The sequence below is a fragment of the Euleptes europaea genome, chromosome 2, assembly GCF_029931775.1.
Source record: "Euleptes europaea isolate rEulEur1 chromosome 2, rEulEur1.hap1, whole genome shotgun sequence".
Lineage (NCBI taxonomy): Eukaryota > Metazoa > Chordata > Lepidosauria > Squamata > Sphaerodactylidae > Euleptes > Euleptes europaea.
Window position 1 is genome coordinate 63,532,236 of NC_079313.1, and position 144,179 is coordinate 63,676,414.

At 42.7% G+C, this 144,179-nt stretch overlaps 3 protein-coding genes across 3 annotated transcripts; all 3 read right to left on the reverse strand.

The window, feature by feature from the left end:
- Window positions 1-2,217: 2,217 nt before the first annotated feature.
- On the reverse strand, window positions 2,218-11,404 carry LEPROT (leptin receptor overlapping transcript). Its single transcript, XM_056845187.1, has 4 exons — window positions 11,374-11,404; window positions 9,065-9,140; window positions 7,904-8,090; window positions 2,218-2,361 (listed from the first exon to the last, which is right to left on the reverse strand). The coding sequence occupies exons 1-4, from the start codon at window positions 11,387-11,389 to the stop codon at window positions 2,245-2,247; spliced, it is 396 nt and encodes a 131-aa protein (XP_056701165.1). The 5' UTR covers window positions 11,390-11,404; the 3' UTR covers window positions 2,218-2,244.
- Window positions 11,405-15,931: 4,527 nt separating this feature from the next.
- Window positions 15,932-63,001, reverse strand: DNAJC6 (DnaJ heat shock protein family (Hsp40) member C6). Its single transcript, XM_056845460.1, has 19 exons — window positions 62,752-63,001; window positions 50,268-50,418; window positions 48,434-48,483; window positions 48,157-48,305; window positions 45,098-45,220; window positions 43,347-43,480; window positions 41,651-41,845; window positions 38,883-39,000; window positions 37,807-37,886; window positions 36,116-36,309; window positions 35,919-36,002; window positions 34,954-35,400; window positions 32,652-32,804; window positions 30,823-30,894; window positions 29,971-30,105; window positions 19,626-19,892; window positions 18,275-18,420; window positions 17,018-17,194; window positions 15,932-16,284 (listed from the first exon to the last, which is right to left on the reverse strand). Exons 1-19 carry the CDS (start codon window positions 62,999-63,001, stop codon window positions 16,183-16,185), a joined length of 3,027 nt encoding a protein of 1,008 aa, XP_056701438.1. The 3' UTR covers window positions 15,932-16,182.
- Window positions 63,002-99,665: 36,664 nt separating this feature from the next.
- AK4 (adenylate kinase 4) lies at window positions 99,666-137,454 on the reverse strand. Its single transcript, XM_056845459.1, has 6 exons — window positions 137,427-137,454; window positions 136,504-136,658; window positions 113,507-113,626; window positions 107,130-107,302; window positions 104,001-104,119; window positions 99,666-99,903 (listed from the first exon to the last, which is right to left on the reverse strand). The coding sequence occupies exons 2-6, from the start codon at window positions 136,646-136,648 to the stop codon at window positions 99,789-99,791; spliced, it is 672 nt and encodes a 223-aa protein (XP_056701437.1). The 5' UTR covers window positions 136,649-136,658; window positions 137,427-137,454; the 3' UTR covers window positions 99,666-99,788.
- Window positions 137,455-144,179: the final 6,725 nt, after the last annotated feature.

Below are 144,179 nucleotides of genomic sequence, written 5' to 3' on the forward strand. Positions count from 1 at the left end.
TCAAAACTTCCTGGACATTTATTGTGACTGTATAGAATGTTTCTGTTCAAATAATAGCTATTTTGTTTACTGCAACATTTGGTATTTTCCATTTTTATCTTTCCTACCTCTCAGATGGCAAAAATTAAGATACATGTGCTAAAGTAGCATAGTAGTCTGCAGCTCTCTCAAGTATGTGTATATTAGCAACTTTGCTTGTAGAAAGCGAAGGCATATACTGTGTACATTCAATTTTTTACTTTAAAACAGGGGGGAAATACCTACTCCCCTCATAGCTTCAAAATGTCTGGAAGTTTTACAGCTCTAGACAGTATGATTTTTTTTAGAAGACTCTTGGCAAGATTACTGTCAGGCATCTTCTGCCACTCATTTTAACTTAATAGATACAGGAGTGGAAGTACAACTAATGCATTCTGGTGAGCAACACCTGGGGTCATGTACCCTTCCCCTCCCCACAACAGACACCCTGTGAGGTAGGTGGGGCTGAGAGAGCTCTAACAGAGCTGTAACTTGTCCAAGGTCACCCAGCTGGCTTTGAGTGTAGGAGTGGGGAAACAAATCCAGTTCATCAGATTAGCTTCCGCTGCTCATGTGGAGGAGTGGGGAATCAAACCCGGTTCTCCAGATCAGACTCCACCGCTCCAACCACTGCTCTTAACCACTACACCACACTGGCTCTCCTGCCCACTTGTGAAAATTTTAATATAGTACACATCCCTAAGGTACCTGTACCTATTCTGGCAAGGAGGCATACTTCTCAGAATATCCTAACACTAAATTATTTGCTTAAGCGAAGTGATATTGTTCATAAATCAGTAAGGTATGTACCTCTGTATAACTCTACAGGTTTACTGAATACCGTTTGCCCTTGTTCACCTAAACACTGTGCTTCACTGGAGCAGTCAGGCTGAAACAAAGTGGCTGCAATCATGAAGAGTATTCATTAATTAACTTTTTTTTTAAATGTCATTTATTTCCGAGAAGATGACTCTGAAACATGTCATGAGCACCACGTGCCCTCTGTATTGCAGAGAATTTGGTATGTGCAGAATCTCCTCTTGGGAATCTCTGCCTTCATTGTTTGAGGTTCATAACTGTAAAAATGGGCTGCAAAAGTATGCTTCAAAACATAAGCGTAATGCTTGGTGAACTTCAGAAAACAGAAGCAGACAAACAGGTGAGTGCTTCAGTTCTTTGTACAACTTGTTACCTTATCCTGAAATAAGTTATGCAGATTAGCATGTTTGCTTACTTTGCCTGATAACTCAAGTAGAAGAATTTGGATTTCTTAAAAACAGAGCATATAAATACTATATAGCAAAACCACCTCAGCTAGACAAGTTGGAAAGCAGTAGGATATTTAGAACAGGTGTTGTTGCTTGCTGTCAAATTGCTCTCAAATCGCAGCCAACATACAGCAACCCCATAGGAATTTCAAGGCAAGAGATGTTCAGAGGTGGTTTGCCATTGCCTGCCTCTGCCTAGCAAACACAGACTTCTCTCATCCAACTACTAACCAGGGTCGACCTTGCTTTGCTTCTGAGATTTGACGAGATCAGACTATCCTGGGCTATCCAGGTCAGGGCAGAACAACAATGCCAGTAAATTTATATATAGAATATGAACAAGTCCATAAATAAAGCTAAATTGTCAGATGCTTTGTGTTAAGGAAAAACTAGTAGCATAAAAATCAGCAATTTAATAACAGAATATACAATAATTTATAGTAAAACCACCTTAACCAGAGAACTTGGAAGGCAGCAATATGTTTAGAACAGTGCGAATACAATTTGTATATAGAATAATATTCAATGGACAATTCCATTGATAAAGCTAAATTGTCATATGTTGCTAAGTATTAAGGATAAAACTAGCAGCACAAAAAAAATCAGTAATTTAATAACGCAAAGCTGAAAAACTGGATACAATCTTTCACTTTGTACAGACGTCTCTTGGGGCACAATTTTAGACACTGTGATTTAAACTCCCATAAGCTTCCCTGCTCTGAGGGCATAATTTTAGGCACTGTGATTTAAAAACCCATAAGCTTCCCCTACGTTAGCCAATACTCACATATAAAAACTACCAAGACTGTAAGGCCAGGCATACACAGTCAGCATATGCACATATATACATAGTATACATACACACATTAGACCAATGTACTATAAGCTCTGTATCATATTAAAGCTCCATAAGTGGTGAGGATCTGTATAAGCATAAGCTCCTCGTTAAGAGTGCAAGCTACCATTGTTCCCAGCTGAAATCATCTCCTCTGCCAAACAGAAGGAAAAAGCCTAAAACGGTAAGAAAAATTACTGCATTTCCAGCTAGCACAAGGCCACAAGCTCCCCACGCGATCTGAAATACAAAAAAAAAATAATAATTATAAGAATTAATCTTTCATTCACTGGCAGGAAACGTTATTTTGACCATTAGAGAGGTACAATGAAATACAGCATCGTGATGCTAAAAGCAGTAATGATCAAACAGTGAATTTTGAGTACTAAGCAAACCAATTAGTTATCATTACAGAACCTTTGGTCTACTTCAAAAAATATTACAGATTTGCTAAAAGACACTGACATACAGAACAATGGAACAAGAAACCAATTAGGAAAAAGTTTATAAGATGTTGTGAGAATATTTTTCCAGCTCAAACATGAACAGCAGGAAAAAATCATAAAGCGTAATGTCAGTCATGATCTTCTCAAAATTATTACTATTATTTATTAAATGTATACCCCCTCCCCCCCCACAATAGCGGGTCTCAGGGTGGCTTACAGCATGAAATAAAACATCAATCCATCGACACATACAGAGCAATAATAAAGTAGAATCAGTAAATTACATTTTAAAAATCTAACCATGATGGCATCTAAGTATTGTCGAAGGCTTTCATGGTCAGAGTTCATTGGTTCTTGTGGGTTATCCGGGCTGTGTAACCGTGGTCTTGGTATTTTCTTTCCTGATGTTTCGCCAGCAGGGAGAGACACTGTCCTTCAGTGCTACTCCTCTGAAGATGCCTGCCACAGCTGCTGGCAAAACGTCAGGAAAGAAAATACCAAGACCACAGTTACACAGCCCGGATAACCCACAAGAACCAATGGCATCTAAGGTTACACAATTCCTGCCAATATTAAAACAATAATAAATTTAAGCACACTAAAATTAGGAGCGAAAAATCTAACATAAATAGCTTAATTGGTGGCTAGAGACAGAGATTGGTGCAGGGGGCTGGAGAGAGGAAGAAACGAGGGCATAAAAAGGGATATTCGTGTCCAGGCCAGCAGATGTAATCGTCACGGATGTACAACAATTACTATCCTCAACCATAAACCTGGTGGAACATCTCCATCTTGCAGGCCTTTTGTGATTGTGCAAGATCTTTCAGTGCCCAGATTTCCCTAGACAAAGAGTTCAATCAGGCAGGTGCCACAGCCAAGAAGGCTCTGGCCCTGGTTGAGGGCAGCCAGATAGACTCTGGGCCACGGATTACCAGTATCAATTGAAGAGCGCAACACTCTCTATTGGATATACCGGAGGAGGCGGTCCCATAAATATAAAGGTCCCAGGCTGTTTAGGGGTTTGAAGGTGAGTACCAACACTTTGAACCTAATCTGAAATTCAATCTGGAGCCAGGGCAGCTGCCAGAGCACTGTGTGGATATTGCTCTCCAATGGGTCCCTGTAAGGACCTGTGCAGCCGCATTCTGGACCAGCTGCAGTTTCCGGAGTAGTCTCAAGGATAGCCCTGCATAGAGTGAGTTACAGTAATCCAGCCTGGAGGTGACCATTGCATGGATCACAGTGGCTAGATCAGCATAGGACAGATAAGGCTTAAGTTACCAAGCATAGCGAAGATGGAAAAAAGCTGCTCTGGCAACGTTGGTGACCCGGGCCTCCATAAAGAGGAAGGCATCCAGAATCACTCCAAGGCTCTTGACAGAAAATGAAGGAACTAATTGGTCTGTCTGATCCAACCCATTCTGAGCCAACTACAGGACCTCCGTCTTAGATGGATTTAATTTCAGTCAGCTCTGCTTAAGCCATCCACCTAATCTCCCAAGCACTCAGCCAACTTATCTATGATTGTGTCTGGTCAGCTGTGCATCAACAGAAAAAGCTGGGTGTCATCAGCATACTGGTGACACCCCAGCCTGAAACTCCAGACTAACTGGGTGAGGGAACGCATATAAATGTTGAAGAGCATTGGAGAGAGGATCGACCATTGCAGAACTCTGCACACTGAAGGATAGCAGGCTGAGGTTCTCTCTCTGAGCATTACCCTCTGTCCCCAACCTTGGAGAAATGAGATCAGCCATTGTAAGGCTGTCCCACAAAGCCCAATGTCGGGGAGGTGGTGGGTCAAGAGATGGTGATTGACCATGTCAAATGCTGCTGAAAGATCAAGCAATAGTTGCAGCGCTGACCCACCTCGAGCCAGCTGTTGCTGGAGATCATCTGTGAGGGTGACCAGCACAGTCTCTGTCCCATGGCTGGGCCGGAAGCTGGACTAGAATGTATCTTCCAGGAATACCTGGAGCTGCTCAGCCACAGCTTTTTTAACTACCTTACCCAGGAATGGTAAATCAGGCAACAAAATTACAACGAAATAAAAGCTCTCAGCCTTCAGTAGGGATATGAAGACGAAAGAGACAGGAAAAAAGGCCAATTTTGGGGGGACATGAATGGAAAAGTCAGAAATTGGGGGGGAAGGGCTGGAATATATCTTCTGAAACTCCTATGAAATGTTTTCTTTTAGAACTAGATACTTTTAAAAGCACCGCTATAAAGTAACATTGCTAGACTCAATTCACATTGCAGTAAATCTGCAATAATTTATTACACGCCATCTTTTAAGTAATTTTAGATAGTTCTAATTAACCTGGGTTTAAATTGTTAATGTATTGTGGTATATTACCTCTTTGATTTTTTTAATGATTTATTTATATGGCTGTTAGCTGCCCTGAGCCTGACCTTCACTGGGGGAGGGCAGGAGAGAAATTGAATAAAAAATAAATAGTAAGAGTGAAAATGTGACAACACTAATGATGATTGCATTGTTAGTAACTAGCTGGATTACTAAGCAATTAATACTTTTAGAACCTGGCGCAAGAAAAGTTCACTCTGTGCTTCGTTCCCTTCCTTGAGTGCTCACCCTTTTCAGTCTCCTGAGCACCAACCTACCTGATCTTGCTTCCTGCATGTCCTCTCCTCAATTACCTGCCAGGTCCCTCCTCCCTTCCATACCTGTTCACTCTTTTCTTTTCCATTCTACCCACCCCCAGCTCTGCTCCCTCCTCACAGCTCTCATGCTGCCTCCTTCTCTCCTCATCCTTTCATCACTTTTGCTCCCCACCCCCAGACGTAGCTCCTTCTGCTTACACCATCTTCTCTTGGGTAATTTTGGGCCACCCAAAGATCTGTATTTTTCCTATGCATGTGCTGATGCTACCATTAAGGGTTTATTTTAGGGCCCCTAATGGGACCCAGGTTTGCAGAAACCTATACCTGAATTGGTCCCATTGTGTCGATTTTTTGAACCACCCAAGGTAACTATGACAATTCTAATTGTAACTTGAGTTATGCCAATACTTTCAAGAATATATTATTTACTGAAATCAAACACACACATACAAGTTTAAGTTAGCTAATTGTATCTTCAATTATGAAGATACTTGCCAGAAACAAGTCTCACTGAATTCCAAAAAGCTTACTTTCCGGTAAATGTGCACAGTATTGTAGCATTATCGTGACTAATTATGTACTATTGAATAGCTAAATGTTACTGTAAAGTTTAACTAAATATCCAAATGTTCCTACCTGTAATTATATTGGGTTCTCATGGTTCCACTGAGAAAACTTCCACTGGAGGAAGAGGAAGATTCCCTGTAGCTGAAGGGAACCCACTGGAACCCATTCCCAAATAAGGATATTTCCTGATCTTTTACTCTTAAAAATACCAGAGGGCTTTCTTTTTCTGCGTAACAATGTATTCATCATCATACAGTACCATAAAAGTTAGGTGTTGTACAATAATCTTATTAAAAATAGCAAATTGTCAAAAGGCTTATGATGTTACATCTTTTCTAAAAATCCAGGTAATAAAGTCTTTCTCATGTCTACTACAAGAATAGCAGTTTATACTTTTAACTCTTATTCCTACTCTACCAAACAGCAAGTACTACTTTAATATCCTCCCGGTACAGAAGGTCTGTGGCTTTCTCTCTAACGAGGATTATGTTTTAAATGTGGTCTACTCCCAAATAAGTACACAGGAATGCAATCTTGGCAACATTCAAACTATTTAAACAGTGGGACATTTCCAATTAAATATACAAAGGACCAGACTGCATAGCATTTATACTTTAAGTTCCATATACAAAGAAATAATTGTAGGTACTAAATTACTGACAATACATTTCATGTTTTTCAAGTAGTAGGCACTGCGTGTATTTCAAGTTTTCCCAAAACCGTCATTTCCCCTCTAAAACTAAGAAAATAGCTTTGAAAGTTTCCAGACGCATCTCTAACCTTCAGTGAGATAATTTTGGTTAGAAAAGTAAGGCATTAGAGCTCTCTCTAGTGGTATCTCTGCACTGATAATATAGTTTGTCCTCTACAAAGAGAAATGCATTTGGTTGAACAGACTAAGAAAAAAGTATAAAGCCCTACTACTGGAACAGATATTAATTAAGATCTTGGGAAAGAACATTTTGCAGACAAAAAAAGTTACATCTAACTTCACCAGCCCTACGGGGTGCTTGAAGTGGCTTATAATACTCAGAACAATAGTCAAAAGGAAATGTAGAAGAACTGGAAGAGGCGTGTCTCCATTTAGGAGTAGGAAAGATGTTTTGAGCATAGACAGCAATTAATCTGATGATTTTTCAGAGGATGTAGAAAGGAGGACAGCCACAATTTTGAGAAAGAAGAGTGCACCGGTACAGCTGTCTTTTGCTCAGGACTGGTACACTATCCCATCTTCAGTGGCTACAGGCAACCAGAATAGAGCCAAGAACATACCTTGCCAGGGCAATATTCTTTCTCAGCATTCAATTAATCCTGCCACCAGAAAAGCAAAGAGGGCAAACCCACCAATCCAGACACTGAAAAATCATTCAGAAGAGCTAATATTCTTCTCAAGCAAAGAAAAAAATGGAGTAATTAAGACTAATCAAAGTCCAGTACCTTGAGTTGCAACCTCAACCTAAAGTGGATTTAGAAAACAAATTAAACGATGGCATGAAGCCTTGCAATGTAAGTGCATGCAAGTTTAATTTTTAATCTGCTATTATAGTGTGTGTTTAATACTGGGATCTGTTCTGTTTTTTCTTAAACTGTTTCTGTTGTTCTTTTATATTGTAAACTACCTCATGAGTCACTAGCTGAGAGTTGTGATCTGTCAAAATCTTTTAGACACAGAGTTTCTGCATTAAGGCTAATGAATGTGTAAGCCTAATGAATGCTCCCCTGAGTTAAATTTAATTAGTATATCTAAAGGATCTGGATTATGGTTTACAAAAACTAAAAATGAATACATTCTGGCTTTTAAGAGGCATGACAACAGTTGTCCGGGAAAAAAGTTAAGATATAGGAATATGCAACAAGCAGTTCAACATATTATATTCCAGTCTTTCCTGTGTGCACAACACATCCCAAGTGTATACTGGAAGGAACTATTTCCTACACTACATGCATGATGATGAACTGTGATGAAATTGTATCACAGATTAGCAGGTACACAGCTACTTTTCACTAGCATGATACATATGTGTAAGTTAACCAGAAATCGTTAGACAAAACTCTTTTGCAAAGTAGTGGTATGCCATGCACCAGAAATGTCCATATTTCAAAGAGATTCACAAATCAACATTCAGCATCTTGCTTTAAGATCTTACCACAGCAACTCGTGCAAGGATGATAGGAAATCCAAAGGCAGAAACCACAATTCCAGTTGTGACAAAATGTGCCAGCTCGCTGCAAGCACTGCTTGCAGCATCTGTATCATCACTTATTCGCTTTGCAATGAGGTGAGGAATGGGGCATATGGCATAAAATATCAAAACAAATAAAGGCCAATATACACTGTGGAAAGACAAACACAAAGAATAAGAGAAAAAATAAGGAAGCTTAAAATAAACCTTATGTATAATTGTTCTTCCTCAGCAATCAGAATTAATTAAACCCTTACCCCCCACACACATAAATGGGGGCCACATGCTGTTGTAGAAAGCAAATAGGGCCATGTATTTCCAAGCCTTCTGGTCCTTCAAGATTCTATCCCTCCAGCCCAACTACATTTTCTGTTGCCTTTTCCCTCTTTGCTTTCTACATACTTGAAACTATTATCCTCCTGTCCACATAATTCCACTTTGAACTTCCTGTCCTTTTACCATCTTGTTTCCTTTGTACCCGACAAAACAGTTTCCAATCTCCCAACCTCTTTAACAAGGTTTTTTTCCAAAAGACTCTAGCTTCACTTTACAGCTCCTCCAAGGAAACATTTCCCCCCACATCCTACCCCTAATCACCAGCTGACTTTTCCCACTCATACCTATAAAGGTCATCAATTGTAGATGGTCAGTGGTTTCATTTTTAAAAATGCAATGTGTGTTCCTAAGCCAACTTTTTAGAGATTACATTTAAATAAACTCTGGTCAAGATTTAACATAAGGAGGTATCACCTGTTTTGTTTTTTTAAACAACACCAGAGTCCTTAATTAGGATCAGAGTTGCACCAGGTTGAAAGGTTTAAACCTTTTCTTCTCCCCTCCTCCCAAAACGTGAGGGTTTCCTAGCCTCTGTGGAGCTACTAGATGCCCTCCAGATAACATACTATACCTCCTGTGATAACTGATTGGTTAAAACCCATTCCTCCAAGTCTGAATTCTTTCATCTGTTCTGTGGCTGCTATTTACTTATCAAACCCCCCTCATAGGGACATAGACTCAGGGATATCCAAACATCACATCTAGCTTGACCCTGGCATTTTAGTGTTTAAAACTGGCAAACTAGATTAAAAAAGCAGTAACACGTATTCCACATTAACATATTCTTACCCATAATTTTCTAGGGCACACCCCAACATAAGAAATGTCAAGCCAATGACTCCAGTGAATGATAAGCCAACCAGGGCTGCAGAACCAAAAATAAAAGGTATTAAGTCAGACGTTTGTTCATAAGTTGAGTTTATTAAAGTCTAAACGACAACATTCTGTGCAATTTAAATTCACTAGTTATAAAATAACATGATCCAACATTTCAGTGGCTGCATGATGAGACTCCACATTTATAAGTGTTGTAGGAGGAGCACTTTCACGTGGTTTCAGCTATCATACTTTCTGCTTACAATATAAGCTCACACATGCTCATTTTCATTAATTTTAGTAGACACAATATTTTAACTAAGGTTAATGTTGCAATCTGCACATAAGTAGTAGGGAAACAAACTGTGTTAAAATCTACAATTTTATTAATATCTTCGGAATTCCAACTTTGATTAAAGGACCACCAACAAAAGTGCACTTGGGGATCACAGTGGCCCACAAAGAAGGCCAGGAGCTCCTGGATTTTAAGAGCTGTCTAGGAGATTTCAGGAAGTAGAGTCCCTGCCCCACCTCTCCCCACATAACATAGGGTTGCCAACTTTCAGGTGGCACCTGGAGATCTCTCACTACTACAATTGATTTCCAGACAATCAAGCTTGGAGAAAATTGCTTCTTTGACAGGTGGACTCTATGGCATTATTCCCCACAGGGGTCCCTCCCCAAACCCTCCCCAAAATCTCCAGGTATTTCCCAACCCAAAGCTGGCAACATTATGTATAACCAGCTGCACCTGAAGAATTTCCTATTCTGCTCTTTAATGATGTATTTAAAGATATATCCCCTCAATGGTCCCAGCCAGTCCAAAGGGTGGTCAACTACAGAAAATGTAACATAAAATAATACTTAAAGTAATTTGTACCCAAGAACAAAGGTCAGAAGCCATAAAATAAATGGAACACAAGTGAAACCAGACTCAGTTTCCTATAAAGGGGAGATAAGGCACACATGCAGACCAACAGAACAAGCCAATGCTATCAGGACACCAGGCAAATAGCTATGGCAGGACACCCAAAGACTGTCTGGGCACTTTCACACATGCCAAATAATGCACTTTCAATCCACTTTGCAGCTGGATTTTACTGTGTGAAATGGCAAAATCCACTTGCAAACGATTGTTAAAGTGGATTGAAAGTGAATTATTCAGCATGCGTGAAAGCACTCTCTGGCCATTTATGCATAGGAGGTTTTGCCTTAGGATTTGCTGCTCTCTAGATGCACACTTCCCCTCACCTGAATTCTCAAAACTAAGCACCACACAGAATTTTGAGAATTCGGAATGGAAAAATGTGCATCTAGAGAGTGGCAAGTCCAAGGCAAAACCTCCCAAGCATAAATGGCCTGTTTATTAAAATGTTGATACTCTGCCTTTCTTCTTGGCTCGAGCCGCCCCTATAGAGAAGGGCAGTTCTAGCAACCCCCACCCTTCACTTCAGAAGGAGGGGCAGAGGCACACATATAGGGCGACCTGTGCCCTGCGCTGAGGGGCAGGGTGCTTTTCACACGCCAAGGGGCTCTCGCCGAGGCTTCTCTTCCCGCATCCTTCAAACGAAGCATCCCCGCAAAAACTTAGCACGAGGCTGGCAGAGCTCAGAGCACCACCACTGCTAAACCGAAAGGTGTCCAGCGTGGAGTTTCGATGCCAAAGGCGTCGGGAAGTAGGGGAAGACCCATCTGTAGTGGGAGGGCCCAGGCGCCTGCGCGGGAGGAGGCCGACCCGGTCGTTCTGGAGCGACCTCCCCTCCGAAAGACCTGCCGAGCAGGCCCAGCCACGCAGGCTTGCTCGCCTCGCTCGCTTAGAAACAAGCCCCGCCGCGTAGGGGGAAACTTGAAAGGTCAAGGTGCCAGCACCGGGTCATTCCTCACCCACGGGGCGACGTCGCATCCCGACGTTTCCCAGGCAGACTTTTGTTTACAGGGTGATTCCCAGTGGGTCGTCGTGTTAGTCTGTCTGCAGTGGTAGAAGAAAAGGGCAAGAGTCCAGGAGCACCTGAAAGACTCACACAAATATTTTCTGGTAGGAGCTTTCGTGAGCCACACCAGAAAATATTTGTGTGAGTCTTTCAGGTGCTCCTGGACTCTTGCCCTTTTCTACTGTTTCCAGGGTGGTTTGCCAGGGCCTTCCCTGGTCGTCTTCCCTTGACCCCCCACCCCCACCCCGCAAGCTGGGAAACTTGCGTGCGAACAAAAGATGCCTCAAACGGCACGTCTGGCCCGGAGAAGGTTGCCATGGCGACCGCAGGGCATGGAAAAAGCGCGGGTACCTTTAACCCCTGCCATGTCGCAGTCCCTTCTGGGGGCTCTTTAGCGCGTCCTCGGATTCGGTCGCGGGCTGCTTCCGCCTTCCCGTCACGTGGTCTGTGCCGCGGCGCTTCCGGCCCTCCCGCCGCCAAATGCTGCTTCCGCGAGGGGGGGCGGCGGAGAGGAGGTGTTCAGAGGCCGTGCGGGTCGGGAGCGGCGGCGCTTGTAGGGATTTATTTCAGTTCGTGTGACTCGGAGCTCGTTTCCTCCGGTGCATAAATGCCGGGCTTCTGTGTGTGCGTTAAGCCGCTTCCTACTTATGCCCCGTGGGTCACTTGGGGGGTGATGTTCACGCAGCCCAAATGATGCACTTTCAGTCCACCTTAACGATCGTTTGCCAGTGGGTTTGGCCAGTCCACACAGTAAAATCCACCTTCAAAGTGCATTATTTGGGCTGTGTGAATAGCACCTTGTGCGTCATTCCACTCAGTGTGCCATCATTCCAGTTCCAGAGCATTGGTTATATTCCTAGGGCCAGAGTCCAGGAGCACCTTAAAGACTAACAAAAATATTTTCTCACAGTGGGTAGCCGTGTTAGTCTGCCTGCAGTAGTAGAAAAGGGCAAGAGTCCAGGATCACCTTAAAGACTAACACAGATATTTTCTGGTAGGGCATGAGCTTTTGTGAGCCACAGCTCACTTCTTCAGAATTATATTCCTAGGGACCGCCATTCCAATCCCAGAACGTTTATGGTATTTTCAGGGACCCTCATTCTGGGCCCTCAACACTTGACAGACACATGAATTAATGACCTCCAAATAGGGTTGCCAACCTCCAGGTACTAGCTGGAGATTGCCTGCTGTTGCAATGTATCTCCGACCAATAGAGATTAGTTCACCTGGAGAATTGCTTTGGCAATTGGACTCTATGGCATTGAAGCCCCGCCCCAAACCCTGCCCTCCTCAGGCTCTGCCCCAAGAACCTCCTGAAGAGGGACCTGGCAATTCTACCTCCAAAACGGTGGTAAACTGAGGGCCATGGCTTCCTTTATAGAGTCAATCCATCTCGTGTTGGCTCTTCCTCTTTTCCTGCTGTCTTCAACCTTTCCTAGTATTACATTATATTTATACCTAAAGTTTAATGCAAGGAAAGTGAGGAGTGGGCATGTATTACAGAGGAAACAATAGAAACAACCCCCTGCTCAATGCAGGATCAGCCTAAAGCATCCCTGACAAGTGTTCGTGCAACCGCTGCTTGAAGACTGCTAGTGAGGAGGAGCTCACCACTGCCCTAGGCAGCCAGTTTCACTGCTGAACTACTCTTACTGTAAAAAAAAATTTAAAATCCTAATATCCAGTCAGTACCTTTCCAACCATAATTTAAACCCATTATTGCGAGTTGTATCCTCTCCTGCCAACAGGAACAGCTCCCTGTCCTCCTCTAAGTGACAGCCCTTCAAATACTTAAAGAGAGTAATCATGTCCCCCCTCAACCTCCTCTTCTCCAGATGGAACATTTCCTAGTCCCTCAGCCTTTCCTCAAAGGGCTTGGTCTCCAGGCCCCTGATCATCCTTGTTGCTGTCCTTTGCACCTGCTCCATTCTGTCCACATCCTTTTTAAAGTGATATAAAAAGATTTAAATATTAAACTCTTCATATATGAAAGAACACATCACCTAGAGTGTGGGATAGGATTTTTCACAGAGTGACAGTGGGGTGGGTGCTGTGGGTCAGTGGTCAACAGAGTGGGCAAAAGTGGCCAGGAAACTCAGGCAGGGTGTGACACATAACAGGAACATGGAGGATAGGAGTAATGCAGACCTGGACACGGTGAAGTCCTAAGGAAGAAAAGGGAGGGGGAGATTTATACTTGTCAACAGAGCAGAATAAGGTGGCAGACACCAACGCCATGATTCTGGAAGGGAAGAAAACAGACAATGAGCAAGATGGAGCTGATTTGGGGATAATTACACAAATTCCAGAAATATTAATTAAAACATAAGGTATTTCATTCCACTCTGTTTGTGATTGAAGTTGTAGAGCTTTTTTTTTTAATCACAGGGACCGCCATTCCACTCGAGGGGTTGTCATTCCAGTCTTAGAACAGTTCTGCTGGACCCAGGGTCCGTCATTCTGCTTTGGGAGCCTTCAACAGAGATCAGTTCCCCTGGAGAAAATGGCTGCTTTGGCAATTGGACTCTATGGCATTGAAGTCCCTCCCCTCTCCAAACCCTGCCCTCCTCAAGCTGCACCCCCAAAATCTCCAGGTATTTCCCAACCTGGAGCTGGCAACCCTAGGCCTAAATTGGGGAAAAACAAACTAAAAAGAGTACATATAATCAAAAATATGCCGAAACAGGTTCAGCACAATCTGATTTTCACAGTTTAATATATTTGTTTAATAAGTAAGAACATAAGAACATAAGCACATCAGAAAGGCCCTGCTGGATCAGACCAAGACCCATCAAGTCCAGCAGTCTGTTCACACAGTGGCCAACCAGGTGCCTCTATGAAGCCACTAACAAAGGTGCATTCTTAAATACACTGTCATCTATCTATCTGTGGATCTGATTAGTAATTTCACTGTACCAAATAGTAATAATATGTTTGTTTCCTTGGTATTGCTTTACCTTTGTATAAAATACAAAAAAAAAAGACGGAACTATTTGAACTTTTTAATATGTACAAATATTTTAGACCAGTCACATTTCATTGAGAATACTGTATATTTACAAAAAAATTACAATAGGGTTTTTAGTTAAACAGGGAACCTGAACAATTGTCAAGCTCTGTAACTATCAGATATGACACCTCGCATCAGTTTGAGTTCTGTATTTTTGACATATAGCAGGTCTCAATATCATGCACCATAAAAACACTGCAGTCAGAGGAGGTGTTTAAGTTGGGTAAATCTTTATAATTTTTTTCACTGAACTAAATGAAGCTGAAATGATAAATTGTATTTTAATCAATATTTGAGTTATCCAGGGCTTTTCTTTTGAACAGTGATACAAAGTTAATGTCATTCTTGTAATTTCAAAAATGTATGCTACATGAATTAAATCCGTTTGTACACTCATAAGCATAGTTCACACAGTATCTACAGATGAGAATGCAACAGAGGAAAACAAGTCACAGGAACATGAGCCACATTCCAAAAATGTTTAATAAGACAAGCACATACTTGATCAAAACATTTCATAATATGTTAATAAATAACATCCAGTTTGTTATAGGTGTTTGAACATCTTAATGCCTTGTATATATAAAAAAGAAGACTTGGTGTTTGTTTCACATTGGCAGTAAATGACAATAAATAATGGATCAGTACAACAAAAAGATGGCATTTTATATAAAAATAAAGGTAGGCTGGTTTACACACTGTATCTGCAGAAAAGGGTGCCATGATAACGGGAAAAAAACAGAAACAGATTGTCCTTAAAACACCAGTTTGACTAAGATTTTCACATCTGCTAGGGATTTTCCCCCTTAATGCATGTGGAAGTTTTTCTGCCTATCTGCTATCTATCCAAAAAGCAGGTGCAGAGACCATATTTTCCCCCGTGACTTTTGCAGCTTACTGTGCAATAATGCCATGAAGAAATGGAGTGTATAATGAGGTCCAGGTTCTGATGGCATCCAGTGCCATAAGAATCTATAAACATCACAGTTCCTCATGGCTGTTGCTGCAAGGCAACAGTCCATCAACTGCCCTAATTGGGGGGGGGGGGGCAGCATAATATTTGACTACCCCATGCCTTGCAGAAACCAGATTTCATTCAGGAAATACCAGTGCATAAAACTGCTATAATAAGTTTTTCTGCAAAAGGAGAAACATTTCAAAGTCTTATGTAAAAACTAGTTTTGCAAGAAGATATAACAACTTTTTTGTTTTATCTTCACAGATACCACCATGTGCCTATATGAACATTATTGCTTACTGGGTATATAGAATTCACTGTTTGCTTGCTTCACATCGGGCAAAACTGCATGAGCAATGTGGTAAGGTGCCAAAAGAGCCTTAGAATACAAAGCTATATCACCATCAGCTCATAATCAAATACTCTCCAGAGCATTTGGGGATAGTTTATTGGATATGAGCAACACCACAATGAATAAAGAAAGAAGAACTTTAACGTCATTAGAGAATTCAAGGCTTTAACTTGATTTGGACATTACCTTCAACAGGCTTCTGCCTGTGCAGCAGAATTATTAAATCATTTAAAGACACTTCCCAAGATTTATGGTAATCTGTTTGTCTGAAACATGAAATACAGTACTATGCTTAAGGCAGCGAGTTGCCAGACATGTAATCAGTTGCCTAACCGTCAGATTCAAAAATATACTACAAGAAATTATTCAAATGCCAAATTAAGAATGACAGTGTAAAGCAAACTACGCTATGCATGTGAACGTTCTTAAGTTTTGAGAAAGTTTGTCGTGGATACAAATTTTCAAGTCTGAGCCACACCTGAGCCACACCCTTACAGATAAAGACTTCAGTTTCTTAACAGCAGGGGGAAATCAATTTCACCTTCCAGTTCAAAGATTAACAATCCCAGTTTTCTAGAGTGCATTCTTACCTACCCTGTTTAAACCTGAAGAACACTGCAAGGTTCCTAGAATTCCCCTCTTTGCATTTGTAACTCATGGCATATGTAAGGAGCACCGTCTATATTTTTTTTCCTCTTTTCATGATGATAGTTTTAGTATCAGGACTAGTTTCATTATTTCCAAATTTCCAGCCAGATAATCAGTTCAGCTGTGAAAATCTTGTGGCAAGAAACTATACGAGCACTAGCACAGATCTACAGCAATGTCTGAGGAAGTCTGCTAATACAAGGGCTTTTGGCCTTGGTTTTCAAATTCTGACCAGGCATCATTGAGCTCCATAAAAATCATCTTTGCATACTGTTCATATGGCTGCCCTGTAGCCTAGAAGGAAACAGAGTAAGAAGAGTAAGAAGACATCACAGACATATTAAAGGCTGTTCACATAAGCTGTTCAAGTTTGGATTTACTTGAACTTTTCTCACCCAGGAAAGAAGACTGCACAAAAGATTTGAGTCAGATTTGAGTTGCAAACTCAAAGTCACTGATCAATGAAAACCTTTTCTTACTTGCATCACTATGTGGACTAGTTAACAGTGTGGCAGAAACTAAGCTGCAGCCAACTTGTTGCAAATTTTCTTTACCTGGTGCTATATGGGGGATTTTTATTCATCAGAAACACAAGGCAATTACGGTAGCTATTCCTAAGTTTGTCATATGTACACATGATTTTTGTAGCACTTATCCTTTGGGGAAGGGCTAGACTTGTCCCTATGGTACAATGATGTAGGCTGTGGATATCCACAAGTACAGTGGTGTTCAACTCATGGTCAGGATCCTCAGATGGGTCACAGAGCCCCACTTGCTGGGGTTTTATTTTGTTGTTGTAAAATTGCATGGTTTTAATTGTGACTTGTAAGTTGTATTGGGCCACAAGGATATAAATAAATAATGCTATACTAATATTATCAACAAGGTACTGTGGCTCTTTATTAATACCATTTTAAAATAGTGAATAGTAAATAGTGAGGAGAAATTATATGGCTAGGCTTAGAAGTAATCTATGAACTAATATATTTGTTAATTACATTATTTATATGCAAATTTGGCTACTTGCTTTGTCAGGATGAACAACAAGCACTGCTTTCCGGTAGACCTTCTTCACTTGCTCTGGAGTCACAAGATCTGCCATGCCAATGGGTTTCCATTTCGTTTCTCCTTCCCATAGCACCGTGTGCATTGTGGACAACAAGGCTCTTATGTTTCTTTCCTTTCCTTCAATCCATTCAAGGATCTGTGTACACATATATAGTTCAGAACCTGACAATGGCTATATTAACTAGCAAATGCAAATGTTGGAAAGACTTACTGGACGCCTCTCGAGAACCTCTTCAAATATTAGAAAAAAGGAAGAACAAAGATAAACAACTATCTCCAAAAACAAATATATAACATTGCTTCTGGAAGCGGGATTCAACACAAAAGATAATGAAGTCACGGTATTCTATTAACATAAATAAAGATCCAGAAAAATGTGTGATAGAATAATGTAGCCTGTATGGTGTAGTGTTTTAGTGTATTAGTTACATGAACTCTTGTTTGTTTCCAGGCTCATATCAAGATGCTGGTTTTGACTTTTTAAAGTTCCAAATTATACAGGGGATTCCCCCTTTCTTGTTGCTTCATTCCCAAGTACCTGAAGGATTGGGTTGGGTCCAGATGAAATTTTCCATCAGCAGAATGTAATTCTCTTATCTCTCCCCTCCCAATGCAGCCCATTGATATCCATGAAATGCTGCTCCTGGAGGATATGGGACCTTGCGGAATGACATGAGAGGATATCTGCAGCTAGAAGGGGCAATTTATGAAAATTGCCCATTTAGTATGGATCCACCCTGGACTACTTCTCTCCCATATGAAATAGGTCAGGCCTTAAGGGCATCTGTAGGAGCTCTTCTGCAGGAAAAAGTCTTTCAGAATTTCAGCTGGTGGGAACTCATGGCAGGGCCTTCTTGACTGCTGTCCCTAAATTATGTAATTTCCTCCTCAAGAAGGGTGTGAATGTGCATTTCTCTGTAGACCGTCCAGAAACACATGGGAGATGTGGCTTTTCTGGAATACCATTGATATCATTCAAGTGTTAAATCCCAGAAGAAATGCAAAATTAGATTCTACTGTATTGTGATTGTGTTAAGTATGCTTTTTCATGGATTGCAGAGGCATGAGTTCACGTAAAACCCCCAAACACAGGGGCAAGATGAGGAGTTGATCTGACCCCTTCCCTATCCCATCGCCATAGTGTGAAATATTAAAAGTTATTTCCCAATCAAAAAATAGTCCTCAATAGTTGTTAGACAACAAAGACGCAGCTTACTTTTAACTTCTCAGGATCCATCTCCTTGGCCATTTCTTCCTTCCTCATTTCTGCTATTGTTCTAGGTCCCTTTTTGTCTTTGTGGGCATTAAAACCTTGACCAGATAATAGGTCCTCAAAGTCAGCAGTTCCTTTCGGCTTTGAGTCTTATAGAAAATAAAAGGGTTTAAGCAAATCATTTGGGAAGATATAAATGCCATATTATTCCAAATATACTGCTAGAATATTATTACATAATGCAAAGCATACAGCTACCTAAAGCTAATGTTTATCCCAAGGGACAGGCAACCCTTTTGGTCCAAATGCTGTAAAAATGCAACATCTGCCTGTGAAAATGTTGGTCAGGGAATGGTTGCACTCGACCTGATACACTGCAAATGTTGGACATGGATCTGTCCTTTTAGTATGAGAGTGAAAGATAAAGTAAGCCTGTTTTAGAAAGATATGTATGAAAATTAGTGTTTTTGCTTTCAATGCACACACTTAGGGATGTGATTACAGTGGAAGCAAAATATCAGCTGCATAAAGGCTGTTCCTAAAAGAAGCTTTGTGAGCAGAGTCCTAGGCGGAAATGCAAGCGTCCGTGGAAGAGCTTTCACTCAAAATTTTGTTTTCAGAACCATCAGACTGTAAATTCTCATTGTAAACAATTGCTGCTCTAGTGAAAGTGACATCTCAAAACCCTGCTGGCTTCCAGGTTGCCATTCTGCTAGCCAGTCATGACTTTAGCCATCCCAGTTCAAATACACTGCTGCTTTTGGGGTGCAGCATAGGGAACTGCCACACCAAGCAAAAGAGTCTGCTGTTGTTCAGTATATCTGTCAGGGGTGGCCTATCCATTCTTAACTGTACACAGGTGTACAAGACCTTCCCCCCACCCCAAGAGCAAGAGATACTTCCAACCTCAGAACATATTGGCTCATTCTGAGTTTGAACTCTCTCACCAATTCAAGCTGGCAGTATTCTATTTGAAGATAACAAGGGAAAGCTGGATACCTGTAATAATTTGCTTCTAAAATGGGCTGAGTTGGGCACCCAAAAGACATGATGCAGACTCCATTAAGGATGTTTTGAAAAGTTTTGCTGCAAACCTCTTACAGTACAGCTAAACATTATGGCTTATAACAGCTGAGTGAAGCGTATTCAGTTTCAAAATACACTTGGACTACTATTTAAAATATTGAAAAATAAACAATGTAAACAAAATGTTTTTCTATCATACACAAAGTAGTTTGCAGATATACAGATAATACCATGAACATTAAAAATATTCAAATATATACCAACAGCACCCTCCACACACACACACAAAAACAACAACCAAGTTAGTTTAACTAAAAATTCAATTTACCGGAGCTTGCTGTTCCCTTCCCACGGTCATTTTGGCCACCGGGGATTGCAGAAAAGCTCACATTGTAATTAGGCCTGTTTTGGGGAGAGGAATGTGGCATGCTTTGCTGGGATTTGGACTGCGATTGCGGCCATGAATAACCTGAACCCTGTTGCCTACTGCCACCTCCCACTGGCTGAGGAGATGGCTTCTGTGGTGAACCCACAGGAGGAAAACCTCCTCCTAGTCCTGTAGGTGTGCTGGGTTTGCTGGCAAAGGAAGAACAACCTGAAACAAATAAAACAGGAAATGAGAAACTGGATATTGTATTCGAGGTATATAACAGTTTTGTTTATCTTTCATCTTCCATTAATTTCATTTACATTTGTTGGGGGAGGGGGAGACCCTAAAGTTTTATATCGACATAAGAGGCTGGATCCAAACTAAATTTTCTATGAACAGAAGGAACTTCCATCAGAGGCATACAACTTTCCTGCCTCCCCTCTTTCAGTAGTAGCCCACAATCTCCCTAAATTACTACTCCTGGGGGACAGGGGACTCTCAGGAATTAGCAAAAATTACATCTCCCCTTCTGTAAGTGGAAAATTTAGTCTGGATACAACCCAGGGTAATGTCAGGCTGCTATCTCGGTTTCGTTATTGCCTCTGTCTCTGCGCTGTATTGTCTGCCCCCCAAGGTCGCATACCTAGGCCTGGGAACTCAGCTCCTGGGAAACTGTATTCAGCCTATGCGTGTAATCTCCCGCCTTTCCTGCCTTATAATATCTCCCAGCTAGTGAGTCTCTCATAGCTGTCATTTTATTCGTTTGCACTGTATGCCTATTTGACCAGTAAAAGCCATCTGTTTGGACTCTACATGACTTTGTGGTGATTTCTGGTTCTGTGGGCCAAGGGCTGACATTATGACAGCTATCTCTCTTCACCATTCTACTAGCCAGGCTGGAGCCCAGGGGGGTTCGCCTGCCACTTGGATGGGAGCTGTGCAGCTCTCCAGGTGATCTACTACCCTGGAGCCCTTCTCTGAGGATCCTACTCTGTTACAAGACTTAATCGCTGAACTTTTCCGGACGACCCAAGAGGTTTGCCGCTTGAGGGGACTGGTACAGGAACAGTGGCAATCTCTTACAGGACGTCTCTGGATGTTAACGTCGGAGGATACTGATGCTCGTTTAGATCTTCAGGACTTGGATCAATTACTGGACGATGCCCGATTGGCGACTGAGGATTTACAAATATTAACTGGACTTTTGGATAATCTTATTTCTCGAGAAACTCTTTCTACCATGGCGGGAGCCCCGCCGGAGGGTTTTTCCCTGATCCCGGATGCAGCCAGCTGTCAGGCTGAGGCCAAGCGAGTCGCTATTAGCACCGCTCTTCTCCTTGTGGAATGTACAAAGGACACCCCGGTAGCCACCTTGGCTCAAGTTTTGACCTCGACTTTTGGAGCCGAGGCACCCGCACTGGCGGTTCGAGTACAACCTCTGCTGGGCGGGGAACCCGACCCCATACTCTCACTCCTGGAGACAGAACTTTTGCCGCGCATTACGGCAGAGACTGCCCTAAGACTTGAGAACGCCAAAGTTCTTGCGGATCAGCAAGCCGCCGAAGCGGCTAAGGTCGCAAGAGAGAGAGAGGCTGCGGAAGCAGCCAGGGCGGCTGCAGCAAGGATTAGGAATCAGGCGAACGTGGACACGCGCCCCAAGGACAATGTACTAGGGCTATCAGGTCTGTCTTTTTCCCCGGCGTTTGTCCCGTCGCGCGCGACCCAACGCGCACGCCGTTTGGCTGACCGACGTCGAGACTCAGGAGAGTCTGAAGACGAGGATTTATATGGGGATAGCTCTCAATGGGCCACAAGCTTCCGGACCAGTAAGCCTCATCTTACTGGTGGCCCAAGTGAGGAGGTTCATCTCTTACGAGCCCAGAATCGGGAGCTCTCCGACCGTGTTGATCAACTCCAGGAAGTAATGGAACGTATGCTTCAGGAGAACAGGCAATTACAACAAACCCTGATAGCTCAGAGACAGCCCGTTCCGATACCGGGTCAGGGGGTACCCGTACAGCCACCCGCTAATGTGCCTGCTCCACCCTTGCCTCCTGGAGCTCCTGTTGCTCCTCCGCCCGGACCACCCGTGCAACCACCCGCTAATGTGCCTGCTCCACCCTTGCCTCCTGGAGCTCCTGTTGTCCCTCCGCCCGGACCACCCGTGCAACCGGGTCAACCTGCGCCCGGCCCTTGGAAGCAACTCAAATTGAGGACTACGTATGACGGATCTCTCGAGACTTTGCCTTGTTTCTTGCATCAAGTGGACAGTTATATGCGAGAACAAGGACAACTTTTCCCCACGGAAGATAGCCGGGTGCGTTACGTAGCTTCCCTTCTGACAGGTAAAGCGGCTGACTGGATGGTCCTCCAGTTTGACACCCGCTCTCGTGCTATTCGTTCCCTTAACAACTTCATGACTGCCCTGAGAAGGAGGTTTGAGGACCCCTTCCTGGGGGAAAGAGCCAAAACGGAACTCTTACAATTAAAACAAGGCTCTGCTACAGTACGAGAATTTGCCGATGAATTTCAACGACTGGCAAGTAAAATTGTAGGTTGGCCCGAGACCACCCTGATCCATCATTTCAGGGAAGCCTTGCATCCTGACATTCTGAACTGGTCTTACATGCGGGGCGATCCCGATACCCTCGAAGACTGGATCCTATTAGCCGAGGAAGTGGAAAGCCGCCGACGCTTTATTTCTCTCGTCCGTCAAAAGCACAAGGAAAAAGGCACCCAAAAGCCTCAACCCAAGGCACCACTGCTCGTCCCACGAAATCCCCCACGTCCGCCCCAGGAACGTGAAGCCCGATTTCAGAGGGGTGCCTGTCTTACTTGCGGAGAAATGGGCCACTTTGCAGCCGTTTGCCCGCGCCGCCAGGAATTATTTCGTCCCAGCACGACAACCCGCGCCCGAGGTCGTCCACCACGCAGAGGCACCGCGGCCACCCGCAGCGCAGCTCCGGGAAGACCCACACCCTCTGCACTCCATGCCGGGGACCCAGCCTCCCTGCCTACTACCAACGACCCCGCCGGGTCTCGGATTACAAGTGCCCCATTGGGGGACAACTTTCCCTCTTCGGATGAGGAAAATCCTTGGATTTCTCCAGCCTTAAACCTGGAATCGCCCCTCGACTTGTCAAAAAACGGCTCCGGTCTGTGGTGAATGGAGCGTCTCCACAGACCTCTCAGGATCTTCCTATCAAACCGAATGCTCCTACCAAAATCAAAGAAGTGGACTCCACCGTCTACGTGGATGCAGTTTTACAACAACTTAACGGTGGCCCACAAATCCCCGTCAAAGCACTAATTGACTCCGGTTGCTGTCGCACTCTCATAAGCGAAGCCACTTTTGCTGCACTCAGAGCCGACTCTGAGGCTTTACCCGCCCCCGTCCAATTTGCCCAAATGGACGGAAGCCATTTCCAGGGGGGTCCAGTTGATCACCGCACCATAGGGGTGGCAATGGGAATTGGTTCCCACTGGGAACAAATAGACTTCACTATAGCCCCTATCCGATTTGAAGTGGTCTTGGGAATTAACTGGATTAAAGGACATAGTCCCAGTATTGATTGGGAAACAAACACTATCTCCTTCGCTAGTCCCACCTGCGACCAGCATCGGCAAAACTTTGCTCTGCTATATCCGCCCGTTCCAGCATTAACCTCTACTGCCCCAACACCACCGGCTCTACCCGCTGTATACCGGGACTTTGAAGATGTCTTCGACCTTAGGGAATGTGATGCCTTACCCCCCCACCGGGCCTCAGACTGTGCGATTGAAGTGGTAAAGGACTGCACATTATCCAAGAGTAAGATTTACCCTATGAGCGCTTCCGAGCGCACTGTCCTCCGGGACTTTTTGGACAAAAACCTCGCCAGAGGGTTCATTCGCCCTTCGAATGCCCCAAACTCGGCCCCCGCGTTTTTCGTCCGGAAAAAAGAGGGCGACCTTCGCCTGTGCATTGACTTCAGAAAGCTCAATGCGGTTACCCAGACCAACGCCTATCCTATCCCATTAATATCAGATATTTTGGGACAATTACAGGAAGGCCGTGTGTTCTCTAAATTAGACTTGGTGGAAGCTTACTACCGAGTCCGTATCCGCGAAGGGGATGAGCACCTCACTGCCTTCTCTAGCTGTTTCGGAATGTATGAATTCCTTGTGATGCCGTTCGGATTAAAAGGGGCCCCGGGGGTCTTCATGCAACTCATCAATGAAATCCTACATGACCTTCTATATCGTGGGGTGGTGGTCTACTTAGATGACATTCTCATTTATTCGAAAACTATGGACGAGCATGTGGCTCTGGTCAGGGAAGTTCTGCAACGCCTGCGTAACCATCAACTTTTCGCAAAACTAGCTAAATGCGAATTTCACCAAAGCAAACTCACGTTTTTGGGATACATCATCTCCCACCAAGGTCTTCGCATGGACCCCGCCAAAGTCCAAGCCGTCCTCGATTGGACTCCCCCCACCAACCGTAAACAAGTACAGCAATTTCTGGGATTTGCAAACTTCTATCGAGGATTCATCCCTAACTTCGCCCAGGTGGCTCTACCCATTACAGACCTACTGAAAACTAAGGGAAAAGTAAGCTCGGCTGCCTTGCCCTCCACAAAAATCCTATGGACTGAGCAATGCCAAGCCGCCTTTCTGGCCCTCAAACGCCTCTTCACTTCGGAGCCGGTGCTACAGCACCCAGACCCAAATCAAATGTTCATTGTGCAAGTCGATGCTTCCGATGTAGCCATGGGAGGGGCTCTCCTCCAGCAAGGACCGGATGGTCTTCTTCACCCTTGCGCTTACTTTTCAAAAAAATTTGCGCACGCTCAATTAAACTGGCCCATCTGGGAGAAAGAGGCCTCAGCAGTTCATCATGCACTGACTCTATGGCGACAATTCTTGGAAGGGTCTAAAGTCCCCTTTGAGGTTTGGACCGATCACAAAAATCTAGCTGCCCTCACGGGGTCCCATAAGCTATCGGCGAAACAACAACGGTGGGCGGAGTTCTTTGCTCAGTTCCGTTTCACCCTGAAGCACGTCCCTGGGAAGCAGAACGTTCTCGCGGATGCCCTCTCCCGTTTACCACAATATCCGGTAAAACTCGAGAGACCCACCAACTCTCTGTTCACCCCTATGCAACGTGGGGCCCTACCTATGCTGGCTGTGCAAACTCGATCCCAGCATCAGCACACCTTACCCAACTTACAAGCTCCGCCAGCCCAACCGGCTGCCCAGCCGCCACCGCAACAAACCGGAGTTCCCGCCCTTCCTACCTCTCCGACCGCCCAGCCGCCTGCAGTCTGCGCGCCGCCGCACGTAAGCACTAGCCCCATAACTGTGTCTAAGATCTCCATGGCCGACGGGGGGCCCCCCTCCAAAATCCCCATCTCCGAGTCCTTTTTAACTGTCCTTCGGGACCAGTGCCTTTTAGAACGTTCCGCTCATACCCTACCTCCTGGTGTTTTGGAACAAGGAGGATCCTGGTACAAGGACTCGAAATTGTATGTACCCAAAGCTCTCCGGAAGGACGTTTTACATTTAGCTCATGGAGCCAAAACAGCTGGGCACTTTGGGTTTCTGAAAACCCTTCACTTATTGCGCAGACAGTTTTGGTGGGGGGGAATGCGTTCCGACATTGACTCCTTCATCCGCAGCTGTCCCGTTTGTGCCGCTGCGAAACGATCGCAGGGCAAACCCCCGGGACTGCTACAACCTCTTGAAACGCCCAGCAAACCTTGGGAAGTGATTGCTATGGACTTCATGACTGATCTCCCTCTCAGTGGGGGTAAAACTGTGTTGTGGGTTGTTACTGATTTGTTTTCTAAGCAAATACATTTGATTCCATGCGCAGGGATCCCCTCTGCTCAGAAACTGGTCCGCCTCTTCGTGACGCATATCTTTCGTTTACATTCGTTTCCGCGTAAGATAATTTGTGACCGCGGAAGTGGTTTCGTTTCTAAGTTTTGGAAAGCTTTCCTCAAGTTGGTGGGAGTGGAACAAGGGTTGTCTAGTGCATACCATCCTCAAACTGATGGTCAAACTGAACGTGTCAATGCTGTACTTGAATGTTATTTACGCTGTTATGTTAACTACCACCAGGATAACTGGGTGGAACTGTTACCTTTAGCAGAATATGCCTACAATAATGCCATGCATCAATCCACAGGTTTTAGCCCATTTTTTGCTGTGTATGGGCAAGATTTCAGTCCCATCGCTCCTGCAGATGATGTGGAGGGGGAGGGGAACCCCGACATTGCCTCCTGGGCACACGCCCTCCGTACCACTTGGCCCTGGCTCGTTAGCAACCTCGACCGGGCCAAACGTAAATACAAAGCGCAAGCTGACAAACATCGCTCCCCCGGGGGTGATCTGCAAGTGGGTGCTTTGGTTTACCTTTCCACCAAAAATCTCCGTTCCACCCAACCGTGCCATAAGCTCAGTGCTAAATTCATTGGCCCTTTCCCCATCACCCGGGTCATAAACCCTGTCACGGTGGAACTGGCTCTCCCCAAATCCTTGAGGCGTGTGCATCCTGTTTTCCACATTAGCCTCCTCAAACCCCATGTTGCTTCTCCACAGTGGCATCCGGACCCACCTCCTGCGCAACCCATCATGGTGGGGGGGGGGAGGAACACTTCGAAGTCTCCAAGATCCTTGACTCCCGTGTTCACCATGGCAACCTGCAATATTTAGTCCGTTGGAAACATTTCCCCCCTGCCTATGACGAATGGGTGCGCGCACGGGATGTCTCCGCCCCCGACCTCGTCGACGCCTTTCACATTGCTTACCCGGATAGACCAGCCCCCTTGCGAACTGGGAGGGGGCCTTGAGGGGAGCAGAATGTCAGGCTGCTATCTCGGTTTCGTTATTGCCTCTGTCTCTGCGCTGTATTGTCTGCCCCCCAAGGTCGCATACCTAGGCCTGGGAACTCAGCTCCTGGGAAACTGTATTCAGCCTATGCGTGTAATCTCCCGCCTTTCCTGCCTTATAATATCTCCCAGCTAGTGAGTCTCTCATAGCTGTCATTTTATTCGTTTGCACTGTATGCCTATTTGACCAGTAAAAGCCATCTGTTTGGACTCTACATGACTTTGTGGTGATTTCTGGTTCTGTGGGCCAAGGGCTGACAGGTATCTAAATAATGTTCCACTGCTCAGAAGTGAAACTTTGCACAAGTTCTTCCACATATTCAGGGGATTCTCCCGTTCCTGTTGTTTCAGAACATCGAGTGAGATTCTGGAGTGGTGGAGCAAGCAGCGAAATTAAGCAGCAAAATAATGAAGTCAGTGTGTACATGGTAAAGTGCCTTGGGTCTATGCACATTCTGGTTCTCAAAACTCTTTAATCTATGACTTTTTAAAAGAAAAGGTTAACAAAAAGTACGGTAGTTATTGATCACACACAGAGAGACACGCCATTGTCTTTAAGCCAGGGACACACAGAAGAGGATTGTTTGTACTGATCTCCTGCACCAGGATATGGTAATTGCTAATTCTCTAGAGTTATGTTGACTGGATAAAGCTCTCAATTCTTTAAGTACAAACAGAAGACACTGAGGGTGAAAACGCATGGTCGCTTTAGCCTCCTTTATTCCCTGTTTCAACCAGGATTCAGCCAGGATCGAACACATGCGTTTCGCCGAACGTGCGTTTGATCCTGGCTGAAACCTGGCTGAAATGGAATAAAGGAAGCTAAAGCGACCATGCGTTTTTGCCCTGACTCAGCATTCCTCACACTTAGAAGAATTCCATCTTAAGACAGGCCTCCTGATCATGTGATGTGGGAGAAGGAGTGCCTGGATTCAGTCTCCAACTTCCAACTGGTGACCAGCTCATACAGAAAAAGACAGCAGTAAATTTAGGCTCAGCAACGTACAAAGTTCTGGATGAGAGGAACATGATTTCACATGCAGGTTGCCCTTTCCAGATTATAACAAACAGGGTTTATCAAACAAAAACCAAATATCCTTAACAACAACAACAAAAGGTGAACAAAAAAAAAGGTGAATCAAGAAGCTTCCTTGTATATCATGAATTATGTCTAGTGTAACAGTGCCAATCCTAAACAGAGCTGCACCCTTCTAAGTCCACTGACTTCAATGGGCTTAGATGGGTGCAACTTTGTTTAGGATTGCTCTGTTAACCTTGAAGACATGAACCAAAGATGCCATACAATGTTTATTCTCAGTTTAGTTTTTAATAAGACCATATTTCTCTTTGTTGCTCAGCTGTGTTTATCAAAGTATCCCCTTTGATAATATATCATTATTCACCTTGGAAATCTTACCAAATCAACACCACCATCACCAATCACATAATTACGGTATGGGATTTAGGCTATTAAAAACTGCCCAGGTTGTTTTGCCATTTAAATTTCAGTGCACCCTGGAAGGCTAGTCGAGACCTTGCATATTCTTCTTTCCCTTAAATCATGCAAGCCCCCACCCCCATATTATAGAATAAATAGAGAAATAACCAGAAGTAGTGTGATGTGTCATTAGACACATTTTTTTTATCTTGCAGAGCAGCAGCAAGCCAGCAGAGGGAAGCGGGATACCTGATTTCAGAACCAATGTGACATTTAAGCAGATGAAGCAGTAAACAGCAGGGGGGGATTCAAGCTGTTACTGGCATAGTAGAAATTAGGAGTCAAGAGAGCTGAAAGGGGAGGGAAGCAATCTATTTACAAAAAGGGAAGAGGAAAAATACTAGAGAAAAATGTATTCCCAGGCTAATGAGATTCTACACAAGCTAGCTACATATGTGTGTATGTGCCACCAAGTCGCAACTGGCTTATGGTGGTCCCAGCAAGGGGCTTTCAAGGCAAGTGGGAAGCAGAGTTGGGATGGCCATTGCCTTCCTCTGCAGAGTCTTCCTTGGTGGTCTCCCTTCCAAGTACTGATCCTGCTTAGCTTCTGAGATCTGGCGAGATTGCCATGTCGCCTCCCTTCCAAAACAAACTAGCTAGTCTTGTTTTATTTTCAGTTCGGTTTTTAACCAGACCATGTTTTTCTTCAGTATCACTGCTTTGTCTTTCAGCTGTTTTATCAACAACCTTTCACCTAGAACGCCAAAACTGCAATGTTGGCAATAACGAGCAGGTTTAGGTGGCCCAATTTGGTAATATAATGTAAAATTCATACAGGTGGTTGCAGTGGTTGGACAAAAAGAGGGGCAGAAATGCCCCTCTGAAGGTTGGTAAAGCCAGGCAGGCAGCAGATGTGAGGCAGAGCAGGGTCTGCAGGTTTTATCAGAGGAGTAAGGAGTTTAAAAATTTGCTTCCTCTAAACTTCAACTTTTTTTTTCTTTTTTTTTTGCAGGGGGGAGTATGAAGTACCATGGAGACATACACTAAAGGCAAAAACATTCAACACCTTTGGGTAAAGCATTCTGTGTTCAAGACTTATAGATTCTGTTATTTGCTTAGCATCTCTCTGCCCCAATACCATTCCTTATTGCTTCCTGTCATCCTAGACTTTGTTGCAAAAGCCCCAAAGCCCATTTTAGGCAAATTCACTGTCTTTAGAATGTGATACGACAACCATTATTTAATCCAGGTACAAAATGTAGCCAGTTAATTATAATGAGTAAAAAGTTAACCAATCTGTGCAAATCAGAAGCATACAGTTCATGTTATCATGAATAAATGGGCAATCAAGGTAAAAATTCCTATTCTACCATTACAATTCTCCTGAAAGCTATTGTAGCAATCCATACACAACCATCAAAGTAACACATTAAATTCAAATCTTTCCTGAAAGGCTGATCAATCATTAGTCTAATGTTACTTGAGTCTTACCTACCTAGCAAGACCCTATATTCTGAATTCCTAGCCTCAACGTCCTCAGCCACATTTCTTCCCACACCCTCCCACACATGAACACACATGAAGCTGCCTTCTACTGAATCAGATCCTTGGTCCATCAAAGTCAGTATTGTCTACTCAGACCAGCAGCAGCTCTCCAGGGTCTCAGGTAGAGATCTTTCACATCTTACCAGATGCACATCCCATCCACATCTTACCAGATTCTTCCTTCTTTCTATTCTTCAGTGTTATATATCTGTAGTGTGGCTATAGGTTTTGGAGAATCATTATGTATATTTATGCCAGTATTTGTTTATTGGCATTCATTTGTTGACTGTGGAAACAGGTTAAGTAGTTAGTTTGTGCAATTCACTTGTGCAATTCACTTGTCACTCTTTACTGTTCTGCATAAAATGCATTTCTGATTAGCCAAGGTTCTGACCACGCATTCCACTCAGGATCTAGTGGGCATACACAATAGGTTTAACCTCACCTGCTAAGTTTGCTCCCAGTGTTCCCAAGTCAGCAAAAGGATCAAGCGTTTGTGGTTTGGTTTGATGTGTTGGAGTGCTATGTACTGATCCCGTGGGGCTTGTAGCAGCTGATTTGCTCCCCCTACCTAGGCTTCCTAAGGAAAAGGGAAGGGGGAAGAATCGTTTACAGAAATAAAACTGTCATAAATTCAATTCAACATGCGCACAAAATAGCTAAAAGTTGAAATTTGGAGAGAAACCATTTGACAATGCTCACACAGGAAAAGCTTTTTAACAAAGAGTGTTGAACATGTTCCAGCAGCCACCTAAGCAATTTTTGGCAAATGCACATTGGGATGGTAATCCTTTAGGCTGCCTCGTTAGATCTCACCATAAAGTGAACAGTTGCTAAAAGAATTCAACCTTGTGCGTGTTCTATGAAGTGGCTTTTGACAATTGCATAAATGTAGCTAGCAGCACTGGGTTGTGTGCCAATTTAGTAGTAGAGAAACCATTAGACATACTTAGGCATACTCAAAGAGATACATGGAGATCCCTTTGTGAGAGACAGTTTTACATTTCATTAGTATTTTTGTAACATCTTTGAGTTATTCTTTTTTTTCCCAAATAGTCTTTTGATTCCAAGGCCTTTTGGTGCTTATTTATATTCAATTTCTGTAAAAATCAATTTTAGACTATTTTTTGCTGTACGTAGTGTTTTTATCACCTCATCACACATGTTCATTATAAAGTAACATGAGCCGCTTAGACAAGGGAAATACATCAGTCAGTATCCAAGGTAATAAATATATACTCCCCATAGCAAAACTGCTTTTGAAAGAGTACAAGGTAAAAATGTATTTTAGACAAACCTGATTTTCTTGGCCAGTCCCAGTCACTTGAAACATCTGGTTGAATGGAAACAGCTGGTGTACTAGAAGGAGCTAAACAAAAGACCATTGCTTATTAACACAGGATCCCCCCACCAAAAAAAGTGAAAACCATAAACAATTATTTTAAAAGAATTTGGCTCTTTAAATGACATAATGGAACTTTTTTCTTTAATTTTATTTACTTTATTTTACTCCATCTTTATCCCCAATAGGAACCCAAATCAGTTTACATCATTCTCATCTACTCCATTTTATCCTCACCATAACCCTGTGAGGTAGGTTAGACTGAGAGTATGTGACTGGCAAGGTGACCCAGCATGCTTCCATGGCAGAGCTGGGATGCTAACCTGTTTGTCTCCGGTCCCAGTCCATCACCCTAACCACTAAGAAACAGTGAAGGGATTGAAGAATTGTTTCCAACCACTTGCCTCAGCAGAGGCTGGAGTCTCACATGTATAAGCAAATGCACATGTATTATATTTTTAAAAAAATTCTGAAACATTGTATACCTTGGCTAGTCAACTTAAGTATACTCTTCTCATTAGAAAATGTGAATATTCCTGGCCTGTCACCCAGAAAACAAATATATTTGAAGTTAGCAGCCCAAATTAGTAAATTTAAATGGACTTTTAAAATGAGGAATTGTTCTTGAGAGCCAACGTGGTATAGTGGTTAAGAGCAGTGGTTTGGAGTGGTGGACTCTGATCTGGAGAACCGCGTTTGATTCCCCATTCCTCCACATGAGTGCCGGAGGCAAATCTGGTGAATTGGATTTCGCCCCCCCCCCACTCCTCCACATGAAGCTAGCAGGGTGACCTTGGGCAAGTCAGAGCTCTTAGAACTCTCTCAGCCCCACCTACCTCACAGGGAGTCTGTTGTGGGGAGGGGAAGGTGATTGTAAGCCAGTTTGATTCTTCCTTAAGTGGTAGAGAAAGTCAGCATATAAAAACCAACTCTTCTTCTTCTTCTTATGCAATATTTAGAGATCTGAAGAGGAATAACCTGTTTTTAAGCCCACTGAAATTTTATAAGATAAACACTATAATTTACAATATTGGCCTACTCCCAAGTTGGGAGTCCCAACCATATACTTTCAAAGTCTTAAGGGCACAAGTTTTTGGAAGATGGCGTGTGGTTTCCACCAATTCCCCTCCCCCATTTTGTTCCTAGGAGGAGGATCATGGACAGCAGAGTGGGCGAAGTGGGGTCTGCAGTGGGAAGTGGGGAGGGGATCAGCAGAGGCTGCTGCATCCTCTTCCAAATGCTTAACAGTGCAGTTGGATATAGATCATTTTGCAGCCCGGTCCTGTGCACATTTATGCAGAAATGTATGTAGTTCGTTCACATTTATTGTAAAAGCCAACCACGACAAAGAGCGAGCCAGACAAGTTGTGCATTCTTAGTCTTATTAACATTCAGGAGGGTGTGGCTTGTTGCATCTAACTTCCAAATTTAGGAATTACATTTTACTACCAAACATGTGATCCAAAACAGAGCTGTAACTGGGGGGGGGGCAAGGAGGGCAGCCACTGCCCCTGTGGCATGCAGAGAGGGTGGCAGAACTGCCTCTCCTACCTGGCATAGAGGCACCTACAGGAGAGGCAGTTCTGCCACCCTCTCTGCATGCCACAGAGGCAGCGGCTGCCCTCCTTGCCCTCCCCAGTTACGGCCCTAATCCAAAACCCATTCAACACATTGTAAGATAAATAGTTTTACCTGACTTTAAAAATAAAATGATTTGCAGAGGTAGGTAGTGAACATTAATAACCTTTCCTAATAATCAAGGAAATACTTTAGATCTTGCTTACCCAAGTTAAAAGGATCCCCTTGCATTGTGGGTGAAGGACTTCTGGCTGTTTGAAGAAAGGGTTCAGCAGTGGCATTTGATGAACCAAGAAAAGAGCCTAGAAGATCTGGGGCAGATTGCTTAGGGCTTCCTCCAAATAAGTCAAAGGCAGTCGCTAAAAGAATAGATATTTTTTTTAAAAGCACATGCATCCTGTTCTTTTAATCACAATACAGTATTTGGCTGGGTTCTTTTGCTCCAGAATGTTTCTACATTGTTCCTAATCTTTTTCTGTCTTCTCGTACACATAATATAACATAATCAGCTTAAGCAGAATTTATAGTTATGCCAAGTCAAATATTATGTAAGAGAGATTCATTTACAGGTTTTTCACAGTTTACTCTCATCTTCAGAGGGAAAAAACAGAAGTGGCTGAAAATAGAATGACAACTTTCTCCAAATTACTTTGGAGCTGGAAGTTTATAAGACAATGTTTATGTTCTGACTTATTCACTAGGAGGACCAAACAAGAAACCAACAGAGGCAATACCTCCTTTCCGCAATTACCAAAGAAGCCTGACTATAAAACTCACCAAGGTTATGCAACTATTACTATGCACTCCTAAACAGAGTTACACTCTTCTAAGTCCATTGAGTCGCTTCCGACTCATAGGGTCGCCATGAGTCGGAAGCGACTTGATGGCACTTAACACACACACACACACACACACACACACATGTCCATTGAGGTTAATGGGCTTAGAAGGGTGTACCTCTGCTCAGGATGGCACTGATAGATACTTAAGAATCTTCCTTGGACTTACATTAGTAACAGGGTTTTTTCTTTTCTTTTTAGGAGCACCTTCCTTGTTTATTCAGTGTTCATCACTGCTTATGTACATAAATTACAGTAGTTCAATAACCTGGGGAATTTCCTTCAGTTAGCATTTCTTCTTTATTCACCACTACTTAAAATGTTTAGACAATAAGGGACAGCCTAGTTATGAAGAAGTTACAAGGCTAGGGGGAAAATCATACTGGAAGATGGAGAGGCCAAATCTGTAGCCCTATGCACACTTACCTGGGAGTAAACCCCATTGAAGGACTTACTTCTAAGTAATCTGCATAGGATTGCCCTGCAAAAAAGGACCCCTGACTATTGGCTAAGTTGTAGTGCATCAAATATTCCATCAGCTCAGGGTGCACACGTCAACAATATTAATTCACCACAGCTTTGATGAAGGGTCAGTTTGGTTAGGAGAAAAGTACCATACAGGTCAAAGGACAGGAAGGGCACTGTGTTGTAGACAGGAATACTGAGTAGACCCTAAAAAGCAGGGACTTTAGCAGCAGGGTAACTGAGGGAAGGCAAGGGAGACTGCAGAATGTGGAATAAGAAATGGGGACCTGGGGGAAAATGGGAGAACCATATAGCTGAGGAAAGGGGGTCACTAGGCAGAAAGAGAAAGGAAAGGAGAACATTTTGAGAAAAATGTCACACAGGCACAGTAACTCTTTCCAGTTGGCAGGCACAGAAACTTTGAAAACTACAGCAGTGCCATATCAGGAGGCATGGAAGGTGGAAGCAGATAGGATCTGGATTTCAAATTTGAATTATCCAGCCAACTTCATTGGCTGCTGCATATCTCTAGTTGCAGGCATAACACTGTCCATCTAGCACAACCAGCCACATGTGAGCCATTTCCTATTATCTTACTTGCAAATGGAAACACTGAGGAATGAGTCATGTACTCTCTCCATGCACAGCTGCCACAAAAATGCTGAGATGCATTAAGCTCACACGTCTCCTTCTAGCATGTACTAAGCAAGGACAGGTCTTTAATGCTATTGGAAGTCAATTAGGAAGTTAGGGTGGCAGGCTAAAAAGTCACCCACATGGAGCTCAGCATGCATCAGAGGCAGTTATAACATGCACTGGCCCTTCAACAAACATTACGGGGCTGGAGATCAGTAGAGTATTATACGTCAGCAAAGTTCTAAGGAGGGTGTGCAGCCATGTAACTAGCAGTAGGAATGCTGTCTCTGGTCTTACAGAAACTGTGACCAGAATCATTCAAGACAGCATGAGTTTATGGTTTATTTCAGCTCCTGAAATTCCTTGTTCACTCAGTTAACAGCCACAAAATAACAACACTTTCAGCACCAGTTTTTAAAATCTTGGTTGTATAAAGGAGCCCTTAAAATGGAAATGCCCCCTGTCTCTCTTTTGATCTAAACCCCCATTCCAGCAGCCATCACACAAAAGACATTAACACTTAAGAGAGAGAGAGAGAAAATCAGATGCCACAGTTGGAAATGATTACCTTCTCCTATTCTTGGGGACAAAGACGGGGATGCAGAAGTGGCAGACCGTTGTGGGGTGGAGTGTGCAGACCCAGTCCCACCCATCTGAAAGACATCCTCAACAGCTGACTGTCTACCTTGGCTTGGACTCCCAGAATGACCAGCTCCAAAGAGATCACTCAACAAGTCTGAGTTGGAGGGGGGTGCAGTGGGAGCTGCTGGGAAGTTTTTGTCCATAGAGCTGCCATCCAAACCCAAAAGGTCCACATCTTCAGGGGGTGGTGGACCTGGTGGTTCTTGTTGCTTTTTGCTGTGCTTTGGTGGCCCGTGGAGTTTGTCAGTGCTCGTGTTACTGTGCTGGCTGGAGAGGGATAAGAGTTCATCATCGGACTGCTCACTTTCTTCATGCACCAGGGCTGCCCGATCTTCAGAGCTGGGGTGTGAACCGCTTCTTTCCAATTTTTGATCTAAGTGGTCAAATCTTAAAATTAGCTGATAGTTCTTTTGGTCTTCTGATATTACATAGAGAAGAAAGCAAATCTTTTTTACAAGCCATATGTGGAATCAACATAAATCATTAACATTACGTACAATACTTATTTACACTTTAACCAAAAGTACCTGAATTTTTAAACTCGTAACAGACAATGAAATTCTCAAAATATGGAACTGGGGAGACAAGAAGACTGACATGCAATGATTTTCCAAGGATTATTCTTATAAGCAACGGCAACAAGGGTGAGAACAAAATCTGCCTGGCATCAGTGTCTGCTCAGATCTCCAAAGCTTTCTGGAGCAAAGTGACCATGGTGAAAGCAGTTGTGCAGGTGCTAGCCAGTTCCTTCCTACAACGAAACACATGATTTCTCTCTCTGTGAACAAACCATTGCCAAACTCATAGACAAGCAATGAGATGTCAGAGGAGAGGTATAACAATATTTGTCAGTGGTGAATGATAAGTTACTCAACATGAAATTCCATGTACCTTGCCAGCTGAGAGTTGACAAGAATGCTCCTTGCCCAGCAGTCTTTAGGTTATCTTGTGATGCATCTCCAGGAGGACCTCTACCTGTAAGTAACAAAGAGTCAAAACAAACCAACAGGTAAGAAAAATGCAAAGCAATCACATTTCATATTGGCATGCAAACTAGAAATGATACGGAAGAACAACATAACATTTACCTGCCATGGCAAGGGTATCTTGGTGTTCCTGGTGAGAAGAGAAAAGTATGCTTGGGTTGATGTCTTTTGTTGTGAAGTTCTCCCATGGAGGAGTTAGGTCAGTCTGTCTATCAGCAGATTCTATTTCTATCTCCAGCATGACATGAAACAGTTGGGGATATTTCTCTGGAGAGTCGCATGCGTCCAGTTCAGGTCTAAACATAGACAGAAAGTTCTTCCAATTAAAAATTCATTAAACCAAACCATTTGTTGATGAAGTTTTAAAATCAAATCTTGTTGACCAGCCTGTGTGTGTAGAAGCTTTCTGATGACAGATGCCCCAACAATTGCTCCAGTCAGTCAGAGACCCATCTCAATAGCCTTGCTGCTACACCCACTGCCATCTAACTACTCGCCCACTTGGCAATTGCTGGATTCTTCATCTGGTAGCAGAGACAGAAAAACAAAGCAACCGCTGTAGCATGACTGCTGAGAGAACAGGAAAGGGACTCTTCAACTGGCTGTACAGAGATCCCAAGGCTTTTGTACATACAGAGGCTGGTTCATAGATTCCTGTGTGAATAAGCCCATACATACTAGCCATCCGATCCAGAAAGGAGGGGTGCATACTCCTTGGCTTGGCTCCTTTATTTGTTCTTCTAGCATTTTGCAGGCAGTGGGTGTTGTCTGCCTTGGTTACTCACACTTAGTACTCATTTCTGAAGCATTTCAGCCGAACTTGTGTGAACAGTTCATTTTGGGGCCAAAAGATGTATACGAATACATAAGCTGCCTTACACTGAGTAAGTCCATTGATTCATCTATCTCAATAACATCTCCCTGACTGGTAGAAGCTCTTATGGAGAGTAACATCTTTCCCAACCCCTTCTACCAGAGATCCCTTTAACTCAAGATCTGGGACTTCCTTCATGCAAAGCATGGGGCCTGCCGCTGAACTGCACACTTTAAACATCACATCCCTTCCACTTTGCAATTCAGTCTTAACAAAAACAAATCTGGATGGGAAGAGGAATATTCACGCATTCCCTCCATGAGCTCTGTGTCTAGCTCTAAGTTCAACAGGTATTCTATTTGATTACTGAACAGGAATAACAAGTGAGGGGTTTGTTGGTTTGTTTTGGTGGGAAAAGGATGCCTACTGTTTTAAAAGCAAGAATTTATTTGAGAGTTTGCATTCATTGCTTTTCTAAATTTTGTAATATTGTTAGGTAGTGTCGAAGGCTTTCACGGTCAGAGAGACACTGTCCTTCAGTGTTACTCCTCTGAAGATGCCTGCCACAGCTGCTGGCGAAACGTCAGGAAAGAAAATACCAAGACCACGGTTACACAGCCCGGATAACCTACAAGAACCAATTGTTAGGTAGATTTATCAGAAATCCACAACCATCCATTTTTCTTCCTACACCTTCAGAAGAAGCTGTGCAGGATTGAATGAAGACTAAAGTGCTTCATAACAAGCCACAAGAATGCCAATACAATTCTGTATTTGGAGGATGCTACATTTCTGCTAGTCTGGGTTTAAATGCATTTCAGTAACTTCAAAATGCAAATATATTCAAAATATAGCCAGCAGTGGTGTGTATTGATATTCCTGAATAATTTTGCCACATCATTCAGTGAAGATCTTCAGCTTCATGGAGTAAGTATATCTCACTCCACTTCATTGTTGTTCTCATTTGCAGGATACTTACTTATTAAATTTTAACACAGTTGTTCCCAGAGCTATGAATCCAGTGTGAAACTGAATCTGGAATATTTGTGTGTTCGACATCTGGAAGCAAAACCAAAATTAAGATTAAAAAAACCTCAGATGTATAAAGAATGAGCCAGACAGTTTTACTTCACTGTAACTGTATCTATAGACAAGGGTACTTTAGTTAATTGTGGCTTCTGGATCTTTTATTTTTGTTTTAATCTTGCTAAACCTTTGAATTGTATTTTTATATCTTTTAAAAATTGTTTTATGCCTGCTGCCTTTACTAACCCTGTGATTAAAAAGTGGGTGGTATAAATGCCTTCAGTAAATTAAGAGAAGTCATGTCTTTATCAGATCACAAAACATTTTTGACCAGAACTGGAACAGGAACCTAGTAATTCAAATTGTCCTATTGGTTGGATCCCACAGAAAGATTTCTGTGGAGGGAAAGCAGAAATGTCGCTGATTCCCCTTCCTGCTACAGACCTCTGACTTCTCCCCTTATGCTGTTCCTTTCCCCCAGAAACAGCATTTCAGAGGGGATTTGAGGCTGCAGGGAAGTCCCACCCTGTAGATGGCCATTCCTTCTATCCATAAATATATATGGTGAATCCAGGCCATAGTTTGTCACAACCACATATAACTACATCCACAATAATTGTACAAATCGACAGTATTGTACAAATAATCATAATGCAGTCAAAAGATTATGGCACTTTCTTCTAGATTTATCTGTAATCAAGAGAGACCCAGACAGAAACAAATGACAGATCTCATTACCTAGCTGTACGCAGAAATTCAGATCATCATTTTCTCTTATATCAACACAAAAATTATGTTTGACCATTCAAAGTGATCCTTTATGTACCCAGGAGTTTTCAGAGAAAATCATGACTACCACAGTCCAGAGTTTTGTGATAGAGTAGATAGAGTACTGTTCCACCAGTACTGCAGAAAGATCCTGCTTCTGATTATAACATTCTACCCCTTACAATATGAATGTATTTTTAAGACAATCCAACCATTTCATCTATTTTATTTATGCATTTCAAAACATAGACGAAGTCATACTTTAGCCTGAAGCCGTCCACCAATGGTTGATCGCATGTGGTAAACAGAAATTACTACATCACCATGGACAGTGACTCCTAGTGGAATTACGATTTTCCCTTCTTGAACACGGAACTCTCTAAAGAAAAATAAAATAAAACCTCATATTACATTCATGGGAAAATTCAATATTCAACATTCAATTTACTCACATAGAACGCCAAAAGTTTTATTCCTTACTTTAGGGAGCCTCTTAAACATTGGTATCTTGATATATTTTACAGTTTTATCGTTCAACGTCCAGTACAGTTACTAAGTTCAAGTGAACATGAACCAGAGGAACTATGGGTTGAAGCCAGAGATATCAAGAAAGAATGCACAAAGACTATGCCTGTAGTCAAAAGAAATGGCAAGCCTCGATGGATGACTGAGCAAACTCTTAAAATTGCTAAAGATAGATGAGAAGCAAAAGTAAAAGGTAACAGAAACAGACTCAAAAGTCTAAATGTAGCATTACAGTAACCAGCATGTAGAGATAAAAAGAGAATGATTATAATAACCTGAAACAGAAGTAGAAGAAATAGAAGAACAAGAGATCTGCTCTTCAAGGTCCAAGAAATCAAAGCAAAATTTAAAGCATGATCAGGCATGCTGAAAGATCAACACGGAAATACATTAACTGAACAGGACAAAATAAAGAAAAGATGGGAACAATACACTGAGGAACTATGCAGAAGAGATTAAAGGATGACAGATTCCTTCCAAGATGAATCTTTGAACAAGAACTTACAGTTTTAGAAAGTGAAATGAAAGCTGCACGGAAAGCAATTGGGAAAAACAAATCACCAGGCACAGATGGGATATCAATAGAGCTATTTCAAACCACAGAAATGGAGTCCATCAAAATCTTGACAAGAATATACCAACAAGTATGGAAAACAAAACAATGGCCCACAGACTGGAAACAATCAATTTACATTCCAATTCCAAAAAAAGAAGACACCAAAGACTGCAGCAACTATGAGACCATCACAGTAATTTCTCACGTGAGTAAAGTGATGTTCAAAACCTTACAACAAAGACTGTAACCATATATGGAATGAGAAATGCAGAAGTTAAAGCTGGATTCAGAAAAGGAAGAGGCACTAGAAATCATATTGCAAATTTGCATTCCCTACTGGAGCATACGAGAGAATTTCAGAAGGAAATCAGTTTGTGTTTCATAGATTACAGCAAAGCTTTTGCCTGTGTGGATCATGAAAAGCTATGGCTGGTTTTAAAGGAAATGGGCATGCCACAGCATGTGATTGTTTTGATGCACAACTGTATTCCAGACAAGAGACTACTGTTAGGACAGAATATGGAGAAACAGAATAGTTTCCAATTGACAAAGGTGACAGATAAGGTTGTATTTTACTTCCCTGTCTCATCCATCTATATGCAGAACATATCATAAGGAAAAACAGGATTAGATTTAGATGAAGGTGGGGTGAAAATTGGTGGAAGGAACATTAATAATTTGAGATATGCAGACAACACCACATTACTGACAAAAAAACCCTGAAGACTTGAAATGACTACTGCTGAAGGTTAAAGCAGAGAGTGCCAAAGCAGAATTACAGCTGAACATCAAGAAGACAAAAGTAATGACTACTGGTGAATTACTCAACTTTAAGGTTGACAATAAAGAAACTGAAACTATTCAAGAATTTTTGTTCCTTGGCTCTGTCGTTAACCAAAAGGGAGACTGCAACCAAGATATCAGAAGGAGATTGAGACTAGGAAGGGCAGCCATGAAGGAAGTAGAAAAGATTCTTAAGTGTAATGATGTGTCACTGGTGACCAAGATCAGGTTAATTCAAATCAAATCAAATCACACCTTTATTGGCCTAAAAGTAAATACATATTGAGGTTAAAAGGAGATTTATAAACTTTGAACGGGCATCTCTTCCTTACAACATTAAAAAAAATTATAACTTCAATATAAGATCAGGTTAATTCATGCCATAGTATTTCCTATTACTATGTATGGGTGTGGAAGTTGGACAATGAAGAAAGCTGACAAGAAGAAAGTAGATTCCTTTGAAATGTGGTGTTGGAGGAGAATTTTACAGATACCATGGACTGCCAAAAAGACAAATCAGTGGGTTCTAGATCAAATCAAGCCTGAACTCTCCCTAGAAGGTAAAATGACTAAACTGAGGCTATCGTAATTTGGTCACATTATGAGAAGACAAGAGTCACTGGAAAAGACAATAATGCTAGGAAAAGTGGAAAGCAGCAGGAAAGAGGAAGACCCAGCATGAGATGGATTGACTCTACAAAGGAAGCCACAGCCCTCAAGACCTGGGGAAGACTATTAACGATAGGACATTTTGGAGGTCATTAATTCGTAGGGTTGCCGTGAGTCAGAAGCGACTTGATGATACTTAACACACACACAGTTCAAGGGAGCTGTTCCGATAACAATACAAATGCAAATCTTTTATCGGTTTTAATTTGCATTTCAACAGCATTTCCCTGCTTAATCCACAAAACTAGTTGACAACTAGGGACTGCATGTTCCACAAACAGCACTTTAGACCATTCTATGCAAACAATGTGCAACGCACATCTGTTTCACTACATGGACAGCTGATGATATTCACACATTCCATACAGTTTGAACAGAATCTCATACAATCAATCTAGAATGTATAATGTTTGAAATAGTCGATAATCAAGATCACATTTAACATCAAAACCCTGTACATACAAAATTCTCCAAGCTCAACATAATGGGGACTTACTTCATTCTTTCATATTCTTGAGAAGTTGTGAAGATTCTAGTTTCTCCAATCAGAATATCACAGAAAGGCCGGCAGCCATTTCTTTGCTTGTTGAAACAGGGCACTGGGCTGAGAATCACTGCTTTGATGGTTAGAGGCTTGCAATGAGGCTGAATGGGCTTGTCTGCTATTAAATCACAAATATATCCTATGTACCTGCAATGAGAAAGAAAATTAGAATGATTAAAAAGACACAGTTCACATAACTGCTTCCATACCATAATAGATACATATTTGGAACTTGCTCAATTTGCCATAATCTAACGTTCTCAACAGCAGAAACCGTGCCGTCATGGGACAGGAATAACAGACCTTGGTAATTTCTTTAGAAACTCAAGGGAGAAAATCAGAAACATCTTTCTAGGTCTGATGCACTTTCATTTAAAAGCACTAGAAGTATTTTGGTTCTGTCCCCTGATACCAGGACTATCATTAAATCAAGCATCATAGCAACATGTCACAAATAGTCTTACAGTGCAATCCTAAACAGTGTTAGCCTTCCAAGAACGCTGAAGTCAATCAGTTTAGAAGGGTGTAACTCAGTTTAAGATCACAGTGTAAGTGTTAACACTACTGCTAAAGCTTTTCTGCTTGGGATAAAATTTAATCCAGAAGTCAGAGTGTGAATTCTTATTCCCATTTATTTGGGAGTATGTGTGTGTGTGCCATCAAGCCACAGCTGACTTATGGCAACCCTGTAGGGTTTTCAAGGCAAGAGACATTCGGAGGTGGTTTGCCATTGCCTGCCTCCGTGTGGGCTGAGAGAGTTCTGTGGGAACAGTGACTGGCCCAAGGTCACCCAGCAGGCTTCATGGGGAGGAGTGGGAAATTGAACCCAGTTCTCCGGATTAGACCCTGCTGTTCTTAACCACTATGCCACGCTGGCTCTCTTATTCTGGAGTAAACCCATTTTAATGGGATTGAAGTTGGAGACAGTGGCACTGGATTGTCTTTAGGGAAACCTCTATTTCCTTTCACCTTTATTCCTTTACTCTTACATATACCTGGCTTTAGAGTGAAGGTTCAGTGACACATGTGTGCTTTCTTCACCCCATCCCGAAGTATTAAACAATTTTAATGTGTTTTAATGCTTTAAGGCTTTTGTCTACACACTTTGGAATTGGGGAGGGGGCTTCCTGACTAATACAGTGGCCAGGCAATCAGCACTATACACAACCCTGATATGGGAGGTGTGAGGGGATGAGTGATTTTGTGACTGATATAAGAGCTAGCTGATCAGAGTTGTGCAAATCCAGTGTTTCCACCAACAGATTAAGAAGTTTCCCTTCTACATATGTCACAAATGCAGGCAGTGTGTTCAGCTCAATTTATACACTTTCCCCAGTCTAATTCCATAGAATCTGAGAGTTGGAACACAGCCGTAGGGATTCAAAGCCTTAAAGCATATGTTAAACTGGGACAGTTGAACCCTGAGCTGAACGTACTGATGGAACATTGTCCCATCCTTTTATTTACTCTGCACATCTGCCCTTAATCATTTACATATTTGAATAACCTGACACACTTTATTACCTTTAATTCTGATACTGAAAAGGGCTAGGAAGGGTAGAGTTGGCTAAAATTGAGATCAAAATAGTAAGAAAGGGCAATCACAAGAAGAAATCACATAGACAGTTAGGAAATGTGTGTGCTATACCTTCTATGGGATGGCCAAAGAATTATTCCAGGTCGCTTTGAATTTAGCAACTGAATGGCAGGAACTGGATTAGAGAAGAGATGACAGAAACAGAACATTGCAGTGACCAGGACTGCTGACGCTACACGACCATCCTGTCAAACAAAACGCAAGAGCATCCATCAGGAAGAATCTTGCCATCTAATTGGCCTTTTTTCTACCTAATGCTTACAGTACTATGTGAGCAAGAATCTCTCAGTGGGGAAACTTCCTCGGCAACATCTGAAGCTCTTAGGCTGCTTTCTTCCAATAAAAAATTGAACAGAATTGTACTGGCAAATCAGCAGTAAATATCTACCGGAATGCTGATAGTTTAAATGTTTTTCTAAAACGTTAAGAGATGGAAAAGCAAGTTTGTTTTTTTACAAAAACAGATTCTTATGGTACTGTAAAATATTTCATGGCCCTTTGATCCTATTATTTACTATTTTTTTCTTTATATGTCTTTATCTTCATAAAAATCATTGATTTTTGTCTGCTTGCATGCAGGTGATGAAACAACTCTTCTGTGTCATGAGCCCTTTTTCCAACCCTTTTACCAGCGTCCATTGCGCTAGATAAAAACACTTTTACCAAATGGCCAGATTAAGAAAACGCCAGACTGGTAATAGGGCAGGACTCAAATCTCAGACCTCAAATCTGAAGGAGACTCAGACTTTCCTTAGTACAGCCACCACTCTATAAAATTCTTATCCACGCTAAAAAGCAGATCTTATCAAATAGCTGGTTATAAGCACTGACTTGCAGTCCTGATTCAGATGTTTCAACAGTGTCTTTAAGCAGCCTTCCAGCTGTAACCCCTCTCAGTTGTCGAGTTGTAAGAGTTTAGCAAACATGTCTTATCTCAAAATTTTAAAAAACTCCCACTTATAACAATTTCTCTTCTAGGCAGCTTCGAAGCAGTTTACCTCTAAGCCTCTAGACCAATTTAGATAAAAGGAAAAGAAATGTTGAGGAACGGCATAAACAGACAAAACCTCAAGAGACGTTCAGACAGAAGTTGTTACTCCATCGCCATCTTGAAGCTCCTTCCAGACTATCTTTCTTTATATATCTTTATCAGAATCTTTAGATAAACACACACATATATGCAAGCCAGCCTAGTGAGGACTCTATATGAATATGACAAAGTACATGAAAGCTAATGCTAGACTCAAAACCAGTTAGCTTTTAAGGTGCCACAAGACTCCTGTTGGTTTTTGCTGCAACAGACTAACATAGCTACTTCCCTGGAGTTTTCATGCGGTAGATTAATGGACCCAGCGCTTCACAAAACCTTTAAAGAACAAAAGATGGTGAATCCAGACAATGACAATTGATTAAAAAGCCCACTTATGTCCCCAAATACTGTAGAAGAATAATAGGTTTTTACATCCTGCTTTTCTCTACATTAGCGAGTCTCAAAGTGGCTTACAATCAACATTCCCTTTGTCTCCCCACAACTGACACCTATAGTCAACTACAGTCCCATTTCCACTGCACAAGTATCTTCCTTCTTTCCCTTTCAATCACTACCAACACCTGAAGTCAACAGGACCCACATCATCATCCAGAGTAAAAGTGGAAGCTATTATTATTATGGGCAATTTTTTTCTTTATGAAACTATTCGTGGGAATTTTAAATGCACGTTTCTGATTCTCTGTTCTTCCAGAGCAATGCTGGTTTTGTTGTTGGGTTTTTTGTCAAAATGCTTCCTTACTGGCTGACTTACCATACAGTGGATGACACAAACATTTTTGGGGTTCTGTTGCAACCAGTTGTGCATGTTCTTACACACAGCATAGAGGTTGTGGAGGCTTGGTGCTTGTCTAACTGGCCAACTGCATTCAGATACCTAAAAATCACAAGCAAACATGTGTAGATTGAAATTTCACAGCAGCAATTTGTTGTCTATTTTAACTCATTTATATCCCACCTTTTCTCGAATGTATATATACGGAACCTTCCAAAATTAAAAGGTACAGAAATTCCAATAGTGAAAAGACACCTTTCTCTAGGCTAAGATTTAAAGTTGCCTAAACATCACTTCTGCAAATACTTGCAAAGAAGCATGCAAGACAGAAGAGTTCCAAATATATTCCCGTCCAGACTAAAATGTCTGTACTCGTCAGGGAACAGCAGAAGCTATTTCATAGTCTGTGCAAATTTGTCTTCCAAGCCACACCTTAAAGTCTGTTTAGCTGCCACCAGTTTCTTTATATTATAGTATTCATCTCCCAGAGAGGAGCTACCTGCAGTGCATGTCCACAGCCAGAGTTTCTGACTTCTCCAGTCTCTGTTGGTCCAAAGGAACCTGCAGTCTTCCTTATACTTATCCTAACAGGTCAGTAATGTTATAGGGCATTTATAGGTTTGAATCTTGCAATATGTATCGTCCCGAGCTTGGACAAACATGAATAGCATGTATACTGATAAAGACGGAAATACTGAGTGGCATCAAATCACACAGGTAATTACAGACAGGGTTAAACTACAGACAGGTTAAACTACTTCTCTGTATGGATATTCATTAAAGTATGATGCTGAACTGGTTCTAAACATTAAAACCAACAGCAACAGATGTAAACAAGAAGTAATTTTTCAGAATATTTATCTGTATGTATGTGCCCGCATGCAAGTTCGTAATCTTATTAATTTCAGTGGAGTGTTCTTTCAACCAAGAGTAGTTACCTTCTTTGGGGGAAAGGACCTATCATATAACTATGTAAAAGGTACTGTGTGCACAGATAGTATTGCATTAATAAATGATTTACCCCCATATTAGAATACCTTAGACTGGAAGCAACACAGTTCTTTGGCGACAATCTCACCTAGGTCTTAGAAACTTTCCTATAATGCTGCCATCACGAGGTTAGCAGATATGTGGCCTAATATATTGTGCATGGTAGATAGAATTTCCATACAATAGCCTTAAGTGTCCGGGGCACAGAAGAGAGTCTCTTGCTAATGACAGCAACCACCTCCTTGGTAATACTGCTGAGTGGGGAAGGGTTGCCCAGTCTAGCTGTCAGGAAGTGGCGGTGGAAGTGAGCTAAAATGGGAGAGTTTCATTTTCTCTGCAAGAAGGTTCTCACATTCTAACTTGGTAATGAATGGTTTAGCTCTCCCCACCCCATCCTTCTCACCTATGTAACAGGGTACACAGCTCTAGGGGAGGAAAATCCAAGTGATTCAAGTTTTGCAGTTGTACTGTATGCACATGTGGGGGGAGAGGAATAACATACTTCATTTAGTGTAGCCCAGTACAAGGTTAGGGAGAGATTCGGGGCTGAGCGGCAGCTCCTTCCAGAGTTATTTCCCACATACAGGAGCTAGGCAGCTTAATTGTCTCCCACACACACACACACACACAATGTATAGCATTGCCTTGGAAATTAAGTGAGCATGCTTCAAGTGCCTGTGTGGAACAGGAAACATCATCAATCAAGCATACTTTAAACAAGTGGTTCTCAAAGTGGGCAGTACCATCCCTTGGGGGGGCGGTGAGATTACTTAGAGGGGCATTAAGAGGCAAGGGGGCAGCAGGGGGGTCGCTAGAGGTGGGCCCCTTCAACTATGTTGTTTGCTAATTTACAATAGATCAAGCTATGGCACCATTTGGTGGAAACTATCAGAATTTTTTTCCAGACTTTGAAGAGCTGGTAGCACTGGATCAAGTTCATCTTTTTCGTTGAATAAATTTCAACTAAAAAGTTTTAATTTGATTTTGAATATATGTGCAATTAATTGTTATTGTTTTGAAATTGTATTGTTATTATCTTTTTTAGTGAATCATGTGAACCCCTATTTTGAATAATGCTTTTTATAGGATAGGGTAGGGAGCACTGGGGTTAAGTTTGTGGAATCAAGGGGGCGGTGGCCCGAAAAGTTTGGGAACCACTGCTTTAAACCATATCACTGTCCATCCCAAGGACTGCTACACATTTCATTAATATTCATTTGCTGGGGGGGGGGAAATAGAGGGTGTAAATCACATTCCATGCATGCTGCACTATTGTTTCACCAAACGGTATGAGAAATGCCACAAAACCACTTGCATGGCATCACTGTAATCAATCAGGTCAATAAGTGTGTGGGCCTGTGCACTTCGATCACTGCCTTTGTGAACCTCCCCCAGATCTCTGTCTTTCAGGAAGGGCTGGTTACAGGCAGTCCACAAGATGGACACACTGGATATTGGCCTGTCTTACTTCCAGTTTGGAAATTCAGGATCATAACTGTCCCACTGCTGTGCTGTGATCACAGATTTCTTCCACTGCTCAGCAGAAGACCGAGGGACTGTAATAGCACTGAAGGTGAGCTCTGACTAACATGTTTGAGTCATGAAGATGAGATCACCCTATGTTGTTAGAAGTGTGCAGCTTTAAAAAAAAATGTGGCTGCCTGGAGCATCCTGAGCTTTTAAACAGTCTGATATTTACAGGCTCCAATGAGAGCAAAACAAAAATTCTGTTCATCAAATTAACATATTACCGTACAAAAATGATAAACAACCTCATATTCCCAGGTGAAATGACAGAATCAGATATTATAAAAGCAAATTAGCTAGAACACTAGCCTACATCTCTCAAGACTGAGTTTATATTTGGCTCTGCCTTATTTCATACGTTCTTGCTCTGTTCACTAACTTTACCAATTTCATTGCAGGATATAAACCACTTCACTTGTCTGTTTGTTTGTTTTTTTGCTCTATGCCATACAGCTAATTGCCATGCAAAATATTATTGGGATAGACTGTAATCCACCATCATGCCAGCCAAAATCACTTACCCTATTATGAAACCGGGCAGTACGGTAAGACTTCGGTGACAAATTGAAAACTGTGTAGTGGTCAGGATGTCTCGAATCTAAGAATGTCCGCACATCCTCAATATGGTTCCTAAATCCCAGTTCAACTCCTTCAGCAGGAAAAGACATCACTAGGGAAGGAAAAAGTCAAATTAATCCTCTGAACAAGAAAAGGGAAACATTACATTTAAAAAACGGAAGATTACTGCACTGACGAATATAGTATTGTCTTATTATTCCAAGACACTGGTGTACTTACCAATAATTCTTGAGGTAATATAAGAAATATCTAGCTCCCCCTTGGTGTAGCTATAAAGGCAACAAGAAATACTGGTTATCTTTAAAGAAAAATGATGATAAAAGGTGCCTCTTAAGAAAACTTAGAGACATATTCACACTATCAGCTTCCTTGGGTGTGCACAGAATGTGCTATATAATTCCCATAACATTTTCTTAGTAGGTGAAGACTCCTATGGTGTGCACTAATAGTGTGGCCTAAAATACTGTCCATTAGGTACCCACAGTTTTTCCTTCATCTGGATTTCACTTCTGATCATGTGGTTGGGCTTCACAGTATTGTTTTATTTGCTTAGTGTCGCCCAGATTTATGAGAACTTTTCATGGAAATAAGCCACTGATTTTAGCCTGGTCCCATTCAAGAATATAAAAAATATATTAGGGCTCACAGCATATCGCACACAAGCCTCTGACATACCTGAACATTACAGTGATCTATCATCTCAACCTAATTTCTAACATTACAAAGGATGCCTTGTAATTACTCACAGCCAGCTATGTAACATGGCTGCTAGATACTATTACTAGTGACCACTGCAGTAATGATAAAGGAACCCCTTATTTCAGAATTTACACCCCTAGTTTTAAAAATAGTAGCTGACACCTACTCTTAAAAAGTTACAGGCTTTAAAAAATACTGATTAAAATATGGCTTCATTTCTTGTGTAACTTATTTCAAAGTGTTTCCACTGAGAGAATTTTGGTCTCTCATTTTAGAGTCTAGATGTTAGGAATGTGGCATACTACTTTTCCTCCGTCCCACATTCACACAGCTCGGTGTGGTAGGGTTGCCAACCTCCAGGTGGTGGCTGGAGATCTCCCGCTATTACAACTGATCTCCAGCTGGTAGAGATCAGTTCACCTGGAGAAAATGGCCGCTTTGGCAACTGAACTCTATAGCATTGAAGTCCCTCCCCTCTCCAAACCCCGCTCTCCTCAGGCTCCGCACCCAAAATATCCAGGAATTTCCCAACCCAGAGCTGGCAAACTTAGCATGTTGCAAGTGTTCCCTGTCTAGTAGAAAATTAATCACAAATCCTTCTTACAAGACTTCAAAAAAATGTATTGCAAGGGAGCAAGATGCACACTCTTCCTTTTTGGACTAAGGCAACAAATACTGTCTTACACTATAGCTTACTCAACACAATCTGTCCACCTGCACTCTTGGTTCAGATCCAGTCCATCCCTGTCCCCAGCCAGTCAGAATACAAAAAATCTAAAATGGCAACCTCTGTACAATTTCATGTGAAAGTTTATTGCGAGTAAAATCTACATAAGAGAAATAATTTTACATACGGGGAAGAATTCTGAATTAAATGATTTTGGTAACTGGATCCCTTGTGAGGCAAGTCAGTCCTCTCCCATCCTTTTCCTTTACAACATTTCAACACAATTCAGTGGTATATGATATACATGCATGCACAACACCCAAGATCCAATCCTTGGCATCCCCAGTTAAAAGGATTTTCACTAGCAAGAGTGGGAAAGATCTCTGCCCAAAATTTTGGGCTGCCACTACCAGTCAAAGTAGATGAACTAGACTCAGTGGGATCCAGCTCAATAGGATTTCTTCACCACAAGCGTTGCTCAACCTTCATACTCGCCTGGTTTCTCTTAGTAAATTCAGCTTGAAGTCATGAGACCTTTACATTATGCTATTAATTTTACACCCAAGGATGCTAATCATTATGTTTCCTTTTGCCTGCAGGTTGGTAAAACCTCATTTCTCCACAACAAGTATTGCAAAAGTATGGTTTGGTAGTAGAGGTCACTAGGTGCTTGAATTTTTACAGTACCTGGCAACAGACTGCATAACTTTAGTAGATGTGTCTTTTAGAGTGTCCTTCAAGTTATCCTTCAAGTTGCTGAAGAGTCTCCCTGCTCCTCCTTTGACCATGTCTAACAGGCCACCCCCATAGCTAGATTCCATGTCAGGGGAGGAGGCACCTTGAAAGAAGAAAACCACCCATGAACATACACATATCACTTCACAAGAAATCAATACATTTACCAATAAGTATAGTAAACTAACTTTTAATTAGAAATAAAGAAACAGAGGTGTAAACTCAAGCCAGCATTCACCATATTCTCCAGTAATTAGTTCGGTAGAGATTTTTGCTGAATTAGTAGTTTAAAAACTGTGAAAACTGCAGAAGAGAAAGGGAATGAGTTTGTGGCAGAGAGAGGCAACACTGAAAATGTGTCCAGAAACATTGGGGAGGTGTGTGTTTTTCCTGTTTTAGTAAAGTTACTGGGCAAGGTATTGTCATAAACCCACCTTGGGTCTATGTGTGCTTTCATGCATATTGCGTGTTCATGTGCATGTAAAGCATGTTCCTCATGTAAAGTGTGGGAATACAGCTTCCCTGGGAAAATAAATGACTGTCAGGATCGCAGGAACTCACTGATGCACTTCAAAGCACTTTACATCTCCCAATCACAACAGGTATGACACACACCAACCTGGGGCAAAGAATGACCAGCTACAGGAAATTATATCAAGGAGTAAACTTTAGATAGCAGTGAACCCGTTTACAAGCTGCTGGTCAGAATCAGGTGCCAAAGAATTTTTGGCACCCAGGACAGCAAAGGTTAACCCAACAACGAAGTTTATCCTGAGGTCAAACTAGTTAAATAGTGATCACAGATCTCTGAGCATCTTTTAAAGCGATCTTATAGCCATGCGGGACCCTGCTTTGAATTGGAGCCATTCAAGTAGGTACTCTTTTTTTTGTCTTCTATCCTTAAAGGGTAAACAACAAAGGAAAGCCACAATTTTGATTTAAAATATGCAGGGAAGTTCTCATCAAGAATCTTCTAATTTCTGGCCTGATTCCTAATGCAGGATCTGCTGCCTAAGTATCTCAGGTTGCAAGCTATGTAAAGGAATGTCACTATAGATTGGAGCTATGTACTGTCTACTGAATGGTTTTGAATTGCAAGCAGACAACAGTTACTTATTTGGGGGGGGGGGGAGTATTCACCTTCATTGCCAGCCATACCTCACAAAAGCAAAAGGCAGAGAGAATGCTATATTTGCCAGCTTCCCTAAGAAATAGGGGATAAAAGCTACTCCTTGGCCACTTATGCAGGGCTGTTTCCCCATGGTCACCCCCACCGACTGTGTCAGGGCTTCCTTTTGATTATGCATGCCTTTCCTGGCTGTCAGAGGTAGCCCCTCACTCCCCATGCGTTTCTGCACATTTTGTCCACGTTTTCTGAATTCTGTCTAAAACAGCATCCAGAAAACATGCAGAAATATGCAGGAAGAGCGAGAAAACCTTTGATGGTTGGGGAAGGCATGCATAGTCAAAAGGAAGCCGAAAAGTAGTTTGTGGGGTGACCACAAGGGGAAACAGCCCTGCATAAATATCTGCTAAAACAGCATCCAGAAAACACGGGCAAAACGGGCAGAAACACACGGGGAGAGCAAGGCAACCTCTGATGGTGGGGAAAGGCATGCATAATCAAAATGAAGCACCAGAGGGGTCGGCAGGGTGAACGTAAGCAGTCGGCGGGGTGCCCTCTTTATCCACAGTTTGCTTTACTACCTGTGAAAGAAGATGATCCGTGCTCACCCCAAGTGTTAGCTGCACCATACTATGTCTTTAAAAAGATTTCTCCTGACAGATCCCCTGGACAGGCAAAGCCTGCAGCATCACATCATTTCTGTATTTGAAAAGGCAGGTGGTTTACAGAATCAGTGGTACAAGTATAATGGTATTCATTGTGACATTCACACCCAGAGACATGTCCAGTCACTTGATTCTTTTCCTCTATAACACAGCTGTAAGTCAGAACTTATGGAACACTCTGTACATATCCCCAGCCCCACGCCAAAAAACACCAAGAGCTATTTTTTTCTAACATATTCCATTTTAAGTTAACTAGAAAATGCACTCCAGAAATTATTTGCCAAGCACTATTTTGCAACATTATGCCAGTCCATACAAGTAACATTCCCACTCTTACCAAGACAGACAAAGAATGCAGAGTGATATACAAAGCCACCTCATAGGAGTCAGTAGAGTTGATTTGTTCTCTCTCTCTCACACACACACACACACAGTGCCAACCCACCTCTGTACTGCTAGATGTTCAGCACTACCACCAGAACCTTAATTCCAAGTAGGGCTTTCTCTGCACCTCACCTACCAGCACCCAGAGGCTTGTTCTTCCCCAAACCCCCATGTACTATTTCATCTGCTTTATCTAGAAATAACTAGGGATTTGGGGAGAGAACAAACTGGTAAATGCTTGGTAGCCAGCCTTAGAAAGAACATATGCATCTTTCACATCCACAGGCAGAGGAAAACCTCTATCAATACCTGTATTTACTTTATGCATTCCACCAACAGAAAGCAGAACGAGGCTCCAAAGTGCTTTCTAAATAGCCAAGAACAAAAAGGCCAAGATCCAAAAAGTCACCTGAGGCACATCCAAAAGCCTGGGCATGCCTATTGGGGATGTCTATCAGGATTCTATCCCCTGGCACAATGCCCTGGCCTGAACTTTGCTGGTTATAAGAGTGTGTACTTAGTGTTGGAAGTGAGAGTCAGGATTGGGATTCTGTTGGTGTATCACCCAATCTGCTGCCCAACCATCTCCCTGCCTAAGCTGATGGAGGTGATCTCAGAGGTGGTGCTGAAGACATGTAGGCTGGTTGTTTGGGGGGAAGTCAACATCTATCCTGATGCTACCTTGCAGGGTTGCATGGTCTCCATGACAACCAAAGGCCTGTCTCAGGTAATAATAGGCCCACACCCTGTATAGGTCACTCTTGATCTGGTGTTCTGCTCTGAACAGGAACAACGTGATCTGAAGGTGAAAGGGGATGAAGAATGGTCCCCTTGTCATGGACAGATCACCACTTCCTGGAGTTGGACTTACAGGGATACCAAGACTCTGCAGGGGTGGGGGATCGATTAAGATGATCCTCTCCCACAATCCGTAGCTTGAACTGGTTTTCAAGTGACATTTGGGGATTTTCCTGCTGAAAGGTTGTCATTCCTAGTGATGCCCTGGTTAACTTCTGGAATGAGGAAATGGCCTGGGCAACTGACATGATCACTTTTAGGTGCCCTCTCTCAGGTCTAAAAGCCCAGGCAGCTCCTTGGTTTACTGAGGGGCTATAGATGATGAAAAGACAAGGGCTAGCTAGAGTGACAAAGGAGAAAGACTTGGGATGAATCTGACAAAACACAGCATAGAGCTCATTTTAAAGAATACTCTATGGCAATGACAACAGCAAAGAATCAGTATTTCTCTGCTCCCATTGCATTGTCACAGTGTAGACCTGTGAAACTCTCCTGGGTGGTCTGGGAGAATGTGGATTGCTCTGCAGCACACTTACAGGAAGAAATGGATTGTTTTGCAGCCCGGTGCAACCATTTTGCTAAGCACTTAGCAAATAAAATCTCTCACATCCATTCCAACTTGGGATTCACCATTACTAGTGACAGGATCGGATGGTCCCAGGGTCCCAGTGTGTCCCATTGTTTGGGATACTCTTCAGCTTGTCCAGTTTGAGAATGTGTGACAGACCCAAAGTCATCCAGTGATCTTCCATGGCAGAGTGGGGATTCAAATTTGGATCTCCCATGTCCTACTCTGAAACTATAACTAATACACCACACTGGCTTTCACAGGGTGGCTGCTGTAGAACAGTAGGAAGCAGCTGAGTCTAGGTGAATCACCTGATGGTTGCTGCCAGGCCTGGCCCTGATGAATTCTCCTTCAAAGGCCAAAACAGCCCTGGAAAGGGCCTGCCCTTCTCCCTGCTTTTTACTGACAGAAACCAAGGCTTGAAGGCTGTCAATGCTTTCATGGTTTCCTAGCGACAGCCTCTGAGGGCATTTGTTTCTTAAAGCTATAGGCACTGCATCTATAATTGGAGGGTTTTAACTCCCCAATTTTTTTCTTTAAAATTTCAGATTTTTCTGCAAATCTGAGGCTTTCCTCATGTTTGTAGAAAGGTCTGCCTTCACTGTTCATGGCTCCAACTACTGGATTTAAGTATCCACAGTTTTGGCCATGCTGAGAATCAGATTTACAAAAAAAAAAAAAAAAAAAAAAGACAACCAGTAGTGCTACTACAACAAAAGATGTGTGAATGATCTGGTCATGCTATCCAATTCCCTGACACAAAGAGGCTTATGAATTAGACCCTTCTTCTAAAAAGACAAAAAAGAGAGAGACAGAACAGACATTGTCTAAGAGATTGTTTTGTTTCCACTAATGCAGAGATATCTCTTGGCTCATTCAAAAGCAAATACAAAGATAATAGATACTAATTTCTGGACCTGAAGCATTTGAAAATTTAAACATTAAAGACTTTTTGGTTCATTCCGCTGACTTCAATCTTCAGCCTCTAAAATCTTTCAGAAATCCAACTCTATGGATTATTTTCCACTGCTGTCTTCTGACTAGAACTTATCAGCATTTGTCTACCATTTAGAGACAATTTTAAGTGACTTGATAATACTCCAGAATGATCAGAGAGATACTTCACCAATGGGAACAAAGGACAAGACATTCTCCTATCACACAGAAATATTTTTCCAGCTTTTACAAGGTATCCAGCAGAGTACGAAAAGGTGACATCCTCCAGCTTGTGGGAAGAGGCAAGTAAACAATTTGGAACCAGTTTGTATTTGAACACAGAAAGACTTTTGGAGCTGAAGGGGGCTGGGTGTAGAGGGCTTTTTCTTTGGGAATAAAGCAAACACTCTAGATCTCTAGTGCTCTCTTTTATCAAAAAAGTAATTCAGTACTCTATCCTCTAGAACAGGGATAGGGAGCCTTTTTTCTGCCAAGGGCCATTTGGATATTTATAACATCATTCGCGGGCCATACAAAATTATCAACTTAAAAAGTAGCCTGCTATATTTGGTCAAACATTTAGCCAAGAGGCACGACCGGAGACAGCTCCTAGTGTCTGCCACATAGAGCAACTCGCTTTTGAGCTCTGCTGTCCCCAGCTGGTCCCAAGAATTCAGGCAGGGCAGCATCCTTCTGAGCTAGAGATCTGCCAGGACCCACGAAGGGCCAGACCAAATGATTTCGTGGGCCTTATACGGCCCCCGGGCCTGACGTTCCCCACCCCTGCTCTAGAACTTTTTACTGTTTAAAAACATAAGGAACATGCAGCTGTCATTAATGGAATTTCTGAAACAAACTTTTGATCTCCCAGTGTGCTTTGTGTGGCCTGAAGAGTTTTGTAAGGTTTCCAACAATAAACCTATAGAGGGAGTGTGTCTCTGTCAGCTCTCCTGAGCCTCTTTCAGTATCACCACCCAGGGCATCCTTCTGGAGAGGCTGGGTGAGTTTGGAGTGCCTCGGTGGCCAATTCCAGAAGGTGGTTGGGGGCGGGGGGACTGCTGCTCAGCTCTGTGGCATTTATGCTGTGGAGTCCCACAGGGATCCATCTTGGCTTCCTAACATTTAGATGAAACCACTGGAAGAGTTTGTCCAAGGATTTGCCATGCAGGGCCACCAATATGCAGGTGACACCTAGCTCTATTTCTGCTCTTCAGCTGAGTCGGGGGGGGGGGTCTGTGGCGGTCCTGAACAGATGCCTGGATGCAGGTCAACAAACAAGCTCAGTCCAGACAAGACTTAGGTGCTGTTGGTCAATCACAATGCAGGCCAAAGACTGGGCAATCAGCCTGTCCTTGAGGGGATAGCACTCCTCCGAAGGATCAGTTTCATAGCTGGAGGGTGTTGCTGAAACCTGGCCTACAGTTGGAGGCTCAGGTCTCCTGTGTGGAACACAGCACTTTTTAACAACTTTGGCTAATACACCAGTTATGGCCCTTCTTTTTAAAGCATGATTTGGACACGATGAGCCATGCTCTGATCACATATAGGTTAGATGACAGTAAGGTGCTTTACATGGGTCTGCGACTGGAAACTGTTCATAAATTTCAGTTGGTCTAAATTGTGGCAGCCAGGTGATTGTCAGGAGCTGGAGATTTGTATTTGAGGGAAATACCTGTGGGTTGATGGAGACCAGGGCAACTGGTGGTACCGGAGCAGCAAGAGCTAGTTCTTTGTGCTGACATGGCAAAGACATAGCCGAGCTCTGAAGAATTATTTTCGGTAATCCAGCAGAGAATGATAAAGCACAGCATCAGGCATTTAACAACATCTTAATGTTTACGTAGGACCAGATGGTCTTTTGTGTGCCAGTATAACACTGCACTGAATTTTCTAAACATGCACTTCTAGATTTACCTTTTAAAGCTCTAGCTAATATTAAGCCAAGGCTTCTTATATTGGAACATCACATTTTGAGGTTAAGACAAGTGATTGGCTCTTATAGAACCACAATGGAGCAAGTCTGCAGTAAGGAATCTTTTTCCAGCTTTCCCTTTCACAACCTCAAAAGATACTTTTGAAGGTTGGCAGACCCCCAGGAATGGCATAAGATGCTATGTGGAGGCCTGAAGCTAGAAAAAAAGTGTGCAGACACATACACACACACTATTTCTTACATCAGTTGCAGAAGAGCTTGTGCAAGATGAGGGAATGGATTTCTGGCAATCTGCCTTCTGCCCCCCTCCCCCCAATGCTGCATACCACATCACTCTCAAGAATATCTTGACCCTCAGGAGCATCTTTTGAGGGCTTATAGCTGGCTGCAGTGTGAAGGAGGAGGCAGCAAAAAAAAAATCCCTTCCTCAAGCCTGATCCATTCATGGTTTTACAAAATCCAGCAGAAATACAGGTTGGAAGCAAAACATCCTTTTAGCTGAACAGTAGGTGTTTTATTATTTAATTTGAAGTTTACAATCAAGCTGAGGATGTTTTTCTTATGCTGCTCCCTGTAGCTATGTCACTTGACTGAGCATAAACTAAGCAATATGTTTCATTGTAAGGAGTTTAATTTCAAATCGCTAACAATGCTAATGATAGTCTGTTAGGCATACATTTTACTTTAAGATGGATACCTTCATCACACACACTCAGTCGTGAACAAGGCTACAATCCTACACCCATGGGAGCAAGTCCCACTGAAAGCAACAAACAAACATGCATGGGAACAAGCTACAAAATTTACAATAAAGTGGGTGTTACAACCAACACCACTGTCTGGGGCCAGCCCAGAATGGGGCCACCTCCGATCTTTTATTCTTCTAATCAAACGGATCTGGACCTCATTTAGCAATTACATTAAACTAGTTTACCACAAAAATTTTTGAAAATCTGTTCCTGTGGATTAGTACCATTTTACTGGCAAGTGTGGAAATATTAATTGTTACACCTATTTATAATTTTTATTCATTTATTTCCTTCATTCGTTGCCCACCTTTCTCACCAAGTCTCAAGGCAACTTAGAAACCGAGACTAATGGCAAAAGAACGGTAGCAAAAAGCACTATGTATCTTCAGACGGATTGTCTAATGGTCGCAGGTGAATTGTTAGTTTTTTCTGCCTTCTTCAGTGAAGTCTACAGAAGACTTATTACCTGTAGTAATAAACCAATGACTAGAAATATGCATTTGCCTGGAACTGGTATATGGTTTCTATAAAGTTGGTTGAATGATTCATGACAGTTTTAAAATGAAAATGGCTAAATGAATTAAAGCAGAAGTTGTAAGCATTCCCCTGTGATCTGCATGCATGAAAGTTTATAGAAGCAACAAATGGCTCAGCTGAGGGGGGCAATTTACAAGTCCTGGAAATGCTCCTCCACCAGTTCCTTTTTGAGCAGATGTTCCTGGCACTTATACTTGGGACCACTCACTTACACTTGGGACCAGATATGTTGATAGGTCTCAAGTATGATATATCTTTATGGAATGAAATTCTGTGTAGTCATTTTTTTTTTTACTGAGCAAGGACATGAATTGAATGAACATAGCAATATGCCAAAGTGCTGGATCAGTTAATTCACAACAAAAGGCAGCAACGAAATAGTTGCACTAACATTCACCAGGCCTCTATATTCTTGCAAGCTTTGCTCTGCTTTATGAAATTCCCTTATTTTCCTTACCCTAGTACCCTCGATTAGATTACTTTGAAGTATACCAATTATGTAATATTATATTATTTTCTGATTATCCACATCATATTTTCCAAAGCCCTTTAACACACATTGATCTTTGGGTAACAGTGAAGCAGCTGAAGGATCCCCTAGGCATTAATATCCATTGGTTCTGCTGCTGCCTGGCAGAGGAACAATAAATGATTCAAGATTCCCATATCATTTCCCCAGGGATTGTGGTAGAGACAGCCAGCAGGTAGAGGGCTTAAATGCCTTTCCCTAATACGAGTCCTCAGACAGTACTATCATATGCAAAGTTACTCCCATTTAAGTCCATTGAAAGCAGTGGGCTTATATCAGTGTACTGCATAGTCACCACTGTCTGCTTTGCACTAAACATGAAACTACATGTTCTAATATTCTAATGCCAGTGCAATATTTCATTTATTTAATTTTACAAAATTTATACACTGCCTTTCTGTCCTCACAAGGGCCACTAACATGGCTAAGGAATTACAAATATACATAATGAAATCACATCTTAAAAACATTAAAACCAACTGAAGGATCTCCTAGAATTCCAGTGTACAGATTATGCGTGCACACATGCACAAATGGACACTCTGTAAGCTACATATATCCAGTGGTGAGCAAGAATTCTATGCATTCACCTGCTAAAGAAATGGCTATTGGGTAGCTTGAAGGGCTCACAAGTTAGTGCAAGTTTGTAAAACCCTACCCCTTTCCCTGTTCAAAAGTCTGAGAAACACTAACCCGGAGATAAGACTGGCAGAGGGAGATCAGTGAACTGAATTAAAGAGCTACCTGTGTATGCAACTAGAAACCCACAGGCCATGTGATGGTAATGGCCACGGCTTGTTCTTGGCTACCACTGATAAGGGGTTTGCTCCCTCAGTCAATCAGTACTCTGAACTCCACGGGATGGGGTGTATGTATGAACGGTCTTCCCTTTACCTTTTGTCGAAGAATGGTACGCTCCTTCTATCTGGGATGGTCAAGTCCTTCCACCAAGCATGCAGCTTCGGAAGTGATGCACATGGAGAGGTAAGGGAGGTAGGGGACACCCACCTAGGCAGCCAGATCAGCCAAATCAACCCTGGTGATCAATGTGGTGACAGATGTCACAACCAGATCGCCCTAACATCCAATGTTCTTCCCTTTATGGAGGGAGTTTGCAACTGCTTGAGCTGCTCCACTTTCCTGTGTTGCCATGTACCATCATAAAGTTAAAATCTAATCTCAATTTTTTGAAAGCTATCTATTCATCTTCCTTTCCCCCCTTTGATTCACAAACTGTTTGAACATTTCTCAAACAGATATTAATTTAGGAATAAATATCAGCAACAAGCCCATAAATAGGAAAACAGGCTCAGGGCCTTTAAGAACAATTCCAATGTGAGCTATTACTTTGTTAACTGTAATCTCAGTTGCAAATTGATAACCATTTGCACACCAAGACTGTTAATTCTTTTTAGTTTGGGTATAAAATGGGCAGAAACCTGAACAACTAAACATTTTTTTAAATCAAAAATATCATTTTACAAAGTCCAAATAAAATGCTTTAGTTCTTTCCCTAATTAAAAAAAATCAGCAGGTCAACCAAGAGCCTAAGCATATCACGTGCAGCTCTGGGAGTTCATACACAAATTTCTGAGTGTCTTTAACCTATTACATCATTCCTCTTTTAGGGCAGGCAAAGAGGATGGGACCCCCATTTGGCCATTTGCAAATGGAAGCGTTATCCCAGGCAGACCATGACACCTTTGAATCCTGCTTTAATCAGCAACAATGATGGGGGGAGGACACTAGCCTTCAGCTTTCTTCAAAGGAAGGCAAAATCAAAAAGGAGATTTGTGATACTTTAAGGCTTTCAGTAAATCAATCCTACAATAAATCTATTAGCCTGTGGTGATGGTGGGTCATGTTGTCAAGTTGCAGCTGACTTATGGCAACCTCTTATTGTTTTCAAGGGAAGAGATGCTCAGAGGCAGTTTGCCATTGTGCCGACCTCTGTGAAGCAACCCTGGACTCCCTTGGTGGTCTCCCACCCAAATACTAACCAGGGCCAACCCTGCTTAGCTTCTGAGATCTAAAGGGAGAGGACTAGCTTGGGCCATCCAGGTCAAGGCCTATAAGGTGATGCAGGACTCCTTTTTGCTTTTGCTACAACAGCCTAATGCCCCACTGGAATTTTTAAGGAAGGCAGGGACTTTCCCCCTTCCTTCCTTCTACAGTGGCCTTTGAAAAGCATTCTGTATCAGTGAGGCTGCTTCTCAAGAGCCCCATTTCCTCTGCAAGACCCAGACAGAAATGGCTTAGCTCAGCAGCTACACACACACACACAAGTAACATGAGATCTAGGCCCCTACTTGTAACAAGTCCAAGACACTTTAATGTTTCTCATTGACAGATGCAGATTGAAAAGCAGTGCCATTTCTTCACCCCCAGTCTGAAGCCTGATATGACACAATTAATCCAGTTGTATTGTATTACAAACAGGATTCCCAAATGCACATTCTACCATCTGTATTATTTTGTGCAAAGATATCTGATCCCCTCCCCACACATAGCCAATAAACCAGTTATCATGAGCAGCTCTTTGTTTTGCCTCAAGAAAGTGTTTTCACCACAAAGGAAAAACCAATTGAGTACTTGTAAGATTATCAGACTCTCCATCTGACAGTTACGCCTTGGGATTCAACTTCTCCACTCGCTAGGAGAATATTTTTTAAAATGCAGTGGCAGCACATCACTGTATGGAGAATGCTTATCCATCAAAAAAGAAGCTCTTGAGTGGGAAAAGGAAGCCAGCATCAGAAGTACAGCCACTGACAAAACTCTTTGGAAACACTGCTAGCATCACTAGCATTGCACAAGAGTGTCTTTTTAAAAGAGCATGTCCATAGACCACTGTCAGGAAATAATGCATCATCCACCAGTAACGACTTTCTGCAATCCAGGCCAATATGAACCTGGACCTCTGAAGAAGAGAATAGCTTCTCATTACCAATCCTGTAAGCCATCTGGCTCTCCAATGGGGTAATTTATCAACAACAACAACAACAAAAACCCAATCCATACAGCATGCCAGTCTAATTCCATTGGTTATGTTTATCCGGACTCCTGAAATGAAGGGGTGGAGGAGGAAGAGAAAAGTCCCTAAGACACATACACTGAAGAAAAGAAACTATCTGAAGAAAAAAAATGCTCTATGGTGCAACCCCAAAGCAGAGATACACCCTTCCAAGGCTTAAATGGACTTAGAAAAGAGAAACTCCACTTAGGGTGGCACTGTCGGTCACTGGGGGCAAAGTAAGCGGGGCTTTCGGATATCTTCTTTTGATGCACCTTAATATTTCAACCCCGCAGATCCATATAGGCAGAGAAGCAGGTAGGGTGTGCATGCTTTGAAAGAACACAAAACCACTCTGGGGCCAGACTGATAAGGACAGCACCTTGTAGAAACAAACAAGCCACCGCTTAGCAGCCTTCATTTCCAAAACCACATTATTGTCACGATATCCCATTTTTCCATGCGTAATTTCCACCACCACGTGTGTGTCCTCCCCCCCAACGAGATAACCCAAAGGGGCCTAAGGATGCTCAAGCGTAAGACTTCCTGGGCGAGAACCAGACCCCCCTCATTGTCCTCCGAATTCACACTAACGTAAGGGTGCATCACAAAGAAGACTGTCGGCGAGAGCGACAAGGAAGGATCCTCCCTCCGACACCACCTGAGAACAATACCCGGGCCTCAGCAGCTCCTCCGTGCCTCTGCTCGCCCCTGTTCTCCCATCCGTTAAGATAATTCACAGTGTTAGTCTGTCTGCAGTAGGAGAAAAGGGCAAGAGTCCAGGAGCACCTGAAAGACTCCTTAGTAGTAGAAAAGGGCCAGAGTCCAGGAGCACCTGAAAGCACCTGAAAGACTCGCAAAAATATTTTCTGGTAGGGTAGGAGCTTCCGTGAGCCTGTGGCTCACGGAAGCTCCTACCCTACCAGAAAATATTTTTGCGAGTCTTTCAGGTGCTCCTGGACTCTGGCCCCATCCTTTGATGGCAAAGAGTGACAGCCGGGATGGCTGCCCTCGCCCGGCGGGCCCGAAGAGCCGCTTAAACCTGCAGCACTCGGGCCGCCTAAGGTTTCCCTTCCTCCGAAAGGGCCGAGGACGGCCTGGGCCGCGTCCAGCGCCGCCACCCCCCCCTCCACCCCCGGCGGATCCGGGCTAGGCGGGGCCGCCCTGCGCGCCGAGCCGAGCCAGCGCGCCGCGCTACCTGAGCTGTCCATGGTGCTGCACTCGAGCGGCCGATGCTGCTGCTGCTGCTGCTGCTGCCGCGCCGGGCTCCTCGCCGCCGCCGCCGCCGCCGCCGCCACCACCGCGGGGATCACCCCTTGCTTGCCGAGGCCGAGGCCGCCGCCGCCGCCCTCCCGGCCGCCGCCGAAGTCACCGCTGCTGTCCACCAGCTGCAAAGATTCATAGCCATCACTGTGGGTCTTTTTGCGGTAGCTCCCCAGGAGGCTCATGGGCGAGGCGGGCCGCTTGGCGTCCAGAGGGAAGGGTGGGGGGGACCGCGAGTGCATCACCTTCCCCGGCAGGCGGAGGCGGCCACACGCCCAGAGAGGGGCCCCGGCCCCGGCAGGGCCTGCTCGGCTCGGCTGGGCTGGGCTGGGCTGGGCGGGGGCGGCCGCCGCTCCGCCCCCCGCCCGGCGGCGATTGGAGCAGCCTCGGCCGGACGCGCCCCCTCGGCGGCTGCAGGCAAGAGCCGGGGCCTTTGGGCGAGGAGCCCGCCGCTTTGTGGAGACGGGGCCCGGAAGCGGCTCGGCCGGGCCTGCCGGGCCTCTGGGGCCGTTTCTGCCCGGGAGGGTTGGCCTGGGACCGGCCGCTCTCTAGAGGGGCGTTTCCCCCCCCCCCCATCCGGATTCTCCAAATTCTGCACGGGGGGCCGATTGTCGAGTTCGGGGATTTGGGATGGGGAGTAAATGAACTGTTACTTTCTCTCCCGGTTTTATGATTTTAATGTTTGTGTTGAAAATGAAAGGATTGATCATGCACGATTCATTCACCCTTCAACGAGGTTGTGCTGAATCTCTTTAATACCTTCTTCATTGTTCTGAGCCACAATGGAATAGTATGAATGAAGGAGGAGCAGGATTGTGGATTACCATTTAAAAATTTCATAAAGTCACTAAGACATTTAAAATATAGGATTATAAAAATATGCACCTAAAAAGCGGCAAGTCCAAGGCAATTGACTCAATCAAGGAAGCCACGGCCTTCAGTTTGCAGGATCTGAGCAGGGCTGTCCAAGATAGGACATTTTGGAGGACTTTCATTCATAGGGTCACCATGAGTCGGAAGCAACTTGACGGCGCTTCACACACACCAAGGCAAAACCTCCCGTGCAGAAATGGCCTTGGCTTTCCGATCCGGCACAGAAAGGAGTGGTGGGGGGAAACAAGGGCATCAAGGGGGGGAGGCAATAAAGTGGGAATGCGATCAGAGGGCTCTGTTTTTTCCTTCCAATGGAGCTAAATCTGGAAAGGACTTGGTCTTTAAGCTTCGGATTCAAGAGCCCACCCAAGGAAATGAGGAACTTACAGCATCGTGGATGGAACACACACCAGCATCACCATGATTCATAGACTGGAAATAAGACATTGTAGCAGCAAACATTATATTCATACTAAAGTTTTTCTGACTCCCACCGCACATACCCAGGTTTCCATCCCCCACTCCAGAGCACATCTTGCCTCTGAACACCCCCCCTCCATTCTTACATCCTCTGTCTTCCATGTTTTTGTTCAGTTCTTCATTCATTTGGAAAAAGGGGGGAAATCAATATGCACAAAAGGAGAGAATGGAAGGAAAAAACAAAACCTGTATGCCCCACTTCAGATTTGTAATCAGGAAAACAAAATTTAACTGAAGAGCAAAGTTGATGTGGCTGCCCCTAAACCAGAGTCACAGAATAAAATTGTAAAGCTACTGAAGCAGGGAAGCACTGAGTCCTAAAATGTCTGAGCCAGTGCATGGTTACACAGAAGCAAGTCCCATGGGGTTCCACTGCACTTGTTCCCATGTAAACTCAGTCCAGACAAGGAGGGGCTGTTGGTCCAGGAAACACAGGACCAAAGAAGCATGTTTTGAATGGAATTACAGCTCAGATTTACAGTTGCTCCTGGAGGTGCAGATATTGGTTCCTAGACATGGGTTGCAAGCCTAAGAACACTTTCTTGGGAGTGAACCACATTAAATACAAGAGGGACTTGTGATCTTTGTTAGTCTGGAGGTTTTCAGGACAGGAAGCCAAGCCTTATTCATTCTTAAAACCTTTCATTCTGAAATCAAAGGGAAGGGAATGAACAGAAGTGATCAATTTAATTTGCCACTGTTTAATTTTTGGTTCTATGGTCCAGGGTTTTCATCCAGTATTCAAAAAGCCCTGTTTCTGTCTAGTAGATAAATAGCCCTGTTTCGTGCTCATTAGGACCCAACAGCCAATTCCTGAAAGGGGAGCAGAAAATAAAAGTATGCAACTGAACAGAAAAATGTAAAATGGTGGAAATGCCCCCATAGAAAACAGCGAGACTGCACCACCAAAAAAGGTGGCATAGCCACACCTCCGTTTGAGGGGACATTCCCAGGGTGAAAGGGGTTTGGAAGCTGAATAACATCAGCTTTGCCCCCGGGAAAGGCCCCCCATGCCGTCGTGGGCTCCAACTTCCAGGATTTTGCTCCTGGCGTGGCTGTGGTGGCATGGCTTATCAGTACTGGCATGATTGCCCCCCCCCGTCCCCGTGCCAACGTAAGTGCCCCATATCCCAGGATAAATGGGCCCTTATGTCGGCACAGGGTCATGCCGTCTCCTAAGCTGATTCGGCCCTCCCTTCAGGATTGCACTCTATATTTCTTACTCCTAAAGTAATGCAATTCCAGAATTCAACTACTCTGATATATTCTCTGAATTGTCAGCATATTGAACAGATTATATTAATCCATTTGTTTTTCCTAATTTTTCCTGAAACCCCTTTTCTATAGCAAGAACAGCACCCTCAATACCTTGCTTTTTTATATAGAAATGGCATTGGATTTGGTAGCACTTTAAAGCATTTATTATGGCGGGGAAGTGCACACACGACCGCAATACATTTCTTAGCCTTGAAATGTGTCCCTGACATATTCTGATTGATATTCTACTATTGTTTCCAGGTTAGAGGCATTCAAGTGTTACATGGCGAATATTTCAGTCTGATTCATCTGTTTTGCTGGCTGCAGAAACTACACTCATAAGTCCTTCGGTTTTCTATCTTATTAGAGCCAGTGTGGTGTAGTGGTTAAGAGCGGTGGTTTGGAGTGGTGGAGTCTGCTCTGGGTTTGATTCCCCACTCCTCCACATGAGTGGTGGAGGCTAATCTGCTGAACTGAATTTGTTTTCCCACTCCTCCACATGAAGCCAGCTGGGTGACCTTGGACTAGTCACACTCTCTGAGCCCCACCTACCTCACAGGGTGTCTGTTGTGGGGAGGGGAAGGGAAGGTGATTGTAAGCCAGTTTGATTCTCCCTTATGTGGTAGACAATGTCAGCATATAAAAACCAACTCTTCTTCTTATCCCATTTCACTTTTCTATGAATTCTGAAGTTATATCCTACTCTACTCCATGCCCATTGTAGTGCCTTTATTGGGACTAATCCAGAGTAAATGGGCTCTTAATTGCAGTTTAATGTAATATTACTTATAACTAATTTTCAGTAAATTCTGTGGAATCTGCCTTTAATGATATAAGCCACCTTGAGACCATTGATTAGGAGAAAAATGAGATATTTACTTTATAATCCGCCTGTCTCATTGAAACTCAAGGCAGATTACAGGACATAAAACAGTGGATATAAGTATTTTAAATAAATGGAAGGCTTAAGGGTGCACCTTAAAGAGCCTAACTTTATTCATGTTTATTCTTACAGAATTCCCTGAGACTTAAGCCCAGATAGGCCAGAGCCACTGTGGTGTAGTGGTTAGAGTGTTGGACTGGGACCTGCAAGTCCCAGGTTTGAATCTCTATTCTGCCATGAAGGTTTCTTTCAGCCCATTCCTGAGGACTGGGCTGAAAGTGTAGTGGAGGTGGCATGATCCTGCCGCCAGCATAAGTGCCCTCTTATCATGGAATAAGAGGCACTTACGCTGGCGGTGGGGACAGTTCCGTCGGCGCCTGGGGCACCACAGAGCTGCCCAGGTGCTCCTCTGATGCCGCAGCCTCTCCAGGACCTAAATGCCAGAAGATAAATGTGGTGCCAGCGTGGGTGGGGTGGTCCCAGGGACCTAAGCTCCTCCAGCCCGGGAACGGCCCCTCCAGCAACAGCACTGCTGCATCAGGTTCTTCTTGGGGCAGCATCACTGTTTTCAATGTGGCTGTTTTCCCCATTTGCAATTTTTTGTTTTGTTAAAGGCCTTTTTTACCATTGCGGTGGCCGGGAAACCTCTTGGGAGGTGCCGCAGCAACACCTCAGCCACGCCATCCCCAGCTGCTGCAAGGCTCAGGAATGAGCTGTAAGTCACCTTGGGCCACTCACATACTCTCAGCCTAATCTACTTCACAGGTCTGTTGTGAGGATAAAATGGAAAAGAGGAGAACAACATAAGATGCTTTGAGTCTCCAGTGGGTATAAAGCTGAGTATAAATGAAGTGAATAAAAGAAAGATTGCAGCCTTAAATCCCACTGAATTTAGCACAACTTACTTCCTGGTAAAACTGTTTTAAGGTCATACTGAAAGGATACCTTTCTTGCAAGGCAACTTAACATAACACTACAGGAATCCAGCAGCACTAACAGCTGTTGTGCGGCCAGTTCAAATGGCCAAAGTGGCTGTATGCAAGATGATGGTATATAAACTAAGCGATAGATTTACTCCATTTCAAAATATATGGGTTGATTTTCTAGAACTTTTATTATTTCCCTTGCCTTTCCACATCTTTTCCCATCTTGTTGGGATTTGCATTATTTTAAGGAAATGGAGTTTTTCTTAAGAATGATCCTGAGTCTGATTAAGGACTAAACAAAGTGAGTTTATTCAGAAGGTCCATAACTAACAGGGCAACATCGGGCCTGTTGCTCCTCTCTTTCACTGTAACTAGAAGGAAGAGGAGGGGTGCATTATGGGAACAAACAAGAACACAGGAAGAGAAGGGAGAAGGATCACAACCTTTCTATCTATCCAACTGTCACACTTGCTGCCCCCTGCGGATCTTCCTTTCTTTAATCAATCTTTGTGCACTAGACATTGTATTTCCAACATTATTCAGGGATAAAGTAAGCCAAAGTGGAGTACCAGTAAGAACATGGTCAAAGTGGTACCTCTTATCTTCTGCTTCTAGCCCCACAAGAAAGATACTACTAGTAAATGAATTGTTACTTTTTCTCCTTGTTTTATGATTTTAATGTTTGTATTGAAAATTAAAGGATTGATTATGCACGATTTATTCACTCTTCAACGAGGTTGTGCTGAATATCTTTAATACCTTCTTTATTGTTCTGAGCCACAATGGAATAGTATGAATGAAGAAGGAGCAGGATTATGGATTACCATTTAAAAATTTCATAAAGTCACTAAGACATTTAAAATATATTTAATGGGATTAAAAAGGTAAATCCCACAGCCAAGATAACTAACTGGAGAATTTTCTCAGGTATAAATATCAGGTTAATATTTATAATCTGATTCTAAATTCTATCAAATTATAGAAGGTAGATAAACACATGCATGCATGCATGGCTGCAAGAAACAAATCTTGAAGAAAAAAAGGTCAAGGAGTGTTCACTTCTTCACGAGGAAAGCATCAGTATTCAGCTAGCATTCCCAGCTAAATACTTAAAACCTTCAATATTTGTTTATAAGACAGGGATACCTTTGCCAGAAGAAAGAAGATTCACAAATAATGAAATCAATCCCTGAGCATTAATTCCTTCCCTATAGAAAGTCAGGACATTTTTTGGATCCATGACCAAATCTCCCAGATTTTATATTCCAGATTCTGAAATGGGGTTGGGGAGCATTAAAGGCTGCAATTTTAGGCACACATAGATTAAACTGAAGGCAGGTGTTATTTCCTTCTCAGCAGACACACTTTCTCTCCTCAGGAGTCCCATGGCACAGAGTGGTAAGTTGCAGTACTGCAGTCCAAGCTCTGCTCACAACCTGAGTTTGATCCTGACAGAAGTCGGTTTCAGGTAGCTGGCTGAAGGTTGAATCAGCCTTCCATCCTTCCGAGGTCAGTAAAATGAGTACCCAGCTTGCTGGGGGTAAAGTCTAGATGAATTGGGGGGGGGGCAATGACAAACCACTCTGTAAATATAGTCTGTCTAGTAAACGTCAGGATGAGACGTCACCCCATGGGTCAGGAATGACCCAGTACTTGCATAGGGGACTACCTTTACCTTTTTTAGACACACTTAGGATTATTGTGCACAAATGTGATCCTAAGCATACCTGTAACATTTTTTGTGCTGTAACATCTGTGTGTGCTTACATGGAACTGAAGTCTCTCCCAATTCAAGCCAAGTGCACATAACATTACAGCCCTTACTAGAATCATACTTCTTTTGAGCCCATTTAAACACAGACTTGCAGCCTACTAAGACTGGGATCCAGGTGCACTGGGAATAAACACTTTCCTCAGAGTAAGTCCCATTGAATAGACTTAAGTATGATTCTAAGTAGACCTGTTTAGAATTACTCTCTGGAACTTTTTTGGTTTTTTTGGCTGTCAAGTCATGTCTGATTTATGGCAACCCCTGGTGGGGTTTTCAAGGCAAGAGATGCCCAGAAATGGCTTGCCATTGCCTGCCTCCATGTCATGAGCCTGGTATTCCTGGGAGGTTTCCCATCCAAATACTAGCCAGGCTTGACCCTGCTCAGCTTCTCTACGCTATGCTTGAGCACTGCAGCTGCACACCTACAGCTGTTTGACAACAGCAATATATCCCCAAGGACCAATGGGGTGGAAAAGGTGCTCAAATTGTCTGCTTTAGAGAACTTGGCAAGTAGATTTCTACAGTGGGCCCTCCCATTAGAAGATTTTGTGTTTACCACTCTATAGCAAACCTTAGACTGCCATCATTTGCTCTTGGTGTTACAGTTACCAGCTCTTGCTGCATGAAGAACCCAATCAAAACACCCCATTGACACAAAATCAGCATCACAGAGTCAACTTGTAACAATTTTTTTGCCACCACAAACCTTAACAGCATCTTTCTGTTCATGTAATGGGAAATTACAGCTTTGGAGAGAGAAGCATGATAAAATAAACTGAGATTTAAAATTTTACTTTCTGTTCATATTAATGCATTTTTCCCACTTTTTGGCCCACATACAAGAATAAGAGCAGATTAACAATGCAATCCTACACAGATTGACTCCCATGGATTTAGAAGGATGTAACTCTTAAAATAGTGCTGTAAGACTTTAGAAAGCATATGAAACATTTTTTTTTTTCAGAGTTGAAACTCCTGGATAAAACATTGTTTTCTTTTTTTACGAACACTTCTAAAAACACACACACAAACCAACAGGGTTGCTAAAAATGATTTCAGTCATTCACAAATACTTGCCCAAACAAAACTGCTGATATCTATCACCTGTGGTAGAGAGATCACAAGCATTCCTATACGCAGGCTCCTGATTCTGATCCTTAGAGCATCCTGTTAGATTCCACTTGGGAGCCAGTGAGGTGTAGTGGGTAAGCGCAACAGACTCTAATCTGGAGAATGGGGTTCCATTCCCCACTCCTCCACATGAAGCCTGCTGGGTGACCTTGGGCCAGTCAAAGCTCTCTCAGAACTCTCTCAGCCCCACCTACCTCACAAGGTGTCTGTTGAGGGAAGGGAAGGCAATTGTAAACCGCTTTGAGACTCCTTAAAAGTAAAGCATGGTATAAAATAAACTCTTCTTCTTCATTTAGCACAGCATAGTTATGCATGTAGCAAGCCTAAATGCCCCTACTTAAACAACTTCCTTTGAAATCATTTTACAACTTCTGAGTAACAGCTTGAGCTATGCATGTTAATATTTTAGGATCAAAGCATCCAGTGATTTATAGATTGGATTACAGGCCCAAGTACAAGAGATTTTAAAAGTATTTTGTGGATTTGGGGTTTCCCGAAGTCTCAAGCTAAGGAAAGTCATATTTGAAGTACACATTTCTAGAGCACTCTAAGCAACAACCTTGGCAGGAAATGCACCAGCATGGCCACAATCCTAAAACAGCTTATCCCAGAAATAGGCAAAGAACAAGCAATTTATGGACTGAAGACCTGTATATAGATACAGGTGATGTCACAATTGACTAAAATAATTAATAGTAGTATTTAGCAAGATTTTGCACTTTCAGTGTTCAAAATGCTTCACATATATTTGTTTGATGTACTCCTTACAACAGCCCAGTAAAGCAGATCAATATTATTATCCCCATATTGCAGAAGAAGAGGTGTGAGAGAGAATGGCCTGCCTAAGGCTTCCTAGAGAGCATTCGGCAGCTGCAAGATCTGAACTGGGGACCACCCACCTCCTCTTAACCATTACACTGCAGCAACTCTTAACTATGTCCATCTTCAGTTCAAAGAACCTTTAACTTTTGAATGTCCAGGTGCCAAGGAGCAGCAGGGTTCCTGTAACTTTAATAGTTGGATAGAAGCAGGAATTTTAGCATGTGAGACTTAGTAAAACAGGTGTGATTAACTTTCTACTACTCAAATGTTTAAAGGTACAGGAATCTTTTCATTGTATCTGGTCAGCATCTGTAATACTACAATTGAAGGGCCCCTATAGTGTGACCTAACAGATTTGTCCCAGCATGCATATTTTTGAACAACAGATTGTAAGTTGAGTGTTCTAGGTCTATGGGTGTGAATATTTTTCATACCAAGCCTGAAATCTTATCATATCCACCTTTACATGTTTTCTTCACAACTGCAGGGGGGAAGAGGAAAGGAAGATGGAATTGATTGCTTTTTCCTGTTTAGGGTTACCAGAAGCAGAGCTCCTGAATCTTTACTAGTTGGCAGAGAAAAGGGAACTTCAGCAGGTACAGCTTTTCACACAGGAACAAGGAAAGCTGCTTTTTATTACAAAATTGTCCTTTTGAATGCAATTGTTAAGGTGTGACTTGACAGCAAAAACACACCCACGTTTGTTATCCTTTATAACTGATTGCTCTATTAGTATCAGATTATGGTGCAAACATTGTTGGGAGAATCATCATTATCACTTCCTTCTTTCATCACTGATAGATAGCAAGAATGAAAACATTTTCAGCTCCTACAATCAATTATGTCTACCTGCTCCTATAACAAGCAATTCACTATGGCAGTACACGCTGTACTATGCCATGCATATTAACACATATAATATCTTGGCAGAATTTGTGTGCTAAAACAGCAGGAATTGAAGTCAACAGGATAGTGATAGTCAATTGATAGTCAATTAAATGGTTGCTGAATACTTGCCTGGAATTCCAGGCAACAGCAATTTTCTAGCTTTAATTCCTGCAGCCACTTTGAACTTCTGTTTAAAGCCAATGAAAATGAATGGAGTATGCTCTGTGCAAAGAAGATGCAATAAGCATGGGGCTTTGTCATGGTAACAGCATCCTTTTTGCTCCCAACTGCAGTGGGCAGCCTGTGAACACAGAGCAGAATTCCCTGCAGATGCTATGCCAAGCCATACTGAGATTTCCTCACCTCTAGTACCTGGTACTAGACCTGGAAAGTCCTGTTGCTATGTGTTTTTCATGGGGGGGTTTTTTGTGCCTTTTTTCCACCTTTTTTTTTTTAATTTAACTACTCTTTCCCTTTTGTTTCCTCTTTTTTTTACAATGAACCTTTTCATAAAGACATTTTTAGCTTCACTAAATACAATCTACCGTACTTCTCTGGGATATTTCCTTTATTCCCTTCCCCATGTTCTAGACTGCACGAGGGCTACCAGGTTGGTGATAAGTTATCTTATAATTATGCTAGTACTGTGCTGGAAGAGGGCCTTCCCAGCGGGCCAGTGTGGAGGTTCTTAGGAGGTCCTGAGTGGTGGAGGCAGGTTACCAAGGTACTTTCCATGGAACCCTTGGTCTAATGGAGTTTCCCAGCAAGGAAAGGCACCATATTCCCCCTTCCTACCCCAGGCTAGCCTGATCTCATCAGATCTCAGAAGCTAAGCAGGGTCGGTCCTCAATAGTACTTGAATGCCAGGGTTGTGATGTGGAGGCAGGCAATGGCAAAACCCCTCCGAATGTCTCTTGCCTTGAAAACCCTATGGGGTCGGCATAAGTCAGCTGTGACTTGATGGCCAAAAAAAAAAGGTACCTGTTAGGGAGATACAATTAATTAAATATGATCCCAAACAGCAGCATATTTTTTTTCATTTGAATAGTTAAAGCCAAATTAAACTATCCTGCTGAAAATACACAAGGAGCACAACCCCTGGGGATTTCATCTTTCAGGGCTAAAAGGGAATGGAATTGCACAAGAGAATGTTCTGTTTGCATTTCACAAGTGAAGCAAAATTAGCAGGGCAGCCCTGAATTGTTACAGCCTTTTAAGCCCGTTGACTTCCCTTGATTTGGAAGAGTGGAACTCTACGTAGGATGGCAGTGAAAGCTACACAGTTGGATGATCTGGGGCAAGCTTGCCATCTGGAGCAACATTGCCATCTGGGGCAACATTGCCATCTGTATAACAGAAATTCAAGGTTCTTTTTTTTAATGTCCTATAGCCAGACTAGCCTGATCTCGTCAGATCTCAGAAGCTAAGCAGGGTCAGCCCTGGTTAGTATTTGGATGGGAGACCACCAACGAATACCAGGGTTGCTGTGCAGAGGAAGACACTGGCAAACCACCTCTGTTAGTCTCTTGCCATGAAAACCCCAAAAAGAGGTCGCCATAAATTGGCTGCGACTTGACGGCACTTTACACACACACACATAGCAATCTTTTAAGATGACTCTTCAAGACAATGTTCTTTCAGTATGTTAGAGTATATACACTGGCTTACCATATCATAAGATTTATTTTCATGGTTTTTACTAAGGCATACTAAGTATGCAGATGGACTGTAGGTGATTTGGGCAGAATGCATGAACCAAATGAAGCAGCGTTGGTGACAGCTGATGCTAGAATTGCTTGCAACATAGCATATACCACCACAAAGGTAGATGTGCAATCCAGTCCTGTGCATGTTTACTCAGAAGTAAGAGCCTCAGATTTCAATGGTGTTACTCCTAAGTAACTGAATAATTGCAGCCATTGAGGTAGATCATGAGCGTATTTACTGGGAAGTAAATACTATTTCATCAGATCTTGGCTAGACCATTTAATCAGATCTTGGAAGCTAAGCAGGGATGGCCCTAATTAGTATTTGGATGGAAGACCCCAAGGAAGTCCAGGACTGCAACACAGAGGAAGGCAATGGCCTCTCTTGACTTGAAAATCCCACAGAATTCTGCTGTGACTTGATGGCAAAAAAGAGGCCTTTCTCCCTGGTAAGTGTGCATAGGATTGCAGTTCTAATTCAATGATATCACATTGGTTTTGAACAATGTTATGGAAAACTCTTATAAAATAAAATCCATTACAGGAAACTTGCACACTTTGGGGGTCTTTTTAGCAAAAATGAACTCTGTTTACATTACATGCTTATGAAAGATAGCAAACTCCAAATTACGTAACAGCCCATTGAAATATGGGGACACTCCAGTATAGTGATATGTTTATGAATGTGGCTATTTTGTTCACATTTATTTTATTTATTTAAAACATTTATTAGCTGCCTTTCTACCTTATAGAACTTAAGGTAGCTTACAATGTAAACAATAAAACATGACAAAATACATAAAAACCACTACTTTAAAGTCAGTAATTTAAAACTGCCAGTAGGCCGAAGAACTGAAATTACTCAAATACCATCATGAATAAAACATTTAGCATAGTGACACTTATAACAAGGCTTAAAAAAAAAAGATGAAGTCTGAATGTGAGCCATAAAACTACAAAACAATTTGGGTGAAGCAGCCATTTCTTCCAGGGGATCTGATCTCTGTCTTCTGGAGATCAGTTGTAATTCCAGGAGATCTCCAGCCACCATCTGGAGGCTGGCAGCCCTATATTATTGGAAGGCACATAATGTGTAGCAGTCTTGCTAAACAAAGCATGGCTAAACATGGTTAGTGTTTAGATGGGTGCCCCACAAATTCCACCTTCACTTCCAACACGGGAAAAAGGTGGGGTGGAAATGAAATAAATATTGAAACCTATATATTTTGATGTTAAGCCATCATTATTCCCACTTCCCACTAAATTTCTATCCTTTGCCTTAAACAACTTTATATATCATGAAGCAACAGTGTGCTGATGTTGCACCCTCTCTCCAGTTCCTCCACGCTGGTAGAACATACTCTTGGATTAGGACTTGCTAGCCTTGGAGCAGCAGCAACCCTCAGCTGAATGGCAAAGGGCCAAACTTGATGTGACAGTATTCTTGCGCCTGACATAGAGACACCACCACCACTTTAAAGCCTAAAATGAGCAATTTTAAAATGCCATGAAGGCCCAATCAGCGTGGTGGGACAAGTCACTCTTGTTTCACCTCCCCTGCACCTTTTCAAGTGCTGGAGCCGCTGTGCTCCCCGGTAGCTGTTTTACCACTTGAAAAGGCATGGGGGGAAACAACAGCACCCTGGAGGGGCTGTGGCTCAGTGGTAGAGCCTCTGCTTGGCATGCAGAAGGTCCCAGGTTCAATCCCTGGCATCTCCAGCTAAAGGGACTAGGCAAGTAGGTGATGTGAAAGACCTCCACCTGAGACCCTGGAGAGCCACTGGCAGTCTGAGTAGACAACACGCTGACTTTGATGGACCAAGGGTCTGATAAGGCAGCTTCATGTGTTCATGTTCTGCCATGCTGATCAGGCCCTCCTGGCATTTTTAAACCACCCATTTTAGGCTTTAAAATGGCAGCTGCATTCCAGCGTCAGTCATGAGGACACTGTCACATCTAGTTTGGCCCTATCTCTCTAGCTGTTGAGCCTCAGTCCTTGCTTTTAAGTGAAACTGAGGCATGCTTTTTCTCTGAGGCCCCTTCACACTTTTACATTTTGTACTTCAATATAAACTACATGTGCATTGAGAATTTGAGGTGTAGGATGGTACTTTTGGGGAGGCCAAAAGATATTGTAATGTGGGCCTGTCCTTTTCCTAGTCATTGCTGCCATGCATTTTATTATATAGCAAATTAAAAATTTGTGCCCCATCCTCATCCTATGGGACGCACACAAGTTTTGCACTTAACTGGCTGACCAAAATAATCCAAGCTAGTCTACCCAGCAAGTACATTCCATGGACTGCCTGCTCATTGGCTGATATGGACTATGGCTGCAATGCGACGTCTCAACAAACTGAGATTAAGTGGAGGTTTGTCGCCAGTAAGCAGAAACACAGTTTGGTTGCTATGCCTGCATACCCCCCTCCCTTGGTCTTCTCACCTCCCTTTTCTTCTCTTACACGCAGCACTTGATTGGAAACTTTCCAGTTGTAATAAAGGTTTAGAATCTTGGTAAACAAACTCTTTTTCCTTCCGACATCTGCTTTTGGATCTCACGGTGCGTTGGAGCTTGATCAAACTGCAAGTTTTCAGTCAAGTTCAATGCATTAAGGAAGTGGGGGAGGAATTAGGGGGACACGCGAACGTGGCAAATAACCTGTGCTTGTGCTCACTGCTAACAAACCTCTGCTTAACCTCTGTCATGATGCCTGCATTCAGATCAAGACTACCTATCATTGCTTGCCGGTCACCTTCCGCATCTTACCACAACCCTTTGTGTTGCTCTCCATCCTTCCTGCTGGCCTGCTTGTTCTTACCATGTTGGTCACCACCCTCACATTCCCAAGATTCTATTGCCTGGGAAAGAGCTTATTTACTTCCCTCCCTTATCCATCTATAATAGGGTGTCAGCTCCAGGCGACAGCGATCAGTTCACTGGGAGAAAATGGCTGATTTGGAAGGTGAACTCTACAGTATTATACCCCGTTGAAGTCTCTCCCCTCCCTTCCACAAACCCTGCCCTCCTCAGACTCCACCCCCAAAATCTTCAGGTATTTTCCAACCCGGAGCTGGCAACCCTACTGATTGACCTTAAAACTGCCACTGACTCTCAGCTTAACCTACTTCACAGAATTGTTGGAAGGATCAAATGGAGAACAGGAGAATGATGTAAGTAACTTTGGGTCCCCATTTGGGAGAGAGGGTATAAATGAAGTAAATAAATAAAAACAGGCTTCATATATTTTCTAAAATGCAGTGAGGTACAATACCACACAATTCGAGGAAGCTGCCTCTTGCCTACTAATCAGCCAAGTGAGAGTAGGGTTGCCAGGTCCCTCTTCGACACCAGCGGGAGGTTTTTGGGGTGGAGCCTAAGGAGGGGGATTTGGAGAGGGCAGGGACTTTAATGCCATAGAGTCTATCAGCTGGACTCTATCGGCTGGAGATCAGTTGAAATAGCAGGAAATTTCCAGCTAGTACCTGGAGGTTGGCAACCCTACAAGTGAGCAGGGTTTCCACCTACCTGGAATTACTACTGATCTCCAGACTACAGAGATCAGTAACCCTGGAGGAAATGGCAGCTTGGCAGGTAGGGTTGCCAACCTCCAGATAGTAGCAGGAGATCTCCGGCTATTACAACTAATCTCTAGCCAACAGAGATCAGTTTACCAGGAGAAAATGGCTGCTTTGGCAATTGGACTCTATGGCATTGAAGTCCCTCCCCTCCCCAAACCCCTTCCTCCTCAGGCTCTGCCCCAAAAATCTCCCGCCAGTGATGAAAAGGGACCTGGAAACCCTATTAGCAGGGTGGACTATGTGGTTATATCCCTCTAAGCTTCTTCCCCTTCCCCAACTACGCTCTCCCCAGGCATTGCCCCCAAACCTTCAGGAAATTTCCAAGCCACTGTTGACAACACTACAACTGATTGAGTGATATGCAATGGAGCAGGGTGATCCAGTGTGACTTAGAGTCAGGAACAATTTAATACTCCAAACAGAGCATTATTTATTTGTTTACGTTATTAAGGCCAGTATATATATTCAGCATAATCCGTTGTAAACAATTTCTGGATTATCACTTGAAACAACAGGCAGGAAATTGCATGAGTGCCCCCCTAACTGATAAAAGTCACGGAACATACACAATTAATGTATGTGTCAATGGACACTCCAGCCGTGGGTCAATGGTTAAAAATCTAGCATTCCAGCTGACACCTTATTTTTGCATATGCAAGGATAGCTGGTTTTGTGGACCCCCATTCAAATATGCATCTCCTAGCCCCAACCTGAAGTGTTACGGTCCAGGAAAAACTTTACCATTTGATTCTGTGGAATGTGCAAAATTGGCTCCTAGAATATTCATCTTTTAATTGGCCAGGTTATTGTTACGTTATGCCAGCTACACAGACTCAAACACTGTCAGGCTGTTATCTCGGTTTAGATGTTTCCTTTCGTTTCTCTGCTGAACCGTCCAGACTCAAGGACGGCTACACATACCAAAGCCTGGGAACGCCACTCCTGGGAAATAATGCTCTGTTTATGCTTTGTAATCTCCCGCCGTTTCTCTGCCTTATATTTCCAAATAACGGGCAAGACAAGCCATAGCTGTCATCTTGCCTTCCATGCACTGTATTGCCTATTTGACCAGTAAAGCCATCTGCTTGGAATCTGATTGACTCTGTGGTGATTTCTGGTTCGATGGGTCAAGAGCTCTCATTATGACAGCTATCTTTTCTTCATCAATTCTTTAGTCAGGCTGGAGCCCTGGAGGGTTCGCCTGCCACTCGGATGGGAGCTAGGAGGGCGCTCTCCGAGTGAACCATGACTACTGCTTCTTGGAACCCTGGAGTCCTCCTCAGAGGATCCTACCCTCCTACGGGACATAGTAGCTGAACTCTTTAGGACTAATTCAGAGGTTTGCCGCTTGAGTGGACTGGTCCAGACGCAGTGGCGATCTCTAGTGAGGGTTCTCTGGATGTTAACGTCGGAGGATACTAATGCTTGTTTAGACCTCCAGGATTTTGATCAGTTGCTGGATGATGCCCGGCTGGCAACTGAGGACTTACAAATACTAACCGGTTTATTGGATAAGCTTATTGCCCGTGAGACTCTCTCATCCACGGCTCTAAGGCGTCCTGTCGCCTTGGGGGAAGGTACCATGGCGGGAGCCGCACCGGCAGGTTTTTCTTTGGTACCCAATGCAGCTGACTGTCAAGCTGAAGCCAAGAGGATCGCCATCCAGACAGCCCTCCTCTTTGCGGATTGTACAAAGGATACCACGATAGCCACCTTGGCTCAACGTTTGACCCCGACGTTCGGGGCCGATGCACCCGCGGTCGCGGTCCGAGTGCAACCATTGTTAGGTGGGGAGCCTGACCCCCTACTCACGCTCCTGGAAACGGAACTTTTACCTCACATTACCGCAGCTGCCGCTCTGAGACTTGAAAGCGCACAGGCTCTCGCGGATAAGGAAGCTGCTGAAGCGGCTAAGGCGGACGCCGAGGCTCAAGCCGCAAGGGACAAAGAGCAGCAGTTGGCTGCGGATCGGGCGCGGAGGAGGTTTGAGGAGGAGGAGGTTTGAGGATCTTTTTCTGGGGAACGAGCCAAAGCTGAGCTTCTACAACTAAGACAAGGCTCTACTCCAGTTCGAGAGTTTGCCGATGAATTCCAGAGACTAGCAAGCAGAATTGTGGGCTGGCCCGAAGCCACCCTAATTCACCATTTCAGGGAAGCCTTACACCCTGACATTCTGAACTGGTCGTATATGCGGGGTGATCCCGACACCCTCGAGGATTGGATTCTATTAGCCGAGGAGGTGGAAAGCCGCCGGCGCTTTATTTCCCTTGTCCGCCAAAGAAACAAGGAGAAAGGCGTCCAAAAACCCCAGCCCAAGGCACCACTCCCCAATCCACGGAAGCCCGCACGTCCACCCCAGGATCGTGAAACACGGTTTCAAAGAGGAGCTTGCCTCACTTGTGGGGAACTGGGCCACTTTGCGGCAGTCTGCCCACATCGCCCTGAACCCTTTCGCCCCAGCATGGCAACCCGAGCTCGAGGACGACCTCAACGCAGAGGCACCGCGGCCACCCGCAGCGCAGCGCCGGGGAGACCCACACCCTCTGCACTTCACGTTGAGGACTCATCTAACCTTCCTACATCGAGTGACCCCGCCGGGTCCCGGATTACAAATGCCCCATTGGGGGACAACTCTCCTTCTTCTGACGAAGAGAACCCATGGGATCCTCCAGTTTTGAACCTGGAAACCCCCCTTGATTTGTCAAAAAACGGCTCCGGTCTGTGGTGAGTGGAGCGTCTCCACAGACCCCTGCAGAATCTCCTGCTAAACCGAAAGCTCCCAGCAAGGTGAAGGAAGTGGAAACCACCGTTTATGTGGACGCAGTTTTACAACACTATAAAGGTGGTCCCCAACTACCCGTTAAGGCACTCATTGACTCCGGTTGCGGTCGCACTCTAATCAATGAGGCCACTTTTGCAGCACTCAAAGTCAAATCCGAGGCTTTACCAGCCCCCGTCCAATTTGCCCAAATGGACGGAAGCCATTTCAAGGGGGGCCCAGTTGATCATCGCACTACAGGGGTGGTGATGGGTATTGGCTCCCACTGGGAGCAAATAGACTTTACCATAGCCCCTATCCGATTTGAAGTGGTCCTGGGAATTAACTGGATTAAAGGTCATAGTCCCAGTATAGACTGGGAGACGAACACTATCTCCTTTGCCAACCCCAAATGCGATCAGCACCGACAGCAAGTCGCGGTGCTGTCTCCACCCGCTCCAGCATTAACCTCCGATGTCCCATCACCGCCATCCCTACCTGATGTATACCAGGACTTTGCGGATGTCTTTAACATTAAAGAATGTGATGCCTTACCCCCCCACACCGGGCCACTGACTGTGCAATTGAGGTGGTGAAGGACTGCACATTAACCAAAAGTAAGATTTACCCTATGAGCGCTTCCGAGCGCACTGTACTACGGGACCTTTTGGACAAAAACCTTGCCAGAGGGTTCATTCACCCATCGAATGCTCCCAACTCAGCCCCCGCATTTTTCGTCCGAAAAAAGGAGGGCGACCTGCGCCTATGCATCGACTTCCGAAAGCTCAATGCAGTTACCCAAGCCAACGCCTACCCTATACCGCTGATTTCAGATATTTTGGGGCAGTTGCAGGAGGGACGTATATTCTCCAAATTGGACTTAGTAGAAGCCTACTACCGCGTCCGTATCCGCGAGGGGGACGAACCCCTCACTGCCTTCTCTAGCTGTTTTGGAATGTTTGAATTCCTTGTGATGCCTTTCGGGTTAAAACGGGCCCCGGGGGTCTTCATGCAACTCATCAACGAAATCCTCCACGATTTACTGTACCGCGGGGTGGTGGTTTATTTAGATGACATTCTTATTTATTCAAAAACCATGGATGAGCATGTCGCTCTGGTCCGAGAAGTTCTGCAGCGCCTGCGCAATCACCAACTCTTTGCAAAGTTGGCTAAATGCGACTTTCATCAGAGCAAAATAACGTTCTTGGGATATATAATCTCCCACCATGGCCTTAGCATGGACCCGGCCAAGGTCCAATCCGTCCTCAATTGGACCCCTCCTCCAACCGCAAACAAGTACAACAGTTTCTAGGTTTTGCTAATTTCTATCGCGGGTTCATCCCTAACTTCGCCCAAGTGGCGCTGCCCATCACCGACCTGTTGAAAACAAAGGGTAAAGGAAGCTCGGCTACGTTACCCTCCGCTAAGATACTGTGGACTGATCAATGCCAGGCCGCTTTTGTAGCCCTCAAACGCCTTTTCACTTCGGAGCCCGTGCTACGGCACCCAGACCCAAATCAAATGTTCATTGTGCAAGTCGATGCCTCCGACGTGGCTATGGGAGGGGCCCTTCTCCAAAGAGGACCAGATGGTCTCCTTCACCCTTGCGCTTACTTCTCAAAGAAGTTTGCGCACTCCCAATTGAACTGGCCCATTTGGGAGAAAGAAGCATCGGCCGTTCACCATGCACTTACTCTGTGGCGACAATTCCTGGAGGGGTCTACAGTACCCTTTGAAGTCTGGACCGATCACAAAAATCTAGCTGCCCTCACGGGGACCCATAAATTGTCCGCGAAACAACAGCGTTGGGCGGATTTCTTTGCTCAGTTTCATTTCGTCCTGAAGCATGTCCCTGGAAAACAAAACGTTCTCGCAGATGCTCTCTCCCGACTGCCTCAGTACCCAGTGAAACTCGATCGGCCAACAGACTCTTTATTTACGCCCACGCAAAGAGAAGCTCTACCCGTGCTGGCTGTACAAACCCGATCCCAAACACTGCCCCCACAACGGAAGCACGGGACCGACGCACCAACTCCTCCAACCCAACCGGCCGCCAAGCCGCCTGCAGTCAGCGCACCACCGCACGTAAGCGCTTCCCCCTCGTCGACCCCCATATCTACTCCTGCTTCCACCGTAAAACAGGGGGGGGGTTCCCGTCTCCGAGTCTTTCTTAAATTCCCTTCGGGCACAATGCCTAATGGAACGCTCCGCTCAAACCCTGCCTCCCGATGTAATCGAACGAGGAGGTTGTTGGTACAAAGACTCAAAATTATACGTGCCCAAAATGCTCCGAAAAGAAGTCTTACATTTGGCTCATGGAGTAAAAACAGCTGGACATTTTGGGTTCCTAAAGACCCTTCACCTGTTGCGCAGGCAGTTCTGGTGGGGGGGAATGCGTTCTGACATTGACTCTTTCATTCGCAGCTGTCCTGTTTGCGCCACGGTCAAACGATCTCAAGGCAAACCCCCAGGACTACTGCAACCACTTGAAATACCCAGCAAACCCTGGGAAGTGATTGCTATGGATTTTATGACGGATCTCCCTCTCAGCGGGGGAAAAACTGTGTTATGGGTTATCACTGACTTATTTTCTAAGCAAATACATTTGGTTCCATGTGCGGGGATCCCCTCCGCTCAGAAGTTGGCCCGCCTCTTCGTGTGACATGTCTTTAGACTACATTCGTTTCCGCGCAAGATAATCTGCGACCGCGGAAGTAGTTTCGTTGCTAAGTTTTGGAAAGCTTTTCTCAAATTGGTGGGGGTGGAACAAGGGTTGTCTAGTGCATACCATCCCCAAACGGATGGTCAAACTGAACGTGTCAATGCTGTACTCGAATGTTATTTGCGCTGTTATGTCAATTACCACCAAGATGACTGGGTAAAACTGTTGCCTTTTGCAGAATATGCCTACAATAATGCTGTACATCAATCCACAGGTTTCAGCCCGTTTTATGCGGTGTATGGACAGGACTTCGGTCCTATCACCCCTGTAGAAGGATCAGAGGGGGAGGGGGATGCCGACATTGCCTCATGGGCTCACACCCTCCGTACAACATGGCCCTGGCTGATTAGCAACCTGGACCGAGCCAAGCGCAAATACAAGACGCAGGCTGACAAGCATCGTTCCCCAAATATGGACCTGCAAGTGGGTGACCTGGTATACCTTTCCACCAAGAACCTGCGCTCCACCCGTCCTTGCCATAAGCTCAGTGCTAGATACATTGGCCCATTTCCCATCACCCGCCTCATAAATCCTGTCACGGTGGAACTGTCTCTCCCCAAAACTCTGAGGCATGTGCACCCCGTTTTCCATGTCAGCCTTCTAAAGCCCCATGTTGCTTCCCCACAATGGCACCCGGAGCCGCCTCCTGAACAGCCCATAATGGTGGGGGGGGGAGGAACATTTCGAAGTCTCCAAAATCCTCGATTCCCGCATACACCATGGGGCCTTGCAATACCTGATCCGCTGGAAACACTTCCCCCCTGCCTATGACGAGTGGGTTCGCGCGCGGGATGTCTCCGCCCCCAAACTCGTCAATGCCTTTCACGATGCCTACCCGGACAGACCAGCCCCCTTGCCGGATGGGAGGGGAACTTAAGGGGAGCAGGATGTCAGGCTGTTATCTCGGTTTAGATGTTTCCTTTCGTTTCTCTGCTGAACCGTCCAGACTCAAGGACGGCTACACATACCAAAGCCTGGGAACGCCACTCCTGGGAAATAATGCTCTGTTTATGCTTTGTAATCTCCCGCCGATTCTCTGCCTTATATTTCCAAATAACGGGCAAGACAAGCCATAGCTGTCATCTTGCCTTCCATGCACTGTATTGCCTATTTGACCAGTAAAGCCATCTGCTTGGAATCTGATTGTCTCTGTGGTGATTTCTGGTTCGATGGGTCAAGAGCTCACAAACACTGAGTATTAAAAAAATTCAAACATATGCTGCAGGCAGGCATTACAGACTTGGTGAGCTTGTTGAAATTATTTGTATATGTCTGGTTTTGTATATGGCTGATCCCCTAGGCCACTGGGGGGGGATTGAGGGTTAGGTTGCCAGTAGGGTTACCAACCTCCAGGTACTAGTTGAAGATCTTCTGTTATTACAACTGATCTCCAGCCAATAGAGATCAGCTCATAGGGTTGCCAGGTCCCTCTTCTCAACCGGTGAGCGGCTTTGGGGTGGAGGCTGGAGCCTGAGGAGGGCAGGGTTTGGGGAGGGGAGGGACTTCAATGCCATAGAGTCCAATGGCTAAAGTGACCATTTTCTCCAGTGGAACCTATCTCTATCGGGTGGAGATCAGTTGTAATAGCAGATCTCCAGCTAGTACCTGGAGGTTGGAAACCCTATCCGCTCACCTGGAGAAAATGGCCGCTTTGGCAATTAGACTCTATGGCATTGAAGTCCTTCCCCTCCCCAAACCTCGCCCTCCTCAGGCTCCACCCCAAAAACCTCCCACCGGTGGCGAAGAAGGACCTGACAACCCTAGTTGCCAGATTCAGTTTGGTAAACTCCTGGAGATTTGGGGATGGAGTTTGGGAAGGACAGGCACTTCAGCAGGGTATAATGCCATAGAGTCCACTCTCCAAAGCATCCGTTTTCTCCAGGAGATCTGATCTCTGTAGTTTGGAGGTTCTAACTGGAGGCTAGCATCCCTACCTGGATTACCATTAACCCAAAATAATCCCTACGGTAGTCCTTCTCCACACAATTCACTCTCTTCTAAAACATAGCTATTTAATTTTAAAGGAATACTAGGTCAGAGTCTAAGAATAGATTTTGTTAGGAGGTGTACGTTTATTTTAGAATGCCTGACTCCGCAGTAATTCTGCTCAGAAAAACAAGGTGGGGGGGAGGTTTGAATGAAACTACACACATACAAGCTTCCGGCCTAGGCCTTTTTCCTACTCTTGAGGATTAATCTGCAGCAGGATAAAGCTGTATGTGCTACAGATTAGTTCAGTCTGCAATTAAATGAGAGTGCTTATACTACCACTGGCATGCAGTTAAAAACAAGAGTTTCAAGGGCAAAACACAATTCCTCCTTAAAGGTTAAAGAGATTCCTAACCACTGCACAGATCAGCTGTTAGCATTTCTTGGATCAGAAAGAAACAGATGCTGTCACAGCTATCTAAATATAGAGTATCCCCGCATTGTCTTCAAGCTCCTATTGACGGCATCTAAACTGCTCAAACTGATATAAAAAGGTTTTCTTCACAAATGAGGCTATACCTGAGAGATATACAGCTCTCTTCCTCTAAAATACATCTGAAGATGGAGGCCTCCCTCAACCCAAGTTCAGTATCAATCTCCCCTGGTCAAATCATCCCCACCTCTTTGCCAGCTCTACAAAATTTGTAGAAATTCGAGACATTTCTGGGAAGGCCAAATATTTCATTTTTAAAAACTCACTTAAAATGTCCTATCCTCACCACATCAGTAACATTGGGGCAAGCACACAGTTCGAGAGATCTTCCTTCAGTCCTTTGGACAGTGTTGGTTTTGATAGTTTAGATGTTAAATCACAAATAGTTATTGTCAATATGAAATGACATGTCATCGGGATTTAGAAGTGGGGTTTTTCCCCCCAAAGGGGAAAAGGTATTTGATCATCTTGATACAGTTATAAAGGTCAGATTGATGCATTTATCCCAAATGATCAGATGGTTTAATATGTTTCTCCCCCTTTCAAAAGGAAGGCTTTATTCTACTGCTGATCACACATGACTTTTAATATTTTAACTTGGAGTCATTTCATTATCCCTTGCTGACATGGATATCACCAGATAACACAACATTAAATATACATTTTCAGATTTGAAGTAAGTCTTGCTATGCTAATAGGCACACATTAGAGGACTGTTTTACCAGTCATATAGCAACATATATTTAATTCACAGCTATGAACTTGTTAATTCAGCTTCCTAATTTGCGCAATGAATAGCAAACACAAAACATTTTGATACCGGAAAGAGATTTCAGTACAAGGTCTATCCCTCAGCATATTATATAACTGCATTTATTTTTAAACAAGCCTTCTTTGCCTTCAAGATGCAGGATGCTAGGATGCAATTTTAAAATGGTTACTCAGCAAAACAGACTGTAAACAGTGCCCAGTATATTTATTAGACATTATCTTTTTGTAAACACTGTACATGTTTCGAGGAATCCGTTCCTTACCTTTATTTTCAGATTTTTTCATTCTCCCCTTCCTCTCCTTGCTGCAGCTCAGCAGAAAAAAACCCAGCTGATTTCTGAAACGCTGACTTTTGATTTGTCATTCATAGCCAGTCATAGGTCACCAAGGCTACGTTCCTCAGATCCGGACACCGATGTGTGATAATTTGTAGGAAAGGGTTTACAGCACTCGGTTATAGTTTAGATTTCAGAAAATCGAAGGAAAGCTGAGGATGTAAGTAGACATAGTATATTTTATAAAACCTGGCATGGAATTGGATCTGGAGTCAAAAGGATTTCTCTGAGTTCATTTCTACAGTTAATATCATTACTTGTTTGTAGGTTATTTAAAAAATAAATCCAGACTCGTTTGCTAATTTCAGGAAACTGTAATGAAGGAAGGCAGCCAGAAGAAATTCTTTGTAGAAGGACTGTCTTGCTGACTTCTAGCATGAAATCTGGAACCTCTGTGGTATAGAACTATTTCATTTCCATTTTTAGGAATGACACTATTCCTTCCAGAGTGTAATAAAATGGCTCGTCTCCTGCAGTGTATTTGACGTAAGGAAAGCAATATTAAATGCATATTTTATCCTAGACTTGAGGTGACGTCACATCGCGACATTTCCTAGGCAGACTTTGTTTGCGGGGTGGTTTGCCAGTGCCTTCCCCAGTCATCTCCCCTTTACCCCCAGCAAGCTGGGTACTCATTTTACCGACCTTGGAAGGATAGAAGGCTGAGTCGATTACCTGAGGGGACCTTTACCTTTTTACTGTGCTACCATTTGCATTTTAAAATCTGTGTGGCTTTATCAGAATGTGGACTAGTGTATGCCTGTAGATGGGGGGGGGGTTTTGGCCATGCCTTTTCCAGAAGAAACTTCCATTTATGAATTACAAATGGGAACCCGCAAGAACTTGCGGGAGGCATCAAATTTTCTCCTCCCCCAATATTCCTCTCTCCCTTTCCTGAAAGCCCCCATAGCCTCTCCCCTTTTTCTGCTTCCTTCTAGCATTGCCAACCTTCAGGTGGGGACTGGAGATCTCCTGGAATCACAACAGATCTCCCAAGTACAGAGATCAGTTTCCTAGGGTTGCCAGCAACCCAATGAAGACATTGCCAAATCACTGCAGGGGATCAGCCTGCCTCTGATTATTGACCTATGTTGCTGGCAGCCAGGTCCAAGCCAAACAATGGGTGCACCTTGTGTGGGGCAACAAAATACCTTAAACCAGCCACCCTTAGGATAATGAACTTAGATCTCATTATGTAATATTTTCTATCTTAATCTGTGTTATGACTTCAACACAATGATAGAAGCATGCATAATGGGTCAGGGCACTGAGTGCTTTTTTTGGTCTCTATCCATGAAATAGGATCATGACTGAGCTCCAGCTCTCACTTTATTGGGTTTTTATCCCATCCTTCCTCCAGGTACTTCAGGGAGAGATGAACTCCATTCCACTGAACTCATTGCTTTATCTTTGCAACAACCCTGTGAGGTAGGCTAAGCTGAGAGAGCCCAAGGTCACCCTGTGAGCTTCATGGCTCAGTAGAGGAACTGAACCTAGATCTACCTGGTTAAAATCTAACTCTGTCTGTACCACCACACTAGTTCAGAGGACATAGTTTGATTTATAGTAAAGCTAAAAGGTGGTAATACAAAATTTGTTGCTAGCCTCAGCAAATTGTTCTACGAAATTCATGTTGTCCAGGTCAATGGCTGACTACTGGCAGAGTCTCTTTATGATATGACAGCAGAAAAAGAGCAAATAATAGCCCTAGGGTTATTGGAATAGGCTATGTAGACTGGGATTGGCTATGTAGACTTGTTCATATCTATTATAACAAGCATGTGATGGAGAGCTCCAGTTGCACCTTTCCCTAAGAGCAGCCAATGGGAGCTTTTGAGAGTAGAGGAAGTTAGACCATTGAGGGAAAGTTAGTCAGCAGGGATTCAAGAGCAGCTGAGTAAAAGCTGACAGTTCTGAGCTAGGGAAAGCCAGAAGAGTAGTCTGTCAATGACTGAGGAAAAGTTATCTTGTAACAGAGTCCTAGAAGCATGAACTGAATTAGAGTTCAAAAGTTTAAAAACTGAGATAGCATGCATGTGTATGTGAATCACTCCCTTGGTGTGTCAAACCTTCAATAAAAGTTAATTCCTGTTGTTTGTATTAACCCTTCTGACTGGATGCCTATTGTCTCAGGGAAAGAAATAAACATTTGCACTCCCACAAACCTGTAAAGCCTTGGTTGCTATACATAAACATATCTGTGAATAAACAGTGGCAGCATAAAAAGAAAACCAGTTTTTAGTTCCCAGCTCCCAACAGTTGTGTAAAGTTTCTGGGTGGGGAGTGATGGACATAGGGAACTGGGCTGCCATGTCTGGTAAAGTTTCTGGGGAAGAGGAGAGCTGCGGACCCTGTGGGTATAAAAGGGTCAGAGCTCTCTACCTTTTAAATACAGGTGAGACAGTGATGAACTATGACTGTCTGATCTACCTGTAACCCTAAACCTGTTTGACAGAGGTTGTGAAGGGTGGTAGGGTGTCACAAAGCAGAACCTTCTCTGTAGGACATTGTGCTGGAGACAAAAACTGTTGTTCAATGGCATTCAATCCTTTATTGGGGTTGAAGAGAACAAAACCATCTGGTTTACATAAAAGCTGTGCTCTTATAGCTCCAAATACAGCCCTCTTGTTCTTGGAACACTTTAACTTCAACATGCATTGTTGTTGTTGATTGTCACCCTCAATTACTGTAAATAATTTGAATTCTAAGCTAATGTTTTTGTTTTTCAGCTAGTTAAGGTAGCTTTTTGCCCTGACCTGGATGGCCCAGGCTAGCCTGATCGCGTCAGATCTCAGAAGCTAAGCAGGGTCAGCCCTGGTTAGTATTTGGATGGGAGACCACCAAGGAATACCAGGGTTGCTGTCCAGAGGAAGGCACTGGAAAACTACCTCTGTTAGTCTCTTGCCATGAAAACCCCAAAAGGGGTCGCCATAAGTTGGCTGCGACTTGACGGCACTGTACACACACACACTCAAGGTAGCCTCTTACCCTTTTTCTGGGCTTATGCATAAATTTAGGATCCAACCTTAGCATTATGTCATCAGGATTTACTCAAAAGTCATAGAGTATATAGCTGTCAAATTAAAATACAAACTTCTTCATATTTTTAACTCCCTTTGAATATTTTAGATCAACATTTTTAAACTAGAGGTTGTTTTCCCCCATGCCATCTAAAAATCTTCTGTTTTTACAGGTCATCCTTATCATCATATACCACTCAAAATTCCCATAACCCACTGCTGCCTTTGAAGTCAGGTAAACATCAAGCCTTGTACAGAATCAATCACATAATCATATTTGGGTCTTGTTTCCTATTTAATTTTATTTACATTATTTATAGTCTGCCTTTCTCACAGGGACTGAAGGAAGATTACACAGAGTGAGTCAATACAATCAACAAAATGGGATATTCAATGAACAATGCAATAGGATTGGGATTGTAGGAGTCTAGAACCAACCAGAAATATCAAAAAGAGAATTAAAGCATAGCACAAGTATTGAGTTGACACATTAAGTAGTGCAAAAAATACATAGCAGGATCCTTCTTACAGTAACCTACACACAGTACTATAGACCACAGTCCCTAATCATTTATCCAAGTCACTTTGTAAACCATTGTGCACAATACAACCCTATTACCTGTGCAGAAAAGCTCTCTTGAATAATTCCAATTTACATAGTTTACAGAAAGCCATGAGAGTGAGAGCCTTCCTAACCTCCTCAAGCAGGTCATTTCACAAGCTGGGAGCCACAATGGAGAAAGCATGTGCGCACAGTTGTTGATTTTTCCCATTTGCAGGTTGGCACCTGCAGGAGGCCCTGCTCCAATGAGTGAAACTGTCATAGCAGAGCATAGGGGAAGAAGCAGTCCTACAAATATGAGGGACCATGGTCATGAAGGGCTTTGTATGTGATAGCCAGTGCCTTAAACTGAGCCCGGTAACTAATGGCTGTCAAAGATAGGACATTTTGGAGGACTTTCATTCATAGGGTCGCCATGAGTCGGAATCGACTTGACGGCACTTAACACACACACACACACACACAGTAAGCTAATGGGCAGCTAAGCGAGTGATGGCAGAATGGAAGTAATATGCATGCTCTGTCTAGCTCCCAATAATAGCCAAGTTACGGGATTCTGCCCCAAATGGAATTTCCAAGGTGATTTTGAGGGGAGACCAATGTACAGTGCATTACAGTAGTTTAGTCCTGATTAGGGTTGCCAGGTCCCACCCTGCAACCGGCGGGAGATTTAGGGAGGCGGAGTTGGGGGCAGCAATCAGCGTCATCTAGGCGATGACGTCACTTACAGTGTAACCGGAAGTGCCGGCATGAGGCTTTCCCTGCCCCCTCCTGTTCCTATCTTAAGTTTCCAACCAGCCAGTTTCACTCCCCCTGCCCTACCGCCACTCAGCTGTTTGGAGGGGGTGCGGGCTTTCTTTTTTGCTTTGCTGTATCTAGGCGGCTTCCCTGGCACCCCAGCATGTGAGCTGTCTTTGCTGCGGTCTGCCTGATGTCCCAGGTTTCTCAGGCAGCTTTCCTCCCTGGCCGCTTTTTCCTGTGGTTTCTCGTGAGTAGCACTACTTTCAAGAAACCGTGGGGAAAAGCAGCCAAAAAACTGCCTGAGAAACCTGGGATACCAGACAGAGCGCGGCAAAGAAAGCTCACAGGCTGGGGCGCCAGGGAAGCTGCAGAGATGGAGCAAAGCAAAAAAGAAAGCCCGCAACCCCGCCAAACAGCTGAGTGGCAGTAGGGCGGGGGGAGCGAAACCGCCTGGATGGAAACTTAAGATAGGAACAGGAGGAGAAAGGGAAAGCCCCACGCCAGGAGTTCCAGTTACACTGTAAGTGATGTCATCGCGTAGATGACGCTGGTCACTCCCCCTCTCTTCCCACAACTACTTCTGCCCGCCAACCAGCAGAGAGTCGGTGGGCAACAGCAGTGATGGGCGGTAGATTGCCCGCCATAAGCGGGCAGTTGGCAACCCTAGTCCTGATGTTACTGTGGCATGGATCTAGGTGGACAGATCAGCAGTATCAAGGTAAGGGGCATATTTTGGGCTAGGCTGAGTTGTTTTTCCAGTATAAACATGGATCCAGCATAACACCTAGGGGCTTTTAACTGAGTCATAAAAGGTCAGCTAAACTCCATCAAAAGTGGGAAGCACAGTGTTCTTCAAGATCTCTACCTTCCCATCCAGCATTACCCCAGGGTTTAGTTTCAATTTTTTCTCTCTTAGCCAATTAACCACAGGATTCAAGATCTGTACTGCATCACCAGGAGATTTGGAAAAGAATATATAGAGTGGGGTATCATCACCATAGTGATGACAACCATCCCCAAAACTATGAATGCTTTGTCCGAGGGGCTTTACATAGAGATTGAAAAGCATGGTAGCCAGAATTGTGCCCTGTGGAACCCAACAAGATAAGCCCCACCCTAATAACTGGTTTCCTACAGCAGCTCTCTGAGCAATCATTTGAACCAGTGCAATGCACATCTCCTGATAACTACTTCTGCCTCCAAGCTCCTCAACAAGATAGCATAATCTACTGTAGCAAAGGCCGCAGATAAATCCAATAAGAGCAACAGAGAGGCACGGCCTTTGACTACACTCAGATTCAAGTCTTCAGCTGAAGCTAGCAGAGTGTCTCTGTCCCATTGCCTGGCCTGAAGCCAGACTTATAATGACATAGAGCAGATGAGTTACCCAAGAATACCTAGAGTTGGTCTGCTACTGCTCTCTCAATCACTTTGCCCAGAAAAGGCAGATTAGAGACCAGAAGATAATTGGCCAAATCATTTTTCTGTAAGGATTTTATAAAGTAGTGGATGGATAACTGCCTCTTTGAGTGGCCAAAGGAAGGTACCTTGAGTTAGTAACTGATTTATAATAGATACTAAGGGTTTATTGATGTGGTCCTTACAGGATTTTAGCAGTTAGGATGGGCAAGGATCCAGGGTATAAGTAGCGTCCTTCAACTGGGTCAACATGATCCATACACAGACCAGGTGATGTATTAGGCCTTTCTTCTAGTGTACCTATGTTACAACTGACATCCAGATCAGAGCATATTCTCAATATTTTATCAGCAAAAAACTCACCAAAAGTAACATGGCTAATTTTCTGTTCCTCGGACAGAATATTTACCTCATATTTAGGCATCAGCAAATAATGAGCTACCTTGAACAATTGTGACAGTATAGTAGAAGAGAAGTAACTTTTCTTTGCCACCATCACCACTGCTTCATAAGTCTTACAATGACCTCTATAGCATGATCAGTCAGCTTCTGTACAATTTATCTGTAAGTGCCATTCTAGACATCTCCCAACTCATTTCAGATCACCCAGTTCAGTGGTCAACCGGGGGCTGCGTTTTGTCCCAAGGGCAGAAATGGTCGATGAGGGGCAACCATATTATAATGGAACTCCTCTTGTTTTAATTATTCCCCAGCACCACCACCAATCACCACTATCACTCTAGAGACTTTGGAGTTGTCTCTTGTTGTTTTCTTGTGCCACACTTAAGATGGTTGGGGGATCCGCCAAAAATAATTCTTTATATAAGTTAGGATAAGGTGCAAGAGAGACTTAATGAAATAACTGTTTCGTCTGTTTGGGGGAAAAGGTGAAGTCAGACTTGAATGGAGGTTTCAGGAAATAAACTTGGCAGATTAAACAAGAACAAGTAATGGGAAACAAGATATTTAGAAACAACAGACATTTTGTAATCGGGGTGAATCTGAAGTATTTCACAGACAGGTGTTAATACTTTTGATGAATATTGAGAGAGAGAACTCTTGGCAGTCACTGCTACGTCAAACAGACTCAAACCTTTTGAAAGTATATTTCAAATGTTGGTGGAGACAGAAAACAAAACACACTTTTTTCCAGTTTTTCTTAAAACTCGTTAGGGATTACCCCCTTCCCTTAGGAGCCATTTCCCTTAGGGAAGGACACTCAGATCACTTCCCACATGCACAGGATCCTTCTTGATCTTAAATAATAGTGTTCCTCTCACATCAGCTGCCAGTCTCAACTGTCAGCTTCAACAGTCAGTTTCTAACGGTCTCTCTCACCTGCCAGCAGTAGAACTCTAAGGGTTTTTTTATGTTCGAACATCCTGTCACTCAAGGTTCCATGACCGGGTCAACTCATCATTATGCAGCTGTCCATTACACTTGTCAAGGAGCTACACTGTGGCCTCAACTGGTAATAGGCCTTACACTTGTATGTTAGAGGGTCTGAATGTTACAGACCACTAAGTGGTTATATGTAGACTGTGATAAATTACTTCTTGGCAACTGCCTACCTGTATCTTGTATGAGTTAAGAACAACTACTGGGCCAACTGTAGCTGGTATGTGGGATTCTATAGGGAAACTCTGGTCATGAAGGATTTTTAAAGGCAATGATCAGTACCTTATATTGAGCACAGAGACAAAGTGGCAGTCAGTGATGTTACAATATCGATGTAATATTGTCATATTGGTTATTCTCATAAGGTGGTGAGCAATTGCATTCTACACCAATAGTAGTTTCTAGTTGCTCTTCTGCCAGTGCATTAACAGTCATTCAACCCAGACATTGCAATAATATAGGTCAGATCAGATCAGCTAAACAGAGAAAGGAAGATAATTGGCTAGATGAAAGTGATAAAAGGCAATTTAAAACCCGTTTTTGCGTTAAAGGTGATAGAACCACACAGATGAAGTGCAGTAGTTGGAATATTGCAAAACAGTGGGGAGGACTGCAGTGGAAATCCCTTGCCCTCAAACTTACTTGGGGACTCTGGGTTGATCACTTTCTCAGCTTAACCTACCTCACATGATTATTGTGAGGATAACATGGATGAGGAGACAACCACGTCACCATTTTTAGACTGGAACAGAACAGAGAAAACCCAGCTCTGCTGCCAAAAACAGCATCTGCTTATAGAACTGTCCCTGCTACAAAGTGTACAATATAGTGTCATTAATGCATGTGGTGCCTTACCAAATGATGCCAACGGTAGAAGACAACATGCATATCACTTCGGTTCATCACCACCTGAGCTAGTCATAATTGCCATGTATGAGTACTAGCAGCGATAGATGTACGAAGAGACATCACCTTTAGAAATTTTCAAACCATTGGTTTTCTTCTCAGAAGTTGATGGCATGTGAACTGACCTGGGATTCTTGCCTTTCCCTCAGGGCACATGAATTTTTAGTAGCACACGGGAAAATTGATAGAAATTACTGCAGCTAGTTTCTCTCAAACCTTTGGCATGTACTCACAGCCCTGGTCTATTCTTTGTCTGCCCCTCAAAACACGAGCAGGGAACTATTGACATATCTCTAGCATATGCGGGCCCTGACCTGGATGGCCCAGGCTAGCCTGATCTCGTCAGATCTCAGAAGCTAAGCAGGATCAGCCCTGGTTAGTACTTGGATGGGAGACCACCAAGGAATACCAGGGTTGCTGTACAGAGGAAGGCACTGGAAAACCACCTTTGTTAGTCTCTTGCCATGAAAATCCCCAAAAAGGGTTTGCCATAAGTCGGCTATGACTTGACGGCACTTTACACACACACACACAGCTTATGTGGAGGAGGAGTAGCAGAGAAGCACAAGATGCTAAGTTGCAGAAATGTTCATTACCAGATCAAACACATCCTTAACCATGTGCTATAATGTACAGAACAGCACACCAATACAAGTCTGCCATTTTTGGCAGCAGACCCATGTCATTATTATGATTTGTTCTTTCATGTTGCACTGCCTGTAAGAAAACATGTAAAAACTAAAATCAAAGTTACTATTTACAATCTGTAAAGGAATTGCTTTCAAAGTGGGGTTCACTGACAAATTTGGCCAACTGTGTACCACATACGCCCTGATCTGGGATGCTCAGGCTAGCCTGATCTCATCAGATCTCAGAAACTAAGCAGGGTCAACCCTAGCAAGTATTTGAATGCAAGACCTCCAAGGAATACAAGGGCCTGACACGGAGGAAGGCAATGGCAAACCACCTCTGAAGTCTCTTGCCTATGGGGTCGCCATAAGTCAGATGTGACTTGATGGCAAAAAAATAATAATAATAAAACAACCAAACCCACATACATGAGAAGCCAGTAAGTTGAAAATAACTTTATTGACATATCAAATGACAAACAGCTGTAGGATTTAGGGGGAGTAGACAAAACAAAAACTTCTCCCAATTACATTGCATACAAATACAAACTATTCCCTAGAACAACTAACTAAGAAATCCTCTACACCCAACATAAATTATAAAAGCAGGATCAGAACTTTATAAAATGCATCAGATTCACAGTAAAGTGTCAACATTACAAGATGAAAGTTATATTGCATTACAGAAGATTGTTATTTCAGAAGAAAGCTAACCCAAAACAGACTGTAGCAGCTGAGAAGCTTCAGAAAAGAGCACCTTTGCTCAGAGTGGCAAAGAGAAGGTATATCAACCCCAAAATATTTTTGACATATCTACATGTATGACTTGCAGAAAATTCACACAGCAGTGTAGTGCTTTTCCAGATTAGGCTTTCCATCTTGTTAGCAGAATTAATTCCCAGTTTACAAATCAGTTCTCTCAGACCTGATGCAGATTGGTTGAAGGAGCCTCACCTATACATACTCCCAAATTCTTGGATGCTTCCCCAGTTCCATTCTTCCACCTGCAGTTTGTCATGCTATCTTGAAGAAAGGTCCCCCAACTTACTTATTTAGCACCTAAACGTATACTACGTATGGTATTTTACAAAAAAAATTAAAAAAACAAAAAAGATCCCTGCCCAAGCAGATTACAGAAATAGGCAGAATAGATGAAAAGGAAAAGCTATAAACACAACATTCTTATTGATATAGACTCATAGTACGAGGGATTTCTGAACTGCCTAAATGTTCTCCTGCCACTACCAAACCAGATAGCCAACAAAAGTCAACAAAAAGTCCATGCAGAGCAGAATTCTGTCTCTTGCCCTCCCTGTATTAATGGACCTTTAGCATCATCTATCTTCAGTACATTCACATTCAGCTTGTGGCACAGAATGGATAATATAGTTATCCACAAGCTTCAAATTTCCCATTCATATGGACAAATAGTCATTAAGTCATTAACAAGTAGGAGCTTGGGGCATAGCAACAGCTGGATTATATGGGATCAAAATGCACAATCAAAAATAATTAGGTGGACCACACTATGAAGCAAAAACCAAACACACCCAAATCATTAAAGACAAAAACCAGGGGAAAGGAAGGTTCACCTTCCACAGCCCTGCTGTTTTTTAGGTCAGCATAACCTAAGGTTTTTCTGCACATATTATTTATCTCAGTTGTGTGCCCCTACTGCATCAGGTTTTTTTCTTTTCCGTATGGATTTTGCTCCCTCTAGTGGCTGCTTTCATTGCTGTTTCTCCTTTTTTTTTACGGGCTTTTCAGAAGTGCTCGTAAAAAAGGGGGAAACACCAATGAAAAGTCAAAGCAACTACTAGAGGGAGCAAAACACATATGGAAAATAAAAAAAACATGCAGTATAGGCACACAACTGGCGAAATAACGCATGCAGAAAACTCCATACTCCAGGACAGACTTGAGTAAAGACCCCCCCCCGTCCCATCTTATATACACATTATACAGCTGTTCTAGGAGTTGTGGCCTATTAATGACTTAGCCAGAATAAGTCTCCCTGTAACTTTTTTCTGCTTCAATGGGACTCATATTTATTATGTAAGAGTTAATATAATTGCCCATTGCCGAGGGTAGCAATACTCTTTTGAACAATCACATTGGTTATTTTAAAAAGCTTAATCAGAATAATTTTTCATCAAAGCAGCATGGTTTCAGAAAAAAAAATCTACTCCATAAAATTCATGATTTTTTTCTCCAAAAATATTTTCCCTTCCCTTCTACAATGTATAAAATAAGGCAACAAGAGGCTGCTTGGATTGAGAAAGATGAGTCACCACTCCACCCAAAAATTACAAACCTAAAATCACAGTTAGAATAATTTCCTGAACTGAAAATTGATATTACAACTCTGACTATCAAAAAATAGAGACCATTAAAATAGATTTCATAACTTTTTAAAAAAGTATGAGCTACTCCCAAATATTTATGCTTTACCATTTAAAAATGAAACTAGTTTTTTATTCTTAACAAATTGCAAACATTTAATTGATTTATTACAGAATACTGCTAGAGGAGAATCAATGTAAAAAGAACTAAAAGGAAAATGTATGGGAAGGAATCCATATGTAGCACTTGGGGTAAAGATTCATTGTTCTTATAGCTGAATGTTGCTTGACTTGGATATGTTACCCCAGGCTTTCAAACTGTGGTCCAGGAAATCTTGGAATTCCTTGGAAGACCATAGATTCCAGATTAGAGGGTGGTCTAGATGATCCAGTCATCATGGGGAGAGTCCCATTTTCATGTGGCATATTTGGCCGTTTAGAAGATTTACCACATGGATTCAGCATACTGAGTTAGTACCTTACCACTTCAGGAATCGATCTCAACAATTCCATGATGGATTCAAGTGCTATTTTTAGTCTACAGCATTCTAAACATTTGCATTATCTTTTAGCAGAGTTCTAATTCCAAACTGTCTGTGAAAATGGAGACTGTGTAGTCATCTATGTTCTGTAGTTATCCTTTGAAAGTACCAGCTACTACAACTTCCCTTTAAAAAGTCTGCAGACACTTATAGGCCATGGAATCTCCGAAGCTCTGGGGGAGTAGGTTTTTAAGAAATCCTTTACACTATACAGCGGAGATGTATGTTTGCAGCAATCAACCTTCATGGCAGGTACTACAAGCATTGCATCACCACTTGGAACATGGGAAATTGTATCTTCTGTACCAGCCCCCAGATGAGTTTCCTTGGAAGACAGCTTATCCATTACTACTGATCTTTCCCTGCAATGCCCATCCCCAGAGCAAAACTGAACATATCCTAGACTGATCTCCATTTGCATGGAAGAACACCAAAGTCAATAGGCATGGTTCATACATACGTGACTGGCACATTATGGGGGGTGGGGGGAGAGAATCCTATGAAACATGAAAAGATTCTTGTAGCACAGACACTGAAGTTCTTCAGCAGTCCAGCATAAAAACTAGGTCTTTGTGGATAGGAAGCTTGCTGCTCTAGAAGATGGAATGGTTCTGTTTGGCATTTGACCTAAACTGATCAAGCAAGAATCTGGCCAATATGTTCAAGTTAACTGCATACTTAATGGAATGTAGCTGCAAGAATAACACTTCAAGAACAACTGAACCAACCCTAAAGGAATACATGCACAATATATGGTTTTGTTTTGATACATAGCAAGCGCTTGCTTACCTTTTGTTTCAACATGATCTGGATAAATACAAGCAGAGAATGTGCAGAGATGGGGAAATGGAGCATACGTTGGAATTGCAGGATCAGATATGAATGGTCTCTACTCTTTTGTTACCAATTACTATATGGAGGAAGACTGATGAGGTAGTCCCTTTAACCCTAGGGGAAACAGTGCCATACAATGACCCCTAGTAAAAGAGGACAGAAAGGGCCTAATTAAAAAGGCAATAAAATGTGCTATGTTCTACAAGGTGGTAACACACCAATTTACCAACTCAATCAAGGTTTTTGGTCCAATGCATGCAATATTTTAGTGTGTACACACACGTGAGCAATACTGACTGACCATACCATCGACAAACATGCAACTAGGAAGATCACGGATATAATCTGCCTCAGTACCCACAATCACATTTATCCTACCTTTTGTAGTCATGGGAATGTACTGCTAATTATATCTTCAAACATCTGATTCATATGTTTCATTTGCTCACAAGAACACTTGCATGGAGACACTAGGGCCAACTTGTACGTCCAAAAAGTGGAAACCAAACTGGCCTTTAGTGACAGATTTTATCCAACCAGATTCTATTGCTGAATATTAAAGCTATCAATAAAGAACCAAAATCTCAAAAAGTGCAACATTTCTTAGCTCCAAAAATAGGCCACAACCATCCCCTGGCCTACAAGATACCCTGAAGTCACACATCATCAAGTTTAAAACTAGTTCTCTCTTTCTACAGCAGCATTCTTAAGAGATATTCTTCAGTTGTGGTTCTCTTTGAGAGCCAACACATTTAAACCTACTGTGATTTAATTTCCCTATTTATTCATATTAAAACACATTTATTTGACCTGTATAATGCATATATTTTCCATAGTGCTCATCACATTAAAGCTATATTTAAAGTACTGGGGTTGGTTATTTTAAATTGCCATGGAGTGTTTAGATCAAGGAAAACCTTTTTTCAAACATTCAAGGAATGGCACATTTAATATGTAGAACCCCTGGTGATGGCTGGAATGAACCAACAGATTCTATATACCTGCTTAAGATATATCTGTCTTTGCATAACCAACTAAGATAATATGGCGGAATGCACAAATACTTTATAACTTGGGAACTGATTTCATATGCATCATCTTTCAGGGAAAATGTTATCACTATATTCCCACAGCCATTTCTCCAGGAAGAACAGCCATTTTCCTAAAGAAAAAAGGGGAGGGAGCAGAGCACAGATACAGCACACACTTCTGTAAACATAACAGTTGTTCCCTCTTGTTCCTGGTCTAGAGATGATTAATTTACTTCCTCTGCCTGGATTGGAGGAATCTTGCTGGACACCAGAGAATATACATAAGGCCAGATTTTGTTGGTCTCTGTCCCAGAGAATGAGTGTAGGATCCCTCTGTTCCTAAAATATGAGACAGAAATTTGTATCAGTGAATGTAACTACTAAAGATAATGCAGCAAAATTATAAGTGTATCCTCCTGTATTATAACTATACAATATTTACATTGATTTCCCATAAATTATACCAGTGTAAGTGATTGCAAAGCCCCTTCTATCCATCTGTGATGAATTAAGAAATAGTTAACCCAAATTCAAATTTCAACTAGCCCTTTAGATGTTCTAGTACCAGTGCAGAAGCCATTTCCATGAGCTCATTCAACAATGCTACAAAAAGTTTTAAAGACTCACAACCATGTAGGTAGGGCCAATCATTCATGTCTATACAATTATCACCTGTGGTCTGGGGCAATGATTGCCTGACAAGGACCACTAAACCGAAAAAAATGACTCCAGTGCAGTTACTGAGACATCTAAATCAGGGGTCAGTATCCTATGCCTCTAGAACCAGTATGACTGTTTGTAAAAGAAATGAAATATTTAAGTGAAGTTATACTGGAGGGGTAAGTGGGATGCTAGAATAACCAGAATGTGAAGGGAATGGCAGGTAAAGGTTTTTATGGGACTGAAAGGGCTTCTGAAAAGATCCTTCACGGAAGAGGACATAGAATCAATTAAGTCAGAAAACATTAGGGGAATAAACTCCCTAATGGAAGTGATATGGGTGGAGATACTGGGCCCTAAGGGTTATTTAAAAGTGGGGGTGTAGTAACGCCCACCTGATCAAACCACTGAGGCTGATCTGGAGATGGAGAAGGAAATAAGGAAGGTGACTAAAGCAGATAATGTTGTGATAATAGGAGACATCAACTTGCATGCATGTTAAATGTCTACATGTACTGCAGCAGGAGAAAAAGGTCACCCAAGAGTCATATGCACACTTCAAGTTGTGATGGTGATGATTTACTATAACCCATCTTTTCTCTAGCAATATACATAACAGGCATTTGTATATTACAAAATTAGAAACATGTGCTTGAGACATGCCATAGAAATTATATTCCTAGACATCATAACTGACTGCGCACTGGAACAGTTGGTCACAGAGCCAATGAGAGGAGTCATGATCTTGGACTTGGTTCTGAGTGGGGCTCAAGATCTGGTAAGAGATGTCGAGATTGTTGCATCAATTGGGAACAGTGACCACAATACTATTAAGTTCAGCATTCATGTCAAAGGAAAGTTGCCCTTAAAGTCCAAAACTGTAACATTCAAATTCAAAAGAGGGAACTTTACAAAAATAAGGGGAATAGTTAAAAGGAAGCTGGAAGGAAAACACAATAGAGTCAAATCCCTAGAGGATACTTGGAAGCTATTTAAAACTACACTAACTGAAGCCCAGCTAGAATGCATTCCCCAGGTTAGGAAAGGCTCTGTCAAGTTAACTTGCATTGTTAACCATACAGGCATTCTTTTAGACTTGGCAGTCTAAAAGAATGCCTGCATGGTAAACAATGCAAGTCAAGGAAGCTATAAAAAGTAAAATGGCTTCTTTTTAAGAGTGGAAGGTCTGCCTCAGTGAAGAAGGGACCACAGGCTCTGAAAAGGAAATATAAGTTAATAACTGGGCATGCAAAAAGAAAATCTGAGGAAGGAAAGGGGAAAAAATAATGTCAGGGGCTGTTATAGGAGAGAAGAGGATGGAAAGTTCTGTTCCCTGAATAGTGTAATACTCACAAAATTCAGGATCCAAGCCATACTTCTGAAGTTTAACTTCATTTTTCTAAAATGGTTAAAAATCAGTAATATATGGCTCTGATTTCTGAAACTCTTTAAGTCAACCATTTACATGTTCTGTCTACATGAATTCACTTGCCATCTAAAGGAATACCACTTGTTCTTAGCCAAGAGGCAGAGAAGTGTCCCTTAAACATAGGCTTTGGGTGTGTCCAATAATTAGTTTTTTTCTGGGAAGAAATTATTACTCATATCAATTTTGTATTAGAATGTTCATTGATTTTTGAAGAAGTCTATGTATTGTAAAACTATTTGTTTGTCTCTTGCAGGCTAACCAATGGTCAACGAAGATGGACCCTCCATGCCTAAACTACAGCTAAAAGACTAAAATTACAACACTGGAAAGATAAAAGCCCACCTCTGGTAAATCAATGGATGGAGGACCTTAGAACTCTAACAGTATTTAAACGCATGGCATATACATGGCAATTGCTCATGGACTTATTTTATGTGGAAACCATTTATAGAAATATACGTCTAGATCCACCACCACTGTTATTATTTTTTACTTTAAGTATATCTCTATGTTTTACTTTAAGTATATCTCTTTTTTTAATTTTCTTAAACATGGCCATTGTTTCTGTTGACTAGTACAATGAGTTTCCACTTGCAAATTATGATGAGATATTAAACTTACGCAAATATTTCAAGGTGCTGGTTGATATGGGAATGACATAATAGATGGCGATTTCAAGGATAACAGGACAAGACAGTGAATGGCTAAGCCAAGCAATTGGCACAGGTTATGATAAACTGAAGCACCAATATTCCTGGCTATTTTTTAACCTACTCTAAAGCATCAACACACAAAGACGATCATGTGGTGCCTTCCTATGTCAACCCCCCCCCCCAAAAAATGCAATTTAAACCACAACCCCATAACTTGCAACTGGGGGTGGGGAAGCCTTGCACAAGTTTCAAGTCTAAGATATTATTTAAAAGGTTATTTGAACAGATTTACCTATGCATGTTTTAGTAGAAATACTTGAATGATCAAATGTTTTAATAAAGACCTCTTTTTGACACTTACAGAGAATGAATACAGTTCAAAAAGACTACCCTCCTTCCAGTTCTTAGAATGCTTCCAAGTGCATTAACAGAACTGTCAGTAAATGTTAGAATCGTATAATCGCTGTATTAGTATTACTGACAATCCTACATTTCTCTCACACCCTGCAAGATAAAACATGCCTCAGTGCAACTGAACCCAAAAAGAATGAATTAATGTTTACCAAGATATAGATCTGCCAAAGACTTTCAAAGGGGACTATCTTCCACACTTGGAAAGGGAGTGAACATGTTTGCATGCATGTTAAATGTCTACATGTACTGCAGCAGGAGAAAAAGGTCACCCAGGAGTTATATGCACACTTCAAGTTGTGATGGTGATGATTTACTATAACCCATCTTTTCTCTAGCAATATACATAACTGGCATTTGTATATTACAAAATTATAACAGAAAGCCCTTTGTGACCCACTCTGTAAATTGCCATGTGTGATTGTTGCAGTTTTTAGTGTACTGCAGTGAATACTTGAATGGGGAAACAAGAGGAAATGAACAAACACACAGCAAAAAAAAAAAAAGAGGGGGCCATCAATGTGTGTGACGGTCACATGTGATACACATAGACTTCATGTTAATTCATGCATGAAAATGTGTTGGGTGTTTTGAAAAAAATGTAGTGTCTTTTTGTGGAGGATTAGGTACCAGAATAATTTTGTATGTTATGCAAAAAGTAGGTGTGTGGGTGCATTTATACTTCACTTTGTCGTATGCTGCTGCACCTGAAAATCAAACTTACAGATTTGTGGGGTCCACCAGCGTGTTGTAACATGTAAAGCCAGTCTTGGACTCTATAAGCTTAAGAACTCCCACATTCTTGTTTACATTATATGAATGTAAAAGGTAATAGTTTTGTTGTATCCAAACTAAAGGGCTATAAAGGATACCTCCTCCTTACAGCAGACAGATTTCTTGTTACATACTCAAACTACTATTTCTTTCAATTAAGACTTATTCATCTGGATCCACTGGAGTATTTCTGCAGATGGAAGGCTTTCTGCCCATGGAACATCTTTCCTTGCCTGCTGCAGTCCAAAATGCCCCTCCAAGGAATAACACTGAGAGGTCATTTGGGCTGCAGCAAGTAGAGGCAGGTGAGAAAAGCCCACCCTGCAGGGGGAAATTCTTCCCTCTGTGGAAACATTCCAGGGGATCCAAGCTGATGTTACTAATCAAAAAGCTCCACAACTCAAGGTTCAAATGAGCACAACAGACCAAAAACACTGATTTCTGAATCATTTGAAAGTGCCTATAAAATCCCACAAAGTGCTGATGTGGATGTTACATTTCTAACTCACTTGTACAATTCCATTACAGGCTTTGCAGCATCTTTGTATTTCCTTAGCCTGACAGCAACAGCCTCAGGTTTATCATCTTCCTGCTGGATTAAAGGCTCGCCCGTAATGTCATCTATCCCCTGTTTAAATGAAAGCAACATGAAAAGCAAAAAAACATGAAATATAACCTGGAGGTGTATACATTATACAAATAAATATTCACAATTTGGCCAAAATTACATCAAGAACAGGAACATGTGCAAGCTATGTACAGTATACAGATTTTTAACCAGTTTGATCATTTTTGTATAACTGCATAATGATGCTATTCCATAATTATACAGAAAACAAGCAAACAGGTTCAAATCCCTTGAACTGAAACAAAACCCCATATCCTTAACACTGCAAATCCTGCTCAGAGCTCACCTCTGGGACTTCACAAGACATTGCTCACAATGTTTCAAGCTTACTTTCCCAACCATGGGGTCTAGAAACTTGGGACATGATCTAGCATTTTTAGGTCCCACTGATTTCAAAGGAAAAGTTAGGCATAGGCTTAAACTGGTTTGAAGTTTAAGTTTTGCTTATGTGCTTCCTTTAAAAACATTTTATTCTTGGAACCTTAATTCTGTGCCCAGTACTGAATTTGCACAGAACAATCCCAAAAGACACACAGCAGGCTTCAATACTTCAATCATCTTTTATGTACTAAACACCCCAAAGCCACTATGATTTTTTTTAAAATTAATGTCTGTCACCAATCTGAAGGCTTTAAGAAACCAGTCTGGGCTGGGTCAGCATTAGCAGTACATTGGCAGATAATGAACATACTGTTTTGTTTACTCTAAAAAATGTTTTCAATTTTCAAAAAAATTTCCTCATCCATCAGACAGTAACATACTAAGATAGTACAGGGTGTAGCAGCTTGCAATCTTTCACATATTTAGTATAATCACAGTTTTACTTGTAGAAACTAAGACATTTATACTTCTAAATTTCAACAATATGGTGCATGCTCAGTAAGTTATGTTATGCATTTTATGCTGTAAAAGTAGATTAATAAGTTTTAAGTTTGATAAAAACAACTTAAGTTTTACCACAAAATTTCCATTTTGTTCTAGACAACCAGAATACATGCTTTCCCTCCAAAGTTTCCAGAAATTTTACACCAAGGAAACTGACTATGAAACCATTTTTAAAAAAACATATTCCACATTTAACTAAAAACATGATCCAATTAACCTCATACTTCAGTAATTGTCAGAGCATTAGTTAGAAATCACCTTCATCAATTAGATTTGAGTCCAGTAGTAACAACAACAACAACAAAATTATTTATACACTGCCCTCCCCAGTGAATCAAGCTCAGATCAGCAAACAGGTCAATATACAAGTTAAAACAATCTAGACAATCTAAAACAACACTAATAATAAATTCTATATATTATAAGAGGTGGCAGTGTATCAGTGCCTACCATTGATGTCACTCCGATCTTTGGGGGAGGGGGAGAAAGGATGGAGATGGATAAGACTTGGGGCAGGAAAACATCACCAGGGAAAAGGGAGGAAAGAAGGGTCAAAAGGGAAGGGAGAAAAGGAATGAAGGGTAGGTGGGTAGGGAGGTCAGGGTCAAGATGTAATACCGTTGCTGCCCTCAACCATAGGCCTGGAGGAACATCTCTGTCTTGCAGGGCCTGTGGAATTGGGTTAGATCCCGCAGGGGCTAGGTCTCATTAGACAGAGAGTTCCACCAGGCTGGGTCCAGGGCTGAAAAAGCACCGGCTCTGGTTGAGGACAGCCAGATAGTTTTAGGGCCATGGATTACCAAAAGATTTGTTCCAACCGAGCGTAATGGTCCCAGACCTTTCAGGGATTGAAAAGATAGTACCAAAATCTTGAACTTGATTTGGTACTCCATCTGGAGCCAGTGCAGCCGGAGGAGCACCAGCTGTGCATGGGCTCTAAATGGGGTCCCTCTTAGGACCTGTGCCGCCACATTCTGGACCAGCTGGAGTTTCCAGATCAGTCTCAAGGGTAGCCCGGTGTAGAGCAAATTACAGTAGTATAATCTCGAGATGACCGTTGCATGGATCACTGTGGCAAGATCCATGTGGGACAGGTAAGGGGTCATCTGCCAGGCCTGACGGAGATGAAAAAATGCTGTCTTGGCTATTTGCATGACCTGGGCCTCCAACGGCAGAGAGGCATCTAAGGTTACTCCCAAACTCTTGACGGAGGCAGCCGGCACTAGCTGAACCCTGTCAAGGGTGGGACGCTGAACACTCTGACTTGGGCCACGCTGGCCCAGCCACAGGACCTCAGTCTTTGATGGGTTCAATTTCAGATGGCTCTGCTTCAACTATTTAACCATGGCCTCCAGACAGCCTGCCAGATTTTCTGGGACAGTGTCTGGCCTGTTGTCCATCAGCAGATACAGCTGGGTGTTAGAAACCTACAAGATTTTCAGGGTATGAGCTTTGAGAGTCAAAGCTATCTTTGTCAGATACAAGTTGGAATAGAGATCTCCGAGTCCTTATATCCCAGTCAAAAGGCGGGAGGGGCGTTGCAAAGAAGGAACTCAGGGTGCAAAGTTACAGTGTGCAAAGTAATCAGTTTGACAAGAGCAGAGGGGAAATGTGGGACAGAAAATTACCATCTGCAGTGAGATAAGAGTCCTATGACCCTATTCAGCCCTGGGAGAGAGGGGTCCGTTGTTCTGAACTTGTGAATGAACTCAAGTTCAGAACAATCTCACATTGTAATCTTCCATAGGAGCTATTTCCCTAGGGGAATAGGGACATAGGATTCTTATCTCACTACGGATGGTAATTTGCTGCCCCGAGCATGTTTTCTCTGCTCTAATCAAGCTGACTACAATGTGCATTGTACTCCTGCACCCTGAGTTCCTTCTTTGCAACACCTTCTGACTGAGATACATGGACTCAGAAATCTGCACTCCAACTTGTGCCTGACAAAGGGAGCTCTTACTCTCGATAGCTCCTACCATGAAAATCTTGTTGGTCTCTAAGGTGCTACTGAACTTGAATCTAACTGTTCTGCTGCAGACCAACATGGCTACCCTCTGAAACCATCTTCAGTTGACAGTTCTGTCATCAAGTTACATTGCCCTAGCAGGATACATCCACTTACACGCACACGAGGTGGGTTAAATTCCATATTATATACTCGTCCACTAGCTGGGTGAATCCAACGAGCACTTAGGCGGTCTTTTAGTGTCTCAAAGGGGATGTTCAAGTTTATCACCAGATCTAGTTCACATATTCTGTCAAGTGCTTCAGCTTGACCCAGGGTCCTAGGAAAACCTACATGCAAGAGAGAAAATATCCCACTGAAATATGCAGTTTATAAGAAAAAAAAGACCACTTTTAAAACTCACATGAAAATATTTTTACAACTTCTGATTTGAAAATGTCTTAGCACTCCTGTGCTGCAGTTTCCAGAAGCAACTTTAGGGCACCACCTCTGAATGTTCGCAGATACGACTTCACTATACAACCTCTTAATGGCCTACTATGAAGGCAGGCACGTATGTAACAACATACAAGCCATACTAGGGTAATCTGCATTACTACAAGAATCCTGAAATGTATAATCAGACACACAACCATCTGAAAAGCAGCCTACTCTGGGGTTGAAAGGAGTACACAGATTGCAAGATGCATCAGTCATACAGTCCCTCACAACAAAGGCAAGGGAAAACCATATGGGCTCTCAGCTATTGTACTCAGTTCCTAGAGAGGAAGGGAAAGAAATGACTTTCTATACAACAGCTAACATATAAAAATTCTGAATGCTTTCTTACATCAATATTTGTTTCTGAACAACACCATAGCAGATATGATCAACAGAGCTTCAAAACTGAGCTAGAAACAGATGGGGGGTTTTCCCTATAAGCATGATGGATGCTCCTGTCTTGCAAAATATATATATATATGAAACCTGGCAGTATGTGTGGCAGTGTGTGTGAACAAGATCTTGGGGTATGGATGGATTGTAAGTTAAATATGAGCAGCTAGGGTGATGCAGCAACAAAAAAGGCTAATGTGAACTTGGGGCGCTTCAACAGAGTCATAACATCCAAGTCGCAAGATGTCATAGTTCCACTGCACACTGCATTAGTCAGGCCACTCTTGGAATATTGTGTGCAGTTCTGGAGGCCTCACTTCCAAAAGATGTGGACAGAATGGAGTGGGTACAGAGGTGAGCAACGAGGATGATCAGGGGCCAGAGACCAAGTCCTAAGAGAAAAGACTGAGGGACTTGGAAATGCTTAGTGTAGAAAAAAGGAGGTTAAGGGAGGGGCAAGAATGCTCTCTTTAAGTACTTGAAGGGCTGTCACTTAGAAGAGCTGTTCCTGTTGGCAGCAGGGGATAGGAATCGCAATAATGGGTTTAAGTTACAGGCAGAAAGGTACTAGCTGTATATTAGGGGGGAAGTTTTTACAGTAAGAGTTGTTCAACAGTGGAATCAACTACCTAGGCAGGTGGTAAGCTTGCCCTCACTGGCAATCTTTAAGCAGCAGCTGGACAACCCTTGTCAAGGATGCTCTAGGCTGATCCTGCATTGAGCAGGGGGTTAGACTAGACTAGATGGCCTTTATGGCCCCTTCCAACTCTATGATTCTATAAAGATCCATTGGGGGATTAGAATTTCCCCCAAATAACTGCAGCTTTGAGAAAAGAATGCCCATAGAACTCTAACAGTGCATTCCTAAGGAGAGTTACTCCAGTCTAAGCCCATTGCAGTGAATGGGCTTAGACTTGAGTAACTCTCCTTAGGAATGCACTGTAAATACCTGTTTGCGGTTGCTTGGCAACCACATCAACACTGCCAAGCCTTGGTTTCTTTAAAGCAGTGCAGAGGGGTGGGGAGTGGACTGGGAGGTTGAAACAGCCCTAGAAAAGGTCCTCCCCTCCCCTCCCCGTCATGTCCCCTGATGGAGAAGGTCCAGCAGTGACTACTTTAAACTGACTACTCACACAAGTTGGCCTGGCCCAGTAGCAGCATCTGAAGTGGGGAAGTACATATATTTTAAATGTGAAACACTTATTACAAAGAGGCAAGTAAGAATCAGCATTACACAAACTTGCAGTTACTGCATTTGGCAACTTGTCCCTCCAGTAAACAATTGTTACATGCTAAAAAGGAATTCTTATTGAGTTGCACTCTCCAATGTGACATTGTGATTTGTTTCAGTGTAATGCAAAAATCTAATGATACACTTGCTTCATGTACAGGGCAGAAAAGCAGTGCAAAGTGAACACCTCTGAACAAATTTATATATTTATTCATAACTGGAACTGAATAGTGTCTGATACCCTGGTAGATGTCTATTTGTGGGTTCTGGCTGCTCACCATGGTTACATACAGATCAAATAGGTAAAGGACCATGTGGGTCTGGGGGATTGGGGGGGTCTGTTTCATCATGAGATGTTCATGCCAAGTGAGACAACTTACAAGTATTCCATCCATAAACTCACAGGGAAAGCAAAGGACCACACCAGACAGATTTTTCCCTGGTTAGTGTAAGGCCATTTCACATATTACAATTTTAGGTGCATGCTTACCTAAAAATGTAATGCATAAATGTGACAAGTGTGAATCAAAAAATCACGACTGGCTACAGCTCCCTCTTGAGCATAAATTCAATAGCAAATCAAGTTGGTTTCTGTATGGTGAGGGAAGCAGCCGATACATGCAAGCGAATTTAAACAAATGTATCCCACTTCCTGCATCTGTAGAAAGAGGACACATCAGACATCAGCTGCAAGAAACAAGATGGTGCATCAAAGGTAAGAAGACAGAGAACACCAAGAGAGAACAGATGGGTTTTTCTCCTTTTATATACTATACTTTCTTCAGCCTTGACTAGATCTATACATTTCATTTGCAACAGTGAAAATCAGAGACAGAAAACTGTTGTCTGTCATTCATAAGGAAACAACATGATCATTCACGGATGTAGCACACCACAAGCTGCGTGCATCTGCTCTCAGGGCCTCAAGCCAAGACTGGTTTCTTTATGTAACAGGAGAGGAACACTTTAGAATCTTGGCAGCAGTTTATTTCCCATTCCACAAACTACAGTATTTCAGGAATGACATACTTATTTGAGTGAGTGCCTGTTCCTGCCCCCCCCACTGCCTCCTCAATATTAGTGAGCTACAACTCTGCAGTTAAGAAGGTTGAATTCATGTAGACATAAGCAAATAGTGTGTGCATAATCCTAAGCAAGCTCATGTTCAGCGCGTTCTCTGAGATACATGCAACTTATAGCCTCTCCCTCTTTCCCTCCCTTACATCTGGGCACAAGTACAGATGCTACAGATAATATCCCCCATGGTCCAGCAACCCCTCCTCTAACATGAGCTGTAGAGTACAGCTGCAAAAATAAAGAAAGCCCTTTAGAAGAGCCAGCGTAGTGTGGTGGTTAATAGCGGTGGGACTCTAATCTGGAGAACCAGGTTCGATTCCCCACTCCTCCACATGAAGCCTGCTCAGGGACCTTGGGCCAGCCACAGTTCTCTCAGAACTCTCTTCAACCACACAGAGGCGGGCAATGGCAAACCACGTCCGAACGTCTCTTGTCTTGAAAACCCTACAGGGTCGCCATAAGTCGGCTGCAACTTGACAGCACTTTACACACACAGCATAGCTAAAGAATGGACTGGAGACATTGAAAAGCCTCATGTTACCTAGAAAAAAAGGTTATTTAAGCTTCTTCTCTTTTTTTACTCCATTTTTGTTACTACTTTCTTGGTGTTTCTAAGTTTGTTTGTTTTTTAAGTTGGAAGCTTCAGTCACTTTGACTGATCCTGAATGGGAGCAGAATAGTAACTCTACTAAGTCAGCCCCTAGAATGACAGACACATTTCATATATTTTCATATGAAAGCATAACCCAAGTCAGAATAACCAGTGTCAGAATAGGAGGCTACCACTTGTTTAATTTTTCCAGGTGGACTATGTGGAAGAAAAATAGTTATAGAAATTAGCTTTAGAAATGAAATTCAAGAACACATGGCCCACAGACACCTAAAAGTACTGCCTATTTTTAAGCAGACACATTAAACCCTTTTAAGAGTTCTTACTGGAGACTTGCTTCAATATAGAGTTCAGAAATCCAGCCAATCGACTGCTCCGTTGCTTATGGACTCAAATGATCTGAACAGAAGTTTGCTTTTCAAATGAAAAACACATTTGGATGAGCTGGGACTGTCTTTTGAGTCAAGCTGCTGATTAGCATAAGTGAAGCATGGCTGGCATTATTCACAACACAAGAGATGCAACTGCTATAAGTGATTTATCTTGGCTCACACTCCTTTCCTCCTACCTACCAGTTGTTTCTTGTCACGCTTGAGCTGCACACACAGAGCATCCTGTTTCATACAACAGAAGGCAAATCAAGGAGTTACAGAGCTTACCGGTAGTCGTGTCCCTAAGGCTTCAGGGGGGGAAGGAGGTAAGCCAAACACTTACATGCTACTTCTCACTGGCAAAGAAAGATCATGCATTTCAGCCACCACATGGAGGTATCATTTCAGAAGAGGAACATGGCATTGAACCAAACTTAGCATATTAGGATGAGCAAGGCTATGAGTATTAATTGCTCCTTAGAAGAATGGACCACAGACGTACTGGAATTCCCACATACACTTTTCAGGACCAGACACCTTCTCTTGTCAAAGGATCTAACATCTGAGAAATTAAACGACAACTTGGGATTGCTAGGTTTCATGAAGACATAAAAACCCTACTCTGAAATAGTAGTATATGGTATAAAAGTGAACCTGGGTTTTGGTATCAGTCTCATACCACAAGTAGTCCTAAACACTGTACCCAGTTGCCCAAACAAAGCTACCAAATAAATGAACAGGAGCAGACGTACTGAGTGATAATGAGGCGCATTTTGTGCTGCTCAACAAGCCTCAGGCATTTCAAAGGCCCAGCACGCAGTTTCTTCCATGCCTGTTATTAACCAAACATTGTCATATACAATATCAATTATAATAAAGGATTCTATGAAGTCTGGAACTACTGATCAACTATTCGTGAAATTCCATTTCTACAATTGCGGCTAAAGGCAAGGAGACTGTTGTGATGCATTAGATCCTGCTTGTGTGAAGTATGGAGAAGCCCAATAAAATTCCCTGTCCAGAAGCACTGGGTAGGATCCAATGATCCCCTTCTGCTGAAAGAGTTGCTTTTATCCATCAGATGAAAAGTCCTCACTTACAGGAAGGGAGTTGCAAATGGATCCAGTGGACTATCTAGTCTCCTGTTTGGTATCTTACGTTTTCTATCAAAGAGGAACTTGGTCCTTTCAGTGAAAGAGGCAGCCAATCTTTCACACTTTCCCATATTAAAATTTCTGTTTTAGAAAGATAAATTCGCTTGTTTGAAAATAACTGTGCACTGGCCTTGTCAAATGAACCAATATTATTAGGGTTGATGGGTCCCTCTTTGCCACCGGTGGGAGGTTTTTGGGGCAGAGCCTGAGGAGGGCGTGGTTTGGAGAGGGGAGGGACATCAATGCCATAGAGTCCAATTGCCAAAGGGGCCATTTTCTCCAGGTGAACTCATCTCTATCGGCTGGAGATCAGTAGTAATAGCAGGAGATCTCCAGCTACTACCAGGAGGTTGGCAACCCAAAATATTATCCAACTGACTGCTCCAAGAAGCACAACTTCAGGCCTATCAGCAACCTCCAATTCTTTCACAAAGGGACCCTTGAGGGAAAATGAAAGCAGATGTATTTGCCAGTTAGGAGTACTCCAAGATAACTCAGGCAGGTCACTGTATTGAACTGAGCCAAGAGAAATCTCGGAGAACTTAGACTGTTGGCACCTTTCTTCAGTCTCTAAATAAATGCACCTTGAGGACAAGAACCCACACAGCTTTTTCCATCTGTATTTAACATTCAAAAGTAGCCAAAAAAGTTTCAACTATGAACAACTCTGTCCTTAACAGCTCTTGAGATGTTTTCACTTGTCTTTCCACTCTACCACCAGTTGCTAAAAATATTAGAAAGGCTCAACATCATCTTAACAGTTTTATGTTAAACAAACATGCTATTTATGGGGAAATAACATTAAACAAATTTATCAAAGTTACCGAAGACCTATTCATTCCTCCTAGCCTTTAACTGTAATTTAAATAACTATTATTTAAATAGTAAATAGGAGCCCCGTGGCGCAGAGTGTTAAGCTGCAGTACTGCAGTCAAATGCTCTGCTCACGACCTGAGTTCGATCCCAACGGAAGTTGGTTTCAGGTAGCCGGCTCAAGGTTGACTCAGCCTTCCATCCTTCCGAGGTCGGTGAAATGAGTACCCAGCTTGCTGGGGGTAAAGGGAAGATGACTGGGGAAGGCACTGGCAAACCACCCCGCAAACAAAGTCTGCCTTGGAAACGTCGGGATGTGACGTCACCCCATGGGTCAGGAATGACCCGGTGCTTGCACAGGGGACCTTTACCTTTAAATAGTAAATAAATAATAATAGTCTTACCATCAAGTAACCAAGGCTGGGTCTGCATTTTGTCCAGTTCTGTCATCATGACACGTGTGAATACAAGATCTGGCACCAAATGGCCGCTCTCTAGATATTGCTTTGCCAATATACCAACATCTGTTAGGGAAAAAACAAAAACACTTTTAGTTAAAAGCTTTTCACGTGTATAACTAACAGGCAGGCCCATCGGCCCAGATTCTTCTCTAGAATTGCTTTATCACCTCAGGAAAGACAGATATCAACAGAATGCTTGTGGGGGGCAGGAGAGAGTAAAAGGCTGGGTTTACAACCTTTACCCACCTCTGAGAAGTTTTCTAAAATGCCTATTGCTTCTAGGGAACTGCAAAGGAGAAAATCACACGAAGGCTGGCTGAATAGTTAGGCTTTCAGTGCCTTTTGACATCACCAGCAAATGCACCAATCGCAACCATCATCGCATCCTAATTCCAGCTTCCAACACTACAGCCCAAGATCAATGTTGCTAAGCAACCAAATGGCATGAACCTCAGCTTAACCATCTCACATCTGCCAAGCATTAAGGCCAGTTCTGCAGCAATATTATACTCAGAAAGAAAAAACAGAAAAACAAACAAGCCTACAACAAGGTATGGACAAAACTCTCAGGAAGAAACAAGGAGGAAGTATGCAAGGGGAGGATGGAAGTGGTACAGCTTGGAGAAGAATAGATGAGGAAGCAGTCTGAGAAACCCTAAAGCCCTAAATGGTCTGGGACCATCATAACTGTGGGTCTATCTCTCCCAATATGCCCGCCCCCCGGAGAAAATTACGCTCAGCAAATACCACCTTACTGGTTGTCCTCAGCCTGAGAAGTGTCCAGCTGTCCTCAACTAGGGGCTTTTTTGGCCTTGGCCCCAGCCTGGTGGAACTCTCTCTGATGAGACCAGGGCCCTGTGGGATCCAACACAGTTCCGCAGGGCCTGTAAGGCTAAGATGTTCTACCAGGCCTATGGTTGAGGGCAGCCACAGTTTCCAATAGAGCTAGCCTCCCTGCCTTTCCCCTCTTCTTGTCTCTCTCATTATATTCTATTAGATCATTCTGAGACCCTGAAGAGCCACTGCTGGTCTGAGTAGACAAAACTGACTTTGATGGACCAAAGTAGACAAAACTGACTTTGATACATTCAGCTTCATGTATCTTCAAAATAGGGGGCCCGGACTGCTCTTTCTGGGCTGGCTGGGGCTCTGTGTAGCAGAATTGAGCGCCATTTTATTTTAGCTTAGAACTGTTGGGTTTTAAATTAGTATTTAATTGAATTTTGAATGTTTTTATTCTGTTTTATGATATTGTAATTGATGTTAGCCACCCTGAGCCCAGCTTTAGCCTGGATAGAGGGCAGGATATAAGTCTAGTAAATAAATAAAATAAGCAAGCAGTAGCCAAGGAAGTCTGAACAGATATTTAACTACATGTTCTTACACATCTTGTAATGTGTTTTGTTTCCTTGATGTCCCATTCTATTGCAAGATATACAAATTCTAGGGTCGCCAGGTCCTTCTTCGCCACTGGCCAGAGGTTTTTGGGGCAGAGCCTGAAGATGGTGGGTTTTTGAAAGGGGAGAGACTTCAATGCCATACAGTCCAATTGCCAAAGTGGCCATTTTCTCCAGGTGAACTAACCTATATCCACTGGAGATCAGTTGTAATAGCAGGAAATCTCCAGCTTGTACCTGGAGGTTGGCAACTTCATATATACCTCCGTTTTTCTTTTCTAATTAGCATAGCTTGGTTTATTTCATGATCGGGAGGCCAGCTGTTAGCTTGTTCAATGTCCTTCCCGCTCCCCTATGGTTCTGACAAAGGAAGATCTGAATTACCGTAGATGCTTTTGGGTGAGATAACAATAACAGGGGGAAAATAGGTCAAAGGAAACAATGAGTGGCAGAAACCTGCCTCACCAGATAAGCTGGGATAGTAGCAACAAAGAAAGTTTTCCAGGCACTCAACAGTCTGGGCCTGTAACAACATGTATTTTCATTATACTTTTGTTCTTTACAAAAACAAGTGCTATGCTCAAAAAGGGTAAAAATAGCCCATTAAAAGCAGCCCTTTTTCGTGGCAGTACTAACTGGTACTAAGCACCGACACCTTTTTTGGGGTTCTGTTAAGTCCTGGGGGAGGATTGGTAAAAATCAATGCAACCTTATATATTTGAGCACTGTCAACTTTTCAAAAAAGAAAAAGCTGATTAAGTTGTAAAAGATCAGCACAGCAATACTCTTCATTAGGGCGAGCCCAGGTGTCACACCTTAGTGAGAAAGTTTTTGGAATTTCCCCAGAAGCTCTTAATGATGCTAGAGATAAGCAATCAAGCAAGGAAGTGTGTGTGCTGTGGGGCAAGAGGATGCCAACACGACTGAAAAGTTCGCCTGTCTCCAGATCACTAGTCTCCAGTGAGAACACAGGCAGACTCCATTAAGTTAAATAAAACAGAAGTCCAGTACCACTGGAAGACTAACAAAAGGGACTCCAGCATGAACTTTTGATTGTCAGAGCTCACTTCAGGTGCTTATGGGAAAGAAATCATTTCTGCGTTCTTTTAAAAACAAAAATCACAGAAGGGGGAGAAACAAAGAGGAGTTGGAGCAGAGAGGGGCCGGAAGTGAATCCTGTTATAAATCTTTCCGGTATGATTCCCTGTATAAGCAACTAGAACAAATTTGATTGTTAGACATAATAGATGAGGAGAAGCTCCAGTGATTCCTGCTAATTAATCAAGGAAGAAGCAGTCTGCAACATTAAAAAAACAATTAATATCAGTAAAGGGTTACAGTATGGTACAACATGTTAAGAAGATGCAATTAAATCCTTTAAGAAGTAATTCCTGTTGAACTTCTTGCAGTTATAGTAAGGGAACACAATTCTCTGATTAGGCCAGGGTGAGAGTGTTTAATTTCTTAATGAGTTTAATTCAGCACTTCATCAATATATATATTGCCTTTGAAGTTTTTGTAGAACAGTGACACTCTGATCTGCAACAGTATGTTTCCCCCTCTGGTTTCTGAATGTTGAGAGGGGGTTTTAATGTCAGATTTGTGTCAATTGATTCTCTCATGTAAGGACCAACCCATTTGTACGACACAGATAGTACAAGGGCATGATGCATGATGGCATATAATAAAATGGAGGATCAGCAAGTGGATGAGCCCAAGATAGCATAACTAGTAACTGATGTTACTAGGACCCATAATAGTATTGCCTTAGTGTTGGCATTAGTTGGCATCTAGGTCTGTTGCACAGTTTGGTTCCTAGGTTCATGTCCCTATTGGGTGGTGCACTGTTGTTGGTAAGGAGCTGTTTTAAGCTGGGGGGGGGGGCTGTCTGTAAGTAAGGAAAGGCCTGCCATCCAAGGACCATGAAAGAGAAACATCCACATCCAGGAGAGGCTATAAGTCACTGGTGACGCACTGAACAGGTTTAAGGCATTCTGGGTTTCACCAACAGAGCAAAGCAGGAATGGAAACTCCACCTCTGAAAATATAAAAGCCAGTCAAAACGTAGGTGCTCAACCTGTTATTGGAATACATAGGGCAGAAACCAAAAGGGAAACACAGTAGTCAGGATATGGATGTGATGTACAAGGTACAGCACCAACAAAAAGCTAAATCGACTAGTATTTCCTAGTAAGTTGAGGGCATGCAAAGTCTCTTTGTTAGATAATTCACAGTCACGCTCTTCCCTTAAACAACTACATTTGTTATTTCCAAAAGAGGCAAGATCATAGAAAGCCACACTGGTTCATTAGAATCACAAAATCTTTTATTAGGTCTGACTCACAATGTCAAATTACTGAACAAATGTTTGAGTTCTCTCGTCTCTTGTTCAGGTTGCAATTTAAGCAAACCAAAAAATGTAAGGGATATAGATCTGAACTACATTTGACTTTATATTTTCAAGAAGTACAACAATTATTTCTTCTTTTTTCCAGCAGTCTTTGGTGCAACTAGGAATCTATTTTTGCATCTATAATGGCTTGACATTAAATCTGCATAATACTTCTCCATCTGATGAAACGAGAACTTTCCATCCTGCCTGATAACTTCTTCATTCTCACCTGAACAACCTTTTTACCTGTCTGTTTTGCTCTGCATCCAGGCTGGGAAATATTATACTACTGGTATCGTTGAATTTGAATCACTTTACCTCCTTCATTTAAAAAACAAAAAGGTTTTTTAAATTTAGAAGAGAAGGCAGTAGATGATGTGAGAGACCTCTACCTAAGACCCTGGAGAGCCACTGCCAGTCTGAGTAGACAATACTGAGCTTGAGGGACCCATGGTCTGATTCAGTATAAGGCAGCTTCATGAGTGTGCCATATGAAGGAACAGAACAAGCAAATATTCAACTGTATTAGAATTCATTAATAACAACATAAAAATAGTTGCAGATCCCCCACCCCCAAAATTAAGACCTCAAGTAAATGAAACTACACCTATGAAGGGAAAAAATCAAAATCAGCAGATTTCAACCACAATTCCTGCTGGCTTTCATTTTATCTCAGTCTTTCAATTTGGAAACTTAAAAAAAAAAACACTCAGGCTTTTCATACAGGATGAAAACATTCTCTTTCTCCCTCTGCCCTATCTGTGCATGGAATATTTCAGTTTATATCTTCTTTCCTTCCTCTAACTGATGACTTCTTCCTGTATGGAGCTGTTGAAGATGGAAGGAAGGTGAAAGGAAGGTTTCTTTTGGTTAAAGGTTTCCCTACTACACACCCCACCAAATTTTGTTTCTCATACAGCCTCCAGAAAAAGGCAATGATCCTCCATTCCTTAGCCAATAATCCTATCTCCAACATTACTGATCTAACCAATTGAGCTTTTCCTTATTACTTGTTTGCTGCTTTTCTGAATTCTGCTTGATGTTCTCACCATAGCAGTGCCAGTAGATGCTACTAATGTGGCTGGAGCCCTGAGTGAGAAAAAAAAATGAAATAAGGACACTAAAACAGAGTGTTATCCCCCACGCCCTAGTGCTCCATTACACTAGAATATCTAACTGGTGAGACTAGAACCAGGCAAGTCCAGGGACAGGGCTGTTGGCACCACAGGTATCTGTGTTATGAGTCAAACATGCAGGAATAAAAGAGACTTTGGATAGTATAAAAGCTTTTCAGTTTATTCAGAGGACTTTATCCTGGAGAAGAGAAAGATTAAGTAAAAGATTAGCCATTTCTTATGGATAGATCCATCCCACAATATCACAAAATCACACATGCAAGCTTTCAGGTTACATATTAAAATTACAAACATGACAGGACACTATTACTAGCTAATGTACACAGCATATTCTGCCAGTGCCCAGCTGTCTAAAGGCGAACTACCCTTTAACCCAATTTAAAACATCACCCAGCAGACCCTTCCTTGAAATGTCTTCATGCCCTTGAGTAAGGAGGCTAAACAATGCTTTTAGCTGGCCAGAGTTCTTACATATTAACTCAAGGACACTGTTGAAAAGTCAACTTTTTCAGCTTGTTCAAAAACTTGTTTTAAGGGAATGGGTCCTGTTTCATGCTCAATATCCCCAAACAGAACTTTTACCAGCCTGTGACCTAAGAAAAGGTTTTAGTTCCTTCACAATAGCTTCAGCAAGATAAATCTTCCTTTCAGAAAACAGGATCCCCAGTTAATGGCAATCAGAAACAACAGATCTTGTATGCTCAATTAAACTCCAATTTCAGCATCCCAGAAGTAAACTGAAAATTTTGGTGTTCGGTCACACTGAAACCGCTCTGAGCCCAGCCTATGGCTGAGATCGAGCGGGATATAAATTCAAAAACAAATAAAAAATAAGCAAGACAGCCAAACAAAGAAGCAGCCATCTTTTGAAAGCAAATATAAAATATATACTCCCACAGGGTCAATCACAGATAATCTTTGCTACTGGTTTATTGGCTAAACAATGGTCAGTCCCATTACTACTAACCATGGCAATATTGGCAGAGGATTCTCTATAATGCAGTGCATTACAGGGACGGTCACACTGATTCATCACTTTTACAAGCGGCCCCATCCGGCAACAAGTATTTACCTGCTGCTGGGCAGTAAGGATAGACCCAAGGTTGCATTAAAATGCATTGCATCTACTGCCTAATGGGATCCCTGGCTGAGCTCATGGAGATGAACTCAAGCCTATGTTTTAAAAGTCCCAAGAATGTTAGTTTTGGGGTGAATTACTCAAGACTTCACGGCTGCCGTGGTAAGTATGTAGTTCTTCCAGTGGTTAATTAGCCAACACATCAAAGAGTTCTGGGACTTCCCTTGGACAGCGCCTGAAGTCATTAGAGGACTGGATGAAGTTGAATAATCTGAAAATAAATAGGAAGTGCAGTTGCCCAGATGCTTGGGAATATGCCTGCTCTGTTTAGAAGTAATGTTTGCCATCTGGTAGTACTCTAAGAATGTGACCTAGATGGCCCAGGCAAGCCAGATCTCGGAAGCTAAGCAGGGTAGGCTCTGGTTAGTATTTGAATGGCCGACTACCAAGGAAGTCCAGGGTCACCACACGGAGGCAGGCAATGGCAAATCACCTATGAACATCTCTTGCCTTGAAAACCCTACAGGGTTGCCATAAGTTGGCTGCAACTTGATCACATTGTATACCCACAGTACTCTAAGAATCTGCCTTGCTGCTGGATGTTTGGTAGTGGTTGTGGCCCAGAGCCTCTTTATCTGCTTTGGTTGATACGCCAGCATTATACAATTGCCACTGCCATTCCTGCTTTTGGAGATTCTAGATCAGTATTCAAAAGCATTATGTGGGAGCTTCCCTTCAAGACTATCCAGATAGTTCAATTACTCAAGAATACATTGCACACCATCATGAACACATAAAAAACCAGTTTGGAAACATCCTCACTGGCTGACAGGTTGTTCCCATGTGAAAATCAAGGTGCTGGCTTTCACCTTTAAAAGCCAAAATGGTTGTGGTGCCAAATAGGAAGTGCCAAATAGGAAGTGCCTTCTACTGTATGAGCCCTTTCGAGACTGACAACAAAGCTTTGCTCCAGGTACCCTCAGCTGTGGATGCTCTAGGCCAGTGATGGCGAACCTTTTAGAGACCGAGTGCCCAAACTGCAACCAAAACCCCACTTATTTATCGCCGAGTGCCAATGCGGCAATGTAACCTGAATACCACCCCCAGAGGGGGCCCAGAGGGAGAGGCTAGGGTTGCCAAGTTCCTCTTCGCCATGAGTGGGAGGTTTTTGGGGTGGCGCCTGAGGAGGGCGGGGTTTGGGGAAGGACTTCAGTGCCATAGAGTCCAATTGCCAAAGTGGCAATTTTTTCCAGGGGAACTGATCTCTATTGGTTGGAGATCACCTGTAATAGCAGATCTCCAGCTAGTACCTGGAGATTGGCAACTAGTTCCTTAGTGTTTTCTCTCTACATATCAAGACAAATGGAAAGGTGTTTGGAGGATAGCTTGTGGGCACTTCAAAGGTGGAATAGGACTGCACGCCCCTCCCCCCGCACAGACCCAGAGGGTGCCGGAGAAGCCGCTGGAGGGAAAGAAGGAAGGAAGGAAGGAAAGAAGGGAAGGGAGGGGGAAAGGGAAGGAAGGGAGGGAGAGAAAGAAAGAAAGAAAAAGAGAGAGAAAGGGAGAAAGAAATGGAGCAAGGGAGAGAAAGAAAAGGACAGAGGGAGACAGAAAAAGAAAGAGGCCATTTATACATGGGAGGTTTTGCCTTGGATTTGCCACTCGGTGGGGCGCGGCGGCAGGCTTGTGAGAGGCGAGCAGGGTGGGGCAGAGGGTGCCTCCTTCGCACCCACCGACCAGCCATGCCCCTCCGCCCGCACAGGCCCAGAGGGCGCCGGAGAAGCCGCCGGCCATGCCGAGTGTGAGCGCTCAGCTTCTGTTCCCCGCTCTCCCACCCGCCTGGCTGGCCGCGCACGCTCCAGCGGCGGCAATGGCGGCAGCTTCTGTGGGAGAGTCCGGGGGCCACTGCCAATGATGTCGGAGGTTCCCCACCCCTGGGCTACAGCCACCCCCATCTGGGGTGGGGCAGAGCCGGAAAGGCCAGCGAGGAACCGTGCGTGCCGGCAGAAAGGGCTACGCGTGCCGGAAGTGGCACCCGTGCCATAGGTTCGCCAACACGGCTCTAGGCTGCCTTAATCAAGGAACAGAATTTGGGCGGAAGGGGAGAGAAGAGGACTCATTCGTTGGAACTCCCCGTTTGGCAAGCATTCAAGGGGAATGAAATTTTACCCTTTTCATGTTGCCTTCAGAGATTTGATAAAGTGCATTATTTTTGTGGGTTTTGCTTAATATGAGACTTGTTTGTTTGCCCTGCTGCTGTTATTTGGTTAGGCTTTGAGAACTGAATTGTTTTCATAATGCTTTGTTTTAATGTGTTTTTAATTAAGGCAGTCTCGGAAGTCATCATGGCTGAAAAGTGGTCTACCAATATAAGGGGAAAAGATGATACAATCAAATGTGTGCATAGCCACTACAGCGTTGTAATGCCATTCTTAGCACCATCAGGTGGGCTAAAAGATGGCTGGGACTGGCTCTTACTCCTAGCACTAAATAGCCAGTAGTGCTTTAATGGTCTGTCTTTAGTTCCAGTGGCAGGCTACCAATGAAATCAAAATAAATGAAAGTGGTAAGATATATAGATAGGGCCAAGTAACTGTTCCATGCAAGACACAAAGTCATGCCTTGGAAGCAGTTTTCTCCTTACCAGACTAACAATGCAATTCTAGACATACTCACATCCTTCTAAGTTCATTAAAATCAATTGACTTAAAAGGGTGTATTTCTGTTTAGGATTGCACCACTAAACAGCTGATCCCCCTTTAGTTGCAAGCATGACCAATGTTTAAGGTGGCTTTGTGACATATAAAGGAGTTTCTATAGACATCTACAAGAGAGCCAGCCTGGTACAGTGGTTAAGGTGTCTGACTAGGGCCTGGGAAACCCAGGTTCAAGTCCCCATTTGTGCTATGGAAGCTTGCTAGGTGACCTTGGGCCAGTCACACACTCTCAGCTCTGACCCTAGCTAGTATTTGGATGGGAAACCTCCTCAGAATACCAAGATCGTGACGCGGAGGCAGGCAATGGCAAATCTCCTCCAAATGGCTCTTGCTTTGAAAACCCTAAGTCAGCTGTGACTTGATGGCAAAAAAATAGATGTCTACTATTATTTTATAATCAATTATAATTACATTGTTTTAATGCACCATAAATGCTAAGAAATACCCCAAGTTGGTGACATATAAAGGGTTCCTTTGAAACAACAATTTAAAAAGTACAATACAGCCAATCTTAAAAGCAAGGTGTTTCAGAAGAAATATATCCTTTACACAACAAGTGATTAAAATGTGGAACTCGTTACCAGAGAATGTAGTGATAGCCACAGGCATGGGCTGCTTTAAAAGAAGGTTGGACAGATTTACGGAGGAACAGGTCTATCAGAGGCTACTAGCCATGGTTACTAAAGGGAACTTCCACATTCAGAGGCATTAAACTCTGAATACCAGTGCTAGGAGGCAACATCAGGGAAGGCCTCAGCTTCTATGCCCTTTTGTTGGATCTCCATAGTAACTGGCTGTCTACTGTGAGAGACAGAATGCTGGACTAGATGGATCACTGGTCTGGTCCAGCATGGCTCTCTTCATGTTCCTTAACTATTCCAGGCAAGGAGAGGGGGAAAACCTGCACAAATTATTAACTTTAGTAATGACAGAAAACATGCTAAAACGTCTTCATTACCAGGAATTCTATTTTTTATTATTAATGGCTATTTCTTTTTGTGGAATAGATGGGGTGCTCCTGCCAGAAAGCTGTACAAAAGCTACACTCAGGAGCATCATATTAACGTCCATATTACATCCGTTGAAAATGATACAGCAAAAAAAGCTGGGAGGCAGGCAACAGCTCAACTCACTGAACTGCAAAGATGAGTCACTGTTTAAAAGACATGGAGCATTTCATTAAAGTCAGTTTAATCACATGTGAATTTGGACGCACAAAGGAAAATAAAAGTGACTTTTCCCATAGTTACTGTGTACAGTGCACCAACATTTGTCTCTTGAAGTGAATACTCACTCTTCACTGTAACCTTCTCACTGACCTTGGCTAACGCCTTTAAAGATAACAACTGAAAGCATTATGCAACAAAATGTTCCAATGCCTTTTGGGGATGACCTGTAATAACACCCTTCTTTATGTAATTTAACAGCCAAATAAAAAGCTTGAGAATGTTCCCATTGCTAGAAAATGCCATTCCCCAACATAATCTGTAATGTCAGCGGGTTTTGTCAACTACCCATCCACAAAGTCAAGCTTGCCTGAGGTCTGTCTAGAGCAAGATCTGCCAGCTTAGTCATGGAACCAAATGCTAATTAGACACACACCATATCCACCAAGGAGGAGGCTCAGAAACTATCGTGCATCTATTATTGTCCACCAAAGGACACCCACTCCTGTCATCATTGCTCACAACAGAACCATTCCGCTGGGAGAACACACACAAACAACTTGGCCTTGGGATAAAGTAGAGTTGCCAACCTCCAGGTATTAGCTGGAGATCTCCTGTAATTACAACGGATCTCCAGCCAACAGAGGTCAGTTCACCTGGAGAAAATGGCCACTTTGCCAATTGGACTCTATGGCATTGAAGTCCCTCCCCTCCCCAAACCCCGCCCTCCTCAGGCTCTGCCCCAAAAACCTCCTGCCGGTGGCAAAGAGGATCCTGGCAACCCTAGGATAAAGGCAGTTCTAGGGCTTCAAGGAAAGAGGCTCCCTTCTCAAACCAGGGGCTGTTGCACTGGAGGATTCCTCTGGTGGCTTTCCACAATTAAAAGAAATAGGGGGCATGGATGGCCATAGAACAGAAGGGCTTTGCCCATTTGCAGCAATGGCTTGTATGACTGCAGGAAGCTGGAAAAAAACTTGCCACCTTTACCTCTTCGGCTTTTTAACCACCATTCAGGCAGAATTTGCTTTGTAGAGGCCAGAAAAAGGGTACAGCACAATTTAGTTCTACAAACCAGACCCTGGCACTAACACCATCACTGGGGGGGGGGCTGGTAAATACTTCAAATGTGCATGTTTAGATTGCAAGCCTGTGGGCAGAGTTTGCCTTTTTTGGAAAAAATGTACTTTTTGTACAGAACTGTGCATGGTTGTTCAGATACTTTGCAAACTGTTTTCTTCTTATTATAGAATAATATTTGTATCTCTGTTCTCCACTTACAAGTCCTTGATCAAATTTATGTATTTCCAGAAAAGGTCATCACAGCTATTCAGTTCAGATGGCAGTGCAAGGCTGTACTGTTGACAAGGGCTCCTGCTTGCCTTGGTTTTAATTGCTCTGTCCGAAGATGGGTTTTGGTTGTTGTTTTTTAACTTGTCAGGTTCTAATTGGTTTTAAATTGTGTGATTTTATTGTAAACTACTTTGAACAACAAGGAAAAGTTGTACAGAGATACAGTAAACATCTTTTAGGCATGGCGTATGGGTCACTGGGTTGTGGGGGAGAGGTAGTTGTGAATTTCCTGCATTGTGCAGGGGGTTGGACTAGATGACCCTGGTGGTCCCTTCTGACTCTATGATTCTATAAACAAACTGGTGTCTGGACATTATTAAAATAGAGAATTATTGGCTGCTCAGTTCCGAGAGTATGTCGGCGCAAAGCAAAATATTAAAACCTCTCATCAAACGGAAGCCCATACATAGGGTTTCCAGCCTCCAGGTACTAGCTGGCGATCTCCTGCTATTACAACTGGTCTCCAGCTGATAAGTTCACCTGGAGAAAATGGCTGGTTTGGCAATTGGACTCAATGGCATTGAAGTCCCTCCCTTCCCCCAAACCCCACCCTCCTCAGGCTCCGCCCCAAAAACCTCCCGCCAGTGGCAAAGAGGGACCTGGCAATCCTACCTATGCAAGGCCAATTCATATTTGTTCAGTTGTAGGGCCAAAAGATTGTCAGTAAATCTGAATTTCATATTGTGATGAGAGTTATGAATATATTTTGTCACCAGTTGTGCAACACAAGAGTCCCACTACTACTCAGTCTGATTTAAAATCAAACAGACAGGAATTCCTGCTAAAAATGAAGCCAGAACATTTGCCCAATTCTGCTTTATGCAATTAACTTTATCAAAAATGGAAGAAATTAAATCTGGAGGAAACTGATTCGATGTCCCCATCAAAACAATTGTGTATAAAATTCAACGAAGTAAATTTGGAATTATCATACCTATATTGTGAATGCTCCTTTGAAACAGTCACCTTCAGTAAATTAAAGACCAATGAGTGACTAACACATATTAAGACTAGGGTTGCCAGCTCCGGGTGGGGAAATACCCTGAGATTTTTGGGGTGAAGCCTGAGGAAGGCAGGGTTTGGGGATAGGAGGGATTTCAATGCCATAGAGTCCAATTGCCAAAGCAGCCATTTTCTCCAGGTGAACTGATCTCTATTGGCTTGAGATCAGTTGAAATAGCAGGACAGCTCCAGCTAGTACCTGGTGGTTGGCAACCCTAATCAAGACTCATTGGTCCACATTAAGAGTCAACTCTCCACATCATTTCTCATTACTGTACTTGAGTAAAAATAGTGACTGGATCCAAGGCAGCCATTATGGGCAGTTTTGCTCATGGAAGGTAAGCTCCATAATTTCCCCTTTGTATTTCATATGGGTGCTTGTGTACCACAATTCAAGGGTTGCCAGCACTCAGAGACAGCTTTTGAGATGAGGTGGAGTACTACCAAAAACAGGAAAAAGCCATTCTACCCATGTCTTCCTGTATGCCACCCTTTAAGTTCAAGTCAACTCTTCCTCTGCGTTGACATGAATGCAACATTCCTGGAAATATATTAGGTTTAGAATACATTAAAGCTTGTAACCAAGCCAGGGAAGTTTCCTCCTGTTCATCCTCCTACTCAGACAGCCTTTACACACACTGGAGGAATTTTTCCAGGGATACAAAGAGAAAAAGATTTTCACTTGTCACCTTGTTTTCTGTCAGTTAAAACCAAAGCCTAAAGCAAAACAAAAAACAAACAAAAAACTGTAATTTTCCTAGAATGAATAGCAAACTGCCAATTTAACCACAGGCTCTTATATTAATAAGGAAAAAACACATTTACTGTAGTTAATCCAACACTAACCACAGTAAATTATGCACCAATACAGTTACAGTTCAATACAGTTCAACTAACATGAACAGCTCTCATGATAGCTAAAGCCATGACAAGGGACCCTAGTGCTGTTCTGAGATGATATGAACTTTAGTACAGCAAAGGCAACACATATTGCTCTATTGTAATATCTTACACTTTACTGTGTCAAAGCAAGTTCCTCTAGGGCAATAAATTCTTAGAAACTGAATGACAGGAGGAGAACGATTGCATGCTTGCAACACAGTGGCTAACACTGTTTTGCAGCTCTCGTTAGAATGATTCCAACAACACGTTTGCTTTTTCAGAATGCCATTGTCACCAGGTTCCTAACACACATTTACTTGGGATTAAGCTTCACTGATCTCAATGGAATTTACTTCCTAGGGTATTCTGGTCTTCATAACCGAAAACATGATGGTAACCTGGCTGTGTTTGGAGAAAATGGCCACTTTGGCAATTAGACTCTATGGCATTGAAGCCCCTCCCCAAACCCGCCCTCCTCAGGCTCCACCCAAAAAACCTCCCGCCGGTGGTGAAGAGGGACCTGGTAACCCTAGGCACAAGAGCAACTATACATACATACTATATATAGCAACTATACATATTGCTCCATACAAGATCTGTGCAATGGTACCATATTGACATAGAGCACATTGTGGATGCACTTAGGCCTCTCAATTAACCACTGTCATACCACTTACCTAAAACTATCACAGAAAGGAGAGGGGAGACCAAAGTGAAGCCAGTCAGCCCAAGTCGACAACTATCAAGAACATCTGCATGGATCCCTGCAGGACCACAGCAAAGGGCTTTTAACACTTACACCCAGATTTACAAGGGGTGGCCAGAAAGAAAGGGGCAATAGTTCCTACTTTTAATGAATTAGTTCATGGAGCTAAAACTGTAATGCATTTGAGCTTTCACAAGGCATTAGCTTCTTCTTGGTACAGCAGCTGCCATTAGCAATCTGTGATCTTTCTAGATGTATGTAAACCATGACTAACCTAATATCTAAGGGCACTCCTTTGGCATTCGTAAGGCTTTGATTGCCACAAGAAATATGAAGCCCCAAACACTATAACTACCAGCTTTTCAAAGTTAAGAGCCAAAATTAACACTTAGTGACTTGTAAAGGGGACAATGATCATAGAAAGAAAACCCACATGACCTGTGGTCTTGAAGGCTACATGAGAGTGTGGATGTGTGTAAGCAGTCAGTCAGTTTTTTGGTTTTCCAATTATGTTTTTTCCATTGCTTGTTTATAGAACCTGCCCTTCATACTTTAGATTATCCCATGCAAACTTCCGTAACTTTTTATCTGGGATCTTAAGACTTTTGTCCACTAACAGAATGTGTTAAAGATGACTTTTAAGTGCTCAAACTAGGCATTTAAATTTTTAAAAAAGATTTGCCACCCAGTCCAACCAAAAGGCTTTTAAGAGGAGTTAAGAAAAATATAGCATTGTAATATTTTCTGGATGGGTAATGGCGACATTGGAAAGGTTATTTCCAGAGAATGGAGAAGTTCACGTAGCCTGCCCTTAAACCATCTTTCAATATTCTCCACCATCTTGAGAGGAGAAGAGCAATACCAACAGCAATATCAACTCTATGGTAAAGTCCAGGAGGAAGCCAGAAAGGGATGGTCAAACCTACCACAGGTAAGTTGTTTCTGAGAAAGGCCCTTAATGATAGGGTTGCCAAGTCCCTCTCTGCCACTGGCGGGAGATTTTTGGGGCGGAGCCTGAGGAGGGTGGGGTTTGGGGAGGGACTTCAATGCCATTGAGTCCAATTGGCAAAGCTACCGTTTTCTCCAGGTGAACTGATCTCTATCAGCTGGAGATCAGTTGTAATAGCGGGAGATCTCCAGCTAATACTTGGTGGTTGGCAACCCTACCATATGATGAATTTTATGTTGTGTCACTATAACATCTTGTATCAAGTACTGCTAACAAAGCAGACAGATTTAAAAAGTATGGTTGCATGCAAATATTATTATTCTATCTTCAGACTCAATCTCTAAAAGCACTATCTGGGACTGTTCTAGAATATAACAATCTGACCAGATATAAACCATCAAGAACAAGGAGAAGCTAATAGGAGGCTCATCTAAGTTTAGGGACAAGACAGCAAACAAAGTAACTATTTTAAGAAGCAGAACAGTAGGCTAGTAAAATATTTTGGGATTGGTTTGGTAAAGACCCACAGGGTGTAATAGGGTAAATTATGATCTATTGAAGAATAACAATATAGAGAACTGAATTATGCTAGAACTATCCTGCTCTGATAAAATATCTGATTATGATTAATTTATGCTCAGATTATATTTATTTAATTCATTGTTTATATCAAGGATGCTTTGCAAGCATTGCATAGTATGATTTATTTATATGAGCTGGCAAGAAGATGTGAGCTCCACAAGATTGCAAAGAGCTCTCTTCTGGAATATAAAGATATACCTAGGAGGCTATACAAGTACTGTAGGGTCATCGGCCTGTTGAAGATTCAGTACCTCTATGGCAGGATACAGAACAGCATACAATAAAATTGGTATTTCGGCTCATTACCTTAGCTCTTTTTGTTGATTCAGTATGTTGGTATGTGGTCATTCTTAATCAAATTTAATGACATGAGAGAAATACAGCAGAAACTTAAAGTTACCTCTAATGCCTATAATTCAATGCTAGCAAACTGACTGCAAAACAATATAGTATGTTATAGGAAATCAATGAAGCTCATAGATTTAAGAATCCCATTCAAGTTACTAAAGTATCCCTGTTGTAGTAGTGTCGGGGAGACGGAGGCTGTGGGGGCACCCACAGGACTATGGCTTCAGCCAGGCTGAGAACTTCCTGCTCTGCTTAATGGGTTGGGAATGAGATGTTGTCAGAGAACATGAGAGTGGTTTGTATGCAGCAGCATCACCCATTTGGAAGGTTGCCTACCTTGTTTCACAATATTATCCTACCCAAGGCACTCAAAAAAAGTTTATGTAACGTGCTATATTCTAAATAATTAGTTTTGAATTTGACTTTGCATCCAGTACTTGTGCCCTGCAGAAAGATTCCATTTCAAAACATCACACCATAAAGTCTGATGCAATAGAATAATCAAGTCTTTCCACTAAGGAAAAAAAAATTTCTGGGTCATTATGTCCCTTTAGCCAAGAAGGATCATCCTTGTGCCATTACATTTAGCCTACAGCTTCAAATACGTATCATTTATTTCCTGCCCCAGTTCTGTGAGTTTCAGTGTGCAGAATAATGCTCTGCAAATTCAGCTGTTGTTCCCCTAGGGTTGCCAACCGCCAGGTACTAGCTGGAGATCTCCTGCTACTACAACTGATCTCCAGCTGATACAGAGGAATTCATCTGGAGAAAATGGCCGGTATGGCAATGGGACTCTATGGCACGGAAGTCCCTCCCCTCCCCAAACCCCGCCCTCCTCGGGCTCCGCCTCCCAAACCTCAGGTGGCAAAGAGGGTCCTGGCAAGCCTATGTTCCCCACTGTAAAAGAAGTGTAAATAGGAAAACAACCTTTATATATACACCTCAGAATAATCATATTATTTTAACTCACAGCACATTGCCTAACACTTCTGTTTCATCTGAAGCACTGAATTAGTATCAAATTAAAATTCACTTCAGTGATTGTCTTTCCCAGTTAAGAAGAGGCCCCTTCTCAGAAAAAGCTCAGCTCTAGAGTGCCTTGGAATTGCCTGTATGCAAACAAATCAAACTGCAATCTAACTATAAGAAACCAGCAACAAGGCTAGCCTGAATTAACATCTTTCACATCACTTACCACCTGATCCTTACTGAAAATTCTGGGGGTTGAATTAGGGATCTCCTGTGTGCCAAGCAGATGTTTTAACCCTGAGCCACAACCCTTCCCCATAGAAGGAGCCATGACTTCCTTAATGGCAGTGCTAAGATTAGGGAATTCCCTTTCCTACAAGCCACATTTTGATACTTTCCTCTTAGTTTCTATGAAACTGGTTAAGACGATTTTACTGTGGCATGATTTTGGCTTGGCATGTCTTGATTTCCAGTTATATAGAATCAATTCTGGTTGTGTTTCTGTCTTATACAACCCAGCTGTTTTTTAACATTTTATCATTTACCTATCTTGCCAGGATTCCACTTTTTTATCGCCTTGATTTATTATGGTTTGAAAAGGTATTTTAAACTGGTTTTCTTGTTATTGTAAGCCACTTTGGGTGCCCTGTGACCAAAGCGAGAGTTTTATTTATTCATTATTCCACTGGCATTTACATACTTCTAGATAAGACTGGGTCATTATACCACATTGTAACAATTTATAAATCATTCTTGGACTCACAAGAATGGAGCCTTTGACCTATTACCAGTGGTAGCTGCTTCAGCTTGCTTGTCTGTGGATATCACCTGGGCCCCAGTAATGATGCATGTGTGCAGGGGTGAGCATTTCTTATTCAGTGGTATTTATGGGCTGCCAGATAGTATGATTGTTACTGTGTGTTCAGAAGATTGCCATTTGAGAGTCCAAGAACAATTTATAAATTGTTACAATGGGGTATAATGACCAGTCTTATCTAGATGTAAATACCAGTAGAATAATGAAGATAGGTAAATGATAACATGTTAAAAAACAGCTGGGTTGTATTAGACAGAAACACAACCAGAATTGATTTTATATGATGGGAAATCAAGACATGCCAAGCCAAAATCCATGCCACAGTAAAATCGTCTGTCATCCTGCCTTTGGCTTTTTCCCGCCCTTCCTCCCCTGTGTTGGTTATTGTTAATTGAATTTTTATGTTGTTAAGCAGTGTTAGCATGGGACTGGTTCAGTTTTGAAAAGGGTGGCCTGAATGCCCCCCTTTCTTCATATCGGGGATCCCAATAAGGGATTTGGGGGGAGGCTTGGGTGGGACACGCCCAGCTTGGGTGGTGAACTGGTTGCCTCCTTCCAAGTGGTGGGGGGAACAACCTAGTGGCTCACAGCCAGGTAAATCCCAGGATCGCCATCCCAGGTGTCTCCCAGCGGACTCGCTGGGAGTGGTGTGGTGCCATCGACCACAGTGAGGCTGGTCGATGTTCCTTAACCAGTTACCATGCTACGCCAATTCATCTTCAACTGTTGGCCATTTTATCCAAAAGATTGTTGGATTCCAATGATTGTATGTGTATTAATGTGCTGGGGTTGTCTAGCCTCCCCTCATACCTTATTTGGCCCTAGGCTGGCAACCAAAGTTCACTACTTTATTTAAATATATTCATACTCCACATTTCTCCTCTCCAACGGGAGCAGAAAGTCACATAACATTTTCCTCTCCTCCATTTTATCCTTACAACTCTATGAGGTATGTTAGGCTGAGAGTGTTACCCAAAGTCACCCAGCAGCAAGCTTCCATGGCAGCCATAGCATACAGGGGATTAGAACCAGGGTGTCCTAGACACACTCTAACCTCTGCACCACACTGACTATCTTTTCTCTTGGTGCTACAGATTAGGAAAACGACCATATGTTTCATTTAACTTTCCTTTACACTTAATTATATAAGCACAAGAGGGGACCTGCAAGGACTTGTGGGAGTAATCTCATTTTCCCGCCTTCCCCACTATTTCCTCTTTTCCTTTTCTGAAAACCCCCAAAGCCTCTCCCCTTTTCCTGCATCCTTCTCCCCTTCCCACGCAACAGCCAACTTACATTTATTTGCCCCTTCAGGTTTTCCTCTCCCCCCGCAGCAGTCTCTACCTAGGAAAGCTATGAGCCCAGTTGTGTAGTGCTGGCCACTGGGCCAGCCCCACTTGCATGGTAGGGACCCCTCAAGGACTTGTGTGGGGGCACCTCACTTTCCCCTCTATCCTCCTTTTCACACTATTTCCTATTTCCCTCCTCCTGGAAACTCCCATATCCTCTCCCCTTTCCCTCCCTCATTCTTGCCTTCTCAGCCATTCACCAATCTACCTTTTATCTGCCTCCCATCTTCAGCTATATTCATTATTTTTTTACTTCATTTATACCTTGCTTTTCTCCTCACTGGAGATCAAAACAGTTTACATTATTCTCCTCTCCTTTTTGTCTCCTCACAACAGCCCTGTGAGGCAAATCAGGAGGAAAGTACATGACTAGCCCACAGTCACCCAGTGAGCTTCCACAGCAAGATAGAAATTCAAAACTGGGTCTCCCAGACTTTACTCTGAAGCTCTAACTTCTACACCATACTAGCTTTCACAGGGTGCCTACTGTTGAAGAGTCATGCAAGTCAGGTGGTATCAAGTCACCCAGTGGTTGCTGTCACACCTTCCTCTGATTAATCTTCCCTCAAAGGCCAAAACAGCCCTGGAAAAGACCCTGCCCCTCCCCCTGCCCTTTACTCAAAGAAACCAAATCTTGGAATGCTGTGGCTGCCAAGCAATGGCCACTGAGGAAATCCATTTGTTAAAGCTACAGGTGCTCCTTTTACCATACTTTTTTTAAGCAACAATGTATTTTTTTTAGATTTCAGATTTTTAAAAAATTGATTTAACTTTATTAAGAAACAACAATAGAGGAAACACAAAAGAAAAAATTTAAGTTACAATTGAGATCTAAAAATCAAACAATGTCAAAATTTCTTCACTGAGACTTTCAAACTATACAAAGAATAGTTGTATCTTCTCAATTTACTTTGACTTCCCAAGCTTACGCTGGTTGATATTCATCTCTCTCGATTATATCAAGCATTTTATGAATTACTCTACATTAAAACAATTGTGAATAGAAAAAACTGTCATAATAAACCAATACCTAAATAAAATTTGTCTTAAGACTCATAAATTTGTGTAGTCCAATCATATTTTCAAACCATATTTTAAGTTGATATAATTTTGAAATGGCATCCATGCTGAGTCATATTTATCCAAGTTTTTATCCTCGTAAAGAGCAGTCAACCTAGTGGACTCTTTGTAATCCAAAAGTTTAAAGATCCAATCTTCCTTCTTGGGAACCTTGCTGTTCTTTCATTTCTGAGCAAAAGTTATTCTTTACAGGAGTGAAGGTAGGGGGTTATACCTATAAATACAGAGCTTATGCAGACGATTTATTGTTATTTACTGAGAATCCAGTAGATGATTATAAATATATTGAACAAGCTTTACAAGATTTTGGCCATATTTCAGGTCTTCAAATAAAGAACAAAAAGTCTAAGATTATGGAAATTAATCTCAGTAACAAAGAAAAACAAAAACTATCCCAATTATCAAAATAGACATAGTTCAAAAAATTAGATATCTTGGAATTTGGTTCACAAAGCACAATGCAGACTTATTTAAAAATAATTATATTAAACTTATAAATAGAATCAAAGAAGAGTTAAGTTCTTGGAACAGCCTTAAGATTTCCTTTATGGGGAAGATTGCAGTTGTAAAAATGAATATTCTCCCTAAATTTCTATTTTTATTTCAAACTATTCCAATACCGATAAATGGACTAAGATGTTATTAAGATTTGTATGGGGAAATAAGAAAGCAAGAATAAAATATTTGAACTTAATCAATGATAAATCTAGAGGAGGTTTAAATTTTCCAGACTTAAACCTTTATTATGAAGCAGCTTGCGTGACATGAGTAAGAGAATGGATCATTCTAAAAAATAAAAAGCTACTTAACTTAGAGGTAAAAGGGAAAAGCTTTGGTTGGCATGCATATCTTTTTGATAATAAAATTTTGGCTGAAAATTTTTTATTAGAAAAAGTTTATTTAAAATTTGGGATAAATATATATTAAATTTCAAAAATAAAATACCACTCTGGACTGATCCTATAGATAGGATAAATAGATTACATATATATCCCACTTCATATAACCTGAAATACAGAGACATACTTTATGTATATAATAAAGAAATTATCTTAAAAACTAGAGAAGATATAATCTGTTGCAGCAAAGATTGGTATTTATACAGACAATTTCAGGAATTATTCAAATCAGATTCAAAAAGGGACATTAATCATCAAAAATCATGGTTAGAAAAAGAAATAATTGAAAAAGAAGATAAATTTCTATCGAAATTCTATAAATTTCTTCTTATGTTAGTGACAGAGTAAGAAGTAGTAAAAGAAACCATGGTGAAATGGGCCCAAGCTATAGGGCAGAATATAAATATGTCTCAATGGGAAAAAAGCTGGAATCAAACACAAAAATTCACTCCTTGTATTAGTCTAAAAGAAAATTACTACAAAATGTTTTATAGGTGGCATTATTCGCCAAGAAGACTACACAGGTTTTATAATAGAACTCCATCACACTGCTGGAAATGTAGAAAGAAAGAAGCAAACTATATACACATGTGGTGGGAGTGTAAAAAAGCTAAAAAGTTTTGGTCAATGATTAATCAAGAATTAAGATGCTAAAAATTAATATTAAAAAGAGTATTCCTTTATATCTTTTGAATATTATTGATAAAGCAATATATGCTGATGATACGGTCTTTCTTATGTATGCTATAGATTTCAGATTTTTGTGCAAACTTGGGACATTATTCAGGTTTGCAGAAAAATTTGTCTTGCCATTCACAGCTCCAATCACCAGATTTAAGTACCCTCAAATTTAGCCAACTCTGCTATCTGAATATACAGAACGGATACCTGCAAAACCCATGGGGGGTATCCTAATCCCCCCCTTGGCTAAGCATGAGCAGCTCCACCCCCCACCTTTGAGCCTGGAACTTCTCCTGATGTCCTCCACCACTGTGGATGGGCCCAGACATTGTGGCAACTGTGCGTGGAGCCTCTCCCAATGTCCTCTGCAGCCGGGCCCAAAATGTAAGTTAGGCTGACAGATAGCAACTATCCCAAGGTAAGCTTCATGCCAAACTGGGGATTTGAATCCAAGTCCCCATCAGACACTCTAAGCTGGCTCCTAACTCAGCGAATGGCATCAACTGATGATCACAGTATAAATAAGCATTCGCTTTATCAGCGCAGCCTGATTGAACTATATTCTTTTATTAATTGAAGCATTCATACCATGCTTTTCTCTTGGCTCATGTGAAACAGCTGCTAGAAACACAGACCTCATTAAATAGAATTACAAGAGCCCAGAACGCAGAGAGATTACACAGTGTAGCAAAATTCATTGTAAAGTACATTTTCAGAAATACACCCCTGTCACACACAGACTGCTATCAAAGGTGTTACTGTGGATGTGCTATCTTTCTCTTTTTAAAATATTCCAACATCCCTTTAATTTCCAAAATGCTCTAGGGAACAACTCCTCCCCATGCCCTGAATAAGTGCAGTATGCTCTGCACACAGCTTGCTTTATGACTAACATTAAAGGACGATCAACTGAATATTTTCTCAATACCTAAGGAAGAGATGAAACCCATATAACCATGGGTTTGAAAGTTTGATTACAATCAGCTTTGGATGGCTTCACCAGCCTCATGTATCAGTGTGAAAAGATTGTGGTATGTTGCAACCAATTTGTATCTTTGTCTTAACTTTGCTACTGTAGCATTGGCATGAAGCTCAGAGATAACTTGGGCACTCAAGCTGCGACAACGCTGAACCCTGAAGTATTCCTACAAAGTCGATGTGACCGTTCTATGGCAGGCTGTCTATAGATTCCAGATCTAGAATGTGCACAACAGCAGATGCCACGCTTGTCAACCCCACACATGCAAAGAGCACAACGATCCAACTTTTTGCAGTAATTGTTACAGGTCCATGATCAACATGCACAAATCCATGCAAACAGCAATCTTACAAACCACAAACAACAACCTGGAAAAGTCATGTCCCAGATAAATCTTTGCATGTCAGACAGCACGTACCGGATACCGGAGGGGGAAAACAGTGTTTTCCTCACCTACTTACCTGTGTTTGCCTTGATGTTCTCCCTTAAGAACTGCCCGCTGGAAAGATGCTGGAGGCCAAAGTGCTTGGCGATCCTCTCGCACACTGTTCCTTTTCCAGAACCCGGGGGTCCCAGGACAACGGCTCGCAAAAGCCTCGCAGCCATTGAGATCTATCTGGCAAGAGAAAGAAACAACAGTCGGAACCACAACGGACACCAAACCGCGCAAGAGCCCCACGGCACACTGTCTTTCCAGGCCACTGTACAGTAAAAGCGATTCTCCCACTCTTCTAATGCCGGATCAGAGCTCCATGGAGCATAAAGAAAAACACCCCATCTTTCAATCCATCCCAAACCCACAGAGTAAATCCCGCTTTCCTTCTTACTCCCAACCATAGTTACTCACCAAAAGTTTATCCTTCCTCCCCCCTTACCTCTGGAGAGCAAGAAGGAATGCTCATCACAATCTAGAGGGTGGGGAGGAGAAGGAACAGCGAGCGACGGTTTATCATGCCTTAAGCCTTCCTGTCAGGCTGAGTAAAAAATGAATGTGCAAAGCAGAGGAGATGCAGAGGTGCAAAGTTTAAATGAGAACTATACATCCCCCCCCTTTTTTTTTGCACGTGGGCCAGCCTCCCCAAATGCCAACGGTAGGGCAGAATGTGACAGCAGTCCAGCACACAAAAAGACTTCCTCTGGGTTCGGTAGAATAGAATGCTAAACCTACCGTCCGTCAAAACACCGGAACACTAAGCAACCCAGAACACTGATTGGGTTTAAGAGTTGTCTAGAAATCTCCCGGGAGACTTCTGGACTGTTAAGGGATGGGTGGGTAGAGAAATACTTCCCGTTCTTTGCCTTTCCTCAAAACTGTTCACAAGTGCACACGCCCTGCTTTAAACGACTACCCTGCTAGGGAATGGGGGTAAAGCAGTCAACTCACCACTTCTTTCGAGCGTTACAAAAGAGGGGGGGTGGAGAGAATCCCAAGGAAAATAAGCCTGCAAAATGGCGTTTTAAAATATTTTTCACATGTTACCTATCGGTCCCCTCCCCGTCAAAATTAACAGAGAGTAATGCTTCTCGCTTGCTAGCCCACGGGTCCGCCTGCGCCTTTAAGAGAAGAGACCCAGTCTCTTTGCAAACGCAAATTGCTCTTCTCAATTACTCAGCCCGTTCGCACGCAGGAATAACCCCAGCCCATCATCAGGGGAAAGAAATACCAGTGGTAGAGAACAGCCGAGTGAACCTCGCCCCCCCCCCCCCATGGAGCAAGGAACGTTAGGAATTGTAGTCCTGAGCTTTAATTTTCCGAGAGCCTCTTTGCCTGCACCGCTACACAAATAGACTACATATCCCATCAGCCATTAAATGTAGACGCTATCCCGCCCTTCTCCACCCACCTTCTCATAGGACGGGATGAACAGAGTGGAAATATAGGTGTAACTGGGCAAAGTGTCATTTTTAAAATGGGGGAGCTATTTCATGCGTACGTTTTAACCAAAAGCAAGCAGCTTGGAGGTGGGCTTAGTTGTCTTTACTGTTTTAGCAAAAAAAATATTTCTTTAAAATAGCCTAAGCTTTAATATCTTTGCTAATAAACAGGGGTTCCTTTCAGCCCTAAATCACAGCACCATGGTGGAAGTTGTGGGTAGTGGGTCCACCTACTGGCAATTAAAGACAGTAAAAGCAGTATGTATGTAAAGGGACGTCTAATCGCAGCCGACTTATGGTGACCCCTTTTGGGGTTTTCAGGGCAAGAGACTAACAGAGGTGGTTTGCCAGTGCCTTCCTCTGCACAGCAACCCTGGTGGTCTCCCATCACAAATACTAACCAGAGCTGACCCTGCTTAGCTTCTCAGATCTGACAAGATCAGGCTAGCCTGGGCCATCCAGGTCAGGGCAGTAAAAGCAGAGTAAAGTGCAAAAATGTGCATCATGGCTACTCAGAAGTAAGTCCCGTTGACTTAAATGTCAGTTTGCTTATAAAGTATGAGGTTTATACAAAGTATGAATCTCTAAGGGACAGTGTTGACCTGGCCTGTGGTAAAATATCCTGTCTCTTTAATAGAGGCTTAATGTATGGAAAATAGGCAATTGAATCTTTTCATGGTAGAGAGATAATTAATATTACCTGGCATTAACAGGCAATTATGCCTCAATTAAAGAGAAAATACTTTTTTTTCCTCCAGGAAAATTGGAAACCATACTTAAGGAAACTCCTAGCAAATCCATAGTGTAGGACTATGAAAGAACTTATAATCAACAAATACAATTACAGTTGGAAGTGGGCTCTACTTTGAGAAAGTTCATATTGGAATAAAGTCTTGTTAGGAAGGTGACATAAGAGTCCTATTTGCTTTTGCACCAACAAATTCTGGGGACCCTCTGCCCAAAAATATATCTCCCAGGTTTTTAAAACTGAGGGATTTCACTTTGACTAATGCACATTTTATATCTTGGTATGCTCGTTTTTATACATGTATTGAACTGTATACTAGCAGGTGGGGTCATCTGCTAAAACTGGGGGGTAAGATATTCAAAACAGATAAAAGGAAGTATTTCTTCACACAACGCATGATTAAATTGTGGAACTCCCTGCCGCAGGATGTGGTGATGGCTGCCAACTTGGAAGGCTTTAAGAGGGGAGTGGACATGTTCATGGAGGAAAGGGCTATCTATGACTACAAGTAATAATGGTTACTAGTCATTATGCACACCTATTATCTCCAGGATCAGAGGAGCATGTCTATTAAATTAGGTGCTGTGGAACACAGACAGGATAATGTTGCTGCAGTTGTCTTGTTGGTGGGCTTCCTAGTTGGCCACTGTGTGAACAGACTGTTGGACTTGATGGACCTTTGTCTGATCCAGCATGGCTTTTCTTATGTAACAATGTTTTTCTTATTTAATATAAATTCAATTTTCTGTAGATATTTTGGCAAATTTTGGATGAAAAGCACAGGTTCTTTCTGCAGTTTCAGCCCTAAAAGGCAATTGGACTCCTCTATATCAATGTCTACTGGTATTGTCAGGGAAAAGTGCAAAAATCCCTAGCTACACTTCATTAGTTACTTAAAGCACCAAACTGAGAAGTACTCGAAATCATCCATTAACATCGGTTCTGCCATGGCCTTTGCCTACCAATTTAGTAAGTGTGTACATACCACTCATTATCATACAGATAAATACACCACTCCTTTGGCCATGTGCATCAAGAATGTGCACACAGCATACCCCTTATACATATGGAACTACCTAGACTACCCCTTTTATACACTTATCACTCCTTTATTTATTTAGAAAATGTATATGCCACTTCTCCAGAGACTTTCTCAAGATGTAAAATATGATAAAATCATGAAATTAAAATTAAAATTAACAAAAACCAGTTAAAAAGCTAACAAACTTTAGTAATAATGGTTCAAGCACAATACCATTGTAGATTTTGCATCAACAAAGCTATTAAGAAGGGAAACAGAAAATTTCTTAGAAAATGCTAAGCAAATTCTCTTTAAAAAAAAAGTATCTGCAAAGTCATTTATTGCCATTCATCTATCATCTGATTATCTTTGGAGGGTTAACATTTTTGTGCAATTTTAAACTTTTCAGATGAAAACAGTGAGGCTCATAAGGAGCTTTGCTGTACTGTTTCATATAGCTGACCACTGAAAAATACTGACAACTACTGCCAATTGGCACAAATACTTGAAATTTTACTGAGGTTTGGAAAGACACCTCCATGCCCTTCTAGGGTTTGGAGAGGTATGTCAGTGTTTCATTGACTGCTCTTTCCCTTTTCTGTGTTTACTTATTTGCTCTATTTATACCCCACTTTTCTTTCCATTGGGGATCCATAATGGCTTGTGTCTGTATGTATGGTTCAAGGGGAAACAAGTACCTTGTGAAGCTTGGAGTTCCCCGGGCTCCTGAACTGCATGTTCCTATTGGCTACTGGGGTTATCCTCCCCAATCACGGACATGGGGGGGAGTGGCCGCAGGTGGTCAAGTGGGCATATAAGCAGGGGTCCGGTCACAGTAGTTAGTTATGTTCTGCCTGTTCTTAATAAAGCGTTGATGTTGGAACTCCGTCTCTGTTCTTCGTGTATTGCCCACGTGACATAACAGCTTACAACATTATTCTCTGTTTTATTCTCACAAGGCTGAGAGTGTTTGACCAGCCCAAGGTTAACCAGCAAGCATCCATTGCATAGCGGGAATTCAGACCTGGGTTTCCTGATTCTAACTACTATGCCATACTGGCTCTCTTCTTGGCAATCATAATTTTAATTAATTGCAACAACAGTATCAGTTGACTTACAATGTAATCCCTAGAACACTTTTTTGGGCATAAGCCCTGCTGAATAGAGCTGAGAAGTATTATGAGGAGACCCCCCTCTTCCTTAGCATTGCTTTCTTAGTCTTCTTCTGATTTTGGTATAGCCATTCTTCTACCACACTCAGCTTTGTAATCAGTTAATGTTGGGTTGATTAATTCCCATGCAGCACAGGCCCATATTTAATGTAATAGATAAGAAGATCTGAGTCACAACATTTAGGTTTGTCCCGTACATAACGATTGTGGATAGAATGGTTTTTAAGAGGCCATTTGTCCAGCTACTTCAGCTTGTTGCCAAAGACCATAATCAGTGTTTGTTTTTATTACATTTGAGTCCAGTAGCACCTTAGAGACCAACAGGTTTTCAGGGTATAAGCTTTCGAGAGTTTTGTCTCTCAAAAACTTATACCCTGAAAATCTTTTTGGCCTTTAAGGTGCAAATGAACTCAACTCTAACTGTTCTACTGCCGACCAGCATAGTTACCCTCTGAAACTGTCTTGTTTGGTTCTAGAAACATCTAGCAAGTAGATATATTTCCCAAGATTAATCGTAGCATAAATTCCTGCTTTAAGTGCAGTTGAATGTTTGTGGCTAAGAGTCATATGGGAGGAACAAATAGCAACTTATTCACTGTATTAATGAACATTCTCCAGCATCCTCTCCTGTTACATGAAGTAGGTTGTTCCCACCACTGAAGGAAAGCAATTCAGGACCATTCTATTCAGTATTCTACTTGCCAAAGCCTATGCATTTTTACTCTGAAGTAACAATTACCTCAATGAGCCCCATGGCGCAGAGTGGTAAGCTGCAGTACTGCAGTCCAAGCTCTGCTCACGACCTGAGTTCAATCCCAACAGAAGTTGGTTTCAAGTAGCCGGCTCAAGGTTGACTCAGCCTTCCATCCTTCTGAGGTCGGAAAAATGAGTACCCAGCTTGCTGGGGGTAAAGGGAAGATGACTGGGGAAGGCACTGGCAAACCACCCCGTAAACAAAGTCTGCCTAGTAAATGTGACGTCACCCCATGGGTCAGGAATGACCCGGTGCTTGCACAGGGGACCTTTACCTTTTAACAATTGCCTCCATGCCCAGAAAATCCTCGCCAGCTTATGCCTACAAATCAAACTACTATTAAACAACTCTAGAGGTGGCCTGAAAAATTGGCAACCACATAGCCAGAAGGCTAACTCAAGAGATTAGAACTGAGAATGTTTTAATGGCTTAATTTAGTTTTGGGAGAACTGTTTGGATGTCCCTGTGCATAGCTGCCTAAATTTTCAGAAGGCTGATGTGATGGCACAAGGCTGCTTCTTCTTTAGCCCTACAATTTCTGCTCAAAATAATTAAATTATTAGAAGGATGTGATTTGACTCTCCAAAGTACCTTTTGTGTGTGTGTGTGAAGTGCCGTCAAGTCGCTTCCAACTCATGGCGACCCTATGAATGAAAGTCCTCCAAAATGTCCTATCTTTGACAGCCTTGCTCAGATCCTGCAAATTGAAGGCTGTGTTTTCTTTTATTGAGTCAATCCATCTCTTGTTGGGTCTTCCTCTTTTCCTCTGCCCTCATCTTTTCCTAGCATGACTGTCTTTTCCAGTGACTCTTGTCGTCTCATGACGTGATGAAAATACGATAGCCTCAGTTTAGTCATTTTAGCTTCTAGGGTCAGTTCAGGCTTGATTTGATCTATAACCCACTGATTTGTTTTTTTGGCAGTCCATGGAATCCATAACACTCTCCTCCAACACCACATTTCAAAGGAATCTATTTTCTTCCTATCAGCTTTCTTCACTGTCCAGCTTTCACACCCATACATAGTAATAGGAAAGTACCTTTTAGTCTGATGCTTATTTTGTTAATTTATTTCTGGGGGGAAATGAGAGAATGCAAATATGATATATTTTTGGGATAAATATCTCGAAAGGACATTTTTTACAAATAAATAAGTCCTGAACCTCTCCCACCATGTGGGAAAGAGAGCCTTGTGCGCCATGTGCTGCATCTCATCTAAGAGGGCAAGAGTATGTTGTAGAATGCAGTGTTAAAATCTGCCCTAGAAGCATTCGGGTAGAGGTTTGGGAACCTGGAACTAAAACCTTGAAGAGTACCAATTAGTCTGCTGCCAAAATTACTGACTAAAGATTCCTTTCGTGCATTTGAGCAAGTGTGCCCTAGGCCATGAAACACTTCAACAAATCTCCCAGTCTTTTATGCCATAAGACACTTCCTTGCTTGTGATGAAGGGTCACACTTTTATTAGCACTATTGCTGTTGCTATTCTATAGCTCTTTGACCAACAACATAATTTATTCGTATGTTTTCATTGTTATTGTTGAGAACTACAGAGATACCTGACAGGCCCCAGATGTTTCTTTCCACCACCACCTTTTCTTTTGTTCACTCTTGCCAGCATGGTGTAGCGACCCAGCATGGTGTAGTGGTTAAGAGCGGTGGTTTGGAGCGGTGGACTCTGATCTGGAGAACCGGGTTTGATTCCCCACTCCTCCACATGAGCGGCGGAGGCTAATCTGGTGAACTGGATTTGTTTCCCCACTCCTACACAATGAAGCCAGCTGGGTGACCTTGGGGAAGTTACAGTTCACTTAGAGCTCTCTCAGCCTCACCTACCTCACAGGATGTCTGTTGTGGGGAGGGGAAGGTGATTGTAAGCAGGTTTGAGTCTCCCTTAAGTGGTAGAGAAAGTCGGCATATAAAAACCAACTCTTCTTCTTCTTCCCGCCGTTCTTTGCAGTAAGGCTAAAGCAGCCTCTCTCACTTCTTTTTTTCCCTTTAAGCACTTTTCTCCTGACTGTTAACATAGAAGCAGATTTCTTAGGAAGTAAGAAATCATGAGCCATTCCATATTTAAATTTCCTTAGTTGTATAGATGAGGAATTCTGATCCATTGTTTTTTAAGCCCCTGCAATATTTTGATGTGACAATCAGTAACCCGCTGAAATTCTCATCTCCATAGATGCCAAGCAGACAGGCATGTCATTATGGAGAAAGGTTGCTGTTTTGGGATTAGATCATTCTTTTAAACCAAACCCTGTAACTAGTTAGTTATATTGAATTGTGAAATGCTCCAAAAAGGAATCCTACTGTTTCCCCCCCTTTGGCATTAATTAAAAAACCTGTTAGTGCTGGTTCCCTAGGAGCCTGTTCCTTACTTGATGAATGTTGCATCCAGTGCATGAGTAATATGAGCCATCAAAATCAAACACCAGAAGCAGAACTTAATAGCCCCCTGGAATAATCTGAGTGCTTTTTGATGGAGTCAGTTCACACATTCCAGTGTATCATGTTATAAATAACAGTCATTTTATAAAGCAAGCCTTTAGAATTGTAATGCCACTTTTG

What these genes read in the sequence shown, in the direction of transcription:
- AK4 (XM_056845459.1), bottom strand. Translation starts at nt 136,648, where the DNA reads ATGGCTGCGAGGCTTTTGCGAGCCGTTGTCCTGGGACCCCCGGGTTCT. An exon ending in GAACATCAAGGCAAACACAG is followed by an intron (nt 113,627 to 136,503) that starts GTAAGTAGGTGA and finishes TTTCCCTAACAG; the next exon opens with ATGTTGGTATATTGGCAAAG. An exon ending in TTAACCCACCTCGTGTGCGT is followed by an intron (nt 104,120 to 107,129) that starts GTAAGTGGATGT and finishes TCATTTAAACAG; the next exon opens with GGGATAGATGACATTACGGG.
- LEPROT (XM_056845187.1), bottom strand. An exon ending in TGTGCCCTAGAAAATTATGG is followed by an intron (nt 8,091 to 9,064) that starts GTAAGAATATGT and finishes GTCTTTCCACAG; the next exon opens with TGTATATTGGCCTTTATTTG. An exon ending in TCCTTGCACGAGTTGCTGTG is followed by an intron (nt 2,362 to 7,903) that starts GTAAGATCTTAA and finishes TTTGTATTTCAG; the next exon opens with ATCGCGTGGGGAGCTTGTGG.
- DNAJC6 (XM_056845460.1), bottom strand. Translation starts at nt 63,001, where the DNA reads ATGAGCCTCCTGGGGAGCTACCGCAAAAAGACCCACAGTGATGGCTAT. An exon ending in ACTGTGTTAAAATTTAATAA is followed by an intron (nt 36,310 to 37,806) that starts GTAAGTATCCTG and finishes GTCTATGTTTAG; the next exon opens with ACCTGAACTGGACGCATGCG. An exon ending in ACTGGGAGCAAACTTAGCAG is followed by an intron (nt 19,893 to 29,970) that starts GTGAGGTTAAAC and finishes TATTTGTTTCAG; the next exon opens with GTTGTTCTTCCTTTGCCAGC.